Genomic DNA, 144179 nt, shown 5'->3' on the forward strand with positions numbered 1-144179 from the left:
GTAGAGTCTCTGCACCAGGAAACCTCAGTGTTTCAAAATTAACCATCTTACAGCGTGTAGTATTAATCCATGGCTTTTCACATTCAGGGACTATATCAAATGTTTTTATTGAATTTAGTTATATTTTTAGAAAAATGTTTCTCACATATCACACCAAAGTTTAATTTATCCATATTTAGTCGGAAAGCTTACTCTCTGTTTACTCACCTTCCAAAAAAGATATTTTAAAAATATTAGCATCACTGGTTTAACTGTATAGCTTGCCATGGTGACTTTGTTTTATAGACAAAACTCATTTGCATATTTATATTCTAATGTGCTTATTTGATTTCAAAATGAGACACTTTAATAATAGGCCCAAACATAGATTTGTTGTTGTACTAAGCATTGTATGCATACATATATTATTGATAAGCTTTATAACAACCCTATGAAGAAAGTATATTACTATAATCTCTATTTTATAGATGAGGAAACTGAAACGCATAGAATTTAAATTACTTTTTCAAGGTCATAAACATGACTACAAATAAACATCAGATCTCTTTGAATCTAGGCCAGTGCTTTAACCACTCTGTTTGCACAGCTCTTAATGTTCTTATGATACTAATTTATTTTAGTTATAATGACAAAAGCACTGAGAAAACTTTAAATACATTCTGAATCAAAACATTTGTGTACCAATAGATTGGACTCTCCATATACGTAAGGAGAAATTTAAGCCTTTTTCATATGAACTTTGTATAATGAAGATTTAAGTGTTGAAAATCAGCTTCTTAACTGCTTTTGAGATTTCGTTCCCTCCTGGAATTTCTTAAAGTAGAGTTTCTGAAATAATGTTTTATATACAACATTAGTTCTATATGATATCAGTAAAATATTACTTTGGTCAAATAAGTTTGGGAAATTTTGAGTTAAAAAAGTCCAAAGAGAGTGCTTATTGCAATATTTCTCAGAGTATGTTATGCTCAAGTGCATTGTCACTTTCCAAAAGTGGAGTAGCTATAGCTGTTTCCAAACTTTATTTGAACAGCAATTCATGGGACTAGTGTCCCAAAGAACTTGCTTTTGGGAAACGCTATCCCAAAGTTAAGATAATATTTTATAATATCATCTTACTTGTCTGAATGTCTGAAACCTAATTTTCAAAACATAGATAAACCGGAAACCCAGATGATCCAGCTAAGGGGCCATCACAGGTAAAGCAGTTATGCTATAAAGGAGAGCTGTGTAAAAAGGTTTCTGAAGGAGTGAAAGTAAAGGATAATATGTCTTGGAGAACATTTGTGCCACTGCCAGTCCATGGAGTCTGGAAATGCAGAGTTTCCTTAAAACTCACTGAGTTCTCTATGCTAGTTCTTGATGGTCAGGGAAATTCACATCCCCAAAGCTTACACAATCAAGTTTCAAATAATATTTTTCATTTATACCATAACTTCTAATTTTTCAAAACATTTCCACACATATTACCTTATTTAACCATGCCAGACTCACTGGTAAGTTGTGATAGCTCTGGTTTTCACAGCTGTGGAGGTGATTTGAGAGCTCTCCTGCTTTACAAATTTTGGGTTTTGTCTGGAGCTATGCTTTCAAAATCAATGAAGCACATCCTCAAGCAATGAGGCAGAACTGTGGACAGCTGGGAAATTGAAGCTCACACACCAGCCTGGGGTTCTTTTACAAACAAGAATTTTTTTTTTTTTCTTTTCAAACAAAGACTCTTAGATGATTATGAAACTAACAGGTTTTCTAAATTAGTGGAATCTTCTTATTGCACAAAGTTCTCATCTGCTCACTGTGAAAAGGACTGTAGGTTACTATTTAGTCTTCTGTTGTTATTCATGTATTTTTTCATGTTTTCTTTTTCTGATTGCAACACACATTCATGTGCACTGTAAAAAATTCTTAAAATACAGGGACTATGCTGGTGGCGCAGTAGTTAAGAATCTGCCTGCCAATGCAGGGGACGGGTTCAATCCCTGGTCCGGGAAGATCCCTCATGCTGCAGAGCAACTAAGCCCATGTGCCACAACTACTGAGCCTGCACTTTAGAGTCTGCAAGCCACAACTACTGAGCCTGCCTGTCACAACTACTGAAGCCCACGTGCCTAGAGCCCGTGCACCGCAACAAATAGTAGCCCCCGCTCACCACAACTAGAGAAAGACCGCACGCAGCAATGAAGACCCAACGCAGGCAAAAATAAATGAATGAATAAATAAATTTATTTTAAAAATTCATAAAATACAGAAATATATAACATGAAAAGTGATAGTTCTCTATAATCTTGCTACTTTTTTTTTTTTTTTCTGGTACGCAGGCCTCTCACTGTTGTGTCCTCTCCCGTTGAGGAGCACAGGCTCTGGACGTGCAGGCTCAGCGGCCATGGCTCACGGGCCCATCCGCTCCGTGGCATGTGGGATCTTCCCGGACTGGGGCACGAACCTGTGTCCCCTGCATTGGCAGGTGGACTCTCAACCACTGTGCCACCAGGGAAGCCTTGCCACTATTAATGGCTATAAATAACTTGGCTTATATTCTTCTAGATTTAATTTTACTATGCATTTACTATCAATCACATATGTGTATATTTATAATTTTAATTTAAGAATAACATATAGAAAACTGCACTAATTTTAAGATTATACCTTAGTGAAGTATAAGAAAGTGGACAAACTCATATCTCCACCAGATAAGAAAGTGGACAAAGTCATATTTCCACCAGCCAAGTAAAAAAAAAAAATAGAGTGATTCCAGTACTCTGAAAGCTTCCCTTGTGCCCTGGTCTTCATCATCACCCACTTCTTCCTCCCCAGAGGTAACCATTGTTTTGACTTCTAATACCACAGGGTTTTGTTTTTTTTTTTCTTTCAACTTTATATAAATGGAATCATGGAGGATGTACTCATTCATGTCTGGATTCTTTCATTCTATGTTGTATTGATTAGACTTCTTTCATATTGTAACATGTAGCAATTTATTCATTTTCATTGCTGCATGATACCCCATTGTATGAATATACCACAATTCAATGGTTGATGAATATTTGGATATGTTCCAGTTTTAGAGTATTATAAATAATGATGCTATGAACATTCTTGTGCATGTCTTTGTATGCCTCTTGCTTGGATAGATACTAAGAAATGAAATTATTGAACTATAGGACATATATATCTATATCCAACTTTAGTAGATGATGCCAGACAGGTTGCTGAAGGGGTTACAGAAATTTATACTCTGACCAGCAGTGCATGGAATGTTAATGGCTCCACATCTTCAACACCTGGGCAATGTCAGTCTTTGTAATTTTATAGCCATTCTGGTGAGGGTGTAGTGGTAGCTCATTGTGGTTTTCCTTGGCATTTACCTGATTATTATTTCTTTCCCACTGTCTTTGTGCCCTTCCGTCCAGATATTATCTTCTAATTCATTTTCTGCCTTATTATTTCTCTCTTCAACTGTGTCTAACCTGCTATTAAACTTACTCATTGGGATAATTTCCGTTATTATGTTGCTAATTTCCACTTGGTTCTCTTTTACATGTTCAACTTCTTGACCAAATTCTCAGTCTTGTCGTATAAACCCTTACACATACCAGCTATTTAATGACCATGTTTTATATCTCCATTATCTGGATCTCTGTGGGTTACTTCTATTGTTCACAATTTCTCTTGATTTTCAGTCACCAAGTCTCGCTGCTCATATACCAAGTTTCTGATTGAGTGTTAGATATTGATGATGAAAAACTGTAGAGGTAATCTGATACTCCTGCAGAGAGAATAGAGATTTGTTTCCCGTAGTTCACCCAGGAGCAGTAGCAACCCAGATCATCTTAGTTCAATGAGGAATTGAGGTAGCACAAAAATTGGCTTCAATTTCTGTGGAGGTGATGTATTTCCAGTTCACCCACCCTAACTCCTAAGATGTAGCTTTTCAGGAACTCCTTAACCCAAAGAATGGGGGTTGGTTTATAAAGTTTCCTCCTTTGTGATGTGCCTTGAACTTCATTGTTTTCCCTTTCTTCTCCCAGCACTATGAGACTGTGAAAAGTGCTACTTATCCTGTCTCTCAACTCTGCTCTTGAACCAGCAGATACCTCCTGGGGAGAGTGGTCCTCAATGCTGGCTTCTGATCTTTGGGCTTCCTTCCTCTTAGCCCTATAATTACTCATGTCATAATTTGGTAATTCTCTGATAATTTCACATAGATTAAAAAATACTATGTGTAGCTTTTCTAGTTTTCCTCATCTAATCTATCTTTTGTGGAAGCTTATATGATCCTAATGGTGCCTTTTGCCACATGAATGTTTACAATTTTATGTCTACATGTTATAAGTATTTAATCTTTTTTTTTTTTTTTTTTTTTTTTTTTGCAGTACGAGGGCTCTCACTGTTGTGGCCTCTCCCGTTGCGGAGCACAGGCTCTGGATGAGCAGGCTCAGCGGCCATGGCTCAGGGGCCCAGCTGCTTCGCGGCATGTGGGATCCTCCTGGACCGGGACACAAACCCGTGTCCCCTGCATTGGCAGGCGGACTCTCAACCACTGCACCACCAGGGAAGCCCAGTATTTAATCTTTTGACTGAGCTTCATGCCATGCTTACATGAGTTACTTCCACTCCAGGCTATAAATATTTACCAATTTTTTTTTCTAGTTTGTTATGGCTTCAAAAATGTTTTAATTTCATGTGGAATTCACTTTGGAGTAAGAGATGAGGTAGATTTTGTTTTAAAAATTAACACCATGAGCAACACTGTGTTTTCCCCACTGATTAGAAATAAACTTCCCCCCTTACTATCTGCTTAATTTCTTGATATATTGGAATATTTCTAAACTTTTCTGTTGAAGGAATACAGCTATTTACTCCAGTACCTATTCTACATAATTTTAATTATGATAGTTTAATAATATTTAAAAAATCTGGAAGTTCTAACCTCTTTCCAATACTTAAAAATTAGGCAGTTACCACATATTTTTCTTCTAGATTTAGCTTTGGACTGAATTGTGTCCCAAACCTGTTTTAGTCAACTTGCACTGCCATAACAAAATACTGTGGACTGCGTGGCTTAAATAACAGAAATTTATTTTTGGAGGCTAGAAGTCCTAGATCAAGATTTAGCAGGGTCAGTTTCTGGTGAGGGCTCTCTTCCTGCCTTGCTGATGACTGCCTTCTTGCTATGTTCTCACATGGCCTTTCCACAGTATGTGTGGGTGTAAAGAGAGATTGCTTTCTCTCTCTCTCTTCTTGTAAGGCCACCAGTTCCGTGGGATTAGGACTCACCCTTATGATCTCATTTAACCTTATTATCTCCTGAAAGCCCTGTCTCCAAATATAGTCACACTGGGGAAAAAGGTTTCAACATATGAATTTGGGGGAGGGAGATACAATTCATATGTTGAAGACTTAATCCCCAATGTGATGTTCTTCTCCTATTCCATCCACATTCTTATTCCCATCTTGAGGTTACCATTAACTAAAATTTTAGGTTTACTATTATCTTTTTGGATAATTTTTACCATATATTTTCATACATGGATGCATATACATTTAGTTTTGAGCTCTTGTTTTAGAGCTTTATAAATATGGTATCATGCTCTATGTAATCTTTTACGATTAGCTTTTTTTACTCCATATTATATTTCTAAGGTTAATCCAGGTAGCTGTAATTCATTTTTCCCTGCTGCATAATATCTGCGTATGTGACTATGCCAAAATCTATTCATTTTGCTGTTGAAGGACCTTTGGATGATTTCTCAAATGAAATGAGCTTATGAAAATTCTTGTACATTTCTTCTGGTGCATTTATGTATGGGATTTTTCAGGGAATATATCTAGGAGTAGAATTGCTAGACCCCAGGTTAGGGAGATCTTTAACTTTACAAAATAATGACAAATTGTTTTCTAAAGTGGTTCCATGCACTCTCCACAAGAAATGTATGAGTTGCTGTTGGTCCACATCCTCCTCAACAATTGGCGTTCTGTTGGTTATCAAGGTTTTGTCTTTAAACTCCAAACCCACCTTCTGTACTGACTTAACTAGTACTCTGAAAATGACATTGCTCTTTTTCTAGCTTGCTTCCTTTTAGTTTTTGCCAATGGCAAGGGGCACTAGAGGGAGTTTGGAAAGTAGGAAGAGACAGAAGGGGCTTTCTTTTCTGTTTGTGTGATATTTTCCAATCGATGTTCTTCCAACAATGGCATTTCACCTCAGTAGCAGACGCTGGTTATAAGGGTGGTTATTTCCAGTTTCCAGCTTTTTTCTACACTCCTAGAATCAGCCTCATTGTACTCACTTAGAGGCACCAGAAGCAGTGGAACAGTTTTCTCTCCTCAGAAGTGAGTTCCAGCTTGTGTAGCCCCTCTACTGATCTTCAGAAGCACAGCCAGTAGCAGTTAGTGGAGCTCCTTCCTCAGAATTTTGACTCTTAGTTTCTTGAGTCCTTCCTCTACACTCCTGAAGAACAGCAGCAGTGAGGCAAAAGTCTGAAGCCCACCTCCTCAGGCCTTCTCCTTCAAGCTTTAATGTTAGGGTAGCCCCTAACCTCTTCCCTTGGTTCTTCAGTGTTAAGGGTAGTAACTGCTTCCTATAGTAACTAACTTTGTGTTACTGCAGTGTTCCCTTTCTGTTTTTTATTTTATTTTTATTTTTTTTCAGTCTTTTAATACCATAGAACCAATTCCCTATGTTAAATTATCTCTGATGACATAACTATGTGGTTTCTATTTTCTTGGCTGATAAAGATATTGTTGGACTTCTTAATTTTTGCTAATGTACTGGATATAAAATGGTATCTCATTAAGCTATTTTTTGTGTGTGTTTCTCCAGTTATATTAGGAAGGTTGAACTTTTTTTGGGTAAGTTTATTGAACATACATGTTTCCTTTTCTGTGAAATGCCTTTCATGTTGTTTGTTCATTTTTCTATTGAATTTTTTTCTTATTGGTTTCTACTTCTCTGTATATTCAGAATATCAATTGGTTGTACATTTTATGTATTGAAAAAATCTTCTCCTTGTTTGTGACTTACACTTTCACTTTCTTTATGGTATCTTTTGATGGGGGAGTTTTTTATTTTAATGTGAATTTCTTTATATTATTCTTTATTGTTAATTATTTGGGTCTTGTTCAAGAAATCCTCTATCCCAAGATAAGAAAGATAGTCACCTCAAATTATTTAACTTCTGTTTTTCACATTTAGATTCTTAATTCCACTGGAATTGTGCATGTGTGTGTGTGTGTGTGTGGTGAAATGTAGGAATTCCAATTTCAATTCTTGTCATATATGCTTTCCAACTATCTCCCCTTTTTATCTACTGTCATATATAATCTGTCATATATCAAAGTTCCAAGTATGTGAGAGCCTATTTCATGGCTCTCCATTTTGTTATAATGTTCAGTTTGTCTATTCCTGAAACAATAAATACACTACATCTTAATTATTATAACTTTTTGTGATGTCTTAATATCTGGTAAAGCAAGTTTTTTTGTTCTTTTTCTAGAATATCTTTGCAATCTTGGATCTTTGCCTTCCAGATGCATCATTTCAAATTCCATGAAAAATTTTATTGGAATTGCATTGTCTCTGTAGATCATTTGGTAGAACTGATTTATTAACAATATCATATTTCTATGCATAGACATGGGCTAGCTCTTCATTTATTTAGTACTTACTTAATTTCTTTCAATGTTTTGTAATTTCTTTCCATATAATATTTTAAGATGAATTCCTAGGTACTGCATGATACAGTTGCCATTGTAATTAGTATCTTTTAGAAAAATTATATTGTTTGTTGATGATCTTTTCATTTCTTGCCACTTCTCTTAATTTTCCTCATGTGTTTATTCTTTCAGATAAAACTTAGCATTGTCTGTCAATGAAAAAACGTTAGGGAGTTTTGGTTGAAAATGAGTTTAATCTGTGTGGAACTGACATCTTTATAATGCTGAACAGAACACTATGTGAAAACTGAAGTTTCAGTAGAGATCACCAGTTACAATAGGTGAAACACTCCATGAGCAAATCAACAAATGTAGATGTTAAAAAGGTATATCCAAAAGTCAGCTTCATGATTATTAAATGCTCCAATCATCTCAAGACTATAAAATGTAGATAGAAGAATTTGTGTGTGTGAGGAGAGTGCTATTTGTGAACTGGGATTTCCTTTGGAGGAGGGGTGCTAAAGGGCATTATTCATAATATCTCCAAACCTGAAACAATCTCAATGTCCATCAGCAGCAGAGTAGATAACTAAGTTGTGGTTAATTCATATGATGGAATAGTGTACAGCAATGAAAAAGTACAAACTACTGCTATATATAATAACATGGATGACTCTCACAGACATAATATTTAGTGAAAAGAGCCACATACCAAAGAGTACATATTGTATGGAGTCTATTTCTATAAAGTTCAAAAACAGGTAAAACTTATTTATAGTGCTAGAGGTCACAATTGTAGTTACCTTTGAGGAGGTAATGACTTCAGAGATGGCACAAGGGAGCTTGCTGGATTCTGAATTGTTCTATATCTTGATCTAGGTCATGGTTACACACACACACACACGTATATATGTGTGTGTGTGTGTGTGTGTGTGTGTATATATATATATATATATATATATATATATATATATATATATGCCATCAAGGGAGAAGAGAATTTCAGGGAGAGAGGCTTATTTTTGTCCTCTAGGAGTTTAATAAACCAATAAATTTTGGGGCTCATTTCTATATTTTTCTTAGGTTTTCAGCAGAAATACAGCAATATCAAGTGTACAAGCTGGGAACATGGCCATTATTTTCCCTTACTCAATATATTTTTTATTTTTTGATTTTTTCTTTTTCATTGAGGTGACATTGGTTTATAACATTATACAAGTTACATGTGTACATTATATTTTGACTTCTATATATACTACAGCGTGTTCACCACTAAAAATTTAGTTTCCATCCCTTACCATACACTTCATCCCCTTTAACCATTTCACCCTCCCCTTCCCCACCACCTCCCTCACCCTGCCCCTTCCCATGTGGTAATCACCACTCTGTTCTCTGTATTTATGTGTTTGCTTTTGTTTGGTTTGTTCACTTATTTTGTTTTGTTTGTTTCTCATGTTCCACATATGAGTGAAATAATATGGTATTTATCTTTTTCCATCTGACTTATTTCACTTAGTGTAATACCCTTAAGGTTCATTCATGTTGTCAGAAATGGAGAGATTTCATTTTTTAAATGACTGAGTAATATTCCACTTGTGACATTTATCTCACACCTTCTTTATTGGTTCATCCATTGATGGACACTTAATTTGATTCCATGTCTTGACTATTGTAAATAATGCTGCGATGAACATAGGAGTGCATATATCTTTTCTTAGTGTTTTTGTTTTTTTTGGATAAATACCCAGAATTGCTGCGTGGGTGGTGGTGGTAGGATGAATTGGGAGATTGGGATTGACATATATACACTAATATGTATAAAATAGATAACTAAAAAGAACTTGCTGTGTAAAAAAATAAAATTAAATTTAAAAAAAAAGATTAAAAAACAATACCCAGAACCGGGTACTTCTAGTCTTAATTTTTTGAGGAATCTCCATACTGTTTTTCATAGTGGCCGCACCAATTTACATTTCCATCAAAAATGTATGAGGGGGACTTCCCTGGTGGTGCAGTGGTTGAGAGTCTGCCTGAAAATGCAGGGGACACGGGTTTGAGCCCTGGTCTGGGAGGATCCCACATGCTGTGGAGAAACTAGGCCCGTGAGCCACAACTACTGAGCCTGTGCTCTAGAGCCCATGTGCCACAACTGCTGAAGCCCATGCGCCTAGAGCCCTGGCTCTGCAGCAGGAGAAGCCACCGCAGTGAGAGGCCCACGCACCGCAAAGAAGAGTAGCCCCTGCTCACTGCAACTAGAGAAAGCCCATACACAGCAAGGAACACCCAACAACGAAGACCCAATGCAGCCAAAAAAACACAAAAAGTTAACAACAAAACTATTACAAAAAAAAATGTATGAGGGTTTTCTTTTCTCCACATCCTTAGCAACACTTGTTATTTCTTGCCTTTTTGATAATAGCCATTCTAACAGGTGTGAGGTGATATCTCGCTGTGGTTTTGATTTGCATTTCTCTAATAATTAGTGATCTTAATCATATTTTATCTTTATTTCCAAATCAGTATTTACTTAGAATTTTAGTCCTAAGCTCTGAATCTTCAAAATTATGAAATATTGGAAAAAAGTCAAAGAAAACTGACAGATGACTCTTGGATTTGTTGAGATGATAGCAGAGATCCATGTTTTTTTAAATCAGTTTACTTGCTGATCCACTTAGTATTTTCTCATATTCATTAGTGATGAATAAAAATGTTTGGATATTTTTACTCTTTATCCCAACCATTGGCTGTTTTAGTAACTTTTTTACCTGAATCTGACATTTTCCTGTTGATTTATTAAATTTTTATGTTCCTCGTGTTTGTTTCCTGTGGTCATTGTAATAAATGACCATAACCTTGGTGCTTAAGACAACATAAATTTACTCTCTCACAGTTTTTGGAGGCTGGAAGCCCTAAATCAGTGTTCACTGGACTGAAGTCAAGGTATTGTCAGGCCTGCACTCTCTCTGGAGGCTCCAGGGAGAGAATTCATTCCCAGCTTCTTCCAGCTGCTGGTGGTTGCCAGCATTCCTTGGCATGTGGCTCCATCACTCAGGTCTCTGCTTCTGTGGTCACACTGCCTTCTCTTTTCCCATCTGGGTCAAACAGAAAACAGGGACTGGGACCTGATATCTTTAGTCTACTATACCTCCCCACCAAACTGCAAGTTCTGTGGGAGCAGAGCCCCTGTATGTGTGTGCCCATTGCTCAGAAGAGTTGGGAGCAAGAATGCCTGGCACACAGTAGGCATTCACTTAGTATTTGTGAAATCAATCATTAATTATAGGGAATCAATTTGAAGAGCTTCCTTTAGAGTCAGGAATTTCTGTTTTATTCCAGAAGTCACATCCAATACCATTAGTTGGAATTTTTAGTGAGAGACTTCAGTTCATTTCAGAAAGAATATTCTAATAACGAGGCCTATCTGTCCATAGTCCAAGTTACTTCATGAGGGAATAAACTCCTTGAATCAGGATATATTCCAACAAAGTTTGTTTTGTCACCTGTTAGGGATACTAGAAAAGATATTTTAAAGTTAGGTGGGAAGGCGGTTTTACAGATAGCAGACAGGTTACCTTGTGTAACTAATCTTACTTCTTTCTATCTAAAGAGCTCCAATTTTTTTTGAAATTTCCAGAATTCTTATCTAAGGTTTATTTTTTTCCCCCCCGCATCTCACAGCTTGTGGGATCTTAATTCCCCAACCAGGGATTGAACCCGGATTCTTGGCAGTGAGAATGCGAAGTCCTAACTGGACTGCCAGAGAATTCCTTCTAAGCACTTTGTTAAGGTATTAGTTTTAAGACCACTGAAAAAGATTCCCATTTCTCTTTAATTTATATATATATGGCTCCTAGTCTTCAAATCTGATTTTCAACATGGAATCTTGTGATAGATGTGAAAATATGGTCATTAAAAGAATGCAATTGGCTTTTTGTTTCATGTAGCAATACTGTCTCAGGGATGAATCCATATCCAAATAAATGATGTCTCTCCATCAAAGCCGTTGTCCAGGAAATTGGTGATTACAAAATGCAAAGTTTGAAATCACACATGAAAGTCACTTAAATGGCCTTAACTAAACCTAGTTTTTAGCCAAATATTTGTGCCAGTTGGGATGTTTTTGTCTGCAAGTAATGGAATACATCACTAAAGTACCTTAGATTTATCCCCATAACAAGAAGCCTGGAAGGTAGGGTGTTGAAGGCTGTAGTTGCTCCAAGAATTATGTCCTCACCCAAATAATCACAGCAAAGGAAGGAAGGGGGAGAGCCTTCCTTCTGCATCTCTTCTTCTTTTCTTCTTTTTTTAAATCAGAGAGGAAAATCTTTCCCAGATGTCTCCCAAAGGACATCCTCTTCTGTCTCATTGGTCAAACTGGGTCACATAACCATTTCCATTAACAGTGGAAAAGCCAATTGCTGCCACATTAACTGACCTCATGGACAATAAGGGGTTAAATCTGTCCTCATTAAAAACAGATTCCTCTACCTAACATTTACAATGGACTTTGCAACGCTCTTTCACTTAACTTTTTCTTCTAATTCTCATTAACACATCCAGTGATGTAGAAAGTTGTTGTCGGTGGTGGTGGTGGGGAGTAGGGAAAGAACTGGGAACTGGAAAAACTGGAAGAACTGGAACTGGAAGAACTGGAAACAACTGGGTGTCCACTATTGTGGATAACCTTATGTACAGATGACGGGACTGAAGCTCTGCATAGGAACCCTGTTTAAGATAACCTGGGTAGAAAGCAGTGATGCTCCAATATGGACCATGTCTAATGGTGACGATGAGGGTGCTTATTATATGCCAGGCATTGTGCTATGTTACTTTACAGTGATTACTTCATTTAATTCTCAACCCTATGAAGGAGGTAGTGCCTCTATTTGATAGATAAAGAAATTGTGGCTCAAGGTCACACGTCTAATAAGCGCAGGTCTGTGATTAGAACTTCAGTGCTGCTGCCAGGGATGGGTACTTCTTTAAACTGTACTGCTTTCCCATTTGAATTCCCATATTCTTTCCAGGACTATTGCCTCTGAGCTAAGCTTTTTGTGACTTAAGCTTCCTCATCTGTAAAATGAGATAATTCTACCTACTTTATAGGGTTCCCATGAGGAGTGAACGTGAATCCACGAAAAGTAATTAACAAGGAGACATATATAGTAGGCCGGCATTAATATTGTGGAATTTATCTCATTATATTTAAATTTCCAGTTATGTCTTTTACCTACGCTACTAGACTGAGATCAACCATCCTGGACAGCAGTTCCCAAACTTTTGGGGCTCAAGGCCCCCTCTACACTCTTAAGAATTATTGTGTACCCCAAATAGTTTTTGTTTATGTAAGTTGTAGCTCTCATTACTGCATCGAAGTGAATACTGAGAAATGTTTGCTCCCTTAGCTGTCAGTGATATACACGTCATGCATCCTCTGGAAAACTTCTACGTATACTTGTGAGAGCATGAACGTGAGAAAGGAAAAAATAAATGAATTATTAGGAAAATAGTTTTGACTTTATCAGGACCCTCAGGGTTCCCTGGATCACACTTTGAGAACTGCTGCTCTAGCTTAAGTGCTCCGTTGAATGATCAGATTCCGCTGTTTGGACGAGGAAACCCAAGGTCTGAGAAGAGGAATCAAGGCAGCACCAGAGATACGTTCCACGCCTCGCGCCGCCCGGCAGCCTAACTGCGCAGCAGCTACTTCCTTAGCAACCGCCCCCTCCTCCACCAAGTCGCCGCTCTTCCCGGGGCGCGAACCCCGGCGCCCACACTGCTCCAGAGGCCCCTCCCCTGCGCGCTCCGCCTGGCAACCTGCGTCCCCGGCGCCCTGAGACAGGCCCTGTCCCGCCGCCTCTCCTCTGTGTCCTGGCTTCCATGGCAACCGCGGCGCGCGGCCATGGCGTCACCCCACCCTCCCTCCTCGTCGGGCTAAACCATTCGCTTCAGGAACCTTCACAGGGGGAGATGTAAACAAGGGAATTTAATAGAACGTCTGCGTGCTACTCTGCCCCCGTTTTTCTACCTAGCTTAAGTTATACACATCTTTTTTTCTCTTGCCAACTGTCCCTGCGAGTGTGGCGCCGTGTCTCGCCTCCTCCGTTCGAACTCCTCCTTTTCCCAGGCCTGCGGATGGGTCGGCCCGCCAGGAAGGCTAGCGGTCGGCGCCGGTTGGCACAGATGCGGGGGAGCGCGCCTGACGTCGCGCTCAGGGGGCGGGGCCGCGCGAAGTGGGAGGGGAGGTGGGCAAGATGGCTCCCGGCGAGTGATTCTGCCCTGATATCTCCGGCGGCCGCTGAGACACCGGGACGGGGGTGCTGCCCCCACTGCTGCCCTTCTTCCTCTACCCCGCCCCCAGAGACCCCCTCCTTCCCTTCCTCCTTCTACCTCGGTGGGGAGGGAGGGGAGGTGGGCCTGGTTCCTGGGACACCATGTCGGACTCTGAGGAGGAGAGCCAGGACCGGCAACTGAAAATCGTCGTGCTGGGGGACGGCACCTCCGGGAAGGTCAGTCCTCGAGCGGGCTCGCCGTGCCAGGCCTGCAGGAACCCCGACCGGCCCTGGCGCCCCCCAGCCTCCTCCCCGCCCCTCCCCCCCGGCGTCGCCTTATGTCCCCGAGTCCCTGGGCGTCTGGGCTTGGGCCCGCGAGGTTGTGGCCCGGGGTTCGACACTAATAGGCGCTTGGTGAAGTCCGTCGAGAGCTGTCCAGCTCCTCTTAAATTAATAAAAAAAAAAAAAAGTCATTGCCTAACCCCTGCCTGGATCTCGAACTCCTACTTCTTGAAGACACGAGCCAGTATCGCCTCCCTGGGAAGCTTTCCAGCTTCTCGCCTCTGAGGACTGGCAAGGATCTGCCAAGGCATCTTACCTCTTTTTACTTTAGTCCAGGTCACACTTTGCTCCTTTCCCCCCGTTTACCGTTTCTGATGGCTCCACTGTACTGGGAGCTCCCAAGAACTTGACGCTGGAATCAGACTCCCTGGGTGAGAGAATTGGGGCTCCATCACTTACTTGTCGGATCATTGGAGGGCAAATTGCTATCCTGTTTGTACTTCATCTGTAAGATGGGTATATTGATAGGGGTCTCCTCGAAGGGTGAAGTGTGCAAATCCACATTAAATATGAAAATCTACATAAAGCTTTCATAACATGGTGTGCACTCACTAAACGTTAGTTGCTGTTTTAGAGCATCATGTCTGTTCATCTCTGTTCCCAGCACAGCACCTGTCAACACAAACATTCATTCAACAAATATCTACTGAACTCCTATTCTGGGCTGGATGCTGAGGGCAGAGCTGCTAACATGACAGAGGGGATCTTTCCCTTAAAGTCTGTCTTTCAGTGACAGTTGGTTGAATGAATGAGAGTGAGTGCGTGAGAATATCTGGCAGCCAGTCCCCTTACCTCGTAGGCACAGGTCTTTAACCCAGGGTTGTGGAGCTCCTGAGATGAAATAAACATTGCCCGGTGCTTGCTCTTTGGAGATGGTCCATAAGATCTTAAAGGGTTCTTGATCCACGCCCCAAATAAGGTGAAGAGCCTCTGCCCGGCCAACCTTCACACCTGTTGCTCCTATCAATGGCGCCAACACTGTTTCTGGGAATATTGTTAGAGTTTGTCTCCTTTCTTCTTCCATCCGCTTTCCCAACTAGAGGCTTCAGAAACGCTGGTTATTATTGTTACCAGTTTCCCGTTTTCGGCTTCACGTTTTCGTGTTCCTGGTGTAGTTTGGACCCTGGTTCCTATGGTGACGACTGCTTGATACATCTTCCCTGGCAGTTGGCACTGCACAGCTGCTCCTGTCTTTCGTTCTGAGATTTGAGTTCCTAGGGCCCTAGGGAAAGGTGTCATTCATATGCAGGATTTGGAGGGTTCTTGTTAATTTCTTTCTTGCCATCCCTGATATTTTGTTATTGATTTTTATTATTGAGGAAAAACAACTTAATATGCTCTGATTACTTTTAAACATTTTGAGGAAGAAAAGAACTTGGGATCACTTTTCTTTATAAAGTATTAATTATATGACTTTTTGTACACTTGTAACAACTTTTTGAATGGATGAGTTGTTTTAAATGAATCAGCATTGTTTCTAACACCCTTATTCAGTAAACATTTTAAGTTCTATTTTTATAGTTTTCTCATCATTCGTATTTTCTTGTGAATGTCTTCTAGTTTTTCATTTCCTAAATCTTTTTATGGTCAACTCGTAACTGAATTTATTTCCTGTTTAAAACTATAATGACTGTCTATAACACTAATACACTTATAAAAAGACACAAAAATTGTCCATTATCCTACATTCTATCATAATTTTTTAAATTTTTGTTAATTTTTTTCCAGTATTCATCCATTATCATACATGTATTTCTCTGTTGAAATTTGTTCATAATTTCTATCTAGGTTTTTCATCTAGACTGTCATACATTTTCCTCTTGTTACTAATTTAGTGTGAATAATTATGATTTTTCATCTGTCAAAAATTTTATCTAGTGTACAACAAAGCATATTTTTTTCCTTCTACATTATTGAATTAGGATTATCATTCTGCTTCAAAGGATAACAGTGATACTGTTTATGGCGTTCTGATTTAGTCTTTGTCATCTTGACTAATCTATTTTAAAATTGTAAAGATTGTTTTCTGCCAGAAATTTCTGGATACCAGCATCAGAAATCTAACCTTTTTTCATTATTCATATATCAGCTTTTGTTTTTTTCCATACCCTATTCAGTTTTCAGATTATTGCCATATTATTGGCAGCCACCAACATTCCCATTCTATTTCTTCTACTGTCGTTTTCTATTATAAATTCAGCCTCTCTTTCATTCTTACTTGTATCCTGATTTAACTCCTGGCCATTTTTTCTAGTATCAGTTTTTCTTGCTAGTTCTAACTTAGGGCATTTTTATACACCCTTACAAAAGCAATAGAATATTGAGATGACCACTAACAGTTTATTCAAGAGAAATTTAGCTCCTCCTGCTATTAACACGTGTTTCTATTTCTTTCCTGTTTTGAGTCATACTTCGGATTTTATTATATACTTCTTAAGATATTTTTTTGAGGCAAAATATTCTTTTATGGTGTATTTTCAGTATTAGTAAATGTAGTATGGTTAAATATTGTTAGTAAAAGTTCACCAAACAAAAAAAAAACTATAAAGAATCAGAAAAAAGAGTTACAGATATGAAAGATGGTTATTCTCTTCATAATTATTTAAAAAGAGTATTTATACAATGACTTCTGAGAAATTATTGAATGAGAAAGATAGCATAATATCTAGATAATTGAAGAGGATGTGCCTCCTTCCCACTGATTCAGTTGATTCTCTGATTAATTTTTATAGTGAGATGTCTGGAGACGGTATAAGAACCCATTTTAATATTCTTTGTTCGCAATGACCTATACTTTTGACAGATTGTACTGTATTCCAATTGAAAATTCTAGCTTTATGTTTACCTCAAAAGTGTGAGACTTTCAAAATCTAGAAGTCCGATTTTTAGGAAAAGAAACACTAAGCTGAAGTTACATGTGCCTTGAGTTTCTCTTAGACTTATAAAAGTGTTTCAGCCATCCATATATTAAACATTTTGAAATATCTGTAATAGTATAAGTAGTGTTAATTATTTTTCTCTAGAACTCTGAGGTTCTTCACAGATGATTTTGTGCTCTAAGTTAAATAAGCTCAATGGCATAAACAAGGCTAAATGAAAAAAGGATTTAAAAAAGTGCTTACTTTTTTTTTTCTAATCTCTTAGTTTTTATATTATCAAGGAAGCCAAATGAATTTTCATTTTGGTGTAGTGAGTTTATTTCTCAGAGTCTAGCAGAACATCTTTTTTATGGTGCTCAATAAATATTTACCAAATATTTTAGTGATTTCTTACAAATGCTGAGTATTTAAATGTTAAAAGAATTGGAGTTAGTGTGTGCAAATTGCCATTTATATGAAAAATATGGTTCTTATGTCAAAGGAATTTTAGGTCTTTTTGTTTAAAGGAATTGAAGTTTGGCCAAGTTTTCTTTTGCACTACTGTACTTATGTTGTAATTAATTATAGTAAGCTATCTTGGCAATTTTATCTTAGTTTTCATTATTTAGGAGTTGACATCTAATTTTAACTTTTAAAATAAGAAAGCTATTTTTCCTTAACTTTAGGAATCTGTCTTGAAGAGCATAAAACCTTCATGAAACTCCCTTTCTCTTCTTTTTTGGGGAAGTCTACAAATAAATAAATAATGCATTTAAAATGTTTAAGAAGCTTTTGAGTTATTGAGTTATTTCAGTTGTTACTCGATTATTCTTTTGCTTTGGTAAGAAATGTTACCCTAAAGAAACTCGAGAGTTTTGAATGTAACTTAGAGTTGTTATTTAAAAAATGTAGATATATATTTGTTCTGGTTATAATATTCTTGTGACTTTTAAGCTTTATGGTTCTTGGATGGAATATATTTATTTTTGTCTGCTTAATATTAATATTAAAAATATCAACTTCTTAATTTAAAAGATAAATATTATCATTCTACAGAATCATTTTCATTTAACAATTTTTTAAAATAAATTTATTTATGTATTTATATTTTATTTTTGGCTGTGTTGGGTGTTTGTTGTGGTGAGGTGGCTTCTCTTGTTGCAGAGCACGGACTCTAGGCGCGTGGGCTCAGTAGTTGTGGCACGCGGGCTCTAGAGAGCAGGCTCAGTAGTTGTGCATGGGCTTAGTTGCTCCATGGCATGTGGGATCTTCCCGGACCAGGGCTCGAACCCGTGTCCCCTGCACTGGCAGGCGGATTCCCAACCACTGCGCCACCAGGGAAGTACAACATTTTTAATATAGAGAAAAATTAGACATGTTTCTTGGGGGGAAAAAAGAAAGGAAATTCTATAAACAGGCTTTCCTCTCCTTAATTAGTTCTACTTATTGGCTGAGGGCACAACTACTCAGATGTGTAACCTCAGAAATGAAACATCTCTGAAAGTTGTATTGAACTGATACATAGGGACATATAAATTCAGATCTTTAATCATGTTGCTTTAGTTTTCTCTGTTGATAATTCTCAAATTCTAATTTCCAGCAAGGTGTAGGGAGCTTGACAATCAGGGGATTTAAAGAGATTTAGCCCATTAGTCTATTGTTCCCACTGATAGCTGTTTGGCAAGTGAAATTTACCTGGTGGAATGTTAAGTCCCTCTTCCCCTTGTAACTGATTAGAACTGCTTAAAGTTGCTTGATGGATTAATGGGAGTATAAATATTAAGATTACTTAATAAGATTTAGTAGTGATTTTATGTTTACATTTCTAAAACAAAGACATTAATTTTGATATTCTGTGCATCAATTTTTTAGACCTCCTTAGCTACGTGTTTTGCTCAAGAAACTTTTGGGAAACAGTACAAACAAACTATAGGACTGGATTTCTTTTTGAGAAGAATAATATTGCCAGGTAAGAGACTAAAATGTCTTAACATAGAAAATTGTCCATATCTGACAATAAGAGACATAAGCAGAAATGTGTAAAATAAATTTTGGGGCTGTTTGTATGTGAAAATATATGTAATCAGTAAATCTATCTTAGGGAGGTTAACTTTCATCAGCACCTACCATGAAGACATACTGTCCATGTGTGTAAGGAAAAAGTTTTTATCCTCCCCACTCTCCCACTGTTTTTGACCACTGCACATTTTTTGAAGATAAACAATAGTTGCTTATAAAATTCTAAAGTTAAAAACAAAATCAAATGCCATGTGATTATCAACAGGCATTGTATGAACTAAATGTGAGAAGACTGGAAAGGATTATTTTTTTAAATATTATTTTGATTAACCTCTGCTTCAGTTTTTTGTTTGAGAGAAAGTTGGAACAGAAGTATAATGTAGCTATGGAACTTCTGTGCTCTAATATGTGAATGCTGTTTTATGCAAGGCAGCATGAAATTGCTGGCATTTAATAGACCACTAAAATTTAGGGTCCCTAGGCACTCATAAAAATACAGTTTGAGCATTCAAGATGTTTCAGTTCACCATGCAAAGAAACTATTTAGATGCCAGTTGCAGCACATTTTGTGGGAAATACAGGGAAATAATAACAAAAAAAGAGTGGTTTCTGTTTTAAGTTAGTTTCTGAACAATTGGGGCTTTAAAATGCTCTGTCTATTCACTTGTGCTTAAATTATATGTTTAAAGTATTTTATTAAAAGCAGTTTATCTTGATTGACTTCATAAACTAGTCCATCTTTCTCCTCTCTGAGGAAACACATTTGAATAAAAACAGTTGCAAGTGTAGTGTCAGATTCATATACTGGAACGTGAGTGATATAGTGGGAAGCGGTTTAATAAATTATAATATTTTTGAAATATGTTAACCTCTCAAATACTCCATCTATCAGTCAACTCTATGAATGTTTTAGAACAGCTAATGAAAACTCTTGGTAATTGAAGGTATTCTGCATATCTCACTAGTAATATACTCTCATATATTTTGTGATGGTTGGTATTCAGCTACCAATGAAAAATAAATTAGAAGAAATAGCTTGAGAAAAAATTCCAATTTGCCATTACTAAGTTATTATTCAGAAAGAGGTTTAATGAGAAACGTGTATTTTGTTTCATTTGTATTTTCTTTTAATGTATTAAAAACTGAAAATCTCATTTTTATTATTCTCACTCTTATGGATAGGTTAATACTGCTTTCAGAATATTTACAACAGTCACTAGTAGAATACATGTACAAATCACATAATATACATACTGAAAACTTATTTTGCAACAGTTTTTTCAGAGATGCCAGTTGTACACAGACAGCCTCAAAGTGTATTTAATTACTGACTGTTTTGTTTTCGATGCTAATTAGCAAAAGCACTAACTTTCTATATTATTAATATTGTTTAATTTTTCTGACTTTTCAGTTCAAAGACTTAAATAAAGGAGCAAGCACCTACTCAAACATGAAAAACATTTTAAGACTGGTTTTGGATATTTTATATACGTAATATATATGATGATTTCTGATTTTTTGCACAATACTACCAATTTTTAAAGTTTGATGACTTTGTAAAAAATATTTGGTATTTTTGAAATCCAAATTTATAATATAATATTTTAGAGTTAGAAAGTACTTAGGTTAAAAATGACATTAGGAAATATATACTCTTAATGAATATATATTTTAATTTTCCTGATTAAGGTTTTATTTTGATGGGTAGAATTCCAGAAAAAAAATCTTTTTTTGTAAAACGGCAGTTGGTTTTAGTCTATTTAATTGACTCAAAATTGTGGTAGAAATTTCAGTAAGAAAAAATTGTTTTAATGTAAATTGATTTTATATTAATAGGTACATTAAGAAATGAGGTTAATAAATTAAAAGGTTTATAGTATACCCTTTATATACTTTAACTTTAATTTTAATTCATTGTGTCCAAGGATTAATATTTGTATCATTTGCTAAAACATTACAGGCAGCATTAATTGAATTTATGGTACAGCAGCATAGGAGGCAAATCTATTTGTTAGTATTCTAGTAAGTCTTCTGTCCATTCAGATTGTTAGAGGTGTAATACCTCCTGTTCATCTATTGACATTCTCTTCATGCAAGTTTTCAAGGTCATTACTCTGCAAATACTCATCCATGTTAATATATTTCATGATCTGGTATGCTGTATAGTCTGGATGCAACCACTGTGCAGATTTTACTGCTTAAAATAGTGTATCTGTTAGTCAGAGATTCTGCTGATAGAGCTTCTTAAGAGCCTTAGTCAAAATACTTTCAGGAAGCTTGTGGGTACAGTCAGTAAACAGTGTTCTACTGTGAAAAGGATTTCTAAGTCTTTAGTACAAGAAGTGGGCAGACTTGTGTTTTTAGTTCCATCTTGACTATGCAGCACTTTAAGTAAGGTTAACCAAGGCACCAAGTGTACTTTTACAAGGTCACTGTTGAATCCTCTTGGTGGCTTTGATTCATACCAAAAGCAACTTACCTGTATTTTGTCACCTCATTTATTTATTTTTTTCCCTAGTTAAATGTCATTGCTTACAGAAGAGCAGGGATTTTATAGTATTTTGCATTTGGGATTAGATTGCTGACAGTTTCCTCAACATTCTTTATTAGTTAGAAATTTATATTAGATAGATTCTTGGTTTTTAAAAATTTTTCAATGTTGATTATTTGAAAATTCTTATATAGCTTTATACGCATGTCATTTTGAAAATATACTGGAAGCCTTCATATGCTTGCAAAAACTAAAAGGAATATTAATTTGAATTCTATATTATTTTGTTTCCCAAATAGGGAACGTCCATTTATTTTTATTTTTATGTGTTAATAAGCCTAAAATTCAAATGTGGAAGTTAAAAATACTTTTCTAGATATATGAGATAACTATGAAGTTAATATCATTTGTTGAAGCTATAACGATAGCAAAAGTTTATTTTTTGGCTAGCATTGTGTATTATTGGGTTATTAGTATTGCCTAGCTATTTTTATCTGAGGCACTAGAATATGTGTATTAAAAAAAAACAAGCCAAGAACAACAAACAGTGTTTATTTGGAAAAGTATGGACTTAAAAATATCCTCAACACACAAATATAAACCTCTCAGGTGGGAGATAGTTATAAACGATTTAGAGTCAGTCTTGAAATGATGTAGTCAGAACTTGAAAACATGTAATGAATATCATGTTTCTAAAGTTACAGATAGGATAGGATCTAAATATCATAACTTAATATCAGAACTTAAAGGAAAAAAGCTTCATATTTCTTGATACAAAGTTAAGTGATAGGATTTATTGACCTTGAAGAAAATGGGATTAAATGCCCTTTATTAAGTGTTGCCTAAAATCTTACTTAAAAAAGTTAATATTGTTGAGTACTGTTTTTTGAAGTAAACAAATAACTAAATAATTTTGAGAGTAAAATGAACAGAGTACTGTCTGTTTATCTAGGGGCTTCTGAAACTATTTGATATACTTATAGTGTCGACTAGCCCTTTCTCACCTGCTTAATTTGAGACAGCATTGTAGGAGAATGAATTTTGAGTATCGAAAAATTTAGACTTTTAAGATATTGAGTTTACATAAGTTGTTGGGTAAGTCTTAGTCTGTGACATTTTGGTTTTTTTATTCATAGACCTTTAAGAACATTTTGGTCATTACTCTGTGAGCGTTGAAAGTGTGTATATTTGGGAATGATGACGGGTAATGAACTTTAGTAGCTCTCATTAATGCTAATGGAAGTTGCTCATGTAAATCCTCTGCAGGTTGGCAGATGGAACAGACCTACATCCAAATAATGGAAAGATTGTAATACAGACCCAACAAGACTTAGAGTTAAGGGTAAAACTTGGCTGGTTAATCCAGTGTCGTACTTTCTTTTCAGTTGCAACGTTGAATGGTGTGACTAACATTCTCCAGTTTTAGTGTTTTGCATTGGCATAAAAATTCATATCTATATAATTCTTTTCTGGTTTGTATTTGAAGTGAGACTAGTTTCTTAGTGTCTAAGTTTTTGAGTTTTCCTGATTTGCAAATCATTCAGAAATATACATTTTTGGTGTGGGAGCTCATTTTGAAGGTACTAGTTGAGATTTTGTCTGCCTTTGGAGAAAGCTGCATAATTTTATTAGGAGAAATAGTTTGAAATGTTAAACTGTAAAGCATATCGAACTTGATCTTTAAATTTTGTAATTGCATTGATAGTAGAGAATAACTTATAATTTTTTTAACAAGTAAATATTTTGCAAAATGGACAAAATAATTTTAAAGATTGTCCTTTAGTATTTTAGAATGCTTTTATATGTTTGTATGGGGAAGAGATTTGTTAGACTATTTTATGAGGGCTTTGAAGCACATATTATAATCTGTTTCAGTGGAACGCTTTGAACAGATATAAATGCATCATAATATTTAGTGATATACTGGGTATGTAACCTACATCAGTTCTGAAGAGGGCTGTCAAAATGTTTATATTTTATAGGTTAAATTTCAAAACATATAATTTTAAAATTATGTTCACTATTGTATATAGTAGCTGACATTTAAATTTAAAAATTCATTGAAGTTGAAACTGTGGGACCAGTTTTGTAGTCTATTAGTAATCTGTGAATTTTAGAACCTATGGAGTTTAGAACTTACAGGAAAATTCATTATGTGCAATAAGGTACATTAGTATATAAAGTTCACTTTTAATTTTTAAATTATATATCTTATTCCACATATAAGTGCTTTATTGTTTTATGCTCTGTTTAAGAAAAGAAATTCTTTAAGGTTTAAGAAGTTTGTGAATTAAAGCTTTCTTTATTTTGTTTTGAAGGTGATTATAAATGTGGTTTCATGGAAATGGGGTAAAGTGTAAATCTAAATTTCCCACTATTATCTCTTGACAACATTATTTCACAATTCCAAATATGTGACCATGTGAACATGCAGAATAAAAGACAAATTAGGTGCAGAGTTTATCACTGTGACTTAATGTTCTGTGAAACTGTATTCAATTGTTATATTGTTCCTTAACTTTTTTTATATTCTTAGTTTTATATTCATTTTTTTATATTCTAGGAAACTTGAATGTTACTCTTCAAGTTTGGGACATAGGAGGGCAGACAATAGGAGGCAAGATGTTGGATAAATATATCTATGGAGCACAGGTATGAAACAAATTGTATGTTTATTCCAGTACTGAAGATACTCTCCTTACAAACACACAAGCAGGTACACACACACATACATGCTCTTTCTACCTTGATTTTTATCTGATATGTAGGGAGACTGATTTTACATTTGTGCTAATCCTTTGATTCCATCCTCCCCCAAAATCATGCTTGGAATGATTTGGGTCAGGGAACTGGATGACCCTAATAGCTTTCATATGCTACTTATATTACTAATACTATTGTTAGCACGTTGAATACATGTAGTGATAAATGATATTTTGATATTTAGTAACTGATTTAGTTCTATGGACTACTTACAGAATACATAAATTGAATGATAAATATTAGAGAGGAAAATTTAATTTCATTTTAAGTTGTAAGGACAAAAAGCATACATATATGCCTATATATTTTTGTGCCGTGAATTAGTCTAGTAAATATTTATAGTTCTTCAGATTTAACAGATATATCAATATATTGTATCAGAAAACTAAATATGACTAATTATATATATGAAGCACATACAGCATTTTAACATGATGGTCATGTGTGGTGTCTTTTCAGAAGAAAATCTATGTAGAGTAAGAAAAACCACTTGAATGATAATATAACAAAAATTCTTTGGTACATTAGCTTATATAGACATAATTTATAAGTTTTAAAATTAAGTTATACAAATAGAAAATATGCATGGTAGTAATTAATATACTTAAATTAATTATTGACATGCTGTTTATTTTTGCTTTTTCTTCTACTTTGAGTTAGTGTGTATCTTTCATATGATCATGAGGTATTGAGGGGATAATATTCATAATCCTCATTTAGTTTTTTATTGGAGTTCGATATTTTAAGTCGAGAATCATAACTTGGTTATGTGGAGCTGGGTTGCTCATAAGAAATGAATCTAGAAGATGAAGACAGAATATTAAGCACTCTGCTGTATGAAGTTTGATACTTAACAAATACCATTGCCTTAATTTTGGATGGAAAATAGATTCTGAATTATAAAATATTCAGAGAAGGATGAGGCTCATATGGTTCTTAATCATGTATAAAGTCCCTAGGGTTTTGTTTTTTGCGTTATCTATATATAGATTTGGCTCTGAGAACCTTCTTTGCCTCTTCTTCTACATTGTTCTTTGTCTCCTGGAAAATATTTCTGCTCACTTCACATTTTCACTTGTGACCATATGACTTAATATTTTATGACTGTTCATTTTTCTCTTAAAAATATGTCTCAGATTTTTGTGTCTGGCTTTTTCATTGTTGTTTGTTTCTGTTTTAAACTGATTATGTTTAAAGTAGATATTAAAGAAAAATTGCTGGACAGAGATTTGTCGGAAGCCACAGTCCTTGTTTCATTCACCTAATTGGTAAAATGGGATTTGAAAATAACAATCTCTTTCCTCTTTGCTCCATTAAAATCTATCTTCATGGACACATATTGGATTTAAAAAAAAAAGAAAACTAGATTAGTCAAGCTTCTAATGATATTTGACTCTGAATGTCAAATAGAATAGCTTTTTATGGTTTATAGATATATCTAAAGTTAGTGGAGAATGGGAAGTTTTTATGCATTTCAGAGTAAATAATAATAAAACATTCAATTAATACCTTTTTTTCACTTAAAAATTAGGGGAATGTAATGTTTATGGGTTAGACTCTTAATTTTACCTTACTTCAAATCATTAAAAAATTTTATTGATTTATAGAAAATTTAAATTTATTAATGTTATAAAATTATTATATAAAAATTAATGTTGATATGACATTCACATAATATAAAATTAACAATTTTTAAAGTATATAACCAGTGGTATATAGTACATTCACAATGTTGTGTGACCATCCCCTCAAATCAGTTCTTTACATAAGTGTATGTTTTATGCTATTACATAGCTGCTTAAAATCAGCAGACATTAATGGGCAAATTTGTAGAAATTTAAAAAATTTCCATCATTTTTGAGGATACTTGAGTTTAGTGAAATGTCTGTTCTTTTCTAATGTACTTCACATCTTGGGAGAAAGAGAATGTCACATGAGATTTCTATTTCGAAGGTACATGTTGATTTTTTTTCTCTTTTGACAGTGTCTTACATTGTTTATACTTTACAATCTCTGTAAATCATATACCCTGTTTTATTAAAAAACAATGTAATAAAGTATTTCTAGGAATTTCATGAACATTTTCATGAAATCGTCCCAGGAAAGTAGGAATTTTGAGATGATAAAATGAGTTGTCATAAATTTTCTCTGTTTTCCAGAGATTCTAAATTAAATGCTATGTAAAATACAATTAAGTACATTTGCCAGTAGTTTCTTTTGTTAAAATACATGTAAATTTTTTACCCAGGCCAGAGAAGCTCAGGCTACAGTTCACTACCATAAATTGGGAGAAACATTACTTTTAAAAAAACAGTGCTTTCATAAACATTTTAATAGCTTTTAATAATTTTATATAATTACATAACTATTCTTCAAAGTAGATCTATACTGTTTCTAGAGTTGTTGTAGATGCTGTACATTGCCCATCTCACGAATACTTTGGATTTTTGTGCACATGCTACATGATAGAAATCTTTGAGAAATGCTTTGACAAGCTGTTTTGAGGACATCAGTATAATGTCTTATTTAGGATTTTGTTTTAGGTTCTCTAACTTATGTAATGTGTATGGAAAGAATTATCTTACAAGTATCTGGGCTATTAAGCTGTGTGAATCCATTTTTCTAAAGCATTTCTTATCCAGGAAGAAGCTTATTTGTAGGCTGGAATTAGCTTAGCTTCAAATAAAACTGATTATTTTACCCTCTTCACTTTTTCCCCACCAGTTGCATTAAATTTTGGTGATAGTGTATTGAATAGTGTTGGTTGAAACAAAATTGAATAGACACCGAAGAAAGAATTAGTGAGGTATTTTGTCAGAAAGTAGTTCTAAGAATTGAAGTATGTCCCACTTAAATTCCCAGAGTTCAAATTAACTTAAAAATTTCTAGGAGTCTTCAGAAGGATGTTATAGGCTATTTTTCATAGTGGTTACAAGCAAACACACAGTACATAGTGTTTAGTGCCCTGTAACCTGTGGCTAACAGAGGCTAATAACAAGCCTCAGAGAAGGACTGGATGTTTCATTTTTGTAGCTCTTTCCGTCCTGGAATCTAAGTGGTTTGCAAACACTGCCCTACTGAGTATAAACTCAATGAAGTGTACTCATTTGTGAGGTAGAACATAACTACTATTGTGTACCAGTGCCCCACACAGATGAGCCACCCTGTTAACCACCAACAAAAGCATGTGGTGCCAGTATGACAACTGGGGAGAGAGCATATCTCAAAGTTGGACTCCCTGAGACTCTCTGCTGTCTTTTACCATGAATTTTTTCATTGGATATTTGTCAACTTATAACTTACTATATTTACAGACCTCTCTTGCATTAGTGTTCCTTCTTACAGGTTGTACTTATACAGCAAAGTACAGTATATGTTGTTACGACTATTGTATAATCTATATGATTTAATTCATTTCTCTATATAATTAAAAACTAAAGTAGATTATTTGTTGTACAAATCAGGGAGAAAAAAATACCTGTATTTTGGAAATGGGTACCTTTCACTAAATTGTATGTACTGTATCTGTTAAATTTTAGAACTAAAGTTTGAAGTACCTTATAATACTGTTAAGTGTTGCCACAGTGTTTGTTCCTTCAAGACTGCTGTCAGTTATTCCTTTGAAAATGGTATCCATTTGGTTTACTGACTCCTCATGCTTACTAGATATGGTGATAAGTGAAATAGATGAAAACAAAGTACTATATAATATTATGTAATATTTACTAAAAGTCTTAAGGTTTATAAAGAGAAGGGATGGTAATATCTTTTGGCAGTTGTGGGGGTTGGGGAAAGTGAAGTTAAGGCATAGAAGATGGAGGAAATTTTTGTGAAGAATTCAAAGATGTAGAAGGATTTATTAAACTTGAAGTCTCATTTCCAAAAGTCATGGCAGAAAGATTTAGAAAGAGGAGCAGGTGGAGGGTAAATTAGGAAGAGGAAGCACAGGACAGTATGGAGATGAAGACATAGCAGAAGGATAAATGGTGGTTAGGTGATAAAAGAGGGTATCAGGGACATGAGATATGGTGGTGGGTTTAGATGGCCACAAGATTGCCAAGAAACAGTTATTTCCAGCAGTTCCCTGTAGATTCTTCTTAAGACTTGAGTTGTTGCCAAGATGTGTTGCATTTCCGAGGGAGTTGTACTTTCTGATAGTTTTTTGAAAGGAATCAGAAGAGAACTGGATTGATTGATGGGGTGAGAGACTCAGGGGTTTGAGGGTACTTATATTATAGGCTCCCAAAGAGATGAGTACTTAGAGGTCTGGCTTTGGTGTGCTGCAGCTGGTGGGTAGAGGCCCTGGGAGTCTGTGGCAGCTTGTATGAGTTTTGGTAGTTTGTGTGTTTCAAAGAAGTGGTTCATTTCATCTTTGTTTTCAAATTTTGGGCTATGGAGTTGTTCATATTATTCCTTCATTATTTTTTTAATGTCTGTGGGAATCAGTAGTCATGACCCCTCATTAATTTGTGCCTTCTCTTTCTTTATCTTTCTGTCTCTCTGACTCTGTCTCTGTCTCTCTTTTTGGTTAATCTGGCTAGAGGTTGCCAACTTTTGGTTTTTATTAATTTTCTCTGTTGTTTTCCTCTTTCCAGTTTCATTGATCTCTGCTCTGATTTTTATTATTACTATTTTTTCTGCTTGCACTAAGTTTAAATTGCTCTTCTTCTTCAGTTTTCTAAAGTGGAAGCTTAGATTTTTGATGTTTCTTCTCTTCTGATATATACATTCAGTGCTCTAAATTTTCCTCGAAGTACTGTTTTTGCTGTATCTTCAAGTTTTGATAGGTTGTATTTTGTTTAAGATATTTTAAACTTCTCTTGAGGCTTCTTTTTCGACCCAGGTGTTATTTAGAAGTACGTTGTTTAATTTCAAAATATTTTGAGTTTTTCCAGCTCTTTCTATTATTGATTTCTGATAATTCCATTGTAATCTAAGAACATGCTTGGTATGATTTCTATTCTTATAAATTTGTCAAGGTGTGTTTTATGGTCCAGAATGTAGTCTATCTGGTGAATGTTTCATATGAGCTTGAGAAGAGGGTACATTTTAATGTTGTTGGATGGACTGTTTTATAAATGTCAGTTAGATGAAGCTGATTGTTACTGCTGTTCAGGTCAACTTACTGATTTTCTGCTTGCTTGATATATCGATTAATGAAAAAGGGGTGTTGAAATCTCCAACTATATTAGTGGATCTGTGGATTTTGAATTCCTTACAGTTCTATCAGTTTTGGGCTCCATATTTTGATACTCTGTTATTAAGTGTATATATACAAAGGATTGTTATGTTTTCTTGGAAAATTAACCCCTTTACCATTATGCCTATCTTTATGCCTCATGATTTCCCTTATTCTGAAGTCTGCTTTGTCTGAAATTAATATAGCTACTCCAGCTTTCTTTTCACTTCTTTTAGCATGGTATTTCTTTATCCCTTAACTTTTAACCTGTGTCTTTATATTTAAAGCATGTTTCCTGTAGGCAACATATAGTTGAGTCTTAGTTTTTCATCCACTCTGACAATGTTTTTTAATTGGTGTATTTGGACCATTCACATTTAAAGTGATTATTGATATAGTTGGATTCATATCTTTCATGTTTGTTTTCTGATCCTTGTGCTTGCTTCCCTCCCTCCCCCTCCTTTTCTCTTTCTTTCTTTTCTTGTTTTATTTGAGCATTTTATCTCTTAGTCTGTCAATTATACTAAAACTTTGTTTTGTAAGCAATTGCCCTAGAGTTTGCAATATACATCTTATACTAATCTAAGTCCACCTTCATATGATACTACATTGCTTCCTGTGTAGTTCATAAAATATTTCATAAAAGAATATTCTCAGTTCATCCCTCCTGTCCCTGATGGCATCACTGTCATTCATTTCTCTTTTCCATATTCTATAATCACTCAATACCTTGTTACTGTTATTAAATATTTATATTTTAGATTAATTAAGAATAAGAAAAATTAATGATTTTCTTTTACCTTTTCTTGTTCCATCTCTGATACGCTTCCTTTCTTTATGTAGAACTGAGTTTTTGAACAGTATCATTTCCTTCTTCTTGAAGAACCTCTTTTAACATTTCTTCCAGAGAAGGTCTTCTGGCTATGAATTCCCTCAGTTTTTGTTTATCTGAGAAAGTCTTTATTCCTCCTTACTTAGAAAAGGATTTTTTATGTCTAGAATTTTAGATTGGTCCTTTTCTTCAACACCTTAAAAATTTCACTCCATTCTTTTCTTACTTGCTTGGTTTCCGATGAGAAATTCTCTATAATTCTTATCCTTGTTGGTCTATAGATAGGGTATTCTCTCCCTCCTCTTGGCTTCCACCCCCTACCTTTTCTCAAGATTTTCTCTTTGTGTTTTGTTTTATGGAGTTTAAGTATATGATGTCTAGGTGTAGATGTTTTGGTATTTATCCTACTTGATGTTCTCTAAGATTCCTGGATCTGTGGATGGTGTCTAATTAATTTTGGCAATTTCTTGGCCATTATTACTTCAGATATTTCTTAAGTTCCATTTTCTCTTTTCCTTCTGGTATTCCAGTTCCATGTGTCATATACATTCAGAATTGTCCCATAGTTCTTTGGTATTCTATTTTATTCATTCTTTTTTCTCTTTACATTTCAGTTTTGAAAGTTTCTATTATCTTATCCTAAAGCTGGCTGTTTCTTTCCTGGGTTGTGTCCAGTCTACTGATGAGCTCATCAATGGCCTTATTTCTGTTATAGTATTTTTGATATCTAGCATTTCCTTTTTATTATTTATTAATGTTTCTATCTCTTTGTGTATATTACCCACCGTTCTTTCATGTTGTCTACCTTTTCCATTAGAATCTTTAAAATGTTAATTACATTTATTTTAAATTCCTGTTCTAATCATTCCAAAATGTGATTTTTTTTTTTTTTTCGTTAAGCGGGCCTCTCACTGTTGTGGCCTCTCCCGTTGCAGAGCACAGGCTCTGGATGCACAGGCTCAGCGGCCATGGCTCACGGGCCCAGCCGCTCCGCGGCATGTGGGCTCTTCCCGGACCAGGGCACGAACCCGTGTCCCCTGCATCGGCAGGCGGCCTCTCAATCACTGCGCCACCTGGGAAGCCCCAAAATGTGATTTGAATCTGATTCTAATGTTTGCTTTTTCTCTTCAAACTTCCTTTTAGTGTGCCTTTTAATTTTGTGTTGAAAACTAGACATGATGTATCGAGTAATAAGAACTCAAATAAATCGGCTTTTAATGTGAGGTTTTATGTTAATTTGGCCAGGAGTTGGTCTGTGTTTAATGTTTGCTGAATCTTTAGATGGCAGAGCCATCAAATTCCTCTAATGTCCTTGTGTTTTTCCTCCCCTGTCTTTTTGGGCATCTCAAAGAACTCTTCCTTAGTTGGAGTTTGTGTCTTGCAGCTCTTTCAAATGTAATCTACTATTATACTGGAGCCCTATTGGTGTGTGTTAAAGTATGGAAGAGGGGAAACATTCTGTACTCTTATGATTAAGTCACAGCCTTGTGTGACTTAAGCATCTGTGTCCCTGGGCTGTGACCTTCTTAGATATTTCTTAGCTTTTCTCATTTAGGTGAGACAGGATGACTAGAAGGGGCTGGAGTTGGAAAATGCCATTCTCTCATGTGGTAAAAGACTCTGAGCTTTTCTCCTGGAGAGGATGCCATTTTACAGATAATACTCTGGGCATATTTTACAATGGTTACTTTCTCTCTTCTCATGCCAGAGCCATGAGGGGATTTTTCTTGATTCTTCACCATGAGGATCTTGTGGGGTTCCTAGAGGTAAAACTCATGAAAGTATGGGGGTATCCCAAAGACTGTGTCCCCCAGGAGTTTCTCATCTTCAAGCTAGCCCACATTCAGCCTCCAACAATTCATCAAAATGACCATTTAAATGTTTCTACTATTTACTGGCTCTAGTGGCTTTTGTTCCAGGTAAGCAGATTTTGGCTGTGACTCTCTGGATTCACCCATCACTCCTGATTTCAGGGTGGCAATTTACCCTGCAAACTCAGCTCTCTGTTTTGTCCAAGAAAAGTCATGGATTTTCAGTTTGTCCAGCTTTTTTCTTATTGTAAGAACAGACGTGATGACTTCCAAGCTTTTTACATGTCTGAGCTGAAACTGAAAGTCTTAGAACTTCTTTTGTATGTTAATGTCTTTGGTTTTCTCATTTCTCCTTCTCAGTTTTTAACCACATGGGTGTAGGTCAAAACTGGTACAAAATTAGGAGCAAAGATAAAAATCATAATTTTTGCATTAAATGGTTTTGAGAAATGGATATATGAACTGATAGATGTTTGGGTTGGTAGATAGCTAGATTAATGAAAAGGTGTTTATCCTTCTATCTTTCTTATAAGTCCTGGACAATTCATAGGTATTGCTGACTGAAGAATATTGGGATATATTGGTTTAGATGAGAAATTGGCAAATTTCCTTGAAAAGCCAGATAGAAAATATTTTAGGTTTTGCAGGTCAGACTGTCTCTGCTGCAGCTGCTCAACTCTGCCATTATAGTGCAAAAGCAGCCATTGATAATACTTAAGTGAGTGTGGCTATGTTTCAATAAAAGTTTATTTACAAATATAGGCTATGAGCTGGATTTGACCTGGGGGCCATAGTTTACCAACTCCTGGTCTAGATCAGTGATAGTTAATTTTTATTCTATAGCTCTGGTCTAGTACTGATTATCAAGAGATGCTGGCCATGTTTTATTTGCATATATTCTATTATGTTCAGATATTGAACCATGTTGCGATGAATATTTTAATATATTCGTTAGACGGGTTCTAAAAATTTTAAGGTTTAAGAGGCACCATAGGTCAAGGCTCAGTTTATGAGAGTGAAAACAGTCTCACATTTGCCCTGAAAATGTGATTCATATTCATTCAGAATAATAATAAAAAAGTTCCCAGTAAGTGTGTAGTTTGTTAGTTTTAAATTGTGTATTTTTATTACTTTACATAATCAGTTAGGCTTGACAGGTATTATGAAGGTGGATGACAGAAGCATTGCCGAAGATCAATAGATGGTAGGGCCAGGAATACAATCCAAAGACAATCTGACTTCTAGGGCAGAGTTCTTTCAACATAATATATTGTATCACTCATGTCATCTGGAGGTGGAGTCAATAGATTGAATATTAGCTTTGTTCAGAGGCTAATTCTGGGACATTATTCTTAATAAGAAAAGTAGGATTATGTTCATTATTTCAAATAATTCTGTGCTGGCCATTATTTCAAAGCATTTGGGAAGGCAGAAATAGATTTATAAGTTACTAAAATAAATCAGACAAACAATTTTGCTTAAAAATTATGGAATAATTAAGTTGAAAGGGATATAGAGTGTTTAATTCAATGATCTAACTTTAGAGGAAAATAACTTGAGACCCAGAGAAGCTAAGTGACTTGGGGGCCAGTGTAGTTTAACAAAAGAGCATGCAATATATGTAAATTAAGCCATCATGCTGTATGCCTTAAACTTGTACAGTGATGCATGTCAACTATTTCTTAATAAAACTGGAAAAAGCATAGTACTGGAAGTTCATAATAGTAGTAAGCTAGAGCCACATTGGGAAAGTCAGTTGTTAAATTTTCAGGAATTTTTGTGAGCCGGTTATTGAATATATTCATGATTAAAAACATATAAAAACTCATAAATTATATTAAAAACAAAGATTTATATGATCAAAATGCATCACTTACTGATTATTTTATTATATATTTCTGTTGTCTACACTCTTGAGGTTATTTATATCTAGTGTATCTGTATGGTGGAAGTGCTGTGTAGTGGTGTCCTACCCAACTCTGTTCAGTGAAGTGACATTGATAGCTTTAAAATGACCACAGGGGAGTATTTACACTACAGAAATTGGCAGATGCTTCAAATAACACTCTCTCATCCCTTCCCCACCGCTGCCGTGCCTCAAGCTGGTTAATTAATATTTACCAGCATATCATTGGCCATGACTTCTGTGTTATATACTTGCCTGTTTATGTGCCTGGCTTTGCTGCAAGACTGTGAGTTCCTTGAGGTTGTTCCTCATATCCCTGGTACCCAGCACAATGCTTGGCATATAGTTGGCATACAAATTTTTGTAGACTGAATGGGTGGACTTTATATTCATTCAGTCCTCGATTCAAATCCTGGCTCCATGTGACTTCGTGTTTATTAGTAAAATGAGGATAATAATACCAGTCTTGCATGATTTTTGTGAGGATTAATGAAAAGATCCAGATATCTGTCTGGTACATAGTAGGTGTAAAAAAGTAGTCAACGTTTATGATTATAACTTAAGAAGAAGGAGACATAAATGCCATTAGGGTCCAGACTTAAATATGCAGAGAGCTTTGTATTAAGTATTTGACTACAAATTGGATGAGAATCAAGAATGTGGCAGTGTTATTTTTGTGAGTGTACATACTTCTTCTCCTTCCCACACAAAATAATGGGATATATTAAAAGGAATATGATATATAAGAGGCAGGAAGCAATCCCTCTGTTGTATTTGGCTTTGTTCAGGCTCTTATTACAGTATCAGGTCCAGTTTTACATTGCTCATTTTAAAGAGGATGTCAAAAAACTATATGTAGCATGTCCTGGGAAGAACCAACAACTATGATTAAAGGGATAGAAAATAGGTCCTTTGAGGCAAGTTTAAGGAATTGAGTTTGTTTATTCTGGAAAGGAGATGGTGAAGGAGTTACTTAACTATCTTCAAGTACATGAAGGGTTATTATAAGGAGGACACTCTCATGTTGTTCTGCAAATGCACAGAGGACCGAAAGAGGAAATCGACTTATTTCATTTAAAGAAAATTGTGTTAAACACTGAAATTGACTGTCAGGGGATGTCATGGAATCTCCATTTTTGAAAATATTTAAAAAGAGCAGCAGCAGATGGTTGTTTATTGAAAGGTTTAAATGTTTGACCTCATGAAAGTGACAGGCAGAATTGTAGAACTTGAAGCTTTTTTCACCTCTATGATATGATTTTCTTATATTTTATTGAAACTTACCAGGCATATCCCAGATATCTCATTGGAAAACCACTTACAGTTTGATAAAATTATTCTTTAGCTTGCATTGTATCTTAATTGCTGGATTTATCTTGAATGAAGACATTCAGTATTATCTGTCCGCTAATACCTAAATTGAAGTCAGATACAAACAGTCCACATTTGTACTTTTTATACTCTATTCAACATATCTATTACTTAACAGTGTTCAGTATTAATATTTTTTAAAGTAGTATATTATAAATATTTTGTAACTCTTTTGCGACAGGGAATCCTCTTGGTATATGATATTACAAATTATCAAAGCTTTGAGAATTTAGAAGATTGGTATTCTGTGGTGAAGAAAGTGAGTGAGGAGTCTGAAACTCAGCCACTGGTTGCCTTGGTGGGCAATAAAAGTAAGTTATTAATGTTTATTTATATATAGTAAACTTTATTTGTCTATCCTGTAGTTTTTATTCCTAAAAAAAAATTGATGTTTGGAAACATAAATAGATACTGTTTTCCTGGAGTGAGCAAGTTGAGGAGAAAATTCCTAAAGATGTGTACAGTCTTTTCAATAACAGTTTGATGCTTGATCTATCGTAATTGCTCTGCCGCTTTGGCCAATTCCTTGTTAAGGTAAGTTCTGTTCTGCAGTGTGTGTGTGTTTTGGCTTCCTGTTGTCTAAGGAAGCAGCGTGGACTATTAAGAACAGCAACACAGCTGCAGATTTTATGATATTACACTGCAGCTTCAGCTCTGCCCCAGAGATTTTGAAAGATACATTTCATTAAATGATACCCTGTTCTAGGGAAGGAAGCAGTGTCTGCATGGAATTTTGTGTGCATTGTTCCTGGCTCTCATTGCTCATAAACTTCCTTTTCTAAATTTTTGAGGTTTGTTCTTAAATATAGATTTTTTTTTTGAGAAAGAGTATATTGGGAGAGGAGTGGTGCTTGGTAAAAATGATGGATAAGTAATTTTTGAGATCTGTCTCTTGGGCTATGATATACAGCATATAAAAATTATAAGACTGAATTCAGTACAGGATTATTATTTGGTTCATAGTCCTGCAATGCATTTACCCTGGTAAAGGGGACCTTAATAAGAGTTCTCAAATATATAAGATATGATATTACCTAATCTTCTACAACTTATTTGAGGTCAGAAAAAGAGAAAATGAATTTAAATTATACCATGGAGGATTCAGGTCAGGAACTGTTTCCTGACTATAAGCTTTGTTAAATCAATACCCAAGTATACTACCAAGAGAATTATCTACTCCAAAAGTCTTTAAAAATACAGTGCATTTTTTTTTGTCTATAATTGTTTAGGAAATAGTACTTCCTGAAGGACCAAGTCATGATTTTTTCATTATGTGGTTTTGCACACTTAGATGAACATTCAATAAATCCAAGCCTTACTTCAAAACCATTACAAAACAGGTGTGAATATCATTTCTCTGAAGAGTTAAAAATATAAATTTTATAATACTTTCTAGAAAACAGTATCACATATCACAAAATGTATGGCTTGGGTAAAAGAAACATTTTTTTTTTAAAGCTTTAGTTAAATTTTGCTCATCTATTTTTTAGATCTAATTGAGTGAATCAGATGCTTTTCAATTCATTGAAATCCCCCTTTACAAATCATAAGTTTTGATGAGCTTAGGTTCTGTTTCTGAGTGCAGCTTTTCATTTTAGGAGATCATTTGTTAGTCATTAGTCATGTCACCAAAGCATTGGTTTATATTATAGTTAAATTTGTGCTTTATTGGAAGTTTTCCTTCACCTTTTGGGAAATTATAGAGTAAGGGAGTGATGGGGGTTTGGATTTGTTTTCATTTCTTTCAGGATATAATCTAACTACATCTGGAGTAATGGTGTAGTGGTGCAAAATTATATACATTATGTTATGTGTTTATGCTATCCTGTGAGGCCTCTGCCATTGGTCACTGTCTAAGACAGGATGTCAGGCTAGATGGGCTATTGTACTGTGCTGGTGATGCCATTCCTGGGCTTCAAAAACAAACATTTATATAATTATATGAATTTATGCAAAAAACTGTTACAGTGTTATGTTTGAGATTTAATTGCATGAAAGTCAAAAGAATTTTTTTACTTTTGGTTTAGCTCTAACCCCTTTCTTGTATTTATAATACTGTCTTTCAGAATGCGATCATATAATAGAGTATGCAGCCACACAGAATGTTACATGTGTAAAATTAAGTGATTAGAGATGAACATTTTCCTGGATATTATTTACTGCTATCTGTCACCAGCCCAGTTTCATATGATCAATATGATCATGTAGTGAATGATCTTATAATTTGTGTTTACAAGTTGATGTTACATTATAGTAGTATGCACTCATTTTGGGGATATAATTATATTAAAAAGCAAAGATTTTGTTTTTGAGCAACACCAAACTAATTAAAGAGATTTTATTAAGAGTTTCTATATCAAGGGCCTCATGAAACATCGGAAGGTTTTCCAAGTTAAGGAAGCAGCTCCCAGATTCAGAGAATGTTCCAGATGGCAAGGCTTTCACAGTTGTTTCATCTGACTTTTTTCATTCATCAGATGAGTGTTATATTTGTTCAATCTGTTGTTTCTTTTTATTCCTCTTTTTCTGCTTTCTCTTGAGTTAATTGATCATTTATTACATTTTATTTCACCTATTAACTTATACATATTATATATTTATATATTATATTCTTAGTTGTTTCCTTAAGATGTTCACTATACATCCTTAATTAGTCTACCTTCAAATAATAATAGTATATCTCTTCGTGTGTAGTATAAGGAACTTAAACATTAGTGTTTAATTACCTCCCGCCCCAATCCTTTGTGTTATTATTGTCAGATATATTTTTACATATTCTATAAATAATTTTTGCTTTAAACAATCATTCGGCTTTTAAGAGCAATTAAAAATAAGAAAAAAGGTACATTTTATTTTACATTTGCTTATTACATTGCCAGCACTCTTTATTTATCTGTTTAGATCCAAGAGTCTGTTTGATAGCAGATTCTGTTTGAAGAACTTCCTTTAACATTTCTTTTAGAGTAGATCTATTGACAATGAATTTCCTCAATTAAAAGCAAAGACTTTAGATACTGGTTAAAGGCAAAGCAAAGGAAGCATGATGGGAAGACGTTTGAAGCTGAATTATTATGATCATTATCTACACAGAGTCATCATCTGCCTAAATGAGCTTTTAAAAATTCGTTATTCTGTCCTATTCTTTGCTTGAATAGAAAGCATATGTTGAAAAGAAGTATGTGTAGGCTATGAAAATATTGGCAGCGGTAGCCAACTTTTAGCCAAAGTTTAGCAAAAAGATGGGATAGAGAAAATTTCCATACAAAGAGTGTGTGTGTGTGAATTTGTCCCATAGTAAGAGCTTATAATTAGTAAGTTATAAAATCATGTACTTTTTATTAAAATATGGTAAACTCTCAGAAATTTGGGCTGAGGATTGAGAATAGTTTTAGGCAAAGATGAATTACAGGTTTATTTTTGTAAAAATTGCATTTTATTATAATGGTTTAACTAGTGTAGGTTAATGATATAGCCAGCAGAGGAAGGGACTTGCTTTAATGAAATAGAATTGATAATTAGTAAGTTAATTATTTCAGTATATAATACTTAAAAGTATATAATATATTTGACCCTTGAACAACACAGGGGTTAGGGGCATAGTTCCTTCCTGCAGTCAAAAATCCACGTTTAACTTATAGTCAGCCCTTTGTAAACTCTGTTCCTCCTTATTCACGGTTCTGCATCCATGGATTGAATCAACTTCGGATCATGTAGTACTGTAGTATTTACTATTAAAAAAAAATCTGCATGTAAGTGCACCTGCACAGTTCAAACCAGTGTTGTTCAGGGGTCAACTGTACTTAAAACAAATTAATTTATTTTATTTTATATTCAATTCTAAAAGGTTATAAAATAGTAGTGTTATTTCTTTGTACTGTTTAAGATTTTAAGTGAAGTATTGAGTCATGGTTAAGATCAGAGGGTTTTAAGTTTAGACAGACTTTGCTTACAAGCCCAGTTTCTTCACTTACCAGTAGTGTAACATCAGACAATTTACTTTATGTCTTTAAGTCTCAATTTCTTCATCTGGAAATAAGTATCATGGTTTCTGTCTGATAAAGTTGGTTTAAGGATTAAATGAGCTATTACATAAAAACACTTAGAACATATTTCCTGTACACTGTAAGTGCTCAGTAACTATTAGTTATTATTATTAACCATAATAGCCTTCTAAAAGCATGGACTATAGCTTCAGTTAGAAAGATCACAAGTTCCAAATTAGTACAGCTGACATAGATATTTTACAAAAGTAGCCTGAAGAAAATGGTTCCTAGAGAATTCCTTTGTTGCCATCTTATTCCTTGTTTTTTACCATGATAGTTCTCATGCTGTGTGTTGGGTAGGGCAATTCATTCAGAAAACATTCTCGAGTGCCAGCTATGTGTATTCAGCTAGCCATTGTTAATTTGTGCAAAGGTTGAACCACAGAGAATGCTTAAGGAGTGATTGGGACCTGCTAATCTGTGTCTTAATTTTGTTCTTTTTCTCTACCATCTTCAAGTTTTCTAGGAATTTGATTTCTTTTGCTTTGTCTGGTTGTTGGGATTAATAAATAAAATTATGTTCAAATTTCCATGGAAGGCCCTACTTTTCCCTAGTGAGGTAAAAAAATATTCCTGGTAGTAACTTTCAAAATGGGAAAGAGGGAGGACTTCCCTGGTGGCACAGTGGTTAAGAATCCACCTGCCAATGCAGGGGACACGGGTTTGAGCCCTGGTCCGGGAAGATCCCACATGCCGCGGAGCAACTAAGCCCGTGTGCCACAACAACTGAGCCTGCGCTCTAGAGCCTGTGAGCCACAACTACTGAGCCTGCGTGCCACAGCTACTGAAGCCTGTGCACCTAGAGCCCATGCTCCACAACAAAGAGAAGCCACCGCAATGAGAAGCCTGCGCACCACAACGAAGAGTAGCCCCCGCTCACCTCAACTCGAGAAAGCCTGTGTGCAGCAACAAAGACCCAATGCAGCCAAAAATAAATAAATAAATAAATTTATTTTTAAAAAATGGGAAAGGGTAAGTCATCTACTTATTTTGTGTGTTTTGTGGAAGTTCCATTGGAGTTTGATGATGTCTTCGGCTCCAAGTATAGTGCATTGTCTGATTGGCTATGAATATAGCCACATAAGCACCTGGAAACAATTATATTACCATCTAAGGCAACTTCTGCACCAAGCTTAATACCCGATTTCCTGGCCTTGAAGGTCTTGCTCTCCCAGCATCGGGGACTCTCACTTGATCAGAGCCTGCACTGCAGAACCTAGGGATTTTCAATATATGACCACTTATTACAGGCTTATTACAGGTGCACCTGACCATGGCCCAACACACAATCATCAACTCTCATGTGAACTATGGCACTAGCTTCCTAACTCTTCCTCCTGCTCTTAGCTTTGATCTCCTAAATCCAGTTCCCAAATGGCAAATCATACTGTATGACTTCTCTCCTTAAAACCTTCTAGTGCTTTCTCATCACACTAGAATGAAATCCAAACTCCTTATCCAATTTCATCAAGCACAGGGTTATCTGGCTCCTACCTACATCTCAGACCTCATTTTCTACTAAATGCTCCCTTGTCCACTATATGTGTAAGGCACACTTGTCTTGGCTGGCTCCATTTTGTCATTTGGATCTCATCTTAAATGTCATCTCCTCAGAGTTGCCTTCTTTGACCACTCAAATCTAAACGAGTCATCAAGTCCCTTTTTGTCAGGACGTTCTGTTTCAGTTATTTGCATAGTCTCATTGTCATCTGATATCATTTCTTGTTTGTTTCTTGTCTGTCTAAGCTCTGTGAAAGCTAGGGACCTCATCACTTAGAACAATGTCTGAATGAATGAATACCAAATGAATGGATAAAAGTATTTTCAGGAAGACCCTGTTGAAATTAAAAGTGTATATGGCCTGGGATATGTTATTCAGGGAAAATGGTTTTCTTAATAAGGAAAAATACATAGTAGGTAACAGGGAACTTATTAGATGGCCTTCAGGCCCAACTGGCCTAGTGAATTCCACTCTGGTGAATAATGTCAGAGTTTCTTAAGAAACACATTGAAGTTATATTATGCTGGATCATGTTAGAGATAAAATGTCATAGATTTTATATCATGACTTTAGGTTAAATAAATTTAAAAAAATTAAGAATTTTGCTGCATTTTCTTGTGACTTTTACATACTGATAGAAACTTACACTTTCAACTTTTTATTTACAAATTTTAAATTTTGGTGCTTTATTTAAAAATCAGAGTCTGCATTCAAATACACTTTTAGTTTTTCTTTTAGTGTTTCAGGGAAAGTTCAAATTAAAATGAAATGAACACTCGGGAATATTAATTTTTTAAAGATTAATTTTGTATTCAATCCATGTTTTATAACCACATGGCATTTTAATTTGTCATTTTGTTATTTTCTATCTTTAAGCTGTTATGTTTTCCTACTATCTGATCCATCACCTAGTTTCTTCCCTGACTAGCTAACATTCTCAGTTGGATAGATTGTAAACAGAAATTAACAGGGTTGCATAGGAGCTGCCCCCTTCCTGATTTATAGCATCTTAGTTAGTGGAGGGGTGGTGGTTATCAGTAACTTGTATTGGGAGTAGGAATTATCATGCTCCAGTATAGAGTGGATGGATGAATGATTTCTGCTCTTAAAGATATTAAACAGATCCTTTCCCAAATAAAGACTAATAACTCAGATTTTTAAACAATCTTCATGACAGATGAGGGCATAGAGAAGAGTGCATCAACACTAATTAACAATGTTGAGTGTATATTCTTCTTAACAGTGATTGATTGTTCTTGGAGTACTATCTCTGCCCAGGAAGTGATGTTTTACACTGTGAGGTTCAAAGGTTACATTTTAATGTACCCTGTAAGTTGTGTTCCCTGAACTCCATGGAAATGTATTAGTAAAACAAGTAAATTTTAAGTTGAAAATTTTACTGATGCTCAGTAAAGTTATCAAGACTTTTAAAGACTATTCTTTATTCTTAGTAATAGATGAGTATAAGAGATGGCTTTATGTCCAGCTTTAAGAACTTTATGGGAATTTACATGAAAGTACTTTACCTATACTGTGACTCTTTTGAGTTTTCAAAAATTCTTATTGTATCTGGAGAGTGGAAATGTGAAACTATGAAGTAAGTAACATATACTTTGATTCCTGTTTTGAAGGATTCATATCAAGTTCTATAAAAATTTATCATCTACAATATTTTAACAAAGTGAACAAGTGAGTCATTATTACCAGTTTGTTTAAAAGAGTTTACAATTTATAAAGCATAAACAAAAACTCTTTTGAGGATTTGAAAAGTTCATTCTGTTTATACAGTCTAAATTATAACATTCTGCGCCTTACCCATTTACTTTAATATGGTTCTTTTTGTTCTGGTGATGGTAATCCCAAAAGTATCAGACCCAAGTGTCTTTTTCAGATGGACCTAATGTTTCTGTTGTTTCATTTTTTTTTCTTTTTTCTTTTTCCTCTCTTTACATGTAAATTTGTCAAATAGAGCCATGATTATTTACATACTGGAGGATGCTGGTAGCATCTTATTCTGATACTGATAGCATCAGTGTTCTGTATACTGAGTGAGAGAGTATTTTAATACATATGCTTACAGCTGTTCTCTTATGTGGTATTTCATACTCCTACTGTACTTTAAGAACACTGATAGTATTTCAGGTTTAATTGGTTGAGTAGTTTTATCAAATTAAATGCATAAGCTTGCATTCACACTGGTGTTGTGACTGATATATTGGGGAAGAAAATGTCAAATAAGTGCTTTTTCATAATACTAATCAGAAACCACTTTTCACCTGACAGTTGTTGCAGTGATGTTATTATGTCAATTCATAGTTACTTTTTTTTAGTTGGCCTACTTTAAACCATTTTGGCAGTATTACAGTTTACTTAGCTTGAGAAGTTTAAGGATTTTGTGGTTTTGTTTTGTTTCTTTTGGGGGAATTGTGTAAGCATTTCGGTCATAGCAATCTGTTTATATGATTTCTGTCTGTCTTTCATTGTCATGATAGAGGAAGTTTATTAAATGCTAAAGAAAGCATAATCCACCTGTTGTTTCTTTTATGATGACTGATTTTAAATTTTAGAAGCAATTAATTATTAAATATTGAATTAATATTAAATAAAATATTAAAAAAGAATACAGCTATAAAAACTTTGTGAAAAGATTTGAGATTTTTATTAATGTAATTTAAGTCCCTTTAATGATTTATTTTACTTTATATTTGCTGTGATTGTTTAATAAATCCAATATAGATTAAAAGAACACTAGAGTGGGGATCAGAAAACTTTGTCCTGCTACTGTCATTTTATCTAGCTACATTACCTTGGCAATTTATTTAATCACTTAAGATGATCCTCCTCATGTATAAAATAAGGTGATTGTACTAGGCAATCATGAGCACCTTCTATTCCTAAAATATGATGACCCAAACTATGTTTAGTTGTAAGTCTGATTAACTGAACATATTTGTTGCCATACAATTTTTTAAAATTTATTTATTTAATTTATTTATTTTTGTGGTACGCGGGCCTCTCACTGTTTTGGCCTCTCCCGCTGCGGGGCACAGGCTCCGGACGCGCAGGCTCAGCGGCCATGGCTCACGGGTCCAGCCATTCCGTGGCATGTGGGATCTTTGCAGACCGGGGCACAAACCCGCGTCCCCTGCATCGGCAGGCGGACTCTCAGCCACTGCGCCACCAGGGAAGCCCGCCATACAATTTTAAGAGAGTTCAACTTTTCATGTGATTGAAATCCTGTCTTCTTATCTTTGCAGAGATGATTTCTTAGGCTCATTTTATCATTCAGTTATTAGATTATTAAGTATCCATTTTCTATATACATGAATAGGTGCATATACCTAATAACAATAAATATAACCAAGATTTATTGAATTCTTAGTATTTGCCAGGCACACCCTGGAAATATGACCAACTTTCAAGTGCTTTTGGGGCTCTAAAAATAGCATTTCTTTTTTTTCTTTGAAGTATAGTTGATTTACAATATTATGTTAGTTTAGGGTAAACAACATCATGATTCAATATTTTTATAGATTATACTCCATTTAAAGTTATAAAGTATTGGCTATATTCCCTATGCTGTACAATATATCCTTGTAGCTTATTTCTTTTATACATAGTAGTTTGTACGTCTTAAGCCCCTACCCTATCTTGCCCCTCTTCCCTTCCCTCTCTCTACTGGTAATGACTAGTTTGATCTCTATAATGTTCTGAAAAAGTCACCATTTTTAGAGCAGAGTTTTTAATTTTATTTTTTTACCGTTTGGAATTATGTAGGTGTTCTGTAACTAAAGCTCCATGAAGTCAGAGACTTGTCTACCTTGTTCACTGCTGTGTCTCTAGTATCAAGCTCAGTCCCTGGCACACAGAAAATGCTCAATAAATACTTGTTATGAATGACTAGAAAATTATTAATTCTCTACCTTAGTAAAAGATAAAACTATGGAAATTTTGAGATGATAAAGAGAAAGTAATACTGTTTTTTTTCCTAGCTTTTGTAAAACTCTGAGGCTAAGTTTTTCATCTGGAAGAGGCATATAATAACAGCCTCGCTTGGTGCTTATGAGTTACTACTACATAAGATCATGTAAAATGCCTCTTACATTACACACATAGTTCTTTTGAAAACTAAACTCTTAGCCCTCATCGCTTAATTTTCATTCAAAATTTTAACTTTAAAAAGATGAGAAGTGGTATTTTCCCTTATGGATATTTATTTTATAGTGTGTTCTAGCACCTTAGTATCTTTAATATAGAGACAGTATAGAGTAGTGGTCAAGGACACAGACTTCTAAGTAAGACCACTTAGGTTTAGATATGGGCTCACTTATTTAAATGTGTGACCATGATAAGGTACTCACCCTCTTTGTACCTTAGTTTTGTCATCTGTAAAACGGAAATAACAATAGCACCTACCTTATAAGGAGGTCGTTATAAAAATTAAATATATATAAAGCTCCTAAAACCATGCCTGGTATATATAGGCGCTATATGTGTTAGTTGTTGTTATTGTATTTCCCACTCTTTCTCCAGATCCTCTCTTCTAGTTATGGGTAATGGGAGGAAGTATTGCTAAGTCTCGTATTTTTTTAATTTAAGGATTTAAAAATCAAAAACATTAAAAATTTTGTGAAATGTCTTTGAAATACATAAAAAATGATTAAAATTTTAGTTATAATTATTGTTTGGAAGTCACCCTTCACTTGTAGTTTAGAAGTATATTTTTCTGAAAAAATATTTAAATTCAGTTAATGGAGGTGATATAATTTTGATATTCAATCTGAATGGTGAAAGCTGGTGTACAGTTGCCATGAATTTTTATCTCAAGTTTATTTTGCTTTGTAGACATGTGTCTAATAAAAAAAAGATGCTGCATAAACCATCGTTGGAGTTTGAATGTACTTCTGTTTTTGGTTGAGGTATAAATGTTATTTCTGGCTGTGTCCTTCATACTTAGCTCTTCTTACAACAAATGGAAAGGCCTTAATTGTACCTAAGGGAATAGTTAATCCACAGTGGACATATGGTGGACAAAAGCTGAGTCTAGTAAATGAAATAAAATTATAAATGGTAAAGATTTGAATGCTTACAAAGTCTGGCAGCTATAAAAGATAGTGTATTGTTTGAGATTAGCAAATTTTCTCTGAAGCATGATAGTAATAATTCTTTTCTTGGTGTGTTTTTGTTGTATGTTTATATGTAAATTCGACTGAAAGACATACTCTCAACTTATGTATAAAGCATATTTGTCTTTTTTTAATTGTTCATTAAGCTTTGTGATGTGACTTTGACATCAATAATAAAGGCTGATGATATCACATTTTTGGAAAGTTACTGCTCCTTTGATTGGGGGCAGTTAATTAGCATTAACCCAGAACAGCTCTTGGGCTTTATGGATTTGAGCATTATATGTGGTTGCACTGCTCCAGCAAAAGGTTAAGTATTAATGGAAAATGGTCACAGCCCTTTTACTTAAAGAAAACATGTTACTTGTAAGTTTTCTTTTGATTTTACTTTTACAGTTACATTGAATGTCTTCATTCATTTAGCCATCCATAAAGCAAATATTGTTGCACATGCGGTGGATAATAAGTCTTTTTAGGACTACTTGTGTGGCATGTCACAGATCATTAACTGCAAGTAACCACCTGACTTGAGGGAAGCCTGGAAGCATCATTATAGTGAAATAAGCTTTTATTTAGGTATCACTGCAGCACATTGATTTATTGAAATGTCACCAATTGCTACTGTGAAAATATATTCTCATTATCATTCAGGGAATGGTAAAAATTAACCACTGTATACTGTAAAAGATATATATTGCTAACAGTGGAAAAAATAAGAATAAATATTATGGCCTGTATTTTTTAATAATTAAATAATTAATTAGATGATTAGGCTAAATTAGGTAATTCTTGTAGGATGTTTTCACATCTATGTGTGATTCTATACATGTGTTAAAGGCATGTTCTCAGTTCTTTCTAATTTGAAATACCGTAAAATTAGGCAGCATAGAAAGATAATAGCAAACTTAATATAACTATTGTATTTAAGACAGTCAATCCATCAAGTAATAAGTTCTTTCTGTGAGCACATGGCTGCTTCCTGGGCACATATATCATGAATCCAGCCTTCAAGAAACTTGTCTTTTTGTGGAAATAAGATTAGCATAATGGACAAAAAGTACAAAAGAAAAACAACATATAGTTTAGCACTACTGTATCAATGAGAGGGAGAGGATTAAGAGGAATGTAGACCTCAAACTGAGTTTTTGCAAAACTGGTAGGGTTTGGATACATCTTGTTATAGGTACGTGTTGAGCCAATTCAAGGGTATCTCTGCATTTGGAATTTAATGTTGACTTAAAAAATTTTTTTTTAATTTATTTCTTATTGGAATATAGTTGATGTACATTGTTGTGTTAGTTTCAGGTGTATAGCAAAGTGAATCAGTTTTACATATATCCACTTTTTTTAAGATTCTTTTCCCATATATGTCATTACAGAGATTGAGTAGAGTTCCCTGTGCTATACAGTAGGTCCTTATTAGTTATCTATTTTATATATAGTAGTGTGTATCTGTCAATCCCAATCTCCCAATTTATCCCTACTCTCCTTTCCCCCCTGGTAACCGTAGGTTTGTTTTCTACATCTGTGACTCTATTTCTGTTTTGTAAATAAGTTCATTTGTACCATTTTTTTGGATTCCATATATAAGTAATATCATGATATTTGTCTTTCTCTGTCTGACTTCACTCAGTATGACAATCTCTAGGTCCATCTGTGTTGCTGCAAATGGCATTATTTTGCTCTTTTTTTATGGCTGAGTCATATTCCATAGTATATATGTACCACATATTTATCCATTCCTCTGACGATGGACATGTAGGTTGCTTCCATGTCTTGGCTATTGTAAATAGTGCTGCAGTGAACATTGGGGTGCATGTATCTTTTCAAATTATGGTTTTCTCCAGATATATGCCCAGGAGTGGGATTGCTAGATCATATGGTAGTTCTGTTTTTAGTTTTTAAGGAACTTCCATACTGTTCTCCATAGTGGCTGTACCAATTTACATTCCCACCAGCAGTATAGGAGGGTTCCCTTTTCTCCATACCATCTCCAGCATTTGTTGTTTATATTTTTTGATGATGCATTTCTCTAATAATTAGTGATGTTGAGCATCTTTTCATGTGCTTTTAGGCCAACTGTTTGTGTTTTATGGAGACCTCCTAGAGTAATGAAAATAAAAACAAAAAATAAACAGGACCTAATTAAACTTAAAAGCGTTTGCACAGCAAAGGAAATCTTAAACAAAACAAAAAGACAACCCACAGAATGGGAGGAAATATTTGCAAACGAAGTGACCAACGAGGGATTAATCTCCAAAAAGAGCTCATGCAGTTCAGTATCAAAAAACAAACAACCCAATCAGAAAATGGGCAGAAGGAGCAATCCCACTACTGAGCATATAACCTGAGAAAACCATAACTCAGAAAGATACATGTATCACAGTGTTCATTGCAGCTCTATTTACAATAGCCAGGTCATGGAAGCAACCTAAATATCCATCGACAGATGAATGGATAAAGAAGATGTGGCACATATATGCAATGGAATATTACTCAAGCATAAAAAGGAACAAAATTGAGTTATTTGTAATGAGGTGGATGGACCTAGAGACTGTCATACAGAGTGAAGTAAGTCAGAAAGAGAAAAAACAAATACTGTATGTTAACGCATATATATATGGAATCTAAAAAAATGGTACTGATGAACCTGGTGTCAGGGTAGGAATAGAGATGCAGACATAGAGAATGGATTTGAGGACATGGGGGAAAGGGGAAGCTGGGACAAAGTGAGAGAGGAGCATTGGCATATATACACTACCAAATGTAAAATGGATGGCTAGTGACAGGCTGCTGTGTAGCACAGGGAGATCAGCTCGATGCTTTGTGACAACCTAGAGGGGTGGGATACGGAGGGTGGGAGGGAGGCTCAAGAGGGAGGGGATATGGGGATATATGTATACATGTAGCTGATTCACTTTGTTGTACAGCAGAAACTAACAGCATTGTAATGCAATTATACTCCAATAAAGATGTAAAAAAAAAGAAAGAAAATGGGCAGAAGATCTAAATGTTGGCTTTTTTACAAAAAAAAAAAAAAAAAAAAGAATCTCCTAAGAACTCATTTTAGAGTTTCTTAAAATATGAGTTCCACTTCCATATTTTGGTGTTTGTTTCCATGCTAGGAGGATCTAAATAACAAAAAATATTAGAGCCTGTATTAGTTTGCCAGGGCTGCCATAACAAAGTATCTCAAACTGGGTGGTTTAAACAACAGAAATTTATTTTCTAACAATTCTAGAGGCTAGAAGTCTGAGATCAAGGTGTCTGCAGGGTTGGTTTGTAGATGGCTGTCTTCTCCCTTTATCTTCACATGGTCTTTCCTTTGTGCATGTCTGTGTACGAATCTCCTCTTTTAAGGATCACAGTCATGCTGGATTAGGGCCCATCCATATAACCTCAGTTTTACCTTAATTACTTCTTTAAAGGCCCTATATTGAAATAAAGTCACATTCTGAAGGTCTGGGGGTTAAAACTTCAACATATGAATTTGAGGGAGGGCAGGGTTGACATAGTTTGGCCCAAAGCAGAGCCATTATGCTTTAATATGTTAGAAGTAAATCTCACAGAATCATAGAAGTTGAAGCTAGAATAATACAGAAATCTTCTGATTTTATTATTTTATTTACTAATGAGGAAACCAAAATAAGAGCTCTTTTGAAAACGTTATTAAAATCAATGGACGTTAAATTTGTAGACCACCTTTGAATATTTAATATTTGAAACTGTGGATTAGTCAGATTATTTGAATAACTTTTTGTTATCAGAATCAAATGCACATACTATGCAAATTATTGGAGGAATGCTTCTAAAAGCAAATGGTGCCCTCCTCCTTTTTGTTCTGTTCTGGTACTTCTGAAATTATAATGGAAGCCAAAGGAAAGGAAAGTGGGTTGATTTACAGAAATAGAGTATCACATATGACTTTTAGAACCACGTAGTCATACGTTGAAGATACTGTGGGTTCAGGTCCAGACTACCATAGTAAAGCGAATATCACAACAAAGTGAGTCACACAAATTTTTTGGTTTCCCAGGGCATATAAATGTTATATTTACACTATACTGTAGTCTGTTAAGTGTGCAATAGCATTAAGTCTAAAAAAGCAACATACATACCTTAATTAATACTTTATTGCTAAGAAAACACTAATCATCATCTGAGCCTTTAGCAAGTTGTCGTCTTTTTGCTGGTGTAGGGCCTTGCCTCATTGTTGATGGCTGCTAAATGATCAGGGTGGTAGTTGACGAAGGTTGGGCTGGCTGTGGCAATTTCTTAAAATAAGACAATGAAGTTTGCCTCATTGATTGATTTTTCCCTTCACAAACGCTTTCTCTTCTGCATGCAATGCTGTTTGATAGCATTTTACCCACAGTAGAACTTCTTTCCTCGGACATAAAAAAGAATGAAATACTGTTATTTGCAGCAACGTGGATGGACCTAGATAATATTATGTTTAGTGAAATAAGCCTGACAGAGAAAGACAAATACTATATGATATCACTTATATGTGGAATGTAAAAAATAACACAAAGGAATATATATGTATATGTGAAACAGAATCACAGATACAGAAAACTTGTGGTTACCAAAGAGGAGAGGGAAGGGAGGAGGGACAAATTAGAAGTATGGAATCAACAGATACAAAATACTATATATAAAATAGGTAAGCAATAAGGATTTACTGTATAGCACAGGGAATTATACCAGTCATCTTGTAATAACCTATAATGGGATATAATCTGCAAAAATACTGAATTACTATGCTGTAAACCTAAAACTAACACAATATTATAAATCAACTATACTTCAATAAAAAATCAACAACGAAAAATAGTCACCTGACAGAGAAAAAAAAATTGGAGCCAATCCCCTTAAACCCTGCCGCTGCTTTATCAACTCAGTTTATGTAATATTCTAAATCCTTTGTTGTCATTTCAACAGTCTTCACATCATCTTTACCAGAAGTTGATTACCTCTCAAGCAACCACATTTTTTAGTTATCTGTAAAAAGCAACTCCTGATTCATTAAAGTTTTGTCATAAGATTGCAGCAATTCAGTCACATCTTCAGGCTCCACTTCTAATTCTAGTTCTGTTGCTGTTTCTGCTACACCTGCAGTTACTTCCTGCAATGAAGTTTTAAACCCTTCAGAGTCATCCAAGAGGGTTGGAATTAACTTCCATACTTCTGTTAATGTTGTTATTTTGACTTCTTCCCAAGAATCACTAATGTTATTTAATGGCATCTAGAATGATGAATCTTTCTAGAATGTTTTCAATTACTTTGCCCTGATCCATCAGAGGAATCACTATCTTTGGCAATTATAGCCTTACAAAATGTATTTCTTAGATAATAAGACTTGAAAGTTAAAATTACTCCTTGATCTATGGCTATGGAAAGGATGTTGTATTAGCAGGCATGAAAACATTAATCTCATTGTGCATCTCCATCAGAGCTCTTCGGTGACCAGGTGCACTGTCAGTGAGCAATAATATTTTGAAAGGAATCCTTCTTTTCTGAGCAGTAGGTCTCAACTGTGGGCTTAAAATATTCAGTAAACCATGTTATAAATAGATGTACTGTCATCTAGACTTTGTTGTTCCATCTAGGAGCACAGACAGAGAAGATATAGCATAATTCTTAAGGGACCTAGGATTTTTAGAATGGTAAATGAGCACTGGCTTCAACTTAAAGTCATGAGCTGCATTAGCCCCTAACAAGAGAGTCAACCTGTCCTTTGAAGGCAGGCATTGACTTCTCTCCAGTTGTGAAAGTCCTAGATGGCATCTTCTTCCAATATAAGGCTGTTTTATCTACATTGAAAATCTGTTGTTTAGTGTAGCCACCTTCATCAGTTAACTTAGCTAGATCTTCTGGATAACTTGCTGCAGCTTCTCTATGAGTACTTGCTGCTTCACCTTGCACTTTTATGTTATGGAGATGGCTTCTTTCCCTAGACCTCATTAATCAACTTCTGTTAGCTGCAAACTTTTCTTCTGCAGCTTCCTTACCTCTCTAAGCCTTCGTTAGTTAAAGAGAGTGCTTTGCTTTGGATTAGGCTTTGACTTATGGGAATGTTTTGGCTGGATCATCTTCTATCCAGACCACTAAAACTTTCTCTGTATCAAGAAAAAGTTTGCAAATGATGCAACCAACAAGGGCTTAATTTCCAAAATACACAAACAGCTCCTACAATTCAATAACAATAAAACAAACAACCCAATCAAAAAATGGGGGGCTTCCCTGGTGGCGCAGTGGTTGAGAGTCCGCCTGCCGATGCAGGGGACACGGGTTCGTGCCCCTATCCCGGAAGATCCCACGTGCCGCGCAGCGGCTGGGCCCGCGAGCCATGGCCGTGGAGCCTGTGTGTCCGGAGCCTGTGCTCCGCAACGGGAGAGGCCACAGCAGTGAGAGGCCCGCGTACAGAAAAAAAAAAAAAAAAAAAAAAAAATGGGCAGAAGACCTAAATAGACATTTTTCCAAGGAAGGCATACAGATGGCCAATAGGCACATGAAAAGATGCTCATCATTGCTAATTACTAGAGAAATGCAAATCAAAACTACAATGAGGTACATATATACAATGGAATATTACTCAGCCATAAAAAAGAATGAAATAATGCCATTTGCAGCAATATGGATGGACCTAGAGATTATACTAAGTGAAGTAAGACAGAGAAAGACAAATATCATATATCACTTATATATGGAATCTAAAAAAATGATAGAAATGAACTTATTTAGAAAACAGAAATAGACTCACAGACTTAGGAAACAAACTTATGGTTACCAAAGAAGAAAGGTGGGGGGGAGTGATAAATTAGGAATTTGGGGTTAACATATACACACTACTATATATAAAATAGGTAAACAACAAGGACATACTGTATAGCACAGGGAACTCTGCTCAATATTCTGTAATAACCTAAATGGGAAAAGAATCTGAAAAAGAATAGATACATGTATATGTATAACTGAATCACTGCCGTACACCAGAGGCTAACACAACATTGTAAATCAACTTTACTCCAATATAAAATAAAAATTTTAGAAAGTAGTAGAAAAGTTATTAAAAAAACCTACAATGAGTTACCACCTCTCACCAGTTAGAATGACCATCATTGAAAAGTCTACAAATAATAAATGCTGGAGAGGGTGTGGAGAAAAGGGAACCCTCTTACACTGTTGGTGGGAATGTAAATTGATACAGCCACTGTGGAGAACAGTATGGAGCTTCCTTAGAAAACTAAAATTAGAACTACCATATGACCCAGTAATCCCACTACTGGGCATATACCTAGACAAAACTATAGTTTGAAAAGATACATGCACCGCTGTGTTCATAGCAGCACTGTTTACAGTAGCCAAGACATGGAAATAGTCTAAATGTCGATTGACAGATGAATGGATAAATAAGATGTGGTGCATATATACAGTGGAATATTACTCAGCCATTAAAAATAATGAAATAACGCTGTTTGCAGCAACATGGATGGACCTAGAGATTATCATACTAACTGAAGTAAGTCAGAAAGAGAAAGACAAATACCATATGATATCACTTATATGTGGAATCTAAAATATGGCACAGGTGAACATATCTTTGAAACAAAAACAGACTTACAGATATGGAAAACAGGTTGTGGTTGCCAAGGGGGAGAGGGGATGGGAGAGGGAAGGATGGGGAGTTTGGGATTAACAGATGCAAACTATTATATATAGGATAGATAAACCACAAGCTCCTACTATATAGCACAGGGAACTATATTCAATATCCTATGATAAACCATAATGGAAAAGAATATGAAAGAGAAAATATGTATATATATATATAAAACTGAGTCACTTTGCTGTACAGCAGAAATTAAACAAAACATTGTAAATCAACTATAATAAAAACTTCTCCATATCAGCAGTAAGGCTGTTTTGCTTTCTTATCATTTGTGTGTTCACTGGAGTAGCACTTTTAATTTCCTTTAAGGACTTTTCCATTGCCTTCACAACTTGGCTAACTTTGACACAAGAGGCCTAGCTTTTGGCCTATCTCAGCTATTGACATGCCTTCCTCACTAAGCTTAATCATTCTAGATTTTCATTTAAAGTGAGAGACGTGTGACTCTTTCTTTCCCTTGAACACTTAGAGGTCATTGTAGGGTTACTAATTGGCCTAATTTGAATATTGTTGTGTCTCAGGGAATAGGGAGGCATGAAGAGAGAAAGAGAGACTGGAATGGCCAGTCGATGGAGCAGTTAGAACAGACACAATATTTATCGATTAAGTTTGCAGTCTTATATGGGTTCAGTTTGTGATGCCCCCAAACAATTACAACAGTAACATCAAAGGTCGCTGATGATACATCATCTTAAGAAATATAATAATAATGGACAAGTTTGAAACATCATGAAAATTGCCAAAATGTGACACAAAAACACAGAGAGCAAATGCTGTTGGAAAAATGATACCAATAGACTTGCTCAATGCAGTGTCGCCACAAACCTTCAATTTTTAGAAAATGCAATACCTGCGAAGCACAATAAAGTGAAGTGCAATGAAATGAGGTATGCCTGTATCTAACATTCAAGTGAACTCTTTTTTTGCTGAATATGCTAGGCTTAATTCCAGAAGATGGTCTATTTTATCTCTTTTTGAACTGATGGTTTTCTGTTGACTTTTTTCAAATTTAAAAAATATGATGCATATGGAAATATAAACTTTAAAATTTTTGGAAGATGTTGAGGAACAAATGAACTATCCAAGGATCTGTTGGAAACATATAAAAAGTAACTGAGTTTTAATAAGAAGCTCTACCTAGTATTGTTATAATCTATCATATAGTCTCCATATAATCAAAGATTTGTTATTGATAGTTCTTCAAGTGGATCATCACAGTGAAAATTTTCAGGTGCAGCAAGGCAGTCATGATGCACTTGATGTGATCAGTTGGGCTCTGTATTATAAATACTATAAATATATATAATGTGATAAATATATATGATTACAGTTTATATTCTGATATGCTTTCTAAAGAGTGAGGAATGGGTGGAAATATAGTTAGTGCTTTGGGAATTGTATATATGTAATTGTGTTTGGGGGCATTATTCATTGTGTATTTGAGCAAAATTTAGGGATTAAGAGAGGGTTTAGGAGTTTTGTATGCATGATCTAAAGTTTTATTGGCTTTATTAATTCAGAGCGGTGAAATAGGAACACAGCACTTTCTATCACCTCAAGAGACTATTGACCATATTATACTTAAAAAATTTTGTCATAGTTACGGGATGCTATAGTTATGGGATTTCTAAAGAAAATTTAGATATAATTCACCTACCATAAAATTCACCATTTTAAAGTACACAGTTTTTAGTATATTCACTGGGTTGTGCAGCCATCACCACTATCTAATTCTGGAACGTTTCCTTTACCCCCAAAAGAAAGCTTGTACCCATTAGCAGTCACTGTTGCCCTTTCTCCTTCCTGCCATTTCCCCTCCCTAACTGCTGGCGAGGTACTAATCTACTTTCTGTTCCTATGGGTTTGCTTATTCTATACATTTTGTATAAATGGAATCATGAAATATGTGACCTTTTGTGTTTGGATTCTTTCACTTATAATAATGTTTTCAAGGTTCATTTATGTTATAACATGTATCAGTACTTCATTTCTTTTTATGGCTAAATAATATTCCATTGTATGGATATAACTTACCACATTTTGTTTACCCATTCATCAGTTGATGGCCATTTGGGTTGTTTTCCAGTTTTTGGCTATTATGAATAATGCTTTTACGAACATTTATGTATAAGTTTTTGCATGGACATAGGTTTTTATTTCTCTTGGGAAGATACCTAGGAATGGAATTGCTGTGTCATATGGTAACTTACTTTTTGAGGAACTACCAGGCTGTTTTCCACAGCCGTTGCATCATTTCACATTCCTACCAGCGATGTATGAGGGCTGCAGTTTCTCTAGATCCTCACCACCACTTGTTATTTTACTTTAAAAAAAAATTATAGCCATCCTATTGTGTGTGAAGTGATATCTCATTATGATTTTGATCTTCATTTCCCTAACAATCATGTTGAGTATCTTTTCAGGTTCTTAATGTCTATTTCTATATCTTCTTTGGAGAAATACATATTCAAATCATTTGCCTGTTTTTAAGTTTTGTTGTCTTTAATTGTTGTGTTCTTTAGAGGATATTATACCCTTATCAGATATACAATTTATAAATATTTTATTTGATTCTGCAGGTTGGCTTTTCATTTTCTTAGTTAGGTCATTTGATACACAAAAGTTTTTGACTTTGATGAAATCCAATTTATTTTTTTTCTTTGGTTGCTTATGCTTTAGGTGTTATATCTAAGAAACTATTGCCTTATCCAAGGTCATGAAGATTTAATTTAATTTAATTTAATTTAATTTAATTTAATTTAATTTAATTTTTGTCTGCGTTGGGTCTTCATTGCTACATGCGGGCTTTCTCTAGTTGCAGAGAACAGGGGCTACCCTTTTTTTTTTTTTAACATCTTTATTGAAGTATAATTCCTTTACAATGGTATGTTAGTTTCTGCTTTATAACAAAGTGAATCAGTTATACGTATACATATATCCCCATATCACTTCCCTCTTGCATCTCCCTCCCTCCCACTCTCCCTATCCCACCCCTCTAGGTGGTCACAAAGCACGGAGCTTATCTCCCTGTGCTATGCGGCTGCTTCCCACTAGCTATCTGTTTTACATTTGGTAGTGTATATATGTCCATGCCACTCTCTCACTTTGTCCCAGCTTAGCCTTCTCTTCATTGCGGTGTGCGTGCTTCTCATTGCGGTGGCTTCTCGTTGCAGAGAACGGGCTGTAGGCATGCAGGCTTCAGTAGTTGTGGCATGCGGGCTCAGTAGTTGTGGTGCACGGGCCTAGTTGCTCTGTGGCATGTGGGATATTCCCAGACCAGGGACTGAACCCATGTCCCCTGCATTGGCAGACGGATTCTTAACCACTGCACCACCAAGGAACTCCCAAGGTCATGAAGATTTATACCTATGTATTTTTTAAAGAGTTTTATGGTTTTAGCTCTTAAGTTTAGGTCTTCAATTCATTTTGAGTAAATTTTTTTAAATATATTTATTTATTCATTTGGCTGTGCCAGGTCTCAGTTGTGACACGCAGAATCTTCGTTGCTGCATGTGGGATCTTTGCTGCGGCATGCGAACTCTTAGTTGCGGCAAGTAGGATCTAGTTCCCTGACCAGGGCTGGAACCTGGGCCCCCTGTATTGGGAGCGCAGCATCTTAGCCACTGGACCACTAGGGAAGTCCCTTGAGTAAATTTTTAAATGGTGTGAGTAGGAGTCCAAATTCATTTTGCATGTGGATATCCTGTTGTCTCAGCATAATTTGTTGAAAAGACTGTTCTTTTCCCATTGAATGGTTTTGGCACTCTTGCCAAAAATCAATTGACTATAGATATATGGATTTATTTCTGGATTCTTGCTTGTATTTCATTGCTATGTATTTCTATCCTTATGCCATTACCACACTGTCTTATTACTGTAGCTTTGTGGTAAGTTTTGAAATCAGGAAGTGTCTAATACTCCTGCTTTATTCTTCTTTTTCCAGATTGTTTTGACTATTCTGTGTCCCTTGCATTTCCGTATGAGTTTTAAGATCAGCTTGTCATTTTCTGCAAAGACATCAGCTGGGAATTTGTATTGAATCTGTACATCAATTTGGGGAGTATTGCCATCCTAACAATATTAAGTCTTCCAATCCAGGAACATGGGAAGTCTGTTCATTTATTTACTTTTTCTTTAATTTAACAACGTTGTAGCTTTCAGGGTATAAAATTCACCTGTCTATAAAGTATTTTGTACTTTTCATGCTGTTGTACTATTATAAATGGAAATGTTTTTCTGATTTCATTTTCATATTGTTCATTGCTAGTGTATAGAAATGCATGTGTTTCTGTATATTTATATATTCTACAACCTTGCTGAAAAAGTTTATTAGCTCTAATAGTTTCTTTTTCTTTGCGTGTGTGGATCCTTAAGACTTTCAACATACGAGATTATGCCATCTGCAAGTAGAGATGATTTTTTCCTTTTCAGTATGGATACTTTTTAATTCATTTTCTTGCCTAATTGCCCCAGCTTGAACTTACATTGAACAGAAGTGATGAAAACAGATATCTTTGTCATGTTTTTATCGTGAAGGGTGTTGGATTTTGTCAAATGCTTTTTCAGTATCTATTGAGATAATCATTTGCTTTTTTTCCTCTACTCCAGTTTGATTGTGAATAATCTCAATTGACCTACCTTCAGGTTCACTGATTATTTCTTTTGCCTGCTTGGGTCTGCTACTGAGCCCCTCTAGTGAATTTTTCATTTAAAAAGTGCTTGATAAATTCCATGATTTTTGTTATTTCTAGATCTGTTTCTCTGATTGATTTTTTATCCTGGTTATTACTTGTATTTTAGTTTCTTCATATATCTAATACTTTTTTACTGGGCTTTGGATATTTTAAATTATTTTTATTTTTATTTTTATTTTTTTTGCGGTACGCGGGCCTCTCACTGTTGTGGCCTCTCCCGTTGTGGAGCACAGGCTCCGGATGCGCAGGCTCAGCGGCCGTGGCTCACGGGCCCAGCCGCTCCGCGGCATGTGGGATCTTCCCGGACCGGGGCACGAACCCGTGTCCCCTGCATCGGCAAGCGGACTCTCAACCACTGTGCCACCAGGGAAGCCCTATTTTACATTCTTGAGTCCTGGATTTTGTTATCTTATTTTGTACTTTGGTAGGCACTTAAATTTTTTGTAACTTGATAGTTTATAAGCTTTGGTAGAGTGACCATACTCTAGGGCTAGTTTAGCCCTATTCCTAAGGTGTTACCCTTTTGTGTTCTTCCATTGAATGCCCTGGTATTTAATGAGTTCTTTCCTCTTTAGTGGTTGGAAGTTGAGTATCTCCCAGTTCTGTTTGCATTCTGGGAATTTTTCTAGTTGCAGCTTTCTCATTCTTCTTTGCCCAGTCTCATGGAGTTTTGCCTGTACATGTGTAGTTTTGTAGTCAAGAACAGACTCAAGGAGACTCTTATAAAGATTTCTGGACCTTTTCCTCTTTGTAGCTGTCTTCTTTCTTCTTAGCTGTTTTTATGAAGAGAGTTTTAAAAATTAGAAATAATCAGAAAAATTCAGTAATGGATCAGTTCATTTCAGAATATCAGATCTATGGGGAATTCTGATTGTTTGGATCATGAGACTGAACCATTTTCTTACACCATACATATCTTGATTCATGCAAAGCAAGGAGGAAAAGGACAATGTTGATGATTAAAAAACACATAAACTGAAATTTTCTTTTTAGGGATTGGTCTTGAAAATCCAAATGTCTAAAGTACGTGTTGTGCCCATAGGGTGAAAATATTCTCCTTAGTCATAATCTTGAGAGTAAAGGTTACCAAGACTAAAACTAATACTAAACTATTTTAAAAGTCAGCCAAATATTTTGATTAATGCTGTTGAGTAGCATGAGAATAATCTCATCAATACAAGTAAGGTAATATGTGTATTTAGCAAACATCTGTTAAGGGCCTGTTTTGCCCAGGAATTGTGCTAAATACTGGGAATACAAAAAGAATAAGATATGGTCCCTACCCTTAAAGACCTGATAGTTTTCAAGATATAGCCGTAAAATTATGAGGAAGGTTGGATTATAAGATTAAAAATGGATAGTGACCAGTTTATGCACAGTCATGGGAAGGTGGGATATTAAATGGAGATCAAGGTAAAGGATCAGTATCATGTGCAGATTGTGGAATAAAAGTCAAAGTCATAGATGTGGATGAAGCATCATTTAGGATCTTATAAAAGCATTTCATTTTCTTCCTCATGGTTCTCATTGTATCAAGGTCTCAATTCTTTTTCTTCTCCTCAGAGATTCTTTTTCAAAGTTGTATCCTCTTTTGTGCACAAATCTTATCAGGTTGGATGAAGCTAGGTGATAACCTGAGGTTAAGAAGAGGATGATTTCTTTTCTGCCCTCTCTTTCCCAATAAGCCTTTTTTCATTGAATCTTTATGAACGTCTCACAGGAAATTTTTTTCCCAAAAGATGAGAATGTCAAAGAGGGGTTCTTTCGGTTGAACTAAGCAATCAGGTACACTTTTTGTACTCTTCAGTTTGAACATTATCTCAAGTTTAAAACACCAGAGATAATAAATTTGATAATATGATAGTCATAAAACTTAAAGTTGTCAATGTGACATTTTAAATCACATCTTGCCTTTAACCTAAGCTTTTATTTTTCTTTTATATTTCACTGCTATAATACAAGCAGGTTTTGAGAGGGAATGGAAAGGGAGACTAGTACCTCAAAGTGATAATCCTACGAGGATAATCACTTGTGTGTTGTTTAGAATTGATGCTGCTCCAAAGTATGACTACTATACTGTCAAATTTTTCTTACCACAGAACTCTGTGCACATGTATTAAATTAAAAAAAAATTAAACAAAATCCCCCAAACTGCCACGACCTATAAAAGCCAAGAACTTTGTCAGATGTTAAAAGTTTCTATTAATTCTCCTATGATGCCAAATTCATCAAGATCTTAAAAAAATGTATATGGACCAAATTTGGCTTTCTCTAAGAATTCCTCCTGCTCATTTGTATACACATACACACACACACACACACACACACAGCACCCTAAAGTAGGATCTTGAGTGCTTTTGATGATGCTAGAGATTTGCTAATGTTAGGGTTTCTGAAGTAGAAAACTCTTTGCTAAATTACTGTGAAGGATTGAAAGATTTGAGGAAAACAACATTTCTTGACCTAGTTTTATACGGGATTTAGTCCTTAATTTTAGTAATAACCAAGGGAGCTTAATTCCAGAACAAATCAGCCTGCTTGCTGATATTCTTTAAATTTTTTTAAATTAGGACTTTTATTTTTTAGAGCAGTTGAATGTTCACAACAAAATTGAGGGGAGGGTACAGAGATTTCCCATATTCCGCCTGCCCCCACATATGCATAGCCCTACCCCCATTACTAATACCCCGGGAGTGGTACTTTTGTTACAATTGATGAACTTACACTGGTACACTGTAATCACCCAGAGTCCATAGTTCACATTATGATTCATTCTTGTTGTTATACATTCTGAAGGTTTGAGCAAATATGTGATGGAATGTATCCATCATTATGATATCATACAGAGTATTTTTACTGCCCTAGAAATCCTGTGTGCTCCCCACCTATCCCCTCCTCCCGACTCCTGGTAACCACTGGTCTTTTTACTGTCTCCATAGTTTGCCTTTTCCATAGTGTCATATAGTTTGAATCACGTAGTACGTAGCCTTTTCAGATTGTCTTCTTCCACTTAGTATGTGCATTTACAGCTCCTCCATGGCTTTTCATGGTTTGATAACTGATTTCTTTTTAGTTCAGTTTATTTGTCCATTCACCTACTGAAGGACATCTTGGTTGCTTCTAAGTTTTGGCAATTATAAATAAAGCTGCTGTAAACATCAGTGTGCAGTTTTTTGTGTGGTCATGTTTTCAAGTCATTTAGGTAATTACCAAGAAGTGTGATTGCTGGATCTAATGGTAAGAGTATATTTAGTTTTGTAAGAGACTGCCAAACTGTCTTCTAAAAGGGCCGTACCAGGTTGCACTTTCACCAGCATTGTATGAGAGTTTCTTGTACTCTTCATCCTCACCAGCATTTGGTGTTGTCAGTGTTCCGGATTTTGGCCATTCCAGTAGGTTATAGTGCTATGTCATTGACGTTTTCATTTCCATTTCCCTGATTGACAGTATGATGTGAAACATCTTTTCATATGTTATTTGCCATTTGTGTGTCTTCTTTGGTGAGATCTGGCTTGTGTTCTCATTCTCTTGACGTTGTCTTTCCCAGAGTTCTTAATTTTAATAACAAAGTCCAGCTTATCAATTTTTTCTCTCATGGATTGTGCCTTTGCTGTTATATCTAAAAAGGTATTGCCATATCCAAAGTCATCTAGGTTTTCTGCTATGTTATCTTCTAGGAGTTTTATACTTTTGCATTTTTTTTTTTTTCCATTTTTTTTTAAGTTTATTTATTCATTTTTTTAATTAGTTTCTGCTTTATAACAAAGTGAATCAGTCATACATATACATCTGTTCCCACATCCCTTCCCTCCTGCGTCTCCCTCCCTCCCACCCTCCCCATCCCACCCCTCCAGGCGGTCACAAAGCACCGAGCTGATCTCCCTGTGCTCTGCGGCTGCTTCCCACTAGCTATCTACCTTACGTTTGGTAGTGTATATATGTCCATGCCTCTCTTTCGCTTTGTCACAGCTTACCCTTCCCCCTCCCCATATCCTCAACTCCATTCTCAAGTAGGTCTGTGTCTTTATTCCTGTTTCACCCCTAGGTTCTTCATGACATTTCTTTTTTAATTCCATATATATGTGTTAGCATACGGTATTTGTCTTTCTCTTTCTGACTTACTTCACTCTGTATGACAGACTCTAGGTCTATCCACCTCATTACAAATAGCTCAGTTTCGTTTCTTTTTATGGCTGAGTAATATTCCATTGTATATATGTGCCACATCTTCTTTATCCATTCATCCGATGATGGACACTTAGGTTGTTTCCATCTCTGGGCTATTGTGAATAGAGCTGCAATGAACATTTTGGTACATGTCTCTTTTTGAATTATGGTTTTCTCAGGGTATATGCCTAGTAGTGGGATTGCTGGATCATATGGTAGTTCTATTTTTAGTTTTTTAAGGAAGCTCCATACTGTTCTCCATAGTGGCTGTACCAATTCACATTCCCACCAGCAGTGCAAGAGTGTTCCCTTTTCTCCACACCCTCTCCAGCATTTATTGTTTCTAGATTTCTTGATGATGGCCATTCTGACTGGTGTGAGATGATATCTCATTGTAGTTTTGATTTGCATTTCTCTAATGATTAATGATGTTGAGCATTCTTTCATGTGTTTGTTGGCAGTCTGTATATCTTCTTTGGAGAAATGCCTATTTAAGTCTTCTGCCCATTTTTGGATTGGGTTGTTTGTTTTTTTGCTATTGAGCTGCATGAGCTGTTTATAAATTTTGGAGATTAATCCTTTGTCAGTTGCTTCATTTGCAAATATTTTCTCCCATTCTGAGGGTTGTCTTTTGGTCTTGTTTATGGTTTCCTTTGCTGTGCAAAAGCTTTGAAGTTTCATTAGGTCTCAATTGTTTATCTTTGTTTTTATTTCCATTTCTCTAGGAGGTGGGTCCAAAAGGATCTTGCTGTGATTTATGTCCTAGAGTGTTCTGCCTATGTTTTCCTCTAAGAGTTTGATAGTTTCTGGCCTTACATTTAAGTCTTTAATCCATTTTGAGCTTATTTTTGTGTATGGTGTTAGGGAATGATCTAATCTCATACTTTTACATGTCCCTGTCCAGTTTTCCCAGCACCAATTATTGAAGAGGCTGTCCTTTCTCCACTGTACATTCCTGCCTCCTTTATCAAAGATAAGTTGACCATATGTGCGTGGGTTTATCTCTGGGCTTTCTATCCTGTTCCATTGATCTATGTTTCTGTTTTTGTGCCAGTACCACACTGTCTTGATTACTGTAGCTTTGTAGTATAGTCTGAAGTCAGGGAGCCTGATTCCTCCAGCTCCGTTTTTCGTTCTCAAGATTGCTTTGGCTATTCGGGGTCTTTTGTTTTTCCAAACAAATTTTGAAATTTTTTGTTCTAGTTCTGTGAAAAATGCCAATGGTAGTTTGATAGGGATTGCATTGAATCTGTAGATTAGTACCACATGGTCTTGATTATTGGAGCTTTTTAGTAAGTCTTGAGGTTGGGTAGTGTCACTACTCTGTTTTTCTCTTTCAATATTGTTTTGGCTACTTGGGTCTCTTGGCTCTCCATATAAAGTTTAGAATGAGTTTGTCAGTATCCATAAAATAACTTGTTGGGATTTTGATTGGGGTTGCATTGAATCTATAGATCAAGTTGGATAGAACTGAAATCTTAACAATATTTAGTCTTCCTACCCATGAACATGGAATATATCACCATTTCTTGAGTTCTCTCCATTTATTTAGTTCTTCTTTGATTTTATTTATCAGAGTTTTATAGTTTTTCTCTATATGTACATTTCCTTTACAAGATGTAGATCTTGTACATATTTTGTTAGATTTACACCAAGGTATTTTATTTTGGGGGGGTATTAACGTAATTGGCATAATGTTTTTGATTTCACATTTTATTTGTTCATTGCTGGTATATAGGAATGTGGTTGCCTTTTATATATTAATCTTGCATCCTGCAGTCTTGCTGATATTCTTTTTTATTTTTTTTAATTTTTGGCTGTGTTGGGTCTTCATTGCTGTGTGAGGGCTTTCTCTAGTTGCAGCGAGCGGGGGCCACTCTTCATTGTAGTGCGCGGGCCTCTCACTGTTGCGGTCTCTCTTGTTGCGGAGCAAGGCTCCAGACGTGCACGCTCAGTAGCTGTGGCTCACGGGCTTAGTTGCTCTGCGGCATGTGGGATCCTTCCAGACCAGGGCTCGAACCCATGTCCTCTGCATTGGCAGGCAGGTTCTCAACCACTGCACCACTAGGGAAGCCCCTTGCTGATATTCTTGATGAAATTGATATAATTTCAAAGAATGCCTTAAAAGTCCTATATCTCAACATACATATAGAACATTTCATGGAATGTTACTTGTCTGTGTTTAGTATTGAGTATGATATTCTGGAAGCTAGTTGAAGAGAATGTTCCAAGGAAGGAGGAATCAACTGTGTCAGATGCTGCTGATAGGTAAGTAAGAAGAGGATCAATAATTAACTATTGGCTTTAGCAACCATTCATTGTTTATTTTTATAAGATCAATTTTGGTGAAGTGGTGAGGACAAAAGTGAGATTAGAATTATTAAGTATAGATGATTCTTCTGAGGAGTATGCTGTAAAGAAAGGAGAGAAATGGAAGTGGGGAGTAGGGTTAGGAGTTTTAGAATTGTTTTTGCTTTCATTTTTTAGGATGGGAAAAATATGTTTGTATGCTGATAGAAATGAAATAGAGTGAGTAAAATTGATGATATAAGAGAGAGATGTTAGAATTGCTGGAGTGATGTCATTGAGTAGTTGAGGGGTGTAAGATTTAGTATACAAATAAATGGTTTGACTTTGGGTAGGAGCATGGATCATTTACTGATTCATGCTAACAGGAGTATAGACAACTGCCTATACTATATTTGATGTGTAGATCTGGTGACATGTAGAACTGTTGACTGTTTCTAGTTTCTCAGTGAAATGGAAAGCACAGTCCTTGTTGTGGATTAAATTGTTTTCCCCTAAAACAGCGCTCCCCAACCTTTTTCGCACCAGGGACCAACCGGTTTCTTGGAAGACGATTTTTCCACGGACGGGGGCTGTGGGGGGAGATGGTTCAGGCAGTAATGCGAGCAATGGGGGGGGATGGTTCAGGTGGTAATGTGAGTACTGGGGAGTGGCAGTTGAAGCTTCACTCGCTCGCCTGCCCGCTGCTCGCCACCTGCTGTGCGGCCTGGTTCCTAACAGGCCATGGACCAGTAGTGGTCCACGGCCTGGCAGACTGGGGACCCCTGCCCTAAAAGATATGTTGAAATCCTGACCTCCAGTACCTGTGAGTGTGACCTTATTAGGAAATATGGTCTTCATGGATGTAAGCAAGTTAAGATGAGTCATACTTGATTAGGATTATCTGTAAATCCAATGACTGGTTTCCTTTTAAGGGCAGAGAAATTTGGACAGAGATACAGACACTTAAGGAGGAAAGCCATGTAAAGATGGAGTCAGAGATTGGAATGATGGTGCTACAAGCCAAGAAATGCCAAGGTTTGCTAGTAACCACAAGAAGCTAAGGAAAGGCAAGAAAGGATTCTTCTCCAGAGCCTTCAGAGGGAGCATGGCTCTGCCAACAATTTGATTTCTGACTTCTAGCTTCCAGAACTCTGAGAGAATACATTACCACTGTTTTAAGCCACCTATTTTATGGTACTTTGTTTCAGCACCCTTGGAAACTGATACCAGTCTTCAACTGAGAGTGAGAATGGGGGAAGGCTTGATGTTTTGATTTCTCATGGATGTTTTTAAATTTTTTCTTCTTTGACCTAAGATTTCATATAACATCAAGCTTCCTTGACACTTTCATTGGCTGGTGGGTAGAGTGTTACTAGACCGATTTTTAAGGGACAGAACATCTCTTCAAGACTACAAACTTGGTTGTAGTTTTCTCACCTTTTTGCAATTCCAAGCATATGACTTCTTGCAGGTAGGATTTAGAAAAGCTGGTTGCAGCACTCAGGACTGATGGACCCTCTCTTCCCCTCATGAGCCACTGTAGAGTCAGCTTATGATTATTGCTCTGTTGTTTTTTTTTTTTTTTTTAAACATTCTTATAAAAATTTTAACATACAGGAAAGTTGAAAGAATTTTACGGTAAATACCTGTATACTCACTGTCTAGAGCAGAAGTTTGGCAAACTTTTTCTGAAAAGAGCCAGATAGTAAATATTTTAGGCTTGGCAAGACATACAGCATCTGTTATAACTATTCAACTGTCCCATTGTAGTACCAATCCAGGCATGGACAATATGTAAATGAATAGGTGTGGCTGTGTTCCAATAAAATGTTATTTATAGACACTAAAATTTGAATTTCATATTTCTTATGTCATGAATTATTCTTTTCATTTATTTTCAACTTTGTAACAATGTAAAAACTGTTCTTAGCTCATGAGCCATAAGAACAGGTGGCAGACCAGGTTGGCCTACATGCTATATAATTTGCTGACCCCTGATCTAGAGTTTACAGTGAACATTCTGTTCTGTTTGCTTTATCACATATCTATCCATCCCTCTATCAGTCTAAGCGATTCATCTATATTTTGATATATTTCAAAATTAGTTGTAGGCAGTACACTTTACACCTAAACACTTCATTGTACATTACTTAGAGATCGTTTTCTTGTTTTTTTTTTTTTTTTTTGGTGTGGTAAAATTTACTTACAGTGAAATGAAAAAAATTTAAGTGTACCATTTGTTGATTTTGACAAATTATGCACCTATATAACCTTTATCCTCATCAAATTATTGAACATTACCATCCCAGATGTGCCCCAGCCTTCCTCATTGCCCTCCAATTCCTGCTGAAGCCATTACTACAACCACAAAGCTGAAATGAAAGAAACAGAATCAGCAGCATCTGTTGCCACTTCTGTAGCCTCCACTGCCAGAGTGGGAAGAGATTGGAGATGACAAGAATGGGATGCTTGCTTTTTTTTTTTCATTGTCCTTCATTTTCTTTATTGACTGTTTTCTTGAGGGTTAATAGCTCTGTGTCCTCCCTTTCTTGTTTTTGATTTCTTCAGCTTTGTAGACTCTTGCTTATTCCTATTTAAATATGAAGATAGAATTGAGTAGTATTAGTAGCTGATCTGGGTTTTAAAATTTATGATGAAGGTCACTATTGGATTTTCTTAGTAGTTCTTACCTTGAATGTGAGGACAATCTTCAGAGTTTGCAATATATTTCACCCTTACTATAGAGTATATATATTGACAGTCAGGTTTCTAACATGGGTATATAGCCAGGCAATAACTGAGACCCCTGTCCATTGTAGAAGTTAGAAAGGAATTACTTTGGGCTGATTTAGAGTTTACCACTCTGTACAGATGTCATTCCTTTCTCTCTTTATACCTTTGTGACAGCTTGAGGTTATGTGGGTGCACTGCTGTTTCTCTCTGTGGTGACAGTGTACTAGTTTAGCTTGGCTAAACTGGAAATATGTTTCCCAAAATTGCCCTCCGTGTATTGGTCAGTTAGCATTGGTTACAAAAGACATTTTGTGGAAGATTTGTAAGAGGGAAGCGAAGCGGCAGGCATGTTTTTTGACTCTGAGGGTCAGCGCCGAGTACTAGGCACTGCGGCAGCTCTCACACTGTATCACTGATTTGCTGGCTCACCTTGTATGTGTGGGATAGCAAGTGGACTTGCAGTTCCTTCAGCTCCTGTCAGATTTCCCCCTCCAGTATCTCTGAATACTTGCCCTGCATGTACAGCTCTGTAGTGAAGGGTGCATGCTTCTCCTATAGTCACCCTTGGTGTCAGGGTTGGGTTGGTGAGAGACAGATGCAAGTTTCAGTTTGTCATTGCCGGTTCCTGTCATCCCCACAGGTTCCAGTTTGTTCTTGCAGATTTCATTTGTCTTTATCAGTTCCAGCTTATCCTTACAGGTTTCAATTTGTCCTTGCTCTTCTCCTTATCCAGTTCCCTTCCTGACTGTTGGTCTGGTTGACCTATAGTGACTTCAGGCTCAAGATGAGATGCAGCGGCATCTAATGTAGGTAGCCTACATCTACTGCTTCAGCAGCTCCCACAGTTATGTAAAGTCTAACCATTGTAATAAATCTTTCTTCTTTATCACCCATACTGGTTCTGCCTCATTTATTGAACCCTAACTGAGACACCCTACCTATTACAGGGTTCATAGTAGAAATGTTAATATTAGATCTAGTATTTAGAGAGTTATTTCTACCAGCTCATTTTATCTTCCAGAAATTTTTCTGTTTCTTTTCTACTCTTGGCACCTTTTCCTTAGTTTTTTTTTTTCCCTAGTGCTGCTATGTATTCTCATTTTTAATATTTCTTCAGTATATCAATGGGATTTTAAACCTTTAATAGTTTGGATTAAAAAATCCTTATTGTGCTTAAATATTAGTTTTAAAAACATTTAAACAAATGTAACAATCTCTTAAAAACAGTTGAAATCGGACTTCCCTGGTGGCATAGTGGTTAAGGATCTGCCTGCCAGTGCAGGGGACACGGGTTTGAGCCCTGGTCTGGGAAGATCCCACGTGCTGCGGAGCAACTAAGCCCGTGTGCCACAACTACTGAGCCTGTGCTCTAGGGCCCGCAAGCCACAACTACTGAGCCTGCGTCCCACAACTGCTGAAGCCCGTGTGCCTAGAGCCCGTGCTCCACAACAAGAGAAGCCACTGCAATGAGAAGCCTGCACACTGCAATGAAGAGTAGCCCCCGCTCACCGCAACTAGAGAAAGCCTGTGCACAGCAACAAAGACCCAATGCAGCCAAAAATAAATAAAAATAAAAATAAATAGATTAAAAAGAAAACAACAGTTGAAGTCTTCTTACCGTAAAGACCCACTTAGTTTTTACATTTAAATGGCCTAGATTGAGACAGAAGTGTCATTTTAAATCAGCACTATGGCAAAGGCATAGTGAGAGGTTTTTGACAACCAACGTTGAGACATATTTTTGTTCTCCGTGAATTTGATGTTCTTGATGTCTCATTGCAAAAAAAATTCAGTGAGAGACAAAGTGATAGGTTAGAAGTGGATTTATTTAGAGAGAAACACACTCCACAGACAGAGTGTGGGCCATCTCCGAAGGCAAGAGAGCTTTGAAATACGATGTGGTTAGTTTTTATGGGCTGGGTAATTTCATAGGCTAATGAGTGGGAGGATTATTCCAGCTATTTCAGGGGGAAAGGGTGGGAATTTCCATGAATTGGGCCACTGCCCACTTTTTGGCCTTTTATGGTTAGCCTCAGAGCTGTCATGGTGCTGGTGTGTGTGTCATTTAGCAAGCTAATGTATTACAATGAGCATATAATGAGGCTCAAGGTCCACTGGAAGTTGAGTATTCTGCCATTGTGGACCCAGTTGGTTCTAACCAGTCTTTGTCATGTCTTATGGCTATATCATTGTTTTAAAGGTTGTGTCCTACCCCCTTCCCTCCTCTTTCATTTTCACATTATGCTCTAGATGTGTAATGTAATATGATGTGATCAATTAAGAAGTAAGGTCTTAAACTTTTCTTTTTGGCAGCTTTAAAGTTTGATCACCTGTTTCAGTGTCATGTGATTCTTCATTGGAATTGGATTGTGGATCTTTTGTTTTCAACATGTTTATTTAATATCAGAGATAGTATATTTTTGATATTTGAGGTTGACTTTTTTTGTTGGCAATAGACAGAATTATTTAACCATTCAGGTTAATTGACCCGCTTTTGGCCCCAAATGAGGTTTTATAATGCTTTATTTTCTTACAAGACACATATATAAAAGAGAGTGAAATAAATAATTTTTGGATGAGTTATGCCAAATGGAGAGGTCCAAAAGTATTATTAAATTTTAATAAAATATATTATTAAATATTGATAAAATAATTTTATAACTTTTTAAAGTACAATTACCATTGATATGGTTTTTAAAAACCACTTTTATTTCCATGTATTTATATCGCATATTGAAGTATTAGCATAGTGAGTTATTTAAAATATATCACTTGTGTAATGCAGTGTAAGACATTGGTTTAAAACTGAATACCAAAGATAGGTGTATAATTTTGCTTCCTTCTTTATTCCATCTTCTTCCCTACCCCTGCCATTTATATAGAGAGTTTTAATTTGATATGCTAATATATTGAAACTATGAATTGAATTCTTTATCAGTGGAGATGAATGTTTTCAGGTTTGCAATTAAGCTCACACAATTAAGCTCACTCTTTCCTTAGGGTGTCTTTTTGAACCATTAAAGATTACTGATTGGTATTCTATACTTTAATAAGAATTGGTGAAAATTGATTAAATTTTATGTTTAGTCTTAGGTTCAGGAATGAAGTTTTCCTCTTTCAGAAAAAGGTTTTTTTTAGGGATTATCTGTACTCGTGCCTTTTCCTTAAGTAGTTCCATTATTTTTTTTAGATGAAGCTTTCTTTTTTGGTCAGTTGTCTTATTTATTTATTTCTTGGCTTATTGACATATTGGGCTAGCACCATCTTCTGAGAGTTTGTTACATTACATTTAATATTAAAGTCTAATAGATATTTTATAATTAAGAAAACGCTTTCAGTTTTTATGAGAATTTAAAAAAATTTTTCTTTAATCAATTTAGTTAAAATGTTTCGATGACCATAAAAACATAGCTACCTCTTAGAATTTGACTTTGTTCTTACTATTGTAAACATTTGCACACATTCAGTTTCCTTTTTTTTGTGTGTGTGTGGTATGTGGGCCTCTCACTGTTGTGGCCTCTCCCGTTGTGGAGCACAGGCTCCGGATGCGCAGGCTCAGTGGCCATGGCTCATGGGCCCAGCCGCTCCACGGCATGTGGAATCTTCCCGGACCGGGGCACGAACCTGTGTCCGCCTCATCGGCAGGCGGACTCTCAACCACTGTGCCACCAGGGAAGCCTCCTCTTATATTTTAAAGCATTCATTCAGTCATTCCTTCATGAGTGCCTTTGATGTACTAAGCACAGTGGTAGGGGATATAGTATGATAGTGTTGTCCTAGAGTAAAGTACTTGGTGTACTGGAGGACTTTACAGCAGAAGTAAATACTTAACAGGAATCTTAAGGGATATGCAGGAATGTGCCATACAGAGAAGGACAAGAAATAACAGTTCAGGAAGAAGTAAAAGAATGAATAAAGCCTCAGGAGCTAGGAAATAGTCTGAAATGTAAGGGAAATTTACAGCATTTTGTCATGTGAGAGCATAGGGTGCAAGGCAGGAAGAGTTGAGAAGCAGAGACAATATTTTAAGGAGTTTGGATTTTCTTCTAAGAGCTATAGAAAGTCACTAAGGGATTGTAAGCTGAAGAATGATTTGAGCAGTGGTGTAGAGCAAGGGTCAGCAAACTACAGCCCATGCAGCTTTTTCATATGGCCAACTACCTGAGAATGGTTTTTACATTTTTAAATGGTTGGAAGAAAATCAAAAGAAGGATAATATTTTCTGACACCTGAAAATGACATGAAACTTAAATTTTAGTGTCTATAAATAGTTTTATTGGAACAGAGCCACACTCATCTGTTTACATCTTGTCTATGCCTGCTTTTTTACTACAACAGCAGAGTTGAGTAGCTGCTGTGAAGAACATAGGACCTGTAAAGCCTGAAATATTTACTGTCTGGCCCTTTACAGAGAATGTTTGTGACACCTGGTCTAAATACACCAATTAAAATATAGAGATAGTCAGAATGGATAGAAAAGCAAGACCCAACTATATGCTGTCTATAAGAAATCCACTTGAAATATGAAGATACAGTTCGGTTAAAAGTAAAAGGATGGAAAAAGATAAATTCTATAAACACTAATCAAAAGGAAGTTGAAGTAGCTACGTTAATACCAGAAACAAGGAATTTAGCAGGGATAAAGAAGGACATTACATAATGATCAAAGGGTCAATTTACAAAAAAGGCATCACAATCCTAAATGTATATAAATCTGCCAACAGAACTTCAAAATACTTAAAGCAGAAACTGACAGAACAGAGGAGAGAAATAGATAAATCCACCAGTGCAGTTGAGATTTCAACACTCCTCTCAATACTGATAGGACAGGTAGAAAATAATTAGTAAGGATACAGAGACATGAACAGCATCAACCAGCTGGACCTGACACTTACAGTACATTTAATCTGACAAGGGCAGAATACACATTGCTTTCAGGTGCACATGGAACAAGAGACCATATTCTGGCCTATAAAAACAAATTTAAAAGAATTGAATATGTTCTCTGACAATAGTGGAATTAAACTAGAAATCAATAACAAAGATATTTGTAATATCCCTATTATTTGGAAATTAAACAACCCACTTTTAAATAACCTACAAATCAATGAGGAAGTCACAAAAAATTAAATATTTTGAATTGAATAAAAATGAAGGCACTGCATATCAAAGTTTGTGGGAAGCAGCTAAAATAGTTGTTTAGAGAGAAATGTTTAGTGTTACTAAATGCTTATATTTGAAAAGAAAAAAATTCCCAAACTCAATGACCTAAGTCTTCACCTCAAGAAAATAGAAGATGAAGAGCAAATTAAACTTAACACAAGCAAAAGAAAGGAAAAAGTAAAGCTAAAAGTAGAAATAAAAGGTAATAGAGAAATCAGTGAAATCAAAAGCTGGTTCTTTGAAAACATCAATAAAATTGATAAACTTCTAGCCAAACTGACCATGAAAAAAGAGAGAAGATACAAATTACAATATCAGGAATAAAAGAGGGGAATTTACCACAAATCCTGTGGGTAGTTAAAAGGAGAATGGGGAATATAATGAAAAGTTTTACTTCCGTAAGTTTGACAATTTAGATTAAATAAACAAATTCCTTTAAAAATACAAACTACCAGAGTTTACTAAAGAAGAAATAGATAACTTAATATTGCTATATTTATGAAAAAGAACCCCTAAATCCATAATTTAAAATGTTCCCACAAAGAAAACTATAGTCCCAGATGGTTTTATTGGTGAATTCTACCAGCCACATATGGAAGAAATAATACCAATTGTATGTAAACCCTTTCAGAATACCAAAGAGGATGGAACACTTCTGAACTCATTTTATAACAGCAACATTAATCTGATACTAAACCCAGGAAAAGACGATGTAAGAAAACTACAGACTAATATCCCTCATGAACATAGACACAAAAAAACTCCTTAACAAAATTTTAACAAATTGAACTTAGCAATATATAAAAAGGATACTATGTCATGACTGAGTGGGGTTTATCCTAGAAATGCAAGGCTGGTTCAAGTATTCAAAATCAGTTAATATAATTTGCTATATAAATAGGCTAAAGAAGAAAAGCCATATGATGATCTCAATAAATGCATAAAAAACATTGGATAAAATTTAACATCCATTCATGGTATTAAAAAAACAAACTCTGTACAAACTAGGAATGAGAAGTAACTTCTTCAACCTGATAAATGGCATCTATGAAAAACCTACAGTTAACATCATACTTGATAGCAAATGAGTGAATGCTTTCCTCCTGAGATCAGGTACAAGACAAGGATGTCCACTCTAACCACTCCTATTCAACATCATTTTTGAAGTCCTAGCTGTTGTAAAACTGGAAGAAAAAAGATATATAAGACACACAGATTAAAAAGGAAGAGATAAAACTACCAAATTCTCAGGTGATATGAATAGCTATATCAAAAATCCCCATGTTGAGAAAAGTATACAATTTTAATATAAATATAAGACCCAAATAAAAGAAGACAACTCCCATGTTCAAGGATGCAAAGAGTCAATATTATAAAGAGCAGTTCATCTCAAATTGATATATTGATTCAGCATAATTTCAAAACCCAATGCTATCTGTGTGTGGTATTTAAGCAAAATGAGTCTGATATGTATATGGATAGATAAAAGGGCCAAGGATAGTTAACATGTTCCTGAATTACAAGGTCAGGAGCATTTGCTATGCCAGGGATCAAAAGTTTTTATAAATAGCTTGTAATAAAGACAATGAGGAAATCACTCAAGGAAATAGAATAGAGATGCTAGAAACAAACCCTCACATAAAGGGAGCTCTGTTATTATAATGTCAGTGGTACTGAAGATCTTCAAGAAAGAAGAGAATGTTTAATAAGTAGTCCTGGAATAGTTGTTTATTTTTATGGAGAAAAAGAAAATGGTGCCGATAATACTCCCATACACAGAAATCAGTTCCAAATGGATTAAAGACTGAAATGTAAATGGCACAGCTTTTTTAGAAGAAAAAAATGAAAGAATATCTTTCCTACCTTGGGATGTGGAAGGATTTTTTAAACAAGATGTAACTACTAAATTTAAATGTTGAATATATCAACCATGTAAGATAAACACATTTGTTTCTATCAAGTGACATTAAGTAATTAAAAAAGATAAACCACAGACTGGGAGAAGGTGTGTGTAACCCAAATAACTAACAAAAGATTAGTATACTTTTACAAATCTACAAGAAAGGCAACTTAGTAGAAAAAGGGACATAAAACATGAACAGAAATTTCACAGAAGAAGGACCTACTTCCCAAAGACATATGAAAGTAAGTGCAGTCTCATCACTAATCAAGGAAATGCAAAATAAGACCACAGGTAAGTAGCAGGATACAGAATTAATGCACAGAAATATCTTGCTTTCCTATACACTAACGACAAAAAACTGAAAGAGAAATTAAGGAAACACTCCCATTTACCATTGCAACAAAAAGAATAAAATACCTAAGAATAAACCTACCTAAGGAGACAAAAGACCTGTATGCAGAAAACTATAAGACACTGATGAAAGAAAACAAAGATGACAAAAACAGATGGAGAGATACACCATGTTCTTGGATTGGAAGAATCAATATTGTGAAAATGACTATTCTACCCAAAGCAATCTGCAGATTCAGTGCAATCTCTATCAAATTACCAATGGCATTTTTCACAGAACTAGAACAAAAAATTTTACAATTTGTATGGAAACACAAAGGACCCCAATAGCCAAAGCAATCTTGAGAAAGAAAAACGGAGCTGGAGGAGTCAGGCTCCCGAACTTCCTGCTATACTACAAAGCTACAGTAATCAAGACAATATGATACTGGCACAAAAACAGAAATATAGGTCAATGGAACAGGATAGAAAGCCAAGAGATAAACCCACGCACCTATGGTCACCTTATTTTTGATAAAGGAGGGGAGAATATACAATGGAGAAAAGACAACCTCTTCAATAAGTGGTGCTGGGAAAACTGGACAGCTACATGTAAAAGAATGAAATTAGAACACTCCCTAACACCATACAGAAAAATAAACTCAAAATGGATTAAAGACCTAAATTGTAAGGCCAGACACTATAGAACTCTTAGAGGAAAACAGGGGCAGAACACTCTGTGGCATAAATCACAGCAAGATCCTTTTTGACCCACCTCTTAGAGAAATGGAAATAAAAACAAAAATAAAGAAATGGGACCTAATGAAACTTAAAAGCTTTTGCACTGCAAAGGAAACCATAACCAAGATGAAAAGACAACCCTTAGAATGGGAGAAAAGATTTGGAGAGGAAGCAACTGACAAAGGATTAATCTGCAGAATACACAAGCAGCTGATGCAGCTCAATATCAAAAAAAAAGCAACCCAATGCAGAAATGGGCAGAAGAACTAATTAGACATTTCTTCAAAGAAGATATACAGTCGCCAACAGACATATGAAAGGATGCTCAACATCACTAATCGTTAGAGAAATGCAAATCAGAACCACAGTGAGGTATCACCTCACACAGGTCAGAGTGGCCATCATCAAAAAATGTACAAACAATAATTGCTGGAGAGAGTTTGGAGAAAAGGGAACCCTCTTGCACTGTTGGTGGGAATGTAAATTAATACAGCCACTATGGAGAACAGTATGGAGGTTCCTTAAAAAACTACAAATAGAACTACCATACAACCCAGCAATCCCACTACTGGGCATATACCCTGAGAAGACCATAATTCAAAAAGAGACATGTACCACAATGTTCATTGCAGCACTATTTACAATAGCCAGGACATGGAAGCAACCTAAGTGTCCATAAACAGATGAATGGATAAGGAAGATGTGGCACATATATACAATGGAATATTACTCAGCCATGAAAAGAAACGAAATCAAGTTATTTATAGTGAGGTGGATGGACCTAGAATCTGTCATACGGCATGAAGTAAGTCAGAAAGAGAAAAACATGGGCTTCCCTGGTGATACAGTGGTTGAGAATCCGCCTGCCAACACAGGACACGGGTTTGAGCCCTGGCCCAGGAAGATCCCACATGCTGCAGAGCAACTAAGCCCACGCGCCACAGCTACTGAGCCTGCACCTGCAAGCCACAACTACTAAGCCTGCATGCTACAGCTACTGAAGCCTGTGCACCCAGAGCCCATGCTCTGCAACAAGAGAAGCCACCATGATGAGGAGCCCGCACACCTCAACAAAGAGTAGCACCCCCCCCACTGCAACTAGAAAAGCCCGTGCACAGTAACGGAGACCCAACGCAGCCAAAAATAAATAAATAAAAGAAATAAATTTATTAAAAAAAACCCAAATACTGTTTGCTAACACATATATATGGAACCTAGAAAAAAAATGGTTCTGATGAACCTAGGGGCAGGACAGGATTAAAGATGCAGACGTAGAGAATGGACTTGAGGGCATGGGGAAGGAGAACAAGAAGCTGGGATGAAGTGAGAGAGTGGCATTGACATATATACAGTACCAAATGTAAAATGCATAGCTAGTGTGAAGCAGCCGTGTAGCACAGGGAGATGAGCTTGGTGCTTTGTGACCACCTAGAGGGGTGGGGTAGGGAGGATGGGAGGGAGGCATAAGAGGGAAGAGATATGGGGATATATGTATATGTATAGCTGATTCACTTTTTATACAGCAGAAACTAACACACCATTGTAAAGCAATTATATGCCAATAAATATGTTTTAAAAAAATAGACCACAGGTAAGTAATAAGGTATAAATCAAAAAAGCTAAGAAGTTACAGAGACATAATGTGAATCTACAGGAATTTATATTCACTGTGGATGGATTATAAATTGATAAACTACTTTGAAAATAATTTGGCATTCTGTAAGGTTGAACATTCATAGACCCTACAGTTCAACAGTTTTATATCTTAAACAGATTGCTATACATATGTATCAGGCGGCATATACTAAGAGTAGTCATGGTGCTTCATTGTTGATAATAACAATTGGAAACAATTTGAGCGTCTGTCAGTTGGAGAAAAATTGTATAAATTGTGGTGTGTTCATACAAAGATATTTTATATGGCAGTGAAAGTGAATGATATTTTCCATTTGGGATGACATGCATGAAACAATGTCATGTGTGTCAGATTTGAGAATGCAGACTCTGGAGCTGGCCTGCCTGGGGTTTGAGTTCTGGCTCCACCCCTTGCTAGATGTGTATCCTTACAAAAGTCATTTATCCTCTCTATACTTTAGTTTTTTCATCTGTCAAATGATGGTTGTTGTGAGTATTAAACGATTTAATATGTGTAAAGTGCCTATAAAACAGTGTGGTGCTGGATAAATGTTAGCTATTCTTGTTACTCTGAATTCTATTGTTACTGGGCAGTTTTGTCTTTATTATTTACTTTTTGTTGTTATTTAAAATAATGTTTTATCATTCTGCCTCTCCCAGTGGATCTAGTTTATGGTCATTGAGGGCAATTAGAAATGAGAGGAAAATATAAAAAATAATAGGGCTTCCCTGGTGGCGCAGTGGTTAAGAGTCCGCCTGCCGATGCAGGGCACATGGGTTTGTGCCCCGGTCCGGGAAGATCCCACATGCCGCGGAGCGGCTGGGCCCGTGAGCCATGGCCGCTGAGCCTGCGTGTCCGGAGCCTGTGCTCCGCAATGGGAGAGGCCACGTCAGTGAAAGGCCTGCATACCCCCCCCGCCAAAAAAAATAATAATAATAATAAATAACCATAATATAATTGCCAGTTGAAGCCGTTCTTACTATAGCTTCTGTTCCTTCTACAATCCCAGGGTATACTGGTGTCTAGGGAAGACAAATACACTTCTTTTTTTCATACAAATCTATGTATGAAAGGCATAAGTGAACTGGGACCTTATTATACTATTTACTCATCTATCGTGCAGACTTTGCAAATAAACCTATGTTGTACTAAGCCAGTATGAAATTCTCTAATAAGAATTCCTGTGGACACTGCCCAAAACATGAATCAAAATAAGAAACGTAAGTAAGCAATAAAAGTTATAGACAGTCACAAATATAGAAAGATTTACCTACCCCATGGTGTTATGTCCTCATTTAGATCTATTATTACATTTTATCCTGAAGTTAGAGGAGAGGTAGTTGGTCATTTTCTACCACCAGAGGGGATTTAGGTAATTAATGGTACTAAATCAGTTGAAATAATATGAATTTTTACATACTCTCCTTTTTGCCCTTTCGACACTGGCTGCTGTTGGTGTTGTTCTGGTGACTCTACAGAGTTAATGGTACTCATCATTATCCCCTAAGAATCCTTATAGGTTTGTTTGTAGATATGTATATAACTATACAATAGAAATACAATGAAAAGTGATTAGGTAAATCTTATAGCAATATAGAGAATATAAAAGTGTTGGAGAATTACTAGAAGCAAAAGTAATTAACAGATGAGGATCTGTTAGAGTCAGGTGATAAATAAAGAGAAAATCCACAAGATTCATGACATATATAGGTAGGTCAAAGGAGTATGATTTGATAATAAGGGGTTATTAGAGATCCTTGGGAAAGATTATGAAAACCATGAATATTTTTATAACAGTGACCCTTCTTTATGATTATATGAAAAATTTGATTTAAGGAGAAGATTGTCATATTATTATTTTATTAGTAATTTTTAATATAGTGAGATATACACACAGAAAAGTATGTAAAGTTTATGTATAAAGAATAGATACTTCTAGGTCAGGAAATAGAGCATTGGCAAGCACGCCAGAGGCCAACCAGACACCTTTATCAACCCTCTCTCTACCTTTAGAGTTAACTACTATCCTTTGTCCTGATCTTTTCCTTGGTGTTCTTTTTAGTTTATCATCTGTGTATGCTTTACTAAGTAATAGTAAATTTTGTCATTTTAAAATTTCCTATGGGGACTTCCCTGGTGGCACAATGGTTAAGAATCTGCCTGCCAATGCAGGGGACATGGGTTTGATCCCTAGTCTGGAAAGATCCCACACCACAGTAGTAGTTGTGCACCACAACTACTGAGCCTGTGCTCTAGAGCCCGTGAGCCACAACTACTGAGCCTGTGTGCCACAACTACTGAAGCCTGCATGCCCTAGAGTCCTCGAGCCACAGCTGCTGAGCCCACGCACTGCAACTACTGAGCCCACATGCTGCAACTACTGAAGCCTGTGCACCTAGAGCCTGTGCTCCACAACGAGAAGCCACCACAATGAGAAGCCCACGTGCCACAACTAGAGAAATGCTGCGTGCAGCAACAAAGACCCAATGCAGCCAAAAATTAAAAATAAATAAACAAACAAAATTTCCTATGAATGCTATAATTTATGTGTATTCCTTAATGTCTTTCTTCGTTTGCTCAAAACATTTGGGTTATTCATTCTTATTGTGGTGTGAGACTCTAACTCATTAATTTTTCAGTCCTGTATAGTGTTCCTGTAAAATGAAGGATATATATTATTTTAGACACCTTTGATATTTTGTATTTCTTTTAAGAGCCTAAAAATGTTTTTCTTTATTCAACAAGTACTTTTGAGTGGCTATTGTGTTATGTGCTTTTTCGTTTATTTGTTTTTGTTTTCAGCTGCTTATAACAGAAGAACCAAGTAAGTGCAGCTTAAATAATAATGAGCTTATTTTCTAAGTGTATTTGATTTCATAAAATCTTAATTTCTATGTAAAGCATCATGAAAAGGAAAATCCTAACCTGAGGGAAACAAATGTTGGAACAAATATAGCAAATGTCCTTCTTATAGAAAACACTTAAACACATTAACAAGATAAACACTAAAAACAAAATGGGAAAAGGAGGGAAGAAGCATTTCACAAAGCAATATAAAAAGTAGTATATAGGAAAAATGTTAAACTGCATTGAGGTTTTTAGATTTATAATAGAAATTAGTTTCTTTGATGACACCTTTTTTCTTTATGTGTTTGTGGAACCCAGTGATTTTCAGGCAGTTGTGTTTTTTTAAGAAGTTTGGTTTAAGAATCTACAAAGTCGAAGTCAAGTTCTGGTAATTTTTTATTTTCTTGCATTAGCAATTCTTCTAATACAGTATGATTTACTATGTCATCATAGAAAGACAGCATTAGAGAGTGTACATGGCAGGGTAAAATTAAACATATGCTCACAATCAAATTAATGTATTTCATCTGTCTTCAACTAATAACAATCTGTCATGTTATCTATCTGAGTAGGGGCATAAACAGTTTATTTTGTGTTTGGAGTAACTTCCTGGAGGTAGTTAATGTGACAAGTAGTTTGTTTGAATTGAGTATAACCAGATCAACACTCTAGATGTTTCCTTGATAACCTAAAAATTACTGTGAAAATCTGTACAAGTGCTATATTTGTATTTTGCTTCTTTAAGTTAGGCAGCAACGTATTTTACAGTAATTTCACAGAGAATATTCTGTTTTTGCCATATATGGACTAAGAAGCCTAAATAGTTTATACTTTTAATGCTTTCCATTGACAGGGTATAGACAATAATATAATAAATTAGCATCATAGAATACTTTCCTTTTTTAAAAAAATAGGAAGTAATACATTCTAGTTTGAATGAAAAAGTCATATTCATTATAGAATATATTCTTATAGCATGTTGAAAAGTGAATATTTAGGAAGACAGGAATATTGTAAACTCTTAGGGCAATATAAAAATAATATAGAAACTATCATAATGTTTTTCAGAATTTAAAAATTTTACTTAATTTAAAATTTTCTATTTAGTTTGATCAGTAGCTCTGATTATTATACATTTGATATATAGTTTTTAAGCTATTTATTACATTTGGTACTGTATATTGGAAGACTATTCTGTTCATTATACCAGTAATCCTATAAGTAGATAGAGTGGAGATCCTGAATATGGATGCCTAGATGCCAGTAAACAAATAGGACTTATAAAAAAAATAGGACTTAAAAAGAGATGTTGTCATGTACTTGGCTTATTAGCATTAGTGTGTGTATTTTAGAAGTCAAAATATATACATAATTTTAAGCACATGTAAATCAAATTTAATAAATTATTAAGGGTATTTTACTTGTCATGTGTGGGCTAATCATGATGGATCATTTTTAAACATTATGTAATTTCACAATTTGTATGTACAGCTGCAAGTACTTTGTAAAGGACTTTATGTAATCAAGTGCTAAGGCAGAGTATCTTATTTTATAATGCTGATGGGCTCAGTTTTATGATTTACTGTTATTAATAAATGCTTTTAAAGTACCAGTAAGCAATAACCAGGTATATAATAGTTCACTCTTTTATAATAATGAGCATTTAAAGTTTGTATGTCTTTATTCTTTTAATTAAAACTCTAAATAAAAGACCGTTAAGTGGTCATCCCCAAAGCTGATGTTCCTTCTTCTTTGTGAGACACTAACTGGATTTGGAACCAGATGGCTTGGTTCTAATTCTGGTGCTACAGGTGACTAGCAGTGGGACTTCGGGTAAGTCACTCTGAGCCTCAGGTTTTTTGTGTGTGAAGTTAGATTAATGCTTTACCTATTTGTCAAGATTGTTATGAGGGCCCAAAGTGTTATGTAAATTTTGAAACAGACTTTAAGTTGCTTCAGAAGTCTCCTAAAGTGGTTTCTTTGCATCTGTTTTACCCTTCTGGATTCTTTCTCCTCGTAGTAGCCAGAGTAATTTTTTTCAAAATGCAAAGATCACATTGTGCCCCTGCTTACAAGCCTCCAATGGCTTTGCATTGCTGTGTTTCAGTGATATCCTCTTGTTATTCTGCACATCCCCACTCTTGCTCATTATGTTTCTTTGTTTTCCTCAATTGCACTCAGTCATTTTCCTCTTCTAGATTGCATCCTAGTTGTTCCAGTGACAGAAACATTTTTCTCTTCCAACTTCCTCTTAACTTGGTTGGCTTATTCTCATCTTTCAGATCTCAGATCAAAGAGGTCTTTCAGAGCTACTGTATAAAGTTGTCATAATTTCTATCTTGTTTCCTGTCACTCTCTTACTCTCTACCTGCTCAACAACAATCCCCCCAACCCCCCGGCAATTTCTGATTATAATTGTTACATTGACTTGTTTATTTATGTGTTCACTTGTTTATCAGTCTTTCTCCCTCATGAATGTGAGAGTAAGGATAGTGTCTGTTCTCTAATTTATTGCTTATGCTTAGCACAATACTTGACACATAATATAAGTGTTTACATTTAATAAATGAATTTTAAGGTGTTATTTTACTTCTTTTGAAGAAGTACATGAACTTTTTTTTTTTTTGGGAGGCTGTGATTTTTGCAACTACACAGTTAATCTGAATCATCTTTAGGTTGATTAATATGCAATGTAATGACTGTAATGACTTTTGGGAGAAAGAATAATCAGCTGCATGTGTATAAGTATAAAACTTGCCATCTTCTGTTTTTTAAGTTATGATACAGATAATGGCAACTATTTATGTATACAAGATGCCTGAACAGAAAAAAAAATGTCATATTCCTGAAATCTATAGGAGTGCAACATTTTTTAACATTTGTAATTTTCTTTTGAATAGTGTCTGAATTTAGAAACAAAAGTTGTCACTGTGTAGTTAATGGAAGTGCTTTCAATCCAGCAGGGGAAAGTTGAAACCTTTCCAGTATATATCACCTGTAGGATTTCCTTCTTGTGCTTATATTTTTGCTCAGGTGGACTGAAATATGTGAGGTAAGCTGGGTGAAAACTGAATCGGTGTATAAGTTACCTACATGCATATGAAGTTCTCATCATCCCATACAAGACCCTCATGCACATCCCTGCTGATTTCATCATCTCTTGGAAGCCAGGTTCTTTCAGATACTTTTGCACACATTCCTTTGGCAAAGAATGTCCATCTACCCTGTCTCCAAGGTTGTCTGCCTAACTTTTCCTCATCCTTCAGGAGTTAGCTGAAGCATCGTCTTCTCTGTGAGATCTTTCTTGACCCCCAAGCAGTTCTATAAATTTCCTTTCCCTTTTACTCCTGTTGTACCTTGTCTTATACAGACCACTGTTGTTCTCTTGGTCTTAGAATTTCACTGTATAATATTTTTCTACATGTGCTCCTCTCAGCCTTCCTAGCAGTTAGCACTTAGAAGGCCCTGGATAAATAGTTCATGAATGAATAAATGGATAGACAAATGACAATAACACTAATACTTGTTGAGTATGTGCCAATCACATACTATGTTACCTTACTATGTTTCAGTCATTGTTCTGTGTGCTTTATATGTATTTAGTTATTTTATCTATTACAATAACATTATGAGGTACTATTATTGTCCCCATTTTATAGATGAGAAAACTGAGAGAGATTGATTGCTCAGGGTTCCACAAACAGTAACAAGGCATCAAGCCCAGGCATTTTGGCTCTGGAGATTGCATTCTTTACTACCATGTCCTACTTCCTTTCCATATAAATCAGTGAATTATTGAGGAACCATTGTTTCTTCTGCATTTGCCATAATGCAGACAACTGAGAAATTCAGAAAAGTTATTTCTTGTATGAGACTAGAGTTTGTATATAAGCTACCACCCTAGATAGTACAATACTAACAAAGATCATTTATTGGGATATGAAAAAATTGCTCTAATGACACTTTCTTTATGATGATATTTGACATAGTGTCATTTTTTATCAGAATCATGTATTGTTTATTAAACATCATTTACTTTCTATTACTCATCAAAATCTGTTTCTGTGTCCTAATATACAGGCCACTTTATCCTGAAAGTTATCCAAGTAAGTAAACTTTGAACCATCACATCAATTTAGGGAATTAATGTTCCATTGGAATCAGCAGGGCCAAATGAAGGATGAAAGTGACAGCTTTAGATTCAGAATTCTAATTTGTTGCTTCTAAATCAAAGTTTTATACCTCAGTAAAACCAAAAAAAAGTGTTTTAAGAGTATATCATACTAAAATATTTATGGATGAAATGATGTTTGATTTGCTTTAAAATAATCTAAGAGTAGGGATATGGATGGAACAAGATTGGTCATGACTTGATTATTGTTCAGGCATTTTATATTTTCCAGCAAAATGTATTAACAAAGGAGAATGCATTTTTGTTTTCATACTGTTTTCCATGTATTACTTGAGCCATTTAATGGTGGAAGAAAGAAAGTTTCTCCAGTGGTTTGTGTTTTGTTTGTTTTTATCTCCCTGGTAACTAAAAATGCAAATGCCTCTCAATTTATAATTGTTTAATGTAATTTTTAACTATTTAATTGAATATGACATAACCAAGATCTCAGAGACAATTGTAATGCTTAGATTTTATTATCTTGCTAGTTATAACTTAATGTTATCATTTTTAATAACTCAAGACCCAGTATATACTCAGGGAGAGGTTTATTGTTAACAAGAAAGATAAAAATCTATATTATTTTATATTAGTTAAGGCAATCTATATTAGTTACGGTAATGCTAGATGCTATAAACAGACAGTCCCTAAAGTTTCAATATCTTAGCACAATAGAAATTTATTTCTTATTTACATAAAGACCAAAACCAGGTACTGCTTATCAGTGGCTCATCTCCCTTTCAGGAACCCAAACTCCTTCCATTTTCTGGAACTGCTATCTTCAACAGTTGGTTTCATGGGCTACCATGAAAAAGGAGAGTAAGGACTACCATATATGGAAGGTTTTTGTGGGTCAAGCCTAGTAGTGTTGCATATCATTTATTCATTACTTTGGTCAGAAGTTAGTCTTATGGCCACAGCTAACTGCAAGTCATACTGGAAAATGTAGTATAGGTTATGAACAGCTATCCAGTCTGCTCATCTTATACTTATGTGTCTGTTCTACTCTTCTTTTTGTCAAAAATAGTGAAGGATCTGAGATTTTACCCTACTTAGAAACTAACAAGTTAGCCTGCTACTGCCATGGATACTGGCAGAAGGCATGAGGCTCCTGGATCAGAGATAAAGGAATTTATTACTCCCAGCATAGCAAGTAGGATGAGCTCCATGTTTGTGTTGGTTCTGCTAGGACGGTGTGAGAGGACCCACACAGATGATCTGTATCTAGTGGTTGGTCTCACAGCTGAGGAATCCTGAACTTAGGAAACCTATCTCTTTTATAATGGTCTCCAAGTAAATCTCTGAACTTTGCTCTGGTGAGAGATATTATCTTTATTATACCAGATGACGAACAAACTTACACTTTATTCCTGAGGAAGACACTCTCTCTTTGTAAGTTGCCATACAAACATCCTTGAAAGAATAGTCCAAAACAAAATCTGTCATTCAAAAATTTTATTTTTCTCAACTTTAATTTTTACAAATTTATTAAAAATTTGAGTGTATTTTTCTTGCCATCTATTAATGCACATATATACATATATAGTATGTTTACAGAGTAGGAGTTTTATTATATGCAGTTTTATACTCTTTAACATCCTGTACTATTGTGTATTTCACTTGATAGCCTTTCTCCAAGCTTTATTGAGATATAACTGGCATATAACATGATGTAAGTTTAAGGTATACAGTGCATTGATTTGATACACATATATTGCATAATGATTACTACCATCATCAACTCATATAATTAACATTTTTGTGGTGAGAACATTTAAGATTTACTCTCTTAGCAACTTTCAAGTATATAATACAGTATTGTTAACTGTAATCGCTATGTGTACTTTAGAATCGTAGAACTTATTCATCCTATAATTGGAAGTTTGTACCCTTTGACTCACATCTCATTTCCCCTAACCCTTAGCCCTTGATAACCACCATTCTACTCTCTGTTTCTGTGAGTTTGGCTTTTTTAGATTCCATATGTAAGTGATATCATACAGTACTTGTCTTTCTCTATCTGACTTAACATATTGCCCTTAGGTTGCATGCATGTTGTCACAAATGGAAGGATTTCCTTCTTTCTCATGGCTGAATAATATTCCATTGTTATATATGTGTATGTATCACATCTTCTTTATTCGTTCATCTGTTGACAGACACTTAGGTTGCTTCCGTGTCTTGGCTATTGTGAATAATGATGAAATAAATGTGGGAGTGCAGATATCTCATTGAGATTCTGTTTTTATTTCCTTTGGTTATATACCTAGAAGTAAGAGTGCTAGATCATATGGTAGTTCTGTTTTTAGTTTTTGAGGAAGCTTCATACTGATTTCCATAGTGGCTATACCAAGTTACATTCCCACCCACAGTGCAAAAGTGTTCCCTTTTCTCCACATCCTTACCAACATTTGGTATCTCTTGTATTTTTCATGATAGTCATTCTAACAGGTGTGAGGTGGTAGTTCATTGTGGTTTTGATTTGCGTTTCCCTGATTATTAGTGATGTTGAGCATCTCTTCATGTACCTGTAGGCCATTTGTATGTCTTCTTCTGAAAAATATCTATTCAGTTCCTCTGCCCATTTTTAATCGAGTTGTTTGTTTCATACAACTATTGAGTTGTATGAATTCTTTATATATTTTGGATATTAATCTCTTATCAGGTATATGATTTGCAAATATTTTCTTCCATTCCATAGGTTGCCTTTTCATTTTGTTGATGGTTTTCTTTGTTGAAAGCTTTTTAATTTGGTGTGGTCCCACTGTTTATTTTTGATTATTTGCCTTTGTCTTTGGTATCAAATACAAAAAAATCATCCCCAAGACCTCACTTACTAGTCATGATTTGTTTGTTTGTTTGTTTGTTTGTTTTTTGGCCAGACCGTGCAGCTTGCAGAATCTTAGTTCTCCAACCAGGGATTGAACCCGGGCCATGGCAGTGAAAGTGCCGAGTCCTAACCACTGGACCGCCAGGGAGTTCCCTTTAAGTTTGTAATTTTTAATGGCCAAAGAGTATTGTATTGTGGGGTTGTATCATAATTTAACTGTATTTCTATTCTGGGACATTTACATTGCTTCCAATATTTTTTATATTACAAATGACTGTGGTGAATATCTTAATTTATAATTCTTATTATACATCCCTAATGTGTTCCTCATGATAAACTCTTCCAAATTGTATTACTTGGTCATAGAGTAGAAATGTTTGTAAAGCTCAACACACATTTTTGAGTCGCTTTTCAGAAAGACACCGGGTGTCTTCTCTCTCTCTCTCTTTCTCTTTCTCTCTCTCTCTTTTTTCATTTTGAAAGGTGAACTCAGTACTTCATTTTTTTCAGTTGCATTTCTTTACATACTGAGATTGAATAATGTTTTCACAGGTTTATGTGAAACATTATAAAAGTCCTTTTAAGGTGGTCTAACGTTCTGTAAAATATTATCAGTTACATTTCTGAGAAAATGTTACTTCTTAGTGGATTGTTAATATTCCATGAATCCCTGAAATGCACTTTTGTTAGTATCTCTTCCTTGCTGTAAACCTAAATTATAAAATATGAAATACTGTAATTTGTATTTTTTAAATTTATTAAACTAAAAATTGTACATATTACTCTTTCAAACAGCTTTCCAAGTTGTTATCAAAATTATTCTTGTTAGGCAAAGTTAATTGGATTTTCTTAAGACTCCTATTTCACGTACCATGTGATTTTAAGAACATGGCAGATAGACTTAGTATCTTGATAACTTATTTTCTTTCCTTCCATTTTAATTTCCAGGTCAGGGTAAGTGAGCTAAGTGATTCTTTTTTTTTTTTTGCACAGTTGGGTTTGACAGTGAAATATTTGGATTTTCCTGTCTGTCTAACACAGTCTTAGAATTTTTTCATCTTCATGGTTTTTTTTTTTTTTTTTTTTTTTGCGGTACGTGGGCCACTCACTGTTGTGGCCTCTCCCGTTGCGGAGCACAGGCTCCAGACGCACAGGCTCAGCGGCCATGGCTCACGAACCCAACCGCTCCGCAGCATGTGGGATCTTCCCAGACCGGGGCACGAACCCGTGTCCCCTGCATCGGCAGGCGGACTCTCAACCACTGCGCCACCAGGGAAGCCCCATCTTCATGGGTTTTTATCCCCATTTATGTCAGCTACACAAGAAAGCCTTTGACATTGATGTAGTTGATTTACCTCCTGCATTCTTATCCTATACAGTTCTGTCCTTCACTTTTCAGACCCCAGTTTCTGTTCTTTCTTAACTTCTGAGATCCTTCCATTGGGCCTTCAGGAGCTTACAAATAAGGTATCGATAAAATTCTTGTACATATTCTCAACATCTTTCTTGACAAAAGTTTTCAAACTACTTCTGTCACTTAGCTCTCCCATAATGACAGTGCTGCTGTCCCCTGAAGCTCTTTCAAATGTTGACATCCCCTTCTATATCTACTTTATCACTAGTACTGGAGTAGTGGTAACTGGTAGTTACCTTCTTGTTTCATATTGCTCTTTCCAGAACATTCTCCTTCATCTTCCCTAAAAACCCTTAGATTTGAATATCAAGCCATATGATTATACCTACTCCTACTTATATTTGTTGGAGTTATCAGCAAACCCCTGAATCACTGCGTTGAATTTCTTAAAGATTTTGGCTTTGGGTCACAGTCACTCCACTATTGCTATCATGATTCTTGGTAATTTTGGTACACATACAGATTATCCTTCTAATACTTTGGTCTCTCAGTTCCTTGAATTCTTCATCTGCCATAATCTTTCCACCCACCTACACTAACATAGTTGTTCTGAAGACCTAGTCAATATTAGTTTCCATACCCTCTTCATAATATCAATTATCAGTTTCATGTATCCCAGTCTATTATTTCCTGTCTTTCCACCTCACATCCTTTGGTAACCCAATTCCAGTAATTTTTAAACCCACATAAGACCTTAACATCAGTTGATCTTACCAATTTTTCGTTTTCCTGAACCCCCCTCCTACCAACTTAAGTTCCATGGTCTATAAATATAATCACTCCCTTACATTTATTATCTTCAATTACTTGCCCTTCTTTTCAGTAATTGTACATGATGGAGAAAACCCCAGCTCTACTTAAATGCAAATCTTCATCTGCTCAGTACCTCCATCCATTGCAGCTGAGTGTACCTGGAACAAAACCTACAATATACTGTCTCATTTAAAATTCAAGTTGACTATCTTCAAGTGATTTCTCTTTATCTTCTTCATCCCATGTCAAATCCATTAGCATTTCTTATTCACTTTTTATTCCAAAAATATATTGAGAATTTGCCCCACTTTTTACCATCTCTGTTGCTCCTACTCTTGTCCAAACTACCATCTTCTCTTTCCTAGATTTTTATTATAGCCCCCTCGATGGCTTCTCTGCTTTACATTTTGACTACAGTTTATTCTCATCACAACAGCCCGAACCTTTTTTTTTTTTTTTTTTTTTTGGCGGTACGCGGGCTTCTCACTGTTGTGGCCTCTCCCGTTGCGGAGCACAGGCTCCGGACGCGCAGGCTCAGCGGCCATGGCTCACGGGCCTAGCCACTCCACGGCATGTGGGATCTTCCTGGACCGGGGCACGAACCCGTGTCCCCTGCTTCGGCAGGTGGACTCTCAACCACTGCGCCACCAGGGAAGCCCCAGCCTGAACCTTTTAAAATGTAAGTCAGGTTACGTCTTTTTTTTCTTTTTCCTTACAACCCCCCAGTAGCTTCCCATCTCTCTTACAGTGACCTATATGGTTCCTGGCTTTTTAAACTTCATTTCCTGCTGTTTCCCTCTCTTGCTAACTCTTTTCAGCCACTCTGGCCTCCTGGCTTTTTTTTGAATCTACTAAGTAATCTTCCTTTACGGCCCTTTTCACTGCAGTTCCCTCTGCTTGGAAGGATTTTCCCTGGATTTCCTTGTTCTTAGCTTTCTTAAGGTCTTTGACCTACCTGTTTGAAATAGTAATTCCTCTCATGTACCCTTTATTTATTTTTTTCATAAGATATATCAGCATTTGCCATACACTGTAATTTACTTGTTCGTCTCTTTTCATTAAAATGTCAGTTCATTGTATCTGCAGCCCCTAGGACAGTGCCTGGCCATAGTAGGCACTCAAATATTTGTTGAATTAATGAATGAATGATCAATAAAGTGGTTATCCATTGAAATTGTTAAGCATACTTTAAGCAGGGTGTAGTATGGTTGAGCTAAAAGAAGTTGCATGTTACAATGTTAATGCCTTTGTCCTTAAGTTGCTTAGATATTGGAAGTATATACACCAAAATGTTAACAGTAGTTGTCTCTAGTTAGTGGCATTTTTTATATCGTTTTCATAATTGTCATTCAGAATATTTGGGAAATGTTCCCGTATTAATGCTATTAAGAGATTTTAATTCAATTTTCAAAAATACAATACAAGAACTAGCAAAATGATGTTGTTCACTGAAGGACACAAGGGAAATTAAATCATAGTAGTAAGATTGTTATCACATGTATGTTAGATGAATACTGGATAATAATTTTAAGGATGCTTTTAAAGATAGAAGAAATGAAAGAATTTACCAGTATCTCACTGTAATTTCATCTTCAGAATTTACATTTCTGCATTATTTAGAGTGAAGTACTCTAGTAACTAAGTCCTCTTAAATGTTGCTCACTAAATTCTAACACAATAGAGGAAAACTTTATACTCAAGCTCTGTGAGGGCTTTTCCTATATCTGCTGTCTAATTCTCAGAGACTTGGTTATTTAAAATAACTTTTATGATCCTTCATGGTCTTTTATGTTCATAATACTGGTGGTGATTTTTTTAGGACCTGGATTGTATCTTTTTCATCTTTGGGTTCTCACTGCCTACCACAGTGCTTGGTATATAATAGGTACTCAATAAATGTATATTGAATAATTTTTTATCAATTGATCAGTGATCGTATTAGTCTCTCATGGTTATCTTTGTTAGGAGAAAAACTTTTGCTTGGCTAGTAAATCCCCCAATGCTTATAGTAGTTTATCTATATAAGTAGTTGAGGAGTTGTGGGGCGGGGCTGAGGAGGAGGGAGAGAAGAAAAAAGGAAGAAAAGACACAATGATAGACTCTTCCATTAGAAAAGACAAATGCACATACATGTTGAATGACAGACTTTATTTTTTTTAACTGGACAGTAATTTCACTGGGGAATTTTCCTAGTGACATGATTTGTTCTTACTCTTGTTGAATTAGGAAAGTATTTTAACTTCAATATTATGATAAACTAGATGTATAAATGTCAGAGCTAATAGCTTAGTATTTTAGTCTTCTACAAATTGATGCCTGTGGTATCTGGACATTTTTTTGCCTCTTCTTGTAAATAAAGTCTCAGTGATGTTTAAGGAATAGCAACTTGTGGCCAGAAAAGAAAAAAGCTGCATGTTATCCAAGCTAAGCAATATAAATGGGGCTAAGGAATCCCCCACTAGATCAAAAATTTCCTAGAGAAAGATCTCTTGAGCTTACAAACTAAAGACCTTCAATGTAATTTTAAATAAAGCCTTTTATGTAGTATGAGAGCATTTTTTTGGTTGATAATCAATTGCCACTATTATGTAGGCTTACTAGATTTGCAAATTTACAAGTTTTTACAAGTTGGTTGGGTCCCTTCCTCAGGAAATCAGTTTAAGTTTTTTTTTTCCTATATTGACTCAAAGAGCCTAGTTGTCCTTAAATCCTGTGAATATATTTGCCTTATAATTTGACAGCATTGAGTGAACACCCTTATAGGGTCTGTAGTGTTGTAAAAAGAGAAACTGTTCAATAAAAGATCACATTTGAAAAAATTAGACTGTGCTGGATAAAACCAGTATTGGATGTGAGTACTGTGCTTTGCTTTAAAGTACCTACAACTATTCAAGAAAATATATCCTGGCCCATTACTACTTTCAAAATGGATACTTTTAGTTTCGGAAAGCAAATGAGCTGTATCTTTGTGAAATTAAACCATGGCTGTAAATAACGTAAATATACAATGAAATATTGGTATCTTTTAGCAGAATATTAGTCATGCATTTGTGTTAACATTAACGTTTATAGAGATTACAGGACTACTGTAATTATTAAAGTAATTAAACTATCAAACCAGATATGCTTGAGTAAGTGCATGTTGCAATTAATCACTATGTTTAAACACATTATACTAAGTAGATCTTTTTTGAGTATCATCAATGTGACTGGAGCTATATAGATAATAGGAATGATAGCCTTCAGTTTTTTGAGCACTTATCATGTGCTGGTCCTTATGCAGTAAACATGGATTAATTCTCAAAGAACTCTATATATGATAGATACATTTGTTATTCCCAGCTTTTAGATTTAGAGACTGAGGCATAAAGAGGTTGAAGAAATTGCCCAAAATTACACAGCTCGTATCTAAGCTGGGGTACAGTACTGGAAAATAAGTCAAATTTAAACATGTTAAAAATGTATTGATTAACTAATATTGAATTTTGTTCTCTGTTTTTGTTCACTTTTCTAGTTGATTTGGAGCATATGCGAACAGTAAAACCTGAAAAACACTTAAGGTTTTGCCAGGAAAATGGTTTTAGTAGCCACTTTGTCTCAGCAAAGACAGGAGACTCTGTAAGTAAAATAATGAATACTGAATATTACAAGTGATGTTTTACTTTTACTTTCATAAGAAGTATACTTCCATTACTTAACTTTTGGAACAAATTAATTCCTGTTGAAGACATAAAATATCAGGTTAGATATAACATGTTTATTCTATTTATGTTCCTGTTATAATTCATTTAACATAATTTCATGGTTATTTTAGGGAATTAAAAAATACAAAAGTTAAAAAGAATATAAATCACTCATAATCTCAGCATCCAGAAATGACCTTTCATAACCTCATATGATTCCTTCTAGACTTATTTTTCTGATGCTCACAAATATTAGTGCTTCTGCCACTAGTGCTAGTGGATTGCATTTACTGAGTGCCTACTTTATGATGGGCACTGTACTACTCTGATTATCTCTATTTAATTAAATTGATTTATTTTTTCATATTTGACTGGATGTTTATTGTGTAAATCACCATAACCATTTAAACAAGAAACTTAGAATGATGTTAAAATATTTTTGAAATAGTCCAGAATATCTTCACATATAGTTCAGATTTATTTTCCAGCAATCCTAAGTGATTATCTCTATTTTATAGAATAGTCTTAGAGACGTTATGTAGTGGGGGTCCAGGGTACACAGAATAAGTGGTGGATATAGGATTTGTAAACCTAAGGATTGACATTCCAGTGTTCACCATATTAATCATGCTAAATGTTTATTAAAAATAAAATTGAGATCATAATATAGAAATAATTTTGGTTTTTTTTAATTTAATATACTTATCTGTAGAAAATTTTATGTTACTTAATATTACTAAATAGATTTAATAATCCATTAGAGTTAATAATCCATTAAATAAATGTTCAAAAATTTATCCAACCACATCCCTATTGTTGGGTATATAGATTATTTCTAAGTTCAGTACATTGTAAAATTTTGCAAAATTTCTGATGTAAAATTTTGTCCATAAGCTGTGATGTTTTGATTATTTCCTTGGAAGGGAATTGAGACCTATTGCCAAATTACCACCAGGAAGCCTACGTTAATTTATACTACCACCAGCATTGTATGAGTGCCATATCACTGTACTCTTTTTAACATTCAGAATTTATTCATTTATTTTTAAATCTTTGTCAATTTGGTAGACAAGGAAAAAAAGGTATTTTGCTATTTAAATTTGAATTTCTTTGCTGTTGAGGTTGAAATTTTAAAAAAATTCATTACTTATTAATTTTCTGCTTATTATATGTTTATAATTTTCTATTGCTTTTTAAAATTTCCTATGACCATTTTTATGTTAGGGATAACAGCCATTTGTCATAATTTTTGCAAATATTTTCCAGTGCCCAGGTGTTTGTTTGACCATTAATTTTCTTGACATTTTCAACCAAAGGAAGTTTGAATTTTTTTCTGTGGTTTAATCTTTTTGATGTTCTTCCTGTATGATTTCACTGATGGTTTTTATGCTTAGGGTAAATATTAAATATCATAAAGGGTATTTAATCTTTTGGGGGGGTCAGACTCATCTAAAAATGTGACATTTTGGAACCCTTTCCCCTGGATAATGCAAACATGGGCACATACCCACATGTGTCATTTAAAAAATATATAATATCAATATTCCTTGATAAATCCATCCATGGATTAGGCTTTTACCCTCATGTATCTTCCTGGGGATCTTTTGTCATTTTAGAATTATTTTAACTTCCAGTATTTTAGCTTGCGTTTAACCACTTAGTATCTTTTGTGTACTTATGTTGAACCACCTGCAAAAATCCTCATTGTTTTCTTTTTAAATGCAACTTTGAAATGGTTTGTTCTTGTGAAGTCACTTTAAGACTTGCAGTCATCTCCAATCCCAGGTTACTTCCCTTCATTGCTTAGGGAGTTGAGCTCCTGGCTTACTGTACTTTCTCTAATACTACCTTTGTCATAATTCTTAGTGATTTCAGTATCTTTGTTTTCCACCCCACCTCAGCCACAAACTCCCATGCATTGTCATTTCAAATTACTGCAGCCCTTCTGTTATCTCATATTGCAATATCAGGCATCCTAATCACTGACCATCTTGTCTTTCTGGCTCACACCCTTGAATGCCCTAACCCAATCAGTCTGCAACCCCAGCAGGACCTACAAGACATTGATCCTAACACTTTTTCAATGTCCTCCTTTCATGTCCTCATTTTCCTTTCTTTGTAGCTTAATCTCATGGCCAATGAAATCATTACCATGCATATACTACCAAGTCCCTTTCTGCTCATTTACTTTATCTGACTCATTTGGATAAACCTTAACTAAGCCCCTGCCTTTATATGGTTACGCTCTTGTATTTGAACGTGGTCAGAGAAAAAAACCCAGAGGCATTTTGGAGGTTTTACTTACATTTCACAATAGCTAACCTCAAGTGGGCCCTTAATGCTGCTCAGTAATTATGCATGTCCTTAGGTCATTATCTCTCCCCCTCACCTATACCACTGTTTCATAGCTTCTCTTCTCTCCTCAAATCTTCAAAACTTCCTTGTCCATTCTCTCAGCTGATGCCCTTGTTTCTTATTTTATAAAATATTTGCAACAAACAGAAGACAACTTTCACATAACTCCTGCCACCACATCTACCCCAACTCTCCTTCCCACCCCGTATCCCTTCCCATATCTTCTGTCTCCTCCAAGGTTACTATGGATGAATAATCTATACTCCTAGCTAGGGTCAACTCTCCACTGTGCATTAGTCCCATTTCTTTTTGCCTAGTAACAAACATTGCTTAGCAATTCTCACTCCTGCATCATTTTTTTCTATCTACTGGATTATTCTATCAGCACACAAAATATTATGACTTATCTTAAATACAAGAAAACTCTTGATCCCACATCTTTAGCTATTGCTTACTTCCCCCCCCCCCCAGTTACCAGTGGAATGTTTTGAAAGAGTTGTCTCCAGTTCTCTCCTCCCAGTTTGTCTTGAGCAGTTCCAGTCAGACTTTTGCCCCCAATATTTCACCCCAAAATGCTCTTATTAAGGTCTACCAGTGACCTCCTTTTTGCTAAATTCAGTGGTCAGTTCTTAGTCCTTATCTTACTTGATTTAGTTGCAGCATATAAAATAGTTGATCACTCTCTGCTCTTTGAAATACCTTCTTCTCTTAGATTCTAGAGTACTACACCTCCTGGTTTCCCTCCTACCTTGCTAACTACTCTCTTAGTCACCTTTGCTAATTTCTTATCTCTCCAACTTCTAAATATTGAAGTGCCCTAGGCTCAATCCTTGGATATCTCTCTTTTTTAAACTTATTCTCTTAGTGACCTCATCTAGTCTCATGGCTTTGGCCAGACCTTTTCCCTGAACTCCAGACTCATATACCCCAGCACTCCCGCTTAGGTGTCTAACAGCCAGTCCCAGTTTAATTCAGGTCCAGAACTGAGCTCTTGATATTCCCTCTTCAGATCTCTCACAGTCTTCCCCACTTAAATAAATGGCAGATCTTCTACCAGTTGCTAAGACCAAGAAAATTTTGGAGTCATCTTTGACTCCTGTCTTTCTTTGACATACCACATGTATCACCAAGTCCTGTTGGTTCTACTTTCAAAATATATCCGTAATCTGGTGACTGTTTCTTACCATCTCCACTGCTACCACTTAGTTTCAGGCCTCCATCATCTCTTACCTGAGTGTCCTTGATGATTTCTCTTTTTTACCCTTGATCTTCTTCTGTAGTGAATACTCAATACAACAACCAGGTTGACCTTGTTAAATAGAAGTCACGTCAATCCACCCTCCATTTCACTCAGAGTGAAAGCCAAAGTTCTTCACATAGTTTATCAGATCTTACATGATTTGTACACTCTTAATCTCTCTGCTAGTTTTCTTTTGCAATCCCCTTTTTCTCTCCATCCCACCACACTAGTTTTCTTATTTCTCCTTGAACATTGACCATCAATGAACTATAATATATAATGCTCTTTGCGGTACAAACGACATAAACCTTTTGGGGATATGTATCTCTTTTTGATTAGGGATCAAAGTTAAATTAGTAAAGTTGTGATAAATATTCAGTAAGTAATCATGAGATAAGTAGGGATAAGAATATGATAGAGCACTTACAGAACAAAGACAAGTTATGCATTACAGTCGGTGACGGGATTCGTGTCTATAGATTTTTGTTTAATGATAATGGAGTATACTGCTCATTTTCTGTTTGATAAAATACAGTAAAGATTATAAGTTTTTTGCTCAAGAGATATGGAGAATTTATTAAAATTGATGAGAACCACAAAGATTATTAAAGACTTGTAAAGTAAGACCTTTGAATATAGGCTAACGCCAGATCAAAAGACCATTGTAGAACTGGCAGCGAGAAACTTTACCCAGGTAGTAAAGTATAGCCTAATTTATTTTCATTTTCTTCAGGACTTATAGGAGTTTGTTATTATGCTAGTAGTTTTGTTTTGTTTTTTTAACTTGGTAGCTATAATTAATTGTCTTATGTTAAATCTTTAAAAGCATAAGTTTTTAGGGATAAGTGTATATTTAGACCAGTTCAGTGAAGTGTATGGCTTTTCAAGTTATGGTTTAATCATTTAAAAAATTATTATACTTAAAATGTTGCTGTATTTGACAAATAAAGCTATTTTTGGAATAACCTGGTACATCATATTTTTTGCAGTTTTTGCTGTTTATCACTTTTTAGAAAGTTCAATTTATTTGAAGGTAACTTAAGCATGCCTGTTTTAAATCATTTAAACCTTTTTTTTGTTATGTAGGTCTTCCTGTGTTTTCAGAAAGTTGCTGCTGAAATCCTTGGAATCAAGTTAAACAAAGCAGAAATAGAACAGTCACAGGTGATTAAATTGAACTGTATATTAAAAAAAAATAATTTATTTCTTAAAAGACATTAATTTTCACCCTGAATCCTTTTACATCCATGCATTCTATGTACATATCCCTAAAAGCCTTAAAAATAGATTGTGTGTATGAATCAGTGTTTATTGCAGAAGATGGAGGATGTTAACTTTTTGCCAAATGATGGAACCTCATTGAAACCTCATTTTGTCCTTTTTGTTGGAAAAATGAGATTAATACAATAAAAATTTCATCAGTGGTTAAATAATGGGTTAAGGAACTGACTGTATTATTTTGTACTTCTTTATTAAAGTTCTTCTTCCATGATTACTGTACAATATCCTTTTTATATTTTATACAAAATCGCAACTATAATATTTATCAAAGGTTAGTCTTAACTAGTAAGAATTTACCCCATTTGGCATCTTCCATGTTTGCTTTGGTAAAACATTATTTTTTCTAAAGTCTTGCTCTCTGTTCTTCTCTAAAAGGTCCTGCCTTGTAATGATATTAATTCTTCATGTTATTTTATTGTTAATTTAATAATGGTATTAATTATTGGGGATTTCTGAATTCTTTCACTATTCGTAGACAGTTCTCTTAGACTAAGAAATAAACATGAATACCAATAATCAAGCATTTAAAAATACCACTACAATAGCATACCAATTCACATGTTTGATTGAATGAAAAATCAGAGCAAGAGTCTGTAGTTTAAAGTCAGGCTTCGGAAGTGATTTGCTTAGAAGCAACATATAAATTACACTTTCCCTCAATCCCCTCCACTCTGTCCCTGCTCTGTGAAGCTAAAAAAGGTATAACAATCTCTCCCCATCATTAAATTTTTCTTCAATTCTTTTAGAGTTAGTTCTGTCATGGTCGCTCTTTGTGTGTGCATGTGAGTGTGTTTAAACAACTTGAGCAGATATCAATTGAAAATTGTTTAGGGAGGGTGGGAGGGAGGAAGACACGAGGGGGAAGATATGGGAACATATGTATATGTATAACTGATTCACTTTGTTATAAAGCAGAAACTAACACACCATTGTAAAGCAATTATACTCCAATAAAGATGTAAAAAAAATTTTTTAATAAAAAAAATTAAAAAATAAAAGAAAATTATTATGCTGATATGGCTGTTCCTAGAATTTCATTAAAATATTTGAAACTCTGGAAATCTACTTTTATTTCTCATTATTCAAAAGACATTTCAGCACTTACTGTGGCCAGGCACAGTGTTCCGATATTTGTGCCATATAAATTGCTCCCAGACACAAAAATAGCTACTTCGTTTTGGCCTAGGAGGATGGATACAAGAAAGAGAAATTACCATGATTTGCTTGATAATACTGACCTTGGCAGACCCCAGAGGTCAAGTGATTTCCTCTGCTTTTTAGCTTCACTTCCTAAATGATGTTTCTCCCTGATTTGATAGTCTATGAATGATTATCAAACAATCATAAATGATTTATTAGTCATATATTATAAGTGTGGTTTAGTGGTGAATTCAGAGGAGATTTAAAAGAGTTTAAGATGCACTCCCGGGCTTCCCTGGTGGCGCAGCGGTTGAGAGTTCGCCTGCTGATGCAGGGGACATGGGTTCGTGCCCCGGTCCGGGAAGATCCCACATGCCGCGGAGCGGCTGGGCTCGTGAGCCATGGCTGCTGAGCCTGCGCATCTGGAGCCTGTGCTCCGCAACGGAAGAGGCCACAACAGTGAGAGGCCCGGGTACCGCAAAACAACAACAACAAAAAAAAGATGCAGTCCCTGCTTTCAGTGAAGAGAATTAATATGTGGTACGCACTGTGTTATCTCATTTTACCCTTATAATAACTCTGTGGGGCAGGTGGCACTTCATCATTTTATGGGTAGAAAACAGACTGTGGAGAGGTTAAGTAACTTGATCTACTAATCTACAGCTAGGCAGTGGTGGAGTCAGGATTTGAACTCAGGCCTGTCTGATAACAGTGCCCCTAATGTTTCCATTCTGCCATATTAGGGGAAGATTTACTGTGTAGTTTGGAGTAGGGAGTTGAAAAAGAAGCTGGCATGAACACGTTGAAAAGCTTAGGTTGTATTTTGGAAACAAAAGAGTAGTTTGGTTAAAATAAGTGACCATTTGTGTTGGAGTATGAAGGGAATTTGAGAAAAAGATTATGGAGATTTATGAATGCCAAGTTTGATAAGTTTTATCTCATGTATTGACAGTGGAAAATAATTTTAAGCAGGGAAATAAATGAAAGCAGTTTTTAGATAGGATTAATCTAATGGGATTTGTGTGTGTGTGTATGGATGTGAAAGAGATTGAAAGCAAGGAGACTGGGTTACTGTCCTCATGTGATAAGGACCAGAATAGGGGTGGAAGGGAAAGAATGGATATAAGAGACATTTCATAGAAGAATCAGTAAGACTTGTGGAATGACTGGGTAAAAGGGAGAAGAAGTCCAAGATCACGTTGAGGTTTCTCACCTGAGTAATGGAGAAAAGGGGAGACCCAGTGATGAGCCCCCCCAAGAGGAGAAGGTGTACTGGTGTGGCACAGGAGGCTGCACTGAGACGGGAGTGTACATCGCTTGAGCCCCAGAGCAGTGCTCAGGTTCAGTGACAACTCCAGAGAGATGGAGTAACTGGGATACTTTTGAAAGACAGAGTTCTACGGAAGCTTTATTAATATTTGTAGCTCACTCTTAGTCACAGGAGCCAAAGAGTTACTCTTTGGACTTTAGAGATGGACGTAACATCTAGGCATATTTTAACTAAAGCAGCATCAGATGTGTTAACTACATAGTTCCCCAGCCTCCTTATGCACCCCACCTTGTTTGTTAGTGTACCCCATCTTCTTTATTATGCTATAAAGTTTAATTCTATCTTCAGTTTGTTGGTGTTGACTTTGAATTCATTCATTTGAAGATGAATTCAAGCTGCTAGAGCCCTCCTTTATTGTGTTTGTCAGAATCCTTTGTATAGGGAAACCTCATTCTCCATTCCTGAGATCAATGAATTTGGTGCTTTTGCCAGTTAAATTATTTATTTCACAGTGGAAACATTTTTGAAAGTTCATTATTTTTTTTAAATTTTTTTATTAAAAAAATTTTTAATGCATTATTTTTAAAAGATGTTTCTAAGAACATACTTGCAGGCTGTGTTAAGCACAGTGTTTTTTTTTTTATTGAAATGTATTTGACACAACATTTGACAGGACAACATCTTTCTTGTCCCCCCCCCCCATCTCCTGGAAACCACCATTTTATTTGTTTTTACAAGTTTGGCTTTTTAAAATTCCACATATGAGTAATATCCTACAGTACTTGTCTTTCTCTGTCCGACTTATCTCATTTTGCACAATATGCTCAAAGTCTCTTCATGTTTTCACAAATGAGAGGATGTCGTCCTTTCTCCTGGCTGAATAATATTACATTGTATATATATATATATATATATATATATATATATATATATATACCACATTTTCTTTATTCACCTATCAATGGACACTTAGTTTGTTTCCATATTTTGCTCATTATAAATAACACTATTTATAATAACACATGGGGGTGCATATATGTTTTTGAGTTATTGTTTCATTTTCTTCGGATAAATACCCAGAGGTGGAACTGCTGGATGGTATGGTAGTTCTATTCTTAACTTTTTGAGGAAACTCCATATTGTTTTCCAGTAGCTGCACCAATTTACATTCCCACCCATAGTGCATAACTGTTTCCTTTTCTCCACATCCTCACCAGCACTTCTCTCTTATATTCTTTTTTTTTTTTTTTTTTTTTTTTTGTGGTACGCGGGCCTCTCACTGTTGTGGCCTCTCCTGTTGTGGAGCACAGGCTTTGGACGCGCAGGCCCAGCGGCCATGGCTCACAGTCCTAGCCGCTCTGCGGCATGTGGGATCTTCCCAGACCGGGGCATGAACCCGTGTCCCCTGCATTGGCAGGCGGACTCTCAACCACTGTGCCACCAGGGAAGCCCTCTCTTATATTCTTGATGACAGCCATTCTAACAGGTGTGAGGTGCTATCTCATTGTAGCTTTAATTTGATGATTAGTGATATTGAGCATCTTTTCATGTACATGTTGGCCATTTGATGTCTTCTGAAAGTTCATTTAAAACCAAAGAAGTTCAGATTTTATATCTATAGAGAGTGGGAGAGTAGGGAGGAAAGGGAGGGAGAGAGAGAGAGAGCTTATGCACCTGTTTTCTGTAGTTTTTATGTCATTTGAAAGATTCCTGAGGGAATTCGGTGTCACAAAGTGATAAAGTGTTTTGTATTATTTTATACAGAAGGAGCTAGGCTATAGACTCACCAGTTACACGCAAGTTGACACTATAGTAATTTCATTTGTGACAAATATTTATAATAAGGTTTTAGTCTTAGTTCCATTCACTGATTATTTAAAGAGATTCTGCTATTTTAATTCTAACCTAGAATATTCCTGTTTTGGAGTCATATAAAATGAGTTATCAACACACTTTACAAGCTTTTCAAGGAAGGGAAGAGGGAGAAAAGAAAGGGAATACAGCTTATTAATACAGCAAACACTTTTTGCGAGTCTACTTTGTGCCAGAACACTAGAATCTGGGGTACGAAGATGAATAAGTTAAAGTCCTTGTCCTCAAGGACTCCCAGAATACATGAAGGCAGACAAATATGTTAAGTATGCTCTAGATGCGTTTTTTACAATTCCCAATTAGTGACATTTTCACTGGCCAGTTAATAAACTATGACTTTGTTTGGTTTGAACTAGGTATGCATTAGTTTCTTTTCTTTTTTATTGAATTATAGTTGACTTAAAATATTATATTGGTTTCAGGTGTACAACATAGTGATTTGATATTTTTACAGATTACACTCCATATAAAGTTATTTAAAAATATTGGCTATATTCCCTGTGCTGTACATTACATCCTTGTATTTTATTTATTTTATACCTAGGAGTTTGTACCTCTTAGTCCCCTTCCCCTATCCTGCCCCTTCCCTCTTCTCTCTCCCCACTGGTAACCACTAGTTTGTTCTCCATATCTGTGAGTCTATTTCTGTTTTGTTATATTAGTTTGTTTGTTTTATTTTTTAGATTCCACAAATAAGTGAAAGCACATAATACTTGTTTTTCTCTATCTGACTTATTTCACCAAACATAATAACCTCCAAGTCCATCCATGTTGTTGCAGATGGCAAAATGAGTAATATTCCATTGTGTGTCTGTATGTGTGTGTGTTTGTGTATGGCACATCTTCTTTATCCATTCATGTGTTGATGGACACTTACATGACTTCCATATCTTGGTTATTGTAAATAATGCTGCTATGAACATTGGGGTGCATATATCTTTTCAAATAGTGTCTTCATTTTCTACAGATATATACCCAAGAATGGAATTACTGGATCATATGGTATTTCTATTTTTAGATTTTTGGGGAAGCTCCATAGTGTTTTCCATCGTGGCTGCACCAATTTACATTCCCACCACCAGTATACTAGGGTTCTCTCTTTTTTTTTTTTTTTTTTTTGCAGTACGCGGGCCTCTCACTGTTGTGGTCTCTCCCATTGTGGAGCACAGGGTCTGGACGCGCAGGCTCAGCAGCCATGGCTCATGGGCCTAGCCGCTCCACGGCATGTTGGATCTTCCCGGATAGGGGCACAAACCCGTGTCCCCTGCATCGACAGGTGGACTCTCAACCACTGTGCCACCAGGGAAGCCCTAGGGTTCTCTTTTTTACACATTCTTGCCAACTTGTTATTTCTTGTCCTTTTGACAGTAGTCATTCTGACAGGTGTGAGGTGATAATCTCATTGAGGTTCTGATTTGCATTTTCTTGATGATTAGCATTGTTGAGCGTATTTTCATGTGTCTTGGCCTTCTGTATGTTTTGTGTGGAAAAATGCCTATTCAGGTCCTCTGAACAGTTTTAAGTCTGTTTTTTGTTTTGTTTTGTTTTTGTTTTTTTGTTTTTTTATATTGAGTTGTATGAGTTTTTTCTGTATTTTGGATATTAACTCTTTATCAGATATATCATTTGCAAATATTTTCTCCCATTCATTAGGCGGCCTTTTCATTATTTAATGCTTATTTAATGTGGCCTTTTGTTGATGCTTTCCTTCTCTCTGCATAAGCTTTTTTTTCCTTTTTTAAACATCTTTATTGGAGTATAATTGCTTTACAATGTAGTGTTAGTTTCTGCTGTACAACAAAGTGAATCAGTTATATGTATACATATATACGCATATCCCCTTCCTCTTGCGTCTCCCTCCCACCCTCCCTATCCCACCCCTCTAGGTGGTCACAAAGCACTGAGCTGATCTCCCTGTGCTTCTCTGAATAAGCTTTTAAGTTTGATTAGGTTCCATTTATTTATTTTGCTTTTACTTCCCTTGCCTGAGGAGACAGTTCCAAAAAATATTGCTAAGGCCTATAGATCATATTCCATTTTTTTCTTTTACTATTCATTTTTAAAATTGATTTTTTCATATAGTTTCAAAACCAGGTGGGATAAAACCATGTAGATAAACCTTGTGTTTTATAAATTAGGAGATGGTGAAGACCAAAGAGGTGAAGTAACTTGCCCAAAGTTGTGAATGTTACTGGCAGCCTATAATGGCACATTATACAGAAGAAAAAGCTCCCACTGTCTGTAAAATATCATGCTTTTCAAAATGTTATATCCATGCTTTAAATGGTAACCTATAATCTTTGCACTTTGAATTTGTATCAATCATAGTATTCTTTAATTTATTTAATATTCTTTAATAGTTTACACATCTGTTTTCCATGCTAGACTCTTATGCGTCTCAAAAAACAGAGATCATGTATTATTTATATGAATGTTTCCAATACCTAGAATAGTGGTTTGCTTTGAATGAGTGATAGTGACAGGTGTTTCAGCTGTCAAAGTATGTTTACTCCATATCCTGAGCATGATAAACTATGACTTTTGCAAAGGTAAATTTGTTACTACTATCTGGACTAAAACACAGTTGTAGAATTGACCAAATTTATCTTTAGTGTCTTCTGAAGAGTCAGTCTCTATTGCTTATACCTTACCTCAACTCCTAGGTTGCTTTCTTTCTTACCCTTTTGGAAAGCTACCATTTCCAGTATCCACTCACAACTCTTTGACAAAACAAGGGTTAAGCTGGTGTTCAACCACACAGCTCCCTTCCTCTTAGGGCCACTGCATTATTTTCACTCAACTGACTAATAGCAGAGAGTAATTGAGTGTACTTTGTGGCTCCAAAAATAAAGGTGGGTGTTTTGTAGGAAACATTTTCTCTGAAAATGTCAATGAATGAATGACTTGTAAACAAGCCGACTACTGTGAAATCACCTATCATGAAGTTTATGACATGGAAATTATGCTTTTTTTACTCATAGAAAGCAAAGCTCTGAATATGCAGAGCTTTGGTTCTGGCTCCCAGTTCAGGAACTTTGTGCAAAGCTTTATGTCAAACAGCCAAGGCCTCCAAGAAAGATGTTGCCTTGTTAGTTCTTCATTGATTTGATGAGAATTAATGGTGAAAATCCAAGTCATTTATGTTAGTCAATAACTTTGACCAGAATGTCTTGACCACAGGTCAGTAACCTGGTTGCGTTTATAGGATAGGGTTTAAACCATCATTTTGGAGGATTAATGAGTTGCTTACTGATTATGAAAATCCCTTCTCTTTATTGTAACCCATAGTTTGGTGTGAAACAATTAGTTTTGGGGAGGCCAGATGATGGTGTTCAGCGTTTCACTGATGTACCCCCCTCATATGTCATGTGGCAGTTGGTAATGCTTCTGTTGATAGCATCAGGCTGAGTGCCTAGTAAATCATGAGTCTTATCCAGAAGTTAATAGTGCCTGCTAGAGAACTGAAGCAGAGCCCATCCAAGGCTAATATACCGTAGTGTCCTGTTCATTTACTCTCAGTTGTTTATCCTATCTTTATAAACATTATCACAAGCAGCAACCTGATTAACATGTTTTTTTCTGTATGTGCTAATTAATAGATGCTATTATGAAGGAAGATATTTCTGAAATAAAATATTTGAACTCATTAAAAGCAAGGATAGTTTCAAGTCCAAAAAATTGGGAGAGCGTGTTATCTCTATCATATTTGTCATATGTAGTCTTTTCATCTTAAGGGTTATAGCAATCAAAAAACCTAACTAGTTTTGATTATTTAGCGAAACTCTTAAATAATTGAAAACAACAGCTGTTGTGCTTAAATATTGTATGTCAGAATTTTTTTTTAACGATAGTAAAGTGTGTTTTGAACTTATTTATTTCTGTATGGAATTTGGAAACATGGAGGTTAGGGTTGTGTGAGGGGTGGGGGAATGAGCTTCAAAAGAAAGTCTTTGAAAAGTAATAAATATTATTAAATGTAAAAATTGTAAATGACATATAGCTTCCTCTGATTTATGCATCCTCTCCCCACCTTCAAAGAAAATGAATCACTCCTTCTTTGTTCCCACAACATATTTTTAAGTCCACTAGTAAAGCACTTATCTGGTATGACAGTTAGCTGTGTACATGTTCTCTTCCCATTAGGTCCATAGCAACTTATGAACAAATCCTGTGTAATTCATCATTTGTTCCTAGTGTAGAGCAACTGGCACATAGTAGATCCTCAGTAATGTTTGTAAAAAGAAATTGAATTGGTACCTTGGCTGCACTTTAGCATAGAAAAGCCCCCAAATTCTTAGTTGCCCTCTGAAATATTGGGCATTATATATATTGTGTGTAATTGTGATATCATAAATAGAACCCACAGCTTCTCTGAGAGGTTCAGTAGACATGTCTATTTCAGTAATTAAATAGAATTGTAGAGAATAATGTTTCTTGGATCTTTGTTCATTTTCTTTACCTTTGCATGCATATATTTTGCTATTTCTTTTGTGACATGTCTAAATTTATGTGTGTATTTCTTTTTCTACTTTGGTGTTTGTTCCCTTCTATTTTCAGTCATTGAATAAACTTTCCATTTTTCTTTCTTTTTTTCCTCTTTCTTCTGCATCTTATTTATGTTGTACGGAATTGACAGCATATTGTCAGGGCAGAAATAGTGAAGTACCCGGAAGAAGATAATCAACATACCAACTCTGCTCAGAGCAGAATCTGTTCAGTACAGTAGTGCAGGTATTAATTGATAAACTGTTGCAATTTGGGGGAGGAGGGTGGGGAGAACTAGTGAATGCTGTCTTGTTCTTTATTCTTTATGAATAGAGAAGTTCCAATGATTATTATACATTATTGGGAATTAATATTGCATAAGTCCTGGTTTAGAACTTTGAAAAATTGATCCTTTGCTGGGAGACTTATGACTTACACAAGGAATTGGGAAAAAAATTAAAATAATATTTCAGTTACTTTCAAACGTATTTGTCTTTATGGTTGTGTTTATTACATGTGCAGTGAAGTGGAGAATTGAGGCAGTTATTTCATTATTCATTCCTTACCATATTTTCCTGAAATAGCCTGATAATTGAAAGAGTATTTTTAAAATTTGCCTTGAGTTACCCTTCTTTGTCTGCTTGTGTGTGCAGTTAGTAAAAGAGTTGAAACCAGTAAAGGATTTGTTTTACTTTAAATAATTACTTAGAGATGAATGTTAGGGCATATTGCTAAATTCATTGTTTAAGATATTCCTTGAAGTGTGTGTTAGAGGGAAGAAAGGAAGAGTTAAAAGTGTCTTTTGGTTTAAATTATTTTAAAAACATGAATATGAGGTAATTTTCTAACTTTCTCATTATTCTATATTTTGTTAGAGTCATTATTCATAACCAATAGTGAGCTATTTGGAAGTAAGTTAGGGATTTGGGAGAACAGTTTTAAAAATGGGTTGCTTAAAACATTTCTTCTTTATATGTAACTTCTCTTTGACATTTATATCTCTTTTCACTAACTCACAAATTGATAAACATTCTTTAAAAAGTTATGACTAGATATAATGATTTATGGAAATATTAATAATGATATTCTTTGAAATAGTGAGGTCTTATCTATGAATTAGATATATAAATGATTAATTTTAATTCCTTTGCTTTAAATTATAACCAGGGCTTAATTTTTCATATTGATTTGCCAATTTTTTATTAGACTTGTGGTAACCTTAAGTTATTATTGTCATAAAACCAGAGAAGTCTCAGTAAAAGAAATGCTATTACATCCTTAACAGAATTACCCCTGCCCCGCTACTCCCTCACCCTCCACCAAAATATATCCCAGCTTGACCTTAGTTGGTCCTGGCTGGTTCTTTTAATATCAGCTCCTGCTTCATTTATGATGTCTATCATCAGGAGTTCACTAAAGTTCAGAAAATAAAAATATACCTTAAGGAGCTCTTTCTAAATGTTCTGATGTCCTGATAATAACTTTGTTTTCTTTTATGACAGAGGGTGGTGAAGGCAGATATTGTAAACTACAACCAGGAACCTATGTCAAGAACTGTTAACCCTCCTAGAAGCTCTGTGTGTGCAGTTCAGTGAACGCATTTTTCTTCTGTATTGATAGTTCTGGCTGCCCTTCGCCTCTGTGTGGGCTGGAGGACCTGTAGGAACTTGTTTTATCAGTGACCATCTCTGTAGTTCAGTTAACGCTTTCCTCTCAACTCGCTTCATCATTGCCTGTTGCCTCAGCCGCAGGCAGCTCCTTGGACTGGAAAGAATTCAACTTTGGGACCACACACTTTGAATTCAAAATGGAAAGCCCGTTCTCTGGAATTAGACTGCTTCATTGAAAAAGAATAATGTTGGTTCTCTTTATGTCCTCACTTCTTTTTTCCCTGATGTAAGTTGTTTTAAACAAATATGAAAACTGTCTAAGTCTTGATCATCAGCCAGGATTTTGCCACAGCACAGTTTCATACTCTTATCTGAACTCATACCTGGCAAAGTATGCTTCAGAGTGCAAACATTTAAACGAGTAATATATTTTATCTACAGATACTTAAGAAGGCATTCTTTTGCTGTCTATTGTGAGTGAAAATATATAAAGCTGTATCTAACTGAAAATGCTTGAAATAAAGCTATAATAGAAATATTTTTTTCATTTTTTAAAAAAGAGCCTAAATTCTTTATATTTTAACTGTAGCTCACAAAGTAGTGAGTATTGGATATTGTATTTTTATTATTATGTCATGGTCATTATGTATTGTGTAATACTCAGGTTAGATGGCTTTGTGAATTCTGATAAACGTTCAGCTGATGCTCCATGTGGACTTTCTCCTGCCAACTGTGTAAGAGTACTTCCAGAATGAATTCTGACTATTGTTGGATCATTGTGGATCAGACTGTACCTGATGTTCAGACGTTTTTCTCCTGCAAATAAATTTATTTAAATTACTTTGGGGGGAGAATTTTCTTTCAGCCATCTTCCCTTTAGTTACAGAAAAACAAAGTGTTTTTGGATACAAATCAGTGATCATGTGAAGTTTAATAAACATTCAGTCACTTAGAGTTGTTAGGGTATTTGTTGGACTAGTTGAAATCCAGACCCCATAGCCTGGCATTTCAGGAGCTCCATATCAGCTGCATCCTACCCGCCTACCTTTTCTCATGCTGCTCTTCTGTGTACTGCCTGCCTCTGTGCCAGTGGAGCCACGGCTCACTCCTGTGTGACTGATGCTTTCTGTTGCTCTGCCTTCCTGTCTTTGCTTCATAGGTCCCTCTGACTGGAATTCCTTCCCCCTCTCCAAATGTTTGCCTTCTTTCAGTCAGCCTTTAGACACCATGAGGGCAGCGCTCTCTCTGTCTTGGTAACAGTTGTGTTGCGTTTTTTGTGTGCAGGCACAGTGCCTGGCTGGCATTTGGGTGCTCTGTATTGGCCACATCAAAAAGGGATGAATGCTGCTCCTCTGCAAGACCACTCCTGTCTCCACAGCTGCAAATTCCATGTGAGCACCTCTTGGATGGCCATTACACCTTCCAGCCTTGGATCACAGTTATTTGTGTCCTTGTGTTTTATTGTTCATAGACCATGAGCTTATTGAAGGACAGTCCTGGGTCTCTTTTTTCTCACATCCTTCAGGAGTGCCTATTGGGGTGCTTTCCTCATAGGAGACTTGCCAGAGGTATGTGTAGAAATTTTGGACATTTAATTTTACAGCTGTAAGGGATTTTAGAAAACTTGTTATTTCACATCTTGTGTGGCTAAGGAAACCGAAGTCTGGAGAGAAAAAGGAACTTGCCAGAGGTGGGGAAGCCCCTGGTGGTTCTGGTGCTGGGTGAGCAGGACTGCTTCTGGCTCTCCCTGCTGTCCCAGTACCTGGGCAGGGGCAGGTCCGTGAGCTCCTATGGTATAATCATATAAAAAAAAAGAGAAAAAAAGGAACTTGCAAGAGGTCATGGAATCACAGAGGTAAACCCCATAGGAGATCTTCTGCCTCTCAGCCAGGGTGACACTTTTTCAAGAGTGGTTTGAAATTTAAGAAATTTAAAAATTGTGGGGCTTCCCTGGTGGCACAGTGGTTGAGAGTCCGCCTGCCGATGCAGGGGACAGGGGTTCATGCCCCGGTCTGGGAAGATCCCACATGCCGCGGAGTGGCTGGGCCCCTGAGCCATGGCCACTGACCCTGTGCGTCCAGAGCCTGTGCTCCGCAATGGGAGAGGCCACAGCAGTGAGAGGCCCGCGTATCGCAAAAAAAAAAAAAAAAAAAAATTGTGACTGCTGTCCTTGTCAGACATTGAGTCCAGTCTTTCATTACTTTGATTTCTGTATTTTTCATTTTATAACAGCTAAACAGCCTTTTTAAGCCTTTCAAGGTGGCATGCCCTTCAAGATAGTTCAGTTTATCCTTCCTTTCAACATCTTTCTAATATATGCTGGTCAGTCTGCTAGGGCCTTTAGCAGAATATAAAGTTGAGTAAAAGATTTCAACCCTCAAGGACCCTACAGTCCAGTGGAAGAGATGTTTGTTATTGCTGCTGCTGTTTTAAAGCTGTGACTGATTGAAGTCTACTACTGAACTAAACTTACCCAAGGCTTTACATTCAGTAAGGGGTGAGGCCATGCCCTTTTGATCATTTCATGTCGTTTATATATGTATGTGAAAATTTGAAGAGTTTTCAAAAGTTCTTTTTTTTCAGTCCCAATTATTGCAATACTAAAAGGTATAACTTAACACATATATATATGATGGTACAGGCATGTGGAGAAGGCTGAGAGAAATTATATAAGGTCTATGATCAGACCAAAATACTTTAGTTATATGTTTGTAAAGTCAGAGCACCGAATGGGCCTGAACGGGGCAGGCAAGAGAATGGCCTTTGTGGGCTTGCTCTGTCCGGGACATTTCCAGGCACTTATCACATGAGCTATTATATTTTCACCCTGATCCATGAGAAGGTTATCACTGTTCCTGTCATGCACATGAGGACATCGAAGTGGGAAGTGAGTGATTACACCAAGTCCCTCTTCGAGTAAGTGGTAAAGCCAGGGTCCACACAAACCATTTCTGAGATGGGATGGACTAGGCTGGGTACTGAATTAGGTTGCCTTCCATTTGTGAAGATCACAACTGACCTTCCTGGGGGTTGACCAGGCCTGGGTGTTATGTTGTTCTTTTGAGAAGCGGTGATGGCCAGTGCTGGCCATCACCACTTTATCACACCGACCATCTAGACGAGCAAGCTGTGTGTCCAGAGAGGCTAGTGGTTGTAAATTTGCCCTCTGATCACTGAGGTAAGGACAGAAAAATGCCTCCCCTGCCTTTGGTCTCATTGGTTTTATGTCTCTCCCCTCTAAGCTTGACCAGTCATTGAGAGCCTTTTGGCTCAAGGAAAGCAAGCACAGTGAACATGCAATAGAGCATATGGCCAAAGCAGATTTCTGAATTCCATATTACAATTTTCCCCATACCTCGGGTTTTATTTTTGAAACAAAAACGTAGGATTCATGCTTATTTTACTTTGACTGTTACCTCTCCTGTCTACAGTTTTTAATTTAAAAAATTACAAGTCTTTCCATCTAGTTTTAGGCACTTTGTCTCCCGAAGACGCATGCTATAAAGTTTCAAACACATTGTGGTCACTTCTGCTTATTGAACTTTTGAAAACACAAAAGTTTTCAGCCAGAACTGGTCATTGGATGCTGCCTTTCAAATGCACCCTCTATTATGTGTGGCAAACCACTCTGGAGTGGTTTTTGGAGTGGCCCAAAGAACTCCTCCTGTGACTGCTTTATTATTCCAGGAGGAGGTAAGCCAGGGCCCTTTAAAGTCGATCACTGAAACAATGTGATGGGGCATAATAATTTGTGTGCCGTTTAAAAATAGAAAAGTTTTCTGGCCATAACCCATTCTGGTGATTGCTATAATGTTGGACATCCTGAAAAACAGTTGCAAGATTCAGAGGAAATGGAAATGCAGACCTATTGAGCATTGTGGCAGACATCTGTCGGCCTCCTCTCCAACATCATGTCACCACTTCTCCCAGCAACAGTTTTCTGATTTCCTGATGGAGCCCTCCTCCATTTTCAGCCACTCATGGCTCTAGGGGTAGATTCTCATTGGCTTAAACCTATTAGGATATTAATTCCTCTTGGCCTCAGTGATTGGCTCAGAAATGAGTGGTTAATTCCATCCGAGCTAATGAAACTGGAGGGTACATTTGCTGAGGTTTCTGAAAAAGAAAAAAGAAGAAAGCTCCCACCCCCTCAAGTTTCCAAATGACTCTTTGCCCGCTGAACTAGGATGAGAAGGCTGTAGCTCTGAGCAACACTGGCAGCCGTCTTGAGGACACAAAGGGTGACCCTACCCAAGTACAGAGCTGACCCCAAGGGAGCAGAGGTGAGAAGTGGGGAGAATCTCAGTCTCCGACACTGAGCCCCAGATCACGCCATGCCACGAATCGTTTAACAGCGTGACTCAGTTTCCTTTATCATTTTGGCAAGTGTTAGTTTATTTTTTTGTTACTTCTTACATAAGCAACTGTCATGTATCAGGGCCTTTGCTTGGCATCAAAGAGATGAATGTGATCTGTGTTTTATCCTTAAAATCTTAGTCTAGGTACATGTATAACTCATCAAACAGCGTTACCAGACTCTGTAATCAGACTGTTAAATGCTTCAATAAAACCCTAATATCGAATAGGAAGATGTGGCTTAGCAGTGAGTGAAAAAACAGGGAATTCAGATAACAGGAATCAGAGTGAACAATATAATTGCCTCTTAAAAGACTGACTCATGTAATCTTAGGCTATGTTAATACCAAAAGAGTCTCTGTTCTTTGAGTTGTTTTGTGTATATGAATCACCTGGAGAATCTTGATTAGTAGATCTAGGGTGGGGTTTGAGGCTCTGCATTTATAACAAGCTACCAAGTGATACTAATGCTGCTGGCTTTTGGATTACACTTTGAATTAGAAGAGATTAGACCATTCCTGCATTATTTTTCCTCTTATGGGTGCCCCTCTTTAAGAGGGCATGTTCTGATTATGGTGAAGGGATCCAGCATCATAAGAAATAGTTGAAGGGAGACAGTATGCTTAATATGGAAAAGGGAGGGCCTGAGAGATCCTCTGATGGTCATCTCCAAATAGGTGAAAGACCACGCTTTAGAAAAAGGTTAAACTTCCAATATAGAGCCTATAGGACTCCAGAAATAGGAGGGATAGATAGAAGCTATAGAAAGAAGATTTTGATCCAGCCCAAGAAAGAACCTTGCAAACCCCTGCTTTATGCTGTATGAAGTGTTGGGTCATGTTGTAGGGTTGCAAACTCATATGGCATCAGGGGCTAGGTAGGTAAATGAATGAATACAAAGCAGTTAAAGAGCATAAGACAGTAGGGAGTGGGCAGTGATTTGGAGAGCATGTGCCTGTCTAAAGCCATTCCAATCCAATTTTTAAAGTTATATTGGCCAAATAAAATCTGTATGGATAAGGCTACTGCTAAGCCATATATTAGAATCATTGTGCCAATTAGAAAAAAAAAAAAAGTTCCTTTCTCACATTGCTTTATTTCCCTCTTCTAGAAAATTGTCACACTTTTGTTAGAGCCAGTCACTTAATTGTCCTGGAAAATGGGTGATTAAATCTACAAGACCTGTGATATGAATGGCAACCCTATTGATGGGATGAATTCATCCCTTTGGATCACAACCTCAGTGTCTGGATGTAAAGCTGATGAAATTAGGGGAGAAAATTATTTGTCAAACTCTTCTGGAGAGCGGAATCATAGTGTTCAGGCTAAGCCCTCAGGACATGATGTGCCTAGGGACACAGTCTCTGCCCTCAAGTTAGCAGAGCATCCTGGCATCCTAGGTATCAGGAGAGAATCCATCCTGGTAAAATGGTAGGCAGCATGCTGAGAGCAGCTCAGTGCCTCCAGACAGGGGTGAAGGAGTGGTCAGAACCGGTTTGACAGGGGAATTGAGGCTTGGCCTGACAGCCTTGAGTGAGACAACCCTCCCAGCACCTTCATCCCCAGGAAGTGAGCCTTTCAGTAGAGCAGGGCCTTTGGGCTGAGCTCAGACCACATACATTCCATTCTGTCTCGCCCTTCATTTCATCAGTTTTCCACACTGGAGAGCTGGAAGTAAGAGGAAAGGCAGACTATTTGTTTTAAAGCCCTGCTTCCAAGTCATATTGAATGTTCTTAGGTCTCTTACACTGTAGATTGAAAGAGACTCAGGGCTGGTGTTCGGGCCGAGGGAGGCAAGTATCGTCAGCGCTGTACATGTACCAGCTCAGCTAGCCGTTTTCATGGAAGCCTTGTGACCCAGCCTCCTTAATCCTTAGTTAACCTAGATCCGCAGGTTGCACACGAATAGGACTCAGCCACCGTGTCTCACGGGCCCCTCCTCCTTTTCCACTGCTGCTGCCCTCATCCCCTGATGCCTGGGTTGCTCCAACAGCCTGCTGAATTTGACGCACAGGTTTGAATTAAGTCACTCTTGTTCCAAACCCCCCATGGCTCCTCATGCCCTTTTCCTTCAAAGGAAAATGACTTTCTCAGCCTGACATTCAGAATCCTCTGACAGCTTCCCCATCCTTCCTTCTGAAACATCTGTTTATCTTCAACTCTGGTGACTACTTTGTTCTAGCAAGTGGTCCCTCACCTCTGTGTCTCCACTGGGATTTCCCATAGGGAAAGAGGGACCCTGTAGAGACAAGTTAGAAAATGTGCTTCTTCTCCCGGCTCAAAAATCAATTGACTGTGTGACTGGTCAAACCACTTAATGTCTCTGGGCTGTTTCCTGAGGCTCATTTGTGAATAAGGTTATATGTGCTCTTTATCATCACCATGGCTTACAATGGATGCAGTGCAGATATACTGAGCCCTTTATAAACCTCTTCTCATTTGATATATGTGTTAGCCTTTAAGATGGCCCCTATGATCCTTGCCATCAATTTGCCAGCCCTCTGATGCAGCCAGCTTGGAAGCGAACACTCTGGCTTTTCATCTGACTGCAACTTCACCAGAGACCTCCAGGTAGAAGAACCCAGGCAAGGTGCCCCCAAATTCCTGATCCACAGAAACTATGAGAGATAATAAATCATTATTATTGTTTTAAGCCACTAAATCTTGGAGTAATTTGCTTCATAGCAATAGGTGACTAATACAATGGGTACTTGTATTATCTCTGATAGGGAAACTGAGGCTCAGGGCAGTTTGATAAACTATCTGAGGTTGTATAATTGGGGAGTGATGGAACAGGGATCCAAACCCAGGTCTGCCTGGCTCAGAAGCCTGACCTCTTAGCTATCATGTTATACTTACGTATTACCATTCCTGTGACTCATTCACAGTAGGTGCTTATTAAACAATTTCAAATGAATGAACAACTGTTTTCATGACTGAATATATAAATGAATTACATGAATATATATTTACAAGGGGAGCCTGTAAAAATAAAGAATGAATGAATATTTGCAATCTCTATTAAATCAGGTTGGAATTAGCCTAGTTTCTTTAAACATTTTAATCTCCAAATGAAAATAACTCTATTATTTGTTCTGACTGTAGAAGTATTGTAAAATACTTAATACAGAGAAAAATAAAGACATTAAAATCACCCCTCCCCTGCTCATTATTGTTGACATTTTAGTGAAAAACCATCTTCCAAATATGCATAAATGCATATTTCCAGAAGCTATACTTATAATAAATTGCATTATACTAAATAACTCATTTTGTAATTTGCTTTTGTCAATAAAAGTGATGTTATAGACATTTTCCACATCCATAAACATAAATACACATCACCATTTTTAATGGTTTCATGGTTTTCAAGTGTGTAACAGGATAATTTAGTCATTCTGCAATCTATGGACATTTGTTTTCCCCTCAAGTTTTCACTATTATTATAATAGTATGCTTTGTTGAACATCCTATGTATCTCTTTCTATGTTTTCCTTTATATATTTATCCTTGAGATAAATTCCTAAAAGTAGAATTGCTGGGTTCAAAGGGTATTTTGAAAATATTTTATATTTTTATAAAATTTGCCAAACTGCACTTCAGAAATGTTGTACAACTTATCCTGCTCATGGCAAATGAAAGTGCCCACCTCCCCATGACCTTGGCAGCATTAGAGACGATAAATTCCTCATGCAAATGTAGTGGGTTCCCTGACCTGTATAGTCCTCTACATGGCACTGGTGTGGACTGACTTTCACCAGCAACCGTGAGCAAAGGCAGATATGATCTCTGTGTGGTAGTGAAGACTCGTGCCTACAGGGATGTTTTCCTGGTGCCTCTATTTTGGTCTTAACATATTTCAGTAATGTCAAATTGTTTCGTATACCCAGTAAATATCCTTAGAAAGCTTTAGTTCAGAATTGTTTATTCTAACTTGAATTGTATAAAGTCACAGCACACAAGTGGCTTATTAAAACAAAAGTAGCCCACCTTCCATATAAGGAGCCTTTGTTTTCCTTATTTTTCTCTCGCTTCCTCTGAAGCCTAAGTCCTCCCTATAAGTCCCCCTGCCCACCCTCCACCCCCCCAAACAGAAGTTACCAAGCTTTCTTGTGCCCTTTGCTTGTACAAGGAAGTGAATCCTCCAGCTTTTCATCTCACCACAGCCTCACCAGAGGCCCTGAGCTAGAAGCACTAGCCCTGAGCTTATAGCACCACCAGGCCACCCAGGGTTCTAAGGCCAACAACCCTGTTGTTTGTATCTCCCTGGCGCCTGGCACTGAAGAAGCACTCAATAAAGGTTTATTGAATGAATGAAACTCATCTGTATTGTAGGTTGTCATGAGCAACTAAACAGCCCAGTGGGTGAGCTGGGAGGAGCTCTGTCCTGGAGACTGTCGGCTAAGAGACTGACCTTGTCTTAGCCACTAACCAGCTATGTGAATGTGGGAAAATTCCTCCACTTCTGTCGTCAGGCTCCATTTCTTTATCTGCAGTGAGTTTGTTAGATGCTATCAGTGGTTCCCAAACCTGGTTATGATCAGAATCACCTGGGAAGCTTAAAAAAATACTGATTCTGGGTCTCCACCCCAGATGTAGGGTCCTGGATTCTGTTTGGGAACCGCCAGACAAGCTCATTTCTCTGTGTATCTACTTCTCCCTTATATGACAAAGAACATATTGCCAGCTTTGAAGCTTCAGTTTACAAATCTGTAAAATGGGGATGATAACTATGGTGACTGCCCTGAGAACTCCATGGGGCTGAACTGAAACTCTAATCATGGTTGGGGAGGATCTTAAAAACGTATAACAATTCTAAACATGTACATGAACTATTGGCCTTTTCTGTCTGCTTTTCTCAGTGTGATTTGGAGTCCAGTTTTGGCTAACCAACCCTTAGAGAGCAGCAATAGAGCCCCCCCATGTTAGGTAATGCCCTGCTGAGGCCGCGTGTTTTGCTTGTCCCACTAGCAGTCCAGATTCTCTTGAAATCCCCTCATTTGTTTCTAACTTGAGAGGGGGGACCGTCTCTTTCCAGCTTCCCCAAAACCCTTGGCTCTTGAGCCAACTTAACCATTTCCTCTCACCCCACCTCTACTCCCTGTTCTGTCCCTTATCCCAATCCTCTGACACTTTCTCCAATTTGTCTTCCAAGTTGGCAGGTGGCCCACTCACAGATTGGCTGGCTGCCCTGTGTTTGGGTGAGGTGTAGGGAAGATGCTGTAAAAGCTGACAAGAAGCTGAGTGAACCAAGATGTGGGCGCTGTCTCATTACTCCTCCCACAACCAGGAACAGAGGGGACCTAGTCTAGTTTGTTTTCGGTGCTCTCTTTGAAGGCCCACCCCTGAAGACTGTTGATGATGAGGAACAAGAGAGGGAAGAGAGAGGGAAGGCATCAAAGATTTCTCGAGGAGCTACTCTGCACAAGGTCCCATTCTAGGCACTTTGTATATATTTTTCACAATAGCCAAGCTTTATAGCACATCTCCTTTGCCACGCAGTTTATGTAGGGCATCTAGTTTAACCCTCATCCCAGGCCTGCAGTGGGAGTTGTGATTCTCATCTTCCAGATCAGGAAGCTGAGATGGAGAAGTGAAACGTCTTGTCCAATGTCACCTGGTCAGCAGGAGGCAGGACTGGGATTTGAACCCTGCTGTGATTGACTCAAGAGTCTGCCCTGCCTGACAGGAATGGTGTTTATTCACGCTCCATATTTAGCATTTAAATTTCCAGGCAAATGCTTGAACCTAGAATGGGATTTCTTCTACGTTTTTGGAGCCAAAATTATTTTAATTTTATGACTAGGAAAAATGTAAACTTACGTTTTCAGCAGACCAGAGATGATAAAGTGTGCATTTGTCAAATAAAATTCTTTGCTGTGATAAAGTAAATTATTCCTTGGCCTTGGAAAAATTAGGCCTCACTTGAACTGTTTTCACTTCAGCCTTTGCTAATATTTCTGTTATCTCCATTAGGGATTACAATGATGAATGCCTTTTATTCGCATCGTTAAGCACTTCAGTGAATGTGTGAGCACACAGAGCATCATAAGTCACAGGGAAATGAAACAACATGGTCTCCTGGAACTAAGAAAAATCTTGAGAGTTTGACAGATTGGGGTTAGCATCCTGTCTCTGCCACTCTCTAGCTATGCAAACTTGGTCAAATTCCTTAGCTTCTCTGGGTCTCTGTTTCCTAATGTGTAAAACATAGATAACAATACTTATCTCACTGCCTAATTATAAGGATGGAATGAGATGACATACTTATAGCACTTTGCTTCACACAGTTCCTGGCATGAAGTAAGTGCATAATAAATGTCATGGTTATTATTGGAATAGCTCTCATGGTAACTAGTTGTTTAATGACACACCCAGGCTCACTTATTTATTAGTCCTTTGGGCAGCAAGACTGAGTTTAGGCCTTACTGTCTGGTGGGCCCCAGCAGTTGATGTACTTCTGCCCCTATTAGAAATAGCCCAGGCAGTAGGCAGGTGAAGCTCATTAGGGGGTGTTATCTGTTGAGATCGTTTTGGCTGCAAGCAACAGAATATCCAACTTAAAGTGTCTTAAAAATTAATATTGGTCACCTCTCACAACAAGTATTCTCAGGGTAAGGTGATTCTGGGGTTAAGCTGCTCAAAAATGCCACCAAGTTCCCAAATTCTTACCTTTCTTCTTTGCCATCCTCAGCCTATTGGCTGTTAGGTTGGCTCTTTTGTGGTCTCAAGGTAGCTGCAATAACACCAGGCGTCACATCTTTACAGCACGAAATCCAAAGGTCAGAAAAAGAAAAGGGGGCCCATTCCATCCTCATGCCTCTTTTAAATAAAGAAGAATAATTTCCTCAAAGCCCAGGGTTCCAGAAGACTTCTCACCCCTTTTGTTGGCCAGAATTTTTATCAGATGCTCATCCCAGACCAGTGGTAAGGGAAATGATTAGAGCCAGTGATTCTCAACTCTGACTGAGATTGAACTGGGGAGTCTTTAAAATACATACAGATGTCTAGGTTCTACCCTTAGAGATTGATTTAACTGGGCTCAGTTGGGGCCCTGTTGTGCACACACACATACACACACACGTGTGTGTGTGTATGTGTGTGTACACTCCAAAGAGCTCTGATGAACATCTAGGGTTGAGAATCATTGGTTTAGACTCTCCAAGTTTCCATCCTTGGGGTGGGGAGCATCCTAGTCTTCAGTGAAAAACATGGCCATAGGACATCTGAGCCAATTGAAGTTCTAGAAAGGGCAGTGTAGTAGTTATACAAATGCATCTGCCAATACAGGTACAGGAAGGGTATCTGGATTAGGCCACATGGTATTGTGAAAAAAAAAATACATTAAAATCCGACAGACCTGAGTGGGAACTCCATTTCTACCACCTGTAAATTGCATCAGTTTGGTAAACCTAATCTCTCTGAGTCTTAGCTTTCTTACCCAAACAATGAAGAGAATACTGCCTACCTCTTGGAGTAGTTCTGAGGTTAAATGAGATCAAGGCAGTGACAACAGCTGACATGGATTAGGGCTCAGTACATGCAAGTTAATGTCCCTAGAGGTCAGATTTTCCTGTTCCAGACCAGAAAATATAATTGGACCTGCCCTGGAGGCCTTTTGGCCTGTCCAACGTGGTTGCAACCTGATTAATTGACTAAAGAAACAACAGCAATGTTCCTCTGTGTTGTTTGGAGCAGAGGCTTGGCACAGAGTTGGTCAGAACGTTGCCCTAGGCAGGGTTGGGTGGAAGGTTTCGGTGACCATATAAGAAAGAGTGAGGTGTGAGTTCTGGCTGGATCCTAGGGTGTATCAGAGCCTGCAGAGCCCATGCTTAATTGCTTAATGGAAGCTATGGGCATGGCCAGCTTCATCCCTGTCAACCTGGTGGCCTCTTTATCCACCTACCGGCCAGGAAAAGAGTCAAATGTAAACCAGCAGTTCATGGAAATGGGTTGTCAGGTCACTGAATCAGTATGTTACAGTTAATCTGTTAAAAACAGCAAGGCTCCCCATTTGTAAACATCTCCTTGATAAGCCCTTTATAGCATATACAATGTAGGAAAATGAATGGCTTCCCACCAGCTGCCCTAGAATTACTGTGCCCCTGTGCTTGTCCAGATGACCTCCCAATTCAGCTTGGCCCATCCCAGCCCAGCCTAGCCCAACCCAATCCTACACATGTGGACCCACCTAAGCAGATCTCTGTGCTGCTCCATCCTGGGGGCCAGGGATTTCCAAGGAGGAGAAGGTGGGGACCTCCATCTTTAAAAGGCTCAGAGAATCGGGCACGAAGTAATTCTAGCAGCCTTCCCAGTGTAAGGGTGTGATCATGGACTGAAAAGTCAGGCAACCCTGGACTTGGATCCTGGTTCTCAAACTTGGTGCTGTGTGGCTTTGGTAAGTTAATAAGTCACATCCTATGTGTGATTAACTTCCATAGATTTAACTCCGCAAGCTTGGTAAAAGAACACGAGAAGAAGAGGGATGATTATTGACAGTGGGGGTGATTTTGCCTGCCCATCTATTCAGTGAGCACGTACCCTGGAGTGAGAGGTGGGAGATGTGGACCTGAGTTGTCTAAGTCAGTGTTGGTTCTGTTTGTCTCTCGTGCCGCGAGCATCTTGTGTGGTGTGTGATTCAAGTATTTAGGGCAAATGCGTTTGACTATAGACCTCTTTTGTTTTGCTTGTTAATTTCAGAATCCAAGCCCTGTATAAGATGGAATTCCATTCTCTCTACCCAACATGGTGGGGGCAGTGCCTAGGCTGTATTATGTCATTTTCTCTTCCAGGGAGGGAGGATCCTTAAGGGGGAATCTGATTCTTCTCCAGCTTTTGGTTGCCCTTGCTTCCTGTTTCCTAGAACCTAGTATAGAGCCCTACACTTAGTAAATACTAAAATTAACACTTGGTGCCTATCTATTCCTACCTCATTCTTACATGGAAGCTGAGACAGAGACACTATTGTGACTCACCTTCTCTAGTCAAGTTGATCTGATCAGCAGTGAGTTCCTGACCCAAACAGGCCAGTGAGTTCCTTCTTTAGGATTCCTCAATTTAGGAAGGACACAGTGGCTCAGGAATAAAAGATGGAGACAGATTTTTTGATGGCATTCAAACCCCTGGTTCCAATATGTCCTGGAGTCCAAATACTGTCCTTGAGTGAGACCCAGCATCCTTATAAGAAACTTGCACACTTATCTAAGTTAGTTCAAAGCAGGTTGCAGTCACCTGCAGACAAAGGAGTCTTATGCAACACAATAATTTAGATTAGAAAATGACCCTATGTCACTTGGATCAGTTCAAGATAGGCTCATTGACAGAGATTCTCACAGGCAATCTGAACCTAAGAATGTACCCTGTTGAAAGATTTTGGAGTGGCCAGAGAGCTGAAGCAATTAGTTGATAGTCATCAGCCTGGGCTATCATGGCTTGAGCCAAACCTGATATAAGTGTACTCTATAGATGAAAATCTCTCAGGCCAACCAGTTAGGATGCACTGGTTATGTGTCATCAGATATAACTCAAGAATCAGATGAAATGTAGAGACTTGGTTTTACCTTTCCCATGAAGACTCTTCCCTCGAGCAATTGCACTTTGGGAAAATGGCTCAGCTTCAATGCTTTGGTTCATTCTAACCCAGAGCATGGTCACATGGCCTTCCTATTCTGTTTTTTTTTTTTTTTTTTTTTTGGTAAAACCATAACAAAACTATTTTGGGAGGCAGCATGTGTCTGAGAGCCAGAAGACTTGAGTTCTAGTTTGCTATGAACAATTTGTTTCATCTTTCTGGGCCTCCGTTGACCGGTTTGTAAAATGAGATTATTAGACCAGGAATGGAACAGAAGGTTTGTCTTGTTATCTCCTTCCACATTTGCCAGCTATCTCCACTACTACCTTTTCACCCAAATTACCAGGTAATGTTCACTGCACAAATTCAGGGCTGCAAGAAATATACCTTTGTTTTTCTACAATGAACTTAATTTTTGTCTCAAGTCCCATTTACTCTTGAGTGGTCTGTCCCATCTTTCCCCAGGGTCATGAGCAAATTCTGTAAGCTTTTTAGAGGCTGATCCATTTGACCTTTACTACAATCCTCCTCCTCCATTATCCTGTCTTATTCTCAATCACTGGTAGTTAAGTAACCTGCTCACATAGTTTGTAAGTGACCACACTAAAATACAAACCCAAGCTAAGAAATTCTAAAGTTAATATAGATTTAAATATAGATACATAGATATAGATATTGTCCTTTATAGATATAATAAGACATATACGTACACACACATATGTGATGCCTTTTTTATGATTCTCAAAAGTCTGTGAAGTAGGTTTCATTACCCCCATTTTACAAATTCAGAGACTGAAGCTCCATTTCCACAATTGTTTTGCCCTAATAGGAAGAAGGCATGGAGATTCTAAGGCAGCTCTGTCTCATTCCAACACCTGAGTTCTCCCCCTAAATTCCCTGTCTCAATTACATTGTCAGAATTAAGTGAGACCTTAAGCAAAGTGTCAAATGAAACATATTCTAACTTCAGGGCTGGCTGGCACCCTGGCCACCTTCCTTACGGTGAGGACAGATGCTGTCCTGTGGATTGGACATAGTTCTTTGGACATTCCAAATGAAAACCTATGTCCATGACAGTGGTACTCTTCAGATTCTCCAGGGGAAGGGCTGTGAAGGAAAAGATGAAGAATAAATTATGAGGCAGCTGAGATGGAGGAAAGGTTTCTAGCAGAGGGAAATGCTATATGGAGCTTTGATTCTTGGATTAACACAGAAGAATGAGAATTATTGCTAATGGAAAAACTTGGCTATCATCAAGTAAGTCCTACTTTAACTCTACTTTTTTAATTTTCAAAATAAGTTAAATAAATTTGTAGAAAATCAAACACAAAGTACTGAGAAGCACCCTCAAAATCTTTATAACATGATCATAGTTGGTGTTAATATTCCAGAAGTTTTTCTGAAGTTTCTTTTAAAAATAATTGTAACTCTTGAATTGGCAATCTTCCATCCTTTTCATTTAGCATCATTTATAACTCCTTTTTCATATGATGACATGGTTTCATAACTATTCCTTTTAATAAATGTAAAATATTTCATTGGATAGGCATATCATAATTATGCAACCGTTTCCCTTTTTTTGGACACAGAGGGTTTCCCTAACGTTTTAGCTACAGTAAATGATGCACTTTGCATCCTCTGTAAATGATGTAAGTAAATGATTCACTTTCAAAGGAATCTCCATGCCTAGCCTGTATCTTAGTCTCAGACAAATCCACATCTCCCTTTCTTTCCACTTTTATTGCCAGTCTCCTACCTGGGCACCTCCTATGGGATCTTATAGTGTAGATAATCCCATCTCTTTTTTATATTTTCAACCCTTTAACACTTCCAGAATGTGTAAGGCTCTCCTGTCCTAAAACATCACCCCCTTGACCTTGAGTCCCACTATTACCCTATCTAATATTCCTTTCCTCACCCCTGTGTTACATCTCAGGGTATTCTGGCTTCCACCTTCTCCATTCCACTGGAATTGCTCTTGCAAAGGCTCCCACAGAACTCCCATGGACCTTTCTCAGGGTGTATCTTGCTTCTCCACCTGACTCCTTTGGCTTCTGGGATGTCTGTCTCTGTCCCCCTCCAATCTTTCTGTGCCCCCAGTCTCCATCTCCTTGCATGGTCTGTCTTGCCCATCTCTTGCTTGTTGGTGCTCCCAAGGATCTCATTCTTGGCCCTCTTCTCACTTTAGAGACTCTCTCTTTCTCTGGAGTTTCATTCTTTCTCAGTTTAAACCACACTTAGTAAGTTGCTAACCTCACTCCATCAAACCTCTGTTCCTACCTTGAACCCTTCTCCTAAGTTTTATTCAGGCTTCCATCCTTCCAATTTACAAATACATGTCAAGAGCTTTGCGTATGCCAGGATTTGCTCTAGATTGGATTCAGACATGAATAAAGCATGCTGTTCTCTGAAGACTCATATGTCCATTTGATGTTGGACATCTCCACTTGGATGACACATGCACAACTTATATTAAACTCATTCTATAACTCTCACCCAGACCTGTTCCAGTGTCCATGCTTAGTTCACGGTATTACCATCCAGCTAGTTGCTCCAGTCAGAAACTCAGCATTACCCTAGGTTAGCTCTAACCTCAATCTGTACGTCTTATGCTTCTTCCAATGAATATTTCTGAATGTGTATGTTGAGCTTCTACCTTCTAACCACAGTTCCATCCTTGATGCTCATCTCCTACCTATTCTTTTGCAAGAACTTTTTCATGGATCTCTGGGCCTTCAGGATAGTTTCTAAACACAAACAGGACTGTGTCAACCCCTGTTTAAAACTTCTGATGGCTTCTCATTGCATAACGGATAAACCACAGGTACTCTACTGTAACATCCATGTTTCCTATGTGTCCGTACCTTTGCTTACTCCTGTAACTATTTCTCTGCCATTCTGTGTGTTACTTTATAACACTGAGCTGCTTGTAGTTTAGCCATCTTAATTGCTTCATAGGTTCATGATTCCCTTTGCTTGTAATCCCCACCCCAATTTCTCACTTATCTAGTTCCATTTTTTCTTTAAACCTAACCTCAGGCATCATCATCTCAAAAAGCCTTTCCTGATCTCTCCCTCCCCACCTCATTGGACTTAGTCACCCTGAAGTTATGTGCAATCATAGCAGCCTGTCCATGTCTTTTTCACTACACACATCACATTAACTGTTCACACGCCTGTCTTTCTTAGGAATTCAAATAAATGTTGAAAAAATTAAGTTAAAAATTCCATATATGTGCCTAGCAATTCTATTAGTTACTAGATCATTCTAGTTCAGAATAAATTGTGGGGCTTTCTGTCATAAAACCAGGGGATAAGTGTGTCCACAGGATTGTCCAAAGTCCCCAGTTGGGCCAAGAATTGGGATTTCACCTTTGACCTCCTGACTTTCCATCCCAGGCACTGACTTTGAGACCACAGCAAAGCTCCCAGAGTTTCAAGGCACTGGACAAACTCTCTGCCCCACAGATTAATTTTAGAGTCATTGAAATTCTGCCAGCTCTGGGGGGAATGATTGGGAGCCAGGCTGACAACCAGCAAAGGAGGAAATTACTCTGTGTCTATTTCAAGATGAGAGAGTTGTAACCACGGTGCCTCCCCCAGTGATGCTTTTCGAAAAAACATAAATTTAATACTTTCATGAAACTCAATCTTCTAACCATAAGTGTTTCAGGGCTCTCTTTGATGTTCAGGAAAAGTTGCTTGGTGCCAATGTCTTTTGCACATATGGTGTGAAAGCCGCCTTGCACATGAGTCCAGCATCTTGGGTCCCCAACTATCTGGAAGGAAGAGTTAATATTTGTTTCAATAACTCAACAACTATCTATTCAGTGCCTTCTATGTTCAAAGCCCATTGTGCTGTGGAAGAATGAGCACAGATTCAGTCGAAAGGGTGTTCAAATCCTCTCTTGGCCTCTAACGGGCCACAGATCATTGGCAAATCCCTTCTTCCCTTGAGGTTTGGTCTCCTCATGTGTGAAATGTGGTTATAATATCTACCTTTTGGGGATACGGGAAGGATTATATAAGGTAGAATATGAAAGAGCCTGCCTAGCACAGTGCCTGGTACCTAAATCTTTATTTAAAAGAAACAAGGAGAATCCAGTTCCCTACAAATATAATTTGAACTGACAAGTTGTGGCTCTTCTCTTACTATAAGTAGCATTAAAAACCATTAGGGATGCATCAATTAGAAATGTATTTGGCTGCAGAAATACAAAACCAGTGTCGGATAAGTAAATGATTAACAGTTGATGCTGGGAAAAAAAAAAAAAAAACCCTGACTAGTAGTGTTTTCTGATTTCCATAGTAGAAATACTCCCATCATGGCTGGGTTTAAGCTATGAGTGTGACGGAACTGGATATGGAATTGTGAAGATATATAGTATCTAGTATAGTATATACTATGTACATAATATAGAATTGGGAAATAAAAAACATCATTCAGATACAATAGAGGTACATAGTCTCAAGAGCATAGGTAAGAGTAAAATTTGTAAAATATTTTAGAAACCAAAGAGTATAAGTATGTATTACCTTTATTTTTAACATAATTTATTTGATTGTAAGACTATATAACAAGTTTTAATAATGTTTGTACTTAATAACTGGCTCACAAAATTCCTGAAAATTTAATAATTCCCTCTCAGGGGCTTGTTGAGTCAGCTCCAGCACACCACTGCACAAAGTCCTACAATAGTGACTTAAACATATCACATTTTATTTGTTTCATGTGACATAAAGTTCAGGGATGGGCAGCCCAGGGCTGGTGGCTTGGTGAAGCCTTTGGAGACCCAGACTCTGCTCTGCTATCCTGATCCTGAGTCCTTCATCCTCATGGGTATTGCAAGAAAGTTGCTATCCCTCCAGACCCTGTATCTACATCCCACTCAGCAAGAAGGGGGAAGGAGAAAAAGAGTGAAGCATGTTTATTTGGGAAGAGACACTGTACAGTTCCTAATTACTGCTGTAACAAACTGCCACAAACTTAACACCAAAGCAGCAGTGGCTAAAAACAACACAAGTTTAGAAGTCAAAAGTCGAAAAGGATTTGCAGTGGGCTAAGGTTAAAGTGTGGGCAGAGCTGCGGTTTTTTTTTGTTGTTGTTTGCTTGTTTGTTTGTTTGTTTTTTCTGGAAACTCTCAGGAGAGAATCTGTTTCCTCGATTTTTCCAGCTTCTAGAGGCTACCCACATTCCTTGGCTTGTGAAGCCCTCCTAGCTTCAAAGCCAGCGGTGGCTGGTTGATTCTCTCATCACATCACTCTCACTCTGCTCTGTGTCACATCTCCTTCTCTGACTCTCCTGCCTCCCTCTTTTATTTATAAGGACCCTTTGGGTAACATTAGGCCCACCTGAATAATCCAGAATAATCTTCCCATCTCAAGATCCTTGCCTTAATCCCATCTGCAAAGTCTTTTTTTTTTTGCCAGAGAAGGAAACATCCACAAGTTCCAGTGTTTAGGACACGAACAGCTTTGGTGACCATTATTCTGCCTACCACAGACACCTTCCCCAAGGGGCTATTTCCTGTCTCTCACTGGACTCTCACAAGGCCATCCCTAGTTCAGGGCAGGCCAGGAGATCAAGTTTTAGCTTTTAGAACAATATAGAAAATATGGATAATGTAGTAGGGTCTGGAAATGGCCACTGAGACATGACAGCCAACCAACAGTGTCTGCCACACTGGGAAATAATTAACAAATAGCCAAGCAGGTCTATCCAGGGGGTAATACACCTTACAGTCTCACTTGACTCAATGAAATTATTTTTTTAAAAATAGACTACTGTCCTAAATTAGTAATTGGTGGGTTTACCATATTAAAGGTCATTGTTCAAGCATGCTTCTTGCTTGCCCTCTCCTCTCCTCTCTCTCTTCCTCTGTGGGTTAATCTTAGGTGTCCTGGACTGTTGTCTGTCCTGTAGTAGTTAAAGGAGATGAGTTTGGGTGCTTGCTTTTGTGTCTTACACAGGGTGGATGAGAGGTTGAGCCCTATTCCCTTCACATCAAGGAGGAGGGGATAGGATGCAGCATTGTGACCAGTTGCTGTCACTGATCCACCATTAATCATGTTGGAAAATTTACACCACAAAGCTCTTCTGTCCGCTTTTCAACTGTTTAGACACAGTAATGGGATGGGGCAGTGGGTAAGGGGTTAGGTAGTCAAAGGCATCTGATGGTCAGATATCCTGACTTAGAGAGTAATCTATAGGGGAGGAAGGACTTCCTGGTGCAGGCTGACACCATAGCTCCTCACTGTCTTTACCATAGGACCCGAGTTTTTCCACATAATAGGAAATATGGCATAGAAAAGTTTGTAACTTGAAGAACTCTTGATCTCCAAGTTGGCCACTGAAAAGAGAATCGAACCCAAGAAAAAACGGTCTAACCAATCTGGAAGCAGTAAAAATGGGAACACGACAAGCTATATGAAATTTTTCATATCCCATGAAAGTGTGACAAGGTCTCACTGTCAATGTCCCTTTTATAAAGTAAGACATTTCAGAATTTACTATCCTCAAAAGCACTGTTTCTCTTAGAAATTTCTAGGCGTCTTCGTTTGGGCATGGAGAGCTGGTGTAACCATGCGTCTCTCAGAAGCGACAGTAGCTATGCTAAATTTTACAGCTTAAGTATTTTCTTTCTCCTTTTCTTCTTCAATCCTGATTGTGTCATTTTGCTAATCTTTATGTATATATGTGCTTCACCAGTCCTTCGCACAAGCAAGTGAAGTAAAAATCAATTTGAAAACCAGAAGAATGGGTGAGCAAGAGGAAAGCTAGAAAATCAGCTATGGGAATCCAAGGGGAGCCAGAATGTTCAGAGGGGCAGGGAACAGAGAAGCCACATTCTTTCTGAATAGGCTGAGCCACAGAAAGCAGGAGGCGACTTGGATAAACACTTGACATCTCTATATAGTGCTGAGGTCAGAGGAGGCCCGGAAGGAATTTTCAGGGAAGAGATATTATAGACTAAGAACTTCCCTTTTGAGCCTCTCTAAACAAGGGCTTCATATGCATATGGAGTGGTGTGGTTTTGGTGCTGCTGCTTCTCTTTTCTGTAAACCACATGCGCTGCATAAATGAAGCCAGCCTCTCTGAGATGGGACTGAGCGGATTGAGGACACACGGCCCCCCTGCAGTGGGCTTGGTGCCTCTAAGGGCTCCTCCAGCCACTTGAGACAGCAGGAGCTTGACATTCTGACACTGATGTACAATTTTTCTTTGTCCCTTCCTGTTCTCTGCCACACGGTGGTAGCCTGGGTTGCACAGGATCTTGTGGAATCACTTAGTCACATCAGCAAATGGGAGTGTTCGGAGTGTAAACTTCGTTCATCAGAGTACTTGAAGCCACCTCTTGGTGACAGGGCATCCAACTTAGCAAATGGTGTGGTGCCAGAGAGATCCAGAGCCACTCAACCTGAACATGTGATCATTGCTCAAAGGCACGTGGAAAGGATGGCAAGTACAGATTCTTTTTTAAAAATTGTGGTAAAACATAAAATTGACCATTTTAATCTTTTTTTTTTTTTTTTTTTTTTTTTTTTTTTTTTGCGGTACGCTGGCCTCTCACTGCTGTGGCCTCTCCCGTTGTGGAGCACAGGCTCCGGACGCACAGGCTCAGCGGCCATGGCTCACGGGCCCAGCCTCTCCGCGGCATGTGGGATCTTCCCAGACCAGGGCATGAACCCGTGTCCCCTGCATCGGCAGGCGGACTCTCAACCACTGCACCACCAGGGAAGCCCCATTTTAATCATTTTTTAAGTGTACAGTTCATTGGCATTGAGTATATTCATATTGTTGTTCAGCCATCACCACCATCCATCTTCAGAACTTTCCCAGCTTCCCAAATGCAAACTCTGTTCCCATTAAACAATAGTTCTCCATTTTCCTGCCCTCCTAGCCTCTGGCAACCACCTCTCTACTTTGCTCTTTATGAATTTGACTACTCTAGGGACCTCATAGAAGTGGAATCATGCAATATTTGTCCTTCTGTATCTGATTTATTTTACTAAGCATAATGTCTTCAAGGTTCATCCTGTTATGTGTCAGAATTTCCTTCCTTTTTCTGGCCAAATGATATTCCATTGATATACCCTATTTTGTTTATCCACCCATCTGTTATAAAGTGGTATCTCATTGCAGTTTTGATTTGCATTTTCATAATGATTAATGATGTTAAGCATCTTTTCATGTGCTTTTTGGCCATCAGTGTGTCTTCTTTGGAGAAATATCAATTCATATCCTTTCCCCTTTTTAATCCATGTTGTTTGGATTTTGTTGTTGAGTTGTATACAGTCTAGATTCTTGGATAACAGACCAGGGAACAGTGAACTGTGACTTTTAGAGTCAGTCACCATTACACAGGTCTGCCCACTCTTTCCTCATTTCAGGCCCAAGATTTCCAAGTGTCATTTATATAGATTTGTTTCTGGACTATTCCAATCTCATTTCATCACCTTGACAATCACTGGATATTTCCGTTCAAAGGTATCCAAATGGTGTAGCATTGTTTTACAAATAGGGAATCCAGAGAAAGGAGAACTGGAAATCTGGCAGCTGGTCTCAGTTTGAATCTATAATGTCGACTTGGGCAGAGGGCCAGAAATGGTAGAACCCAGCCCAGAATTTCCATGTTCTAATTATCTTCTGACCGCTGTAGGGCAAAGCTCCATTTGGCCTACCTCACTGGTACTTCTGCTGCCCAGGCCATATCATCTTGAGGGGTAATAGGGTGGTTTTCTGCATAGAATGCAGAACATAAAAAATAAAGAAACTCTGCCTTACTGCACAGGTCAGGGGGAGGGTGGGAGTGGAATGGGGAGAAACTCCAGCTTCCAAGTATCCTCCAAAGCCTTCCATATGGTTCTGAGAATCCCAGGAAGTGGGTCCATCTTCTCTCCTCTAGGAACCTGTCCTTTTGGAGTTGTCTGGCTTTAGCTTCGTTCCTCTCCCAGTCTTGATTTCTAGTGCAATATGTTTTCTGGACATTGATTGTCAAAACTTTCAGCAGGACTGCTGGTACCTACCAGTGCCTGCTCAAGGCCACTGAAACTGGCCTGAAATACACCTTGTCCAACGGTGCCTCAGCTGCTGGCTTCAAGGTTGCGGGTAACTTACACGTAACTTGTCCCATTGTTCTAACTTGTATTTGCTTTTGTATGGTAGCCTCCTTCTCACAAATCAGGCTCGGATCCTGTGTAGAGGACTCAGGGATCTCTGACTGACAGTGTGAGCTGTACCCAGACTCACCCCACAGGTGCAGACACATTGCTCTCTGGTCAAACTTGTATAAAGGCACTCATAAGCTTTTCCCTACCAGGGTGCTCTCCTCTCTCTCCCTTATTGAAATAAATCTCATTGGGGCCTCACTGTGCATCCATCATTGCAGGCTGTGAATAAACCTCAGGGTGGGCAGAGATGAGGCTCAGAGTGGGATCCTCATTACATTATTTCAAAGAGAAAAACACTATATTTCGGCTATAGTTATCTGTTCACACATTCTCCTCTGGAGATGATTCTAGCACAAAGGTGTTTCCATGTTTCAAATTGCAAGATCTAAATTTTATTCCTCCAATGAGAATTTTCCCATGTATTTGGGCATTGTATCTTAAAATGTTTTGCTCTGTTCATATATGTGTATATATATATATATATACACATACACATATATGAACTTATTTTTAAATATATATTTATATATAATATGTATATAATTACAATATATATTAATTATACCTATATATCTGTTTAAAAATATTATGAATAAATATAACTATTAACACATTCATTTCCCAAACTTCCCAAGGAGATTGTGAACCTAGAGAATTTAATTGAGTTTGGAGGCTTTCTGGAATAACTAAAAGAACAGCCATTAAAGGGTAATGGGTTGCTTTATTAATCTGTAGCCTCCTCTGCATACTATTCTAATAAACAGCTCTGGTAGAGAGGAAACCAAAGCTAGTCTGTATAACATCAGGACTCACAGATGGGGGAAAGCAAAGTGCTGTGCTCCCTGAAGAAATATTTCCTTTTTTGACTTGGCTTTAGATGATATTATAATCGAAAATGGAAGAAGCACTTGTGGTTAATTTAACAGACCCGGTAGTGAAAGGACCTTTGGAAACATGTCCAAAGTTTTCATTATACAAATAGGGAAACTGCACAAATGGGGAAAATGAGTTGCTTGAACTCAAATCCTAAGAGTAAAATGTCACTTGTCTGTCATCTGTGGCCAAATAAGTCTATGCAGGTAGTTCTGAATTATAGTTATGACCTTGGACTGTTTGCTAATGGTTGTTACAACTGGTAATGGCTCATGGTATTTATCTTTCCAGGGGCTAACATTTTAATGTGTAACAGAACATTGATGTGTAGGAAGAAGATGGTTTTTACTGTAAAATCAGCTCTACTCTAGGACCATCTAGAAAACTGGATGGGCAGGACCTCTTTACCTAGGGTCCTTGGAAGGATTTCAGCCTCTGATATTATATGAATTATTTTATGCACACAGGTTGTAGGTGTGTGTGTTTTCTTTAGGCAGAGGATCTGTTTATCCTGAACTATTAGTTGGATAAGAGAGAAATTTTGAGCATAAAGGTAATTTATTGGCTTATTTTCCATGGGCTCATACCCAGGACAATAATAGCTTCCAGAATGGCTGAATATGGTTGTTCTGTTTCTCACTTTCTCCACCCCTCAACTCAGCTTGCCTCTCACTTCATTCTGATTCAAGGTTCTTTGCACTTGTTAAACATAAAGGCTGTCAGCAACCCTGCACTCACACCTCCCAGCTTAGTACTACCGAGTAGAAAGAGAATGACTCTCAGCCCCCTACCTGGGTCACTCAGACATGCCTTCACCATTCACTGAGTTTAGGGCACTGAGCCACTCTTGTTGATCTACCTGGGTCACATCTGCACCCTGTGGCCCCACAGTGATATTGACAGTCTTACAGAACCACGTGGAGTGGGAGAGGAGTCCTGCACAGGCCCCAGAAGAAGGGAGGTGAGAAAGCACACAGAGCAGGTAAAACTATAGCAAACATAGGCCACCATTCACCAGACATTAAAAGGGTCTGTGATCGAAAAGATTAAGAACCTTAGGTATTCTTAGGGCCAAAGGCCATATCATGGACTTCGTACTAGGTCACATTAAACACTCTCCTGGCCTTACTTAAGAAGATGGAACATTCGGTTTTTATACAGGAATACATTTTTGCTTCAGCCACACAAGTGTGCTTTGAGTACTTGCTCTGCAAACTAAGTGTGTTTGCGATTTCAGTTTCTTTTTAGGAGACATATTGCATTTGGATTTACTTCATCTGCACAGTCTACTGATAGAGCCATTCCAAGTTACTTGGAACAAATAAAAACAATTCTGTGCTCTGTAAATGTAAATTTCACACCATATGATTTTATCACGGTCTGACTGTCTTTGACTGCATTCCTGAAAATTCGCCATAATTTCCAACAGTCAGAACTCAGGAGAGTCCTAATCTGGGGAGTTCTCAAATGCACAATTGTTGCATCCCTCACTCTCAGTGCCTGGGAACCCTATTGTAGTGCACATACCAGGGGCTCAACACCTTTACAAAATTACATGGACACTCAACTTGTTTTGTCTTCCTTTCTGGAACTGAAAGTGATATTTTAGGTCATTCTATAGAGGCGGGTAATCTCTCCCTGGATTGATAAAAAACACCTCCCCAGGAGAATGGAAATAGACAATGTTTCGTGTAGATGTGGCCCTTGAGGAGAAGGGAATGAGCTTTAATTTCTACTAATTAGAGTATCTATTTTAACGCTCCATTGAACCCCTTTCTGATGGCCCATCAGGGTCAATGGAGAAGGATCTTAAACTCCAGGGCTTTCTGTGTGGGATGCCAAGTGGGATGGGATGGGGTGATGGAGCTACAAGGAGGAGGGGAAAAAGAGGGAGAGAACCTGAATGCAGGGTGTCCTGTTTCCGGTGCTGGTCAACTCTCATCTCTGAGTGGGAACAGTGCCGGGTCAATAGCCCACCAGCTGACCACTCCCACAGGGAGCTAAGTTCTGCCACTGGGAGAATTCTATCTGTTGTCTTCCCTCAGGACAACTGAAAGACTCAGGAGACCTAGGAGATAAAAGTGCTGTCACTCTACTTGAGATGCTAAACTGAGCCTCTTGGAGTGCTTAGTTGGGATAGTGGGGGAGGGATACCACTGTTGCACAAGTTACATTTATCAGTTGAAAATCACAGTGAGTTGACTGGGCAGGAGAGTCTGCTGTCCATGCAGGCACCATTCTCACCCATCTAGGGTGAAAATATCATGCTCTCCCCTAAATCACAGAGGCTGGAGCCTGGGAACAGCATTTCCCAGAATTCCTTGCAGCAAGGTTACAGATTAGATTTCATCAGTGACCACAGGCACTAAGATGTGATTCACCAGGTGAACAGAGGCCAAAACAATATTATTCCTTCTCCGGCAGTGGTGGGCAGATGCATGAGTTTTGGCAAATGGGAGGCTTTGCAATGGCCTCCAGATGTTATCCTCGGATTACCTGTCTCTTTGTTGCCTGTGGTTGTCACCAGTGGTTGTTCTATGACTGCAACTTGCTAATCCTCTAAAAACTAGTGGTGAATCTGAGATCTGGTAGAAGCTTTCCCTAACTCTTTCTTCTTCAACTCTTCCAATGATTTTGTTAGAACCTATTTCCCTTCCTGTTTGAAATACCTACAGTGTATTTTTCTGACTAATTCCTGACTGCTACTAATAAGGTATAATATGCACGAATGTCTCCGAGTAAGAGAAAATGTGAAAAATCAGACTTTTCAGAAAGACAAAAGCCCAAAGTGGGTTTTGGAAGAATGCCACCTGCTGTAAGTATTGTTTTCCATAAGGCAGTTATCTGGGGACAGAGTGTCCATCAGAATTTCTGGGCAATGGCTGTTTCATTTAAAAGAACATATTTAATATTAGAACATAATTTTGTATTTGGAGTGCTTAAAAAAACCCCCAAACAACCCAGGGTATTGTTTTGTTAATGCAAATTCCTGGAAGTTCAACAAAACTGGGTTGGTGGTACTTGGAAGACAGAAATGATTCATGAGGATTTGAAGGAGAGAGGGCTGAGGCCCCACAAGGAGGAATTTCAGAATCTGCACTGGGCTTGGGTTACTCCCTTCCCTTTTTCTATGCTTAAATGGTACCTTGTCAGTGGAGCCCTTGCTGAATGAACACTGTCAAACAGCACTTACCTCCACCTTCCGAGCCTTACCTGTCTCCCACCTCTGCTTCACTTTTCTTCATGGCACTCATCACCATCTGATAGACTAAATCTCACTCGTTTTGCTTTTACTGTTTGTCTCTCCACTAGAGTCCATGTAGGTAAATATTTGTTGTGTTCACAGCTATATCCTCAGTGCCTGAACTGTACTTGGCACCTAGAAGGCATCCAATAGGTAGTTGTGGAAAAAGTGAATCCCACTACCCAGACCTGACCACAGGAAATACTTTTTCTTTCCTTCTTTTTACAAATGTATTTAACATAGTTCTACATGGAGAATCTTAGGTTCTTTTTCTTTAAATTTTTAAATTAAAAAAATTTTAATTTTTTTTATTTTTGTCATCATGAATTTTATTTATTTATTAAAAAATATTTTATATTGGAGCATAGTTGATTAACAATGTTGTATTAAATTCAGGTGTACAGCAAAGAGATTCACTTATACATGTACCTAATCTTTTTCAAATTCTTTTCCCATTTAGGTTAGTACAGAATATAGAGCAGCTTTCCCTGTGCTATACAGTAGGTTTTGGTTAGCTATTTATTTTAAATATAGCAGTGTGAAAAAAATTTAATTTTAAATTTAAAAAAATTTCCACTTAGCCCAGAGGAGGGCACCTCAATGGGAAAGAAAATGAAGATGCACATTTCCACCCCCCCCCTCCCCCCCGATCCCAAAACCTTTAGGTGTGGAGGGATGGGTGAGTAAAGCATGGTATGTAGCACTTGGCTAGCCTTCTGGCCCTGCCTCCTGCTTGGGACTCAGGCCGGTGCCTGAAAAGAGGAAGATGCACCAATAAAAAACTAACAAAGGCTGCAACATCACTGAAAAGTCTGAAAGCTGCCACTTAGTAAGACAAAGGCATACAGGTGGTAGATATTTCTTCTGCATGAAGCTTCCCCAGGTTGGGAGGAGGCCACAGGGGTCTCCTGTCTCTGGAGCAGGAAGTGGCAGATGTATCACCTGGCCAGGCCTGGCAGGAAAAGACAAAATGGCAGGCTGTGTCCCACGGCCCAGAGGATTGCATTTCCAAACAACAGTCTGTGTGTTCGCAGGCACACAGGGGACAACCTGTGGAGACTTTCTGAACGGGTTGGGAGGAATTAGGAGGCAGGGGCTCCTTTAGAGCCTGACAATTCTGTTTTCTCACTATGATCGTGGACTCTAAGTGACAGATTAAACCTCTGCTGCTTGGACTCCTGTGATTGCACATACCAGTAGAGTGACCCCTCCTGCTGTCACCCACCTGTTCTCCTCTCTTTTAATATGACAACTTTGAGTACTGCTACTGCTGCTACTGGGACTGTGTCATACCAATTATGTTCTTGGTCCGTTTTAGTACCAGCCTTCAACAAAGTGGTATTGTTTGGCTCTTATTCAGTGGTAAAGGCAAATCATAATTGGAGGTCTTAAATCTTACACCAATACTCATGGATGAAATAGTCATCTAGAACAGCAATGTCTAATAGAAGTTTCTGTGCTGTCCAACATGTAGCCATGAGCACTTGGAATGTGGCTGGTGTGACTGAAGAACTGAATTTTAAAATTTATTTAATTTTTATTAATTTGAATTTAAAATTTTGGTAGCCACATATGGTAGTTCAGATCCAGAATGTAGTTACATGCTCTTTTTAGACTGTCATCTAAAAGAAAACACAACATTTAAATGAAAATTAAACTCTGGAGAACAGCAGTCTAGATGGCATCTGGATACAGCCCTTCTGTGCCTTTTCTTTCATTTTGCTCAATCTGTGATGATTTTGATGACTAACACTTGATATTTAGGAAGGGTTCCCAGGAAAGGGTAGACTTCTTTTTTTTTTTTTTTTTTTTTTTTTTTTTTTGTGGTACGCGGGCCTCTCACTGTTGTGGCCTCTCCCGTTGCGGAGCACAGGCTCCGGATGCGCAGGCCCAGCGGCCATGGCTCACGGGCCCAGCCGCTCCGCGGCATATGGGATCCTCCCAGACCGGGGCACGAACCCGTATCCCCTGCATCGGCAGGCGGACTCTCAACCACTGCGCCACCAGGGAGGCCCGGTAGACTTCTTATATCCACCCATCAGTAAGAGACTGATCCTCTGAGTGTGCTGAACTAGTTTCTCAACCTCAGAGACTAAGGACCAGACCCTGGACCTGATGCATTCCCAAAGGATGCCCCACTGAGGGCCACCAACTTTTGGGGTACCCTCTGATGTCACCTCATCAGCACTGTCTTTGACTTTCCTTTCAAAGGTTAAGGGTACTCACATAACTAAGAAGACCGGCACAACAGATCAAATTGTCATTTTAAGCCAGACACCATTCTAGGTGTTTCACTATGTCTCATTTTATCTAATTCAACTTTGCACGAGCAGTATTTTCATCCTTATTTTACACATGAGTAAACTGAGCCACTCTTTGCTGCTCACACAGCTAGAATGGGGCACTTGGCCTTGAGTTCAGGACTCTAGTTCCCAAAGACAGCATTTTTCCTCTGTGTTACCTGGCACCACAGCTGGCCTGGAAGCAGCCTGATGAAGGGCAGGAAACGTGGCTTGACCCACTAGTGCTGAAGTCAAAGGGATCTTTTTAAGCAGCAAGATATGAACTTGGGAAATTCCCCCAAAGCTGCATCCTCTGGGCTTTTGGCTTCCATTTTATGGAGCACATGTTTAAAATGAAATTCCCTCCTGAGTTTTCTTGTTGAGCACTATTATTGTCTTGTGGAGATTTGTCAAAAGATGCTTGTTTCTACTGGGATCTGTCTACAAAGGAACACTTTGTTGTTCACAGAGACTCTCCAGACTCCACACCGGGAGCAACCAAGTCCCATTCTGGATGAACTAAGTGAACGGAAGCCGGTTCTCTCCACGCACAGGTGACAGTTGGGCTCAGGCTTTGCTCAGCTGTCCGAATGCCAGAGCAATGATGGTGCCTTTTGCAGCTGTCCAATAAAAGAGACACAAGCCAGATATTTGATTTGACTAGAGATTAGGGAACAGAGCAATTGCCATTTTCCCAGAAGTACAGACCCAGGGATGGTGGGTGGGTTACTGACAATAAGCAGAGGATGCTGTTGTGAAGAGGCATTTCTAGAGTATCACATGTGATGTCTTTGCTTTGAAGATGTGCTCGTGTTACCTTGGTCTTCAGTCTGGGAGAATCCCTCCTCTGACTCTCTGTGTGTGATCTCGCTCCTTTGGGATTCCTCTGAACAGATTCTGCGTGGTGTCCTCGGAAGTCTGTCCACCTCAGGTTTTACTCAGCAGCCAGTTGAGATCTGAGAGGAATTTTCTCTATTTGCCAAGGAGCCCTTTGTAGCAGCATGGGATGTGGTAGGAGAGCAAGGATTTTGTAGTTTGGCAGAGCTGGTGTTCATCCTGTTAGTGCCCCTGCTTAGCCGTATATCTTGGAGAGTCATTTCCGAATGGACCTTTGTGGTGGGGACTTCCGATGTTGGCCACATACAGCTCCCAGCCCATGGGAGGGCCACTCCTCACCATTACTTTTGTTGTTGGGTGGGTCATATGATCAGTCCTGGCCAGTGGGCTGTAAGCACAGGAGAGGTGTGTTACCTCCAGATTAAAGCATTTAACCACCTGCGTGAGACCCTTATGTGCTCATATCCACTGCTGTGCCCATGCTGGCAGCACCATGGGGGATGGCGGTTCCACAAGACTGAGGCAGGATGAATCTCTGAACCATCTGCCCTGGTGTCATCTGAATCCACGGTGGGCTTTATGGGGAAAAAGAGCAAATGAGATGTGAGCATTTTTGTAACCAAAGTATAATTTTGCCTATTTCAATGAAAAACATCTTTTTTTCTTTTCTGTACAGTGATAATACCAAAAAAAGACCAGGTAGTGTGTCCTACCACATGCCTAGGCTGGTACTGAGTCCTGGATGGACAAGCTCTCTTTAAACCTCAGCATCACTTTGCAAGTAGTGGATGCTTTTACATAGAGGGAAAACTTGGAAGATGAGGTTAGTTAACAGATTGATGGAGGTTCTCCACCTGGCAAGCCCAATGCCCCAGCATAGGAGGAGTGGCCACATCAAAATCCTGATTCAGACATTTTAAGTAGGAAAAAGTGCAGGCCACCCTTTGAGAACCACTGTTTTAATATTTCAAATCTGTATCCACCAGGGCCTTCACACAGGGTATTCTCTGCGCCACTATGCTTTTACCACATATATTGTAGTGACTCACTCCCTGAGCACTTTCAAGTCTCTGCTTTCTCAGGGAAAATTATTCTGACCACCTCCTTTAAATAGAAGTTACTGCCTCCCTACCCACCATGGCCACTCCAATTGTTCCTTACTCTGCTGTTTTTTCCACCCAATCTCTCCTTAATATAGCTTCTTGTTTATTTGCTTGCCTACCTATTGTCTGTATCCTTTAATAGAAGATATTCTATGTGTTTAATAGAAGTATTCTGCTGGAAGACTTTGTATACATTAACATTGTCCATTGATACACATATTAATAACTGGTTTAATGCTTATAATAATGCAACCAGGCAAGTACATTTTATCTCTATATTACATATGAAGAAACTGAGCACAGATGGGTTAAGTGAATTGCTCAATGTCACACAGCTAGTAATCACTAGAGATATTTCCAGCTAAGATCCAAAGCCTAGACACTTAACTATGCCTCAGTCCATCTGGGCTGCTATGAAGAACACCACAGATTGAGGGAATTAATAGACAAACATTTATTTCTCACAGTTCTGAATGAAGGAAAGTCCGAGGTCAAAGTACTGGCAAATTCAGTGTCTGGTGAGGACCCAGTTCCTGACTTGCAGACAACCTGTCTTCTTGCTGTCTCCTCATATGGTGGAAGGGGGCATGGAGTTTTCTCAGCCCTCTTTATAAGAGCATTAATCTCATTCACTAGGGCTCCACTCTCATGACCTAATCACCTCCCCAAATCCCCACCTCAAAATACCATCACATTGGGGGTTAGAATTTCAACACATGAATTTTGGAGTGGGGGGACACAAACATTCAGTCTGTCACAACTACCAAGAGAAGAATAACTGAAAGACTGAAATTTCTTGGAGTGGCTATATGGCTCTCATGTGGAAAGATTGTGGCATATGAGAGTGTGACCAGAAAGGATGAGTAGGCTTGGACATGTAGAGATTAGAAGAAAGAAGTGTTGTCCAATAAAATTCCCTGCGATGTTGGAAATGTTCTCTATCTGTACCATCCAACGTCGTAGCAACCAACCAGATGTGCCATTTGAACACTTGACATGTGGCTAGTGTGACTGAGGGAATGAATTTCTAATTCTGTTTAATTATAATTAACTTAAATTTAAGTAGCTACACATGACTATTGGCAGCCATACTGGTCAGTGTAGGTCTAGGGAGCTCCAGCTTCATGGTCATGGTAAGAGCATCATGGGGAACAGCGAGGCTTTCATTTCTGGGTGGGACTGGGCTGAGTGAAGGGTGTAAAAGATTTAAGAGAGGAGGACTGATGTTTGTCAGACGATGGATGTCACAAGAGGAACTGAGTTTTATTTTGAAGACATTGAAAAACTGGTCAAAATTCTGGATCTGGGACATAACCTGATAAGCCACGTGCTTAGGGAAGAAACCGAACAGGAAGAATGGGAGAATGGACAGGTGGGGGCCTGGGAGGCCAGTTATGAAGCTCTTGCATTCAGAATTCCTTATGAGGAATTTTAGGATTGTTCTTCGGACTATTATACAAACCAGGAAAAAATAATTAGTAAATAAATTAATTGGAGTATTACTTTTCAATATTTTGGGTAGTATAGAGTTATTTGCTTAGTTTTATTTATAATATAAGGTTTAATATATTATAATTAATAATCATAATCTTTCCATGCCACCACTTGCAAAGACTCATTGACTGACCCAGAATCCTAGCTCAAACTCAAGGAACCAGGGTCAGGTATTCAATTTGATTCAAGCAGTCATAGCTAGAGTTGTAGAATCAAAAGGGCAAATACCATGGCCAGAGGCAGCCAGGTGGGGAGAGAAATTCCCAGATACAAAAGATCCAAGTGACCTGACCTAGGCAGACACGTAAACGGTGGTTGTCACAGTTAACTCTTGCTGCTCTGACATGAAAATGTTGACTGAGCTTGGGTCCTGGTTGAGAAATGCAGAACCAACAGGCAATAATTCCATTGATAAACACAGATAGGAGTTCAAATTGTGACTAGAGTTGACAGTCAGAATGTAACCAGAACCCTGACTGGTCAACTTTGCTAAATATTCTTTCCTGTTGAGCTCATTAACTTCTCTTAGGCCCACCTTCTGTAACATTTGCTCTAGACTTAGAAACAGCAATTTCCCCTGGTTAGGATAAAGACTGCTCCTTTTTTTAAACCTCCATTGGAGTATAATTGCTTTACAATGTTGTGTTAGTTTCTGCTGTATAACAAAGTGAATTGGCTATATGTATACATATATCCTCATATCCCTTCCCTCTTCCATCTCCCTCCCACACTCCCTATCCCACCCCTCTAGGTGGTCACAAAGCACTGAGCTGACTTCCCTGTGCTATGCAGCTGCTTCCCACTAGCTATCTATTTTACACTTGGTAGCTCATATATGTCAATGTTACTCTCTCACTTCATCCCAGCTTCCTGTTCCCCCTCCCTGTGTCCTCAAGTCCATTCTCTACGTCTGCATCTATATTCCTGTCCTGCCCCTAGGTTCTTCAGAACGTTTTTATATTTTTTTCTTAGATTCAATAAGTATGTGTTAACATACAGTATTTATTTTTCTCTCTCTGACTTACTTCACTCTGTATGACAGACTCTAGGTCCATCCACCTCACTACAAATAACTCAGTTTTGTCTCTTTCTATGGCTGAGTAATATTTCATTCTTTATACATGCCACATCTTCTTTATCCATTCATCTGTTGATGGACACTTAGGTTGCTTCCATGTCCTTGCTACTGTAAATAGTGCTGCAATGAACATAGTGGTGCATGTCTCTTTTTGAATTATGGTTTTCTCAGGGTATATGCCCAGTAGTGGGATTGCTGGGTCATATGATAGTTCAATTTTTAGTTTTTTAAGGAACCTCCATACTGTTCTCCATAGTGGCTGTATCAATTTATATTTCCACCAAAGTGTAAGAGGGTTCCATTTTCTCCACACCCTCTCCAGCATTTATTGTTTGTAGATTTTTTGATGATGGCCATTCTGACCAGTGTGAGGTGAAACCTCATTATGGTTTTGATTTGCATTTCTCTAATGATTAGCGATGTTGAGCATCTTTTCATGTGTTTGTTGGCAATCTGTATGTCTTCTTTGGAGAAAGGTCTCTTTTGGTCTCCCACCCATTTCTGCATTGGGTTGTTTGTTTTTTTGATATTGAGCTGCATGAGCTGCTTGTATATTTTGCAGATTAATCCTTTGTCAGTTGCTTCATGTGCAAATATTTTCTCCCTTTCTGAGGGTTGTCTTTTCGTCTTGTTTATGGTTTCCTTTGCTGTGCAAAAGCTTTTAAATTTCATTAGGTCCCATTTGTTTATTTCTGTTTTTATTTCTATTTCTCTAGGAGGCGGGTCCAAAAGGATATTGCTGTGATTGATGTCATAGAGTGTTCTGCCTATGCTTTCCTCTAGAGTTTTATTGTGTCTGGCCTTACAATTTAGGTTTTAATCCATTTTGAGTTTATTTTTGTGTTTGGTATTAGGAAGTGTTCTAATTTCATTCTTTTACATGTACCTGTCCAGTTTTCCCAGCAGCACTTATTGAAGAGGCTATCTTTTCTCCACTGTATATTCTTGCCTCCTTTATCAAAAATAAGGAGACCATATGTGCGTGGGTTTATTTCTGGGATTTCTATCCTGTTCCATTGATCTATATTTCTGTTTTTTTGCCAGTACCATATTGTCCTGATTACTGTAGCTTTGTAGTTTAGTCTGAAGTCAGGGAGCCTGATTCCTCCAGCTCCGTTTTTCTTTCTCAAGGTTGCTTTTGCTTTTCGGGGTCTATTTTGTTTCCATACAAATTGTGAAATTTTTTGTTCTAGTTCTGTGAAAAATGCCATTGGTAGTTTGATAGGGATTGCATTGAATCTGTAGATGACTTTGGGTGGTACGGGCATTTTCACAATATTGATTCTTCCTATCCAAGGACATGGTATATCTCTCCATCTGTTTGTATCATCTTTAATTTCTTTCATCAGTGTCTTATAGTTTTTGGCGTACAGGTCTTTTGTCTCCTTAGGTAGGTTTATTCCTAGGTATTTTATTCTTTTTGTTGCAGTGGTAAATGGGAGTGTTTCCTTAATTTTTCTTTCAGAGTTTTCATCATTAGTGTATAGAAATGCCAGAGATTTCTGTGCATTAATTTTGTATCCTGCTACTTTACCAAATTCTTTGATTAGCTCTAGTAGTTTTCTGATAGCATCTTTGGGATTCTCTATGTATAGTATCATGTCATCTGCAAACAGTGACAGTTTTAGTTCTTCTTTTGTGTTTGGATTCATTTTATTTCTTTTTCTTCTCTGAAACTTCCAAAATGATGTCAAATAATAGTAGTGAGAGTGGGCCAC

General features: G+C 37.1%; 1 protein-coding gene across 1 annotated transcript; it reads left to right on the forward strand.

Moving 5' to 3' along the window:
* Nucleotides 1-13882: 13882 nt before the first annotated feature.
* Nucleotides 13883-109293, forward strand: RAB28 (RAB28, member RAS oncogene family). Its single transcript, XM_081244151.1, has 7 exons — nucleotides 13883-14165; nucleotides 19001-19097; nucleotides 24202-24290; nucleotides 35682-35811; nucleotides 93031-93134; nucleotides 97881-97958; nucleotides 108345-109293. The coding sequence occupies exons 1-7, from the start codon at nucleotides 14091-14093 to the stop codon at nucleotides 108435-108437; spliced, it is 666 nt and encodes a 221-aa protein (XP_081100277.1). The 5' UTR covers nucleotides 13883-14090; the 3' UTR covers nucleotides 108438-109293.
* The last annotated feature ends 34886 nt before the right edge of the window (nucleotides 109294-144179 follow it).

This window comes from Mesoplodon bidens (genome assembly GCF_964165515.1).
Source record: "Mesoplodon bidens genome assembly, chromosome: 1".
Taxonomy (NCBI): domain Eukaryota; kingdom Metazoa; phylum Chordata; class Mammalia; order Artiodactyla; family Ziphiidae; genus Mesoplodon; species Mesoplodon bidens.

Bases quoted from the DNA above. Each gene is read 5' to 3' on its own strand.
- RAB28 (XM_081244151.1), top strand. From the start codon at position 14,091: ATGTCGGACTCTGAGGAGGAGAGCCAGGACCGGCAACTGAAAATCGTC. The intron at 19,098-24,201 runs GTAAGAGACTAA...TTTATATTCTAG, and splicing joins GAGAAGAATAATATTGCCAG to GAAACTTGAATGTTACTCTT. The intron at 97,959-108,344 runs GTGATTAAATTG...CTTTTATGACAG, and splicing joins CAGAAATAGAACAGTCACAG to AGGGTGGTGAAGGCAGATAT.